We start from the raw sequence: 144,179 nt of genomic DNA on the forward strand, positions 1-144,179 counted from the left end.
ACCATGGCTTCGTGGCAGTGAAATAGCCACATTTACTCCCAGAAGGATCTAGGGAAGACCTTTCTCTCATCTTTCATCTTTTTGGGGGTGTGTGTCATTTTTTTTAACCAAGTGACTGTTGACTTCTGGAGATGGACTGGACCAGGGGTGTCAAACTGGATTTCTTTGATGGCTGGATCAGCATTGTAGTTCTACTCCGTGGCTGGGGGGAGGGGGCAGGGGGACAGGACAGATGCCTCCTGCAGCACCCCACTGTCCAAAATGGGGTACAGGGGTTCCACGTGTCTCATTTTCACCCTACATGGCCTCCTGTAAGACTCTGCTGGCTGTTTTTTGGCTGTTTTTTGCCCAGTTTTGGACCTGTTTTCTGCCTCATTTTGGGGGCTGTTTTGGGAGTAGGAGCCCATCCTAGCCAAAAACGGAGCTCATGAAGGCCATGTGTGTCCCCCCCCCCCAGCTCCATTTTTGTTGGCAGAGGTTTGCAAGAGGCTGAAAGATGGTGGATTGTTGAGAGACCGTTTTCACTGGCTCCGGCCCCCACAGGTGCTCCCGACACAAGTGACATCAAGCAGACCACACCCACCCCGGCCCCCTGAGTTCAAACACAGCCCTGAGGTGGCCCTCAATGAAATCGAGTTTGACACCCCTGATCTGGATATTACTTGAAACCACTGGATTAGGCCTCCCACATCTTTTGCTAAGCTCCCTAGAGGGGGAGAGGCTCACCCAGAAGGATGGAGATAGGTGTAGTAAATTTGGCTACTGTGGATGTATCCAAGATGGGGAAGGTAGCAGCAGATGATGGTGATCTCCTCTCAAACCTATAGTAGAACACATTCAAGTCATCTTCCAGTTGATGATTCTCTTCAGTAAGGGAGGGAGGGTCTACTGTAGCCAATGATCTTCAGGCTTATCCACACATTTCCTAGTTCATTAGCAGAGAACTGATTGCTCAGCTTTTCAAAGTAATTTCTCTTTGCTACCCCGAACTCCCTTGCTAATACATTTCTGGCCTGATTGTAGGAAATCCTCTCTTGTTTCCTGTAGACCTCTTCTTTGGCATGATGTAGCTGTTTGAACTTAGCTGTGAACCAGGGTTTATTATTATATATGTGCAAGCTTCTGGTAGGCCTTTGGTAATATGCCATGTAGAAAAACAAGATTTCATCGCGAAGCTTGGCTGTGCTAAGTATTGGCAGTGTCATAAGTATATATAAGTATAAGCATTCATTATTCCACACTTTCCTATATTCTTGCACATAATTTTAGTGAAGCCTAACATTCCTTTGATTATTATTGGTATTTTATTTAGTGAAGAAATTATTAAGTCCGCTAAGGTGAAAGATGTCTCCAGAGCATATAGTTCTTCTGACATAATTGTAATTACAAGTGTTTGGTAGAAACATTAGGTTATCACCTGTTGTTCTCACACATCCCACAAATTCATGTCATTGGTGTATTATTTGTATGTTATCTATATTCACAATTCAAGGCAGGTATATATCAACCTCAGCCCTCTCCAACAGATACTCTGAAAGAATTGAAGGTTACCATGAAACTTGTAAGTTACCACAATCTATCCCAATAAGTCGCTGTTGGTGAGGTTACCTTATTTATTTATTTGTGCAGAAACTGTAGTTGGATTCGATGTATATTAAAAAAATCTCACAGAACTTGTCCCTGGATATATCTTATTTACACCTTTATTTAAACTTTTCAACAATACAACTTTCAAACATCCATGTATTTATACATACAGGCACTGTGCATATATTTATATTTATATATATATATATATATATTTATATAAAAATATTTTTAACTCAAGAACCTAAGAGTGGAGAAGACTTTATTGCTACAGTTTAGCATTGACATGAGAACACAACCGAACAAAACCCATCTGAAAATCTCAAGCTGCTGCATAAACTACATTTGAACAAAAAACAAAATTATAAAAATATAGCTTTTGAGACTCTTAAAAAGAAAAAAAAATAAATCATCGAAGTGCCAATGAAGTACCGCTGTGCCTATAATTATTAGAATTTTGCGAATAACTGCTATAAATGCCAAAGAGCATTTTTCTGGTAGCTTTAAAACCTTTAGGAATGTAAAAGTGTATGACTCAAGCCCTGTTTTCACCTTCTGTACAGAAATATACATCGAATTTGGGAAGCTCCCTAATCACCTCTCTTAACTCTGACAGATTCAACAAAAATGCTACCTTCTCTTGAGAGATTTGTGATAATTTTAATATCTGGATGGTTCTGCGCCTAGCCTTTTTGACTTCTGGGAGGACAGAACGGAACGATGCATTCACATCTTGAATAAACATGAATTTTGGTCTCTCTTGCAATTTGGGAATCCCAAGATGGGGCTATATCCTATTCAAATTAGGTAGGGCTCCCTCGCTTCAGATCTGGTCGAATGGGTGAAAGTCAGAGAAATAAGACAGAAGAATTCCACCTGCAGCACCATTCCCCAGCCTTACGGCGTGAGGAGCAGGGACGGAGAGACCTCTACTGTGGTTCACTGAGGGGAAAAGGTAGATTCTTCCATGCAACTGGGAATCCATTTTGCAAGGTTTCCAACCCTACATTTCCAAGCCTTACCAGGGTTGAGTGCCAAAAGGAGAAGGATCCCTTTCATACACTCTTGTACAGATTCAAATGTGTCAGCTGTTGTGCCTTTTACGGGCACTGAACGTGAAAACAGGGCTAACGCCAGCCTTCTCCAGTGGTGCCATCTAGGTATAAGGTAGACCTTTAGCTGAGACCTCTCAGATGGAACGGTCAGCCCAATGGCTCCACTGAGCAGGTAAGGTTTTGACAGTACACACAAATACTTTGCAGAGCCTTCCCTTTGATCAGCATACAAAGATACTCTGCTAGTGCTCGTGTGAAGTCTATTCCTTTCACAGAAGAGAATGGGAATCCTATGTACTTAAGGAGTTTAGACTAAACCATTCCCCATAAAACCCTGGCAAAATTTGGAAAGGTGCAACAGTATAACAGTGCAAGCGTCCATAAAATTGGCTGGCCCGTTTTTTTTGTAGCTATAACCCTAAACTACATAGAAGAATACCAAATTATAGATCAGATTACAGAGCAAAGGCTAATGGCATTTAAGCCAAGGGGGGCATTAGGAGTGCATCTGAATTATCTTGCCTTTGGAGAAGTATTTAATAACATTGCAATAGGGCAAATAATTGCTTTTATCAAAAATGTATGTAAATGTAACAATACAGGTAATGTAAATAACAGGACGAGAGAGGCCTAGTGCACTCTAAATAAATTAATATTTTAGAATTTGTTAGACTTATTCTAAAGACTTCCCTGGATGTTTTGCATTTAAGAGAAAGATGCATGTTCAGAAAAAAAAAAACCAATGGATACACTTAACTGCTGTTTACCTGCCAATGCTCTGATTTTAACATGTTATTAGTTATTTTTCTCAATGCTGACATACCCAAATATGAAGCAACACAGGTAAGTAAGATGTTCTCAGATGTAACTAAGGGATGGTTTACCTTTAATAATTTTTCAAAGTATAAAAAAAATGCACTCCTGATAAAATTTGTGGAGTTTTATCAAATCTAATTTGACTGATTTAAATACACGCTGTCACACCTATACACAAATTCAACCAGTGAGCCATCTTTTCACTCAATCTACAGGAGCTACACAAAGAATATATGACTATCTGTTTTGAAACACAAGTAGACGTATGTCTTCACCAGACTGGGAAATCCACCATATTTGATATTACTTTTTTTTAACACTCTCTTACAAATGAAGATACTGTGGGAAACCATCAGGACTATTGTATCTGAGTTACAAATTCTGAACAACCACTAGAAGGCAGCAAAGAGACATGGAAAACTCTTAAAACTCTCTGCTCCCACCTAGTGGTTCATCTGATAGGCCAGATGCAGACACCCTGAACATAGACAAAAAGGCAGCAAGAAAGGCAGCGAGAAAACAGTACAGAAAATACGTCTGTTAGAATATGAACTCTGTGGAGAAAAACAAGGCAGGTAAATTATTTTTCGTCCCTCTCATGTTATATATTTTCTGCTTAGAGCAGAGTTTCTTTAACCATGGCAACTTTGAGAGGTATGGATTTCAACTTCCAGAATTCTGGGAGTAAAGTCTACACCTCTTAAAATTGCCAAGGTGGAGAAACACTGGCCTAAAGTGAAACATTTGGAAATACTGAACAAAGGCATAAGCAAGGTGGAACTGGCAGTAACTCAAAGCTAGGGACTCTGGTTCTCCAAAAAGTTACAATTTTAACATCCATGACTATGAGCTTGCTTCACAGCCATAAGTTCCTCAACTTTCTACGAGAAATAAGTTCTGTTTGATGCTCATTCAAGATTTGTTTCTCAACCAAGTGTTACCTCCTTGTTCTTGGATTTGGAATGTCAGTTTTTTTCTTTTTTCTTTTGCTTTCGTTCTACCCCACTAAGATTTAGGAAATAATGGAAATTACTCAAATATTTCCTCTTCCACACCCAACACATCAACATTTTGGACTCAGGTGTTCTGATGCCTTTCATACGATGCTCTTCTTTTAAAAAAACAACAACCCATACTTATTTTTGAAACTGCTATTTCCCACTCCCAAATCTGATTCTATATTGCCATTGCCTATAATATAGCAATTATGCATATCCTAGCAAGCAGTGTTAACAATGGTGTGACTGGGCAGTCTAATTTTGTATGTGATTAAAAAGAAAGCAACACAGAGCAACTCCTGCAATACTTCTACTACCATTAGAACGACAGATCGTCATTTTGAAACAGTACATTCTCCAGCAAGATGGGTTGAGTCTATTTTCAAACATCCTCGTGCGTGAGTAAGGGCTGAGTTGACGAAGAGCTGCTACCCACCGAGTTAATTCTTACAGAGTGATCTGCGGCATTTCCTTGACTACAAATGCTGTTTGAAACATTGGAGTAAATCTGGAAAAGATAGAAATCAGAATCAGTCTATTGGACACCACACCAAACAACCGATATATTTCTTTTTGCATCTCATCCATGAAAGCCAACGCTGTGTAGCTTTCAACAATCTGATAAAAATGTATTATAAAAGCTTGAGCACTGTAATTTTAGGGACTGCTTTTTGCTTGCATGGAATATTGATTCTGTTTATGATTTCTTTGCTTCGTTATCTACATTTTATGGAGATTTCAATTACCATATCATGAGAGGCAATCAACAGACATATTTTCATGTAGTTATTTTGATGGATGTGTGCAATGCTAATCAATAAGTGGTGTTCATTCATTTTGACTGCGATAATCTCAACATTGTTTTTTAGAGATAATAATTTTACTTCAACCATGCGTCCTCCCAGTTTTCAGAAAGTAGTTTCCATTTATAAAATGAATAGTGTTTAATTCAAGCATCAATTAAATGAGAGATATATATAGAGTGAGAGAGTGGGGGAAAGAGAGTGTGGAAGAGAGGGAGAAAGAGGGAAGGAGGGAGGGAGGGAGGGGCTGAGGGCTGCAGATATTAAAGGAATGGTTTTGTATTCACCTTTAAATACACTTGATTAGGTTTCAATGTCTGTATTGAGATCATTTGACCAGAGAAATGCTACGGTGGCCTAAACTTTGAAGATCGGTCATAAGTACTACTTCCTCAGCACTGTTTTAAGCCTAAATGGTTGCTGAAGAAGTGGTTAAGTAATGACCACCTGCAGCTAAAAGTTGTTTGAAGAAAAAGAAAAACCCTGAATAATGAAGGCAACGTAGGCTGCAGAACATCAAAACTGATTAAGAAGAAGAAGAAAAGCAGTTAAGCATTTGTTTAACTTTGATTTTTTTATTTTTACCTTGTAAATTTTAACCTTGTGTTTAAAATGCGTTTTTAGTTTTTGATTTCATATTATGCATATTGTCTTGTTTGTAAACCACTTAGCTGAGATGGAGTGGCGTGCAAAATTGACTGATTGATTCATTCATCCATAGATAGATAAATAGATAGATAGATATTTTATTTATTTATTTATTTTGTCAAGCAAGTATTAGACAGGTATAAGTATAACAGATATAAGTATAAACATGATTATGAATAGATGAAATGGATACAAATAAAAAGGAACATTAGGACAAGGATGGTCAGCATGTTGGTGCACTTATGCCCTTTACAGACGTCTTAGGAAAGGGGTGAGGTCAACAGTAGACAGTCTAAGGTTAAAATTTTGGGGCTTTGGGGAAGAAACCAGAGTCAGGTAGAGTATTCCAGACATTGACCACTCTGTTGCTGAAATCGTAGGTAGATTTGTATGTATGTATGTATGTATGTATGCATGGGCTGCACTATGGTACTGGGCCACAGACCTATTGGCCTACCCTGATTGGAATCTACTTCACTGGCTGTTTTCAGTCATGTTAAAAAAGCCATGTGACCCTTACACACCAAAAGGAACTGTTAACACGGAACCCAAACAAAATAGTCACGACGGAAGCTTAATACCCACACACTTCTCTTGTTTTAATGCCCAGCTTTCAGACTTCCTTCCCTGTTGAGTAAAGAGAAGGCTTTTCAAATGTGAAATGTGAAAAATCACGGATGCATCGAGACAAAACAGCTGAAATCTGTGCCTTGAGCTGAGAATCCGACCAGCATCACAACAAAAGAGGACCAAAAATAATCCGTGGCAAAGAATAGTATGATGCCAATATGGGCAACCTAGCATAGGATCCATTAAAATGTATGTAAAGGTTTATGGATATGAAGGTGACACATTCTAATTGGTAATTATAAGGGAAACCTTGTTTTGTAAAGTTTGAAATGTGGAGGAATTTGTTGGGAAAGGATGATACAAGAATATGTAATGAAATTTTAAGCAGGACAGATAAAAGTATAAGCATAATGATTATGAAGATATGGAAAGTTTGAAAATGATATGAAATAGATTTAAAAATGAATGAGAAAGCTATAAAGTAAGCCTAAGGAAGATACTTAAGGGAAAATCAATGGAGAATGTATAAAGTAGTGATAAAATATGAAACTAAATATGAAATATGAATATGTAATTGAGATTATGTCTGTATGGAAAAGTGAAAACCTGGAACCACGCTGTTCACTAAAAAAAGATGTTCTATGTTAATTTTTGTTTTGTGAAAACTCAAATAAAATTGTTTTAAAAAAATGTATGTAAAGGTAGCCCTCGACTTTCAACAGTTCATTTAGTGACCATTTAAAGTTACAATGGCACTGAAAAAAAGTGACATGACCCATTTTTCACACTTATGACCTTTGTTAGTAACCCCATGGTCATGTGATCAAAATTCGGACGCTTGGCAACTGGTTCATACTTATGACCATTGCTGTGTCCCAAGGGGTCAAGGGATACCCTCTTGCGACCCTTCTGATGAGCGAAGTCAATGGGGAAGCCAGATTCACTTAACAACCAGGTTACTAACTGATCCGCTGCAGTGATTTCACTTAACAAAGGTGGCAAGAAAGATTGTAAAACGGGGGGCAAAACTCACTCAACAAATGTTTCGCTTCATGACAGAAATGTTGGGCTCAATTCTGGTCCTAAGACGAGGACTACTCGCATGTGTTAACTTTGTATGGCTGCCCATACAAAGTGGGTGGCCTGTTTAGATCAACAAGGGAGCCACCTCAAGGTATCACTGCCCCTGCCCCACAGGCGGGACGATACAGCCCGATTTTGAGGTACTTCTAGAAAATCAGTAGGGATAGAAATGATCTCATTTAGGGGGTGGGGAGAATTTTTCATAAAATGGACGACATGGTGGAGAATGGCCACCTTCTGGGCCCCAAGTGCAGTTCCTCCGACAAATAGGATGTATCTCATGCCGGATTCAGGTGGGACATTCAAGCCATCACCAAAAATTCAAGCGCCAAGACTGAAGTAAAGTTCCTCATGCACAAAATTGATTGGGAAAAGTCAGTAAGAATCATGGATGACTAAGTCCCTATACCGCTATGGCCGTGATGGTGAACCCATGGTATGCGTGCTGGAAGAAGCACGCAGAGCCACTTCTGCCGGCACATGAGAGGTCACCTGGAAGAGCCCCACAGTGCATGCGCCCCCGCCAGTCAGCTGATTGTTGGGTATCTGCCGTGCATACGCAGAGGCATGCGGCATGTGGGGGGTTGCATGAGCATATGCAGAGGCGTGCAGTGAACGCACAGGGGGACCCGCGCGCATGCATGGGGCAGGGGAGTTGCGTGCACATTGCATCATGGGTGCCGGCACGCGAGCGCACTTTTGACATGCAACTTGGAAAAGGTTAGCCAACACTGCGCTATGACCTGCCAAATATTGACAAGCCAGAAGTCTGCAGTCAATTGTCCGTTTCACTGGAACAATCCACCAAGTGGCAAAATATCTAGTCAAACTCACATCAGGAAAATACCGAAATCTGCCATAAACAACTGCAAAATATTTACAGAGAGGATTAAAAATGATCAAGGCTAGGTTTAGTAGAATATCAAAATGCAATAAAACCCCAATGTATTTTTTTTAAAAAAATGTACAGACTAGATGAATGCTGCATAAAGTGTTACTACACTGGGGAAACCACGACATTCCTAGCCTTGGAAGACAATAAGCACAAAAGGAATATCCAAAAGCAATTTAAGTGGAAACAATTAATTTCAAAAGGATTGGAATACAGAATTCTTTGGGCAATTAAAAAACAAAAACAAGCAGTGAGATTTATGATATGATCTGTCCAGAGGGAAATTAACCATTATTTTTTAACTTCCTCAATGACTATTAGTTTATTGCAGAAATGATGCATTGTTCTATACTATTACTTGTGTTGTGCATTAAACAATTGCTTTTTGTGTGTTTGACTGAAGATGGCAATGAAGGAAGTTCAAACAGAACAACCAAGCATTCGATTATTATGTGATGCACACTGCGCTGAAAGTACGCTAGGCGATAAAAGCCCAGAACTGTAGGTGCACAGTTGTTTCGCTGGAATTTTGCACAAATCATTCCATTTTTAATTCCACCTTTTAATTTGTAAAGTTCTATGTCTGAAAATTGAATTGGACAAATTGGAATTTGTCTGAAAATTCAATCTGTAGCATCTACCATTACTACATAATCATACTGGGAATACAGTGTCTCACTTGAATTCGTGTGGCTTTGAAATAGCAACTGCTACCCCGTTTCTCTGAAAATATGATCTATCCTGAAAGTAAGTCCTGGCTTGATTTTTTACACATGCACCCAGTATAAGCCCTAATCCCCAAAATAAGCCCTATTTAAGATCCTACCCATTCCAGAGTGCACAGGCAAAAATTAAGCTAGGGTGGGGACGGGGGTGGGTGGGCTTACTACTTACCTTTGGACAGTTGTAGCCAGGCCTTGCACAACCTGACACCTGCCTCGCCGGCCCCTTTCTTCTGTAGCTGGCAAGGCTTTCCTGAAGGCCTTAGTAGCTGATAACAAAGCTCCAGATCAATTCAGAGCTCTGTTATCTGCTGCAGGGGCCTTCAGGAAAGCCTTCCCAGCCACAGAAGAAGTTCCTGAAGGCCTTTGACAGCAAAAAGCAGGCCGGGGGCGACGTACGCAAATGAGTCAGAGAATGACTTCCCCCCAAAATAAGACCTGGTGCCTTTTTTGGTGGCAAAAAATATAACAGGATCTTATTTTCAGGGAAACACAGTAGTTTCTCTTATGGAACTATGATGGTTTGTCTCATTTCCCTTCCTTGACGTGCTACAGTTGAAAGACTACACACACTGTCTCCAATTTCTCCAATTGACCCAAGGTTGCAAACTAAGGTTTAAGCTCTACAGTTGATTAGTTGATTGTGCACCATTTATACTGTAATGCAAAATAACAATAACAACAATCATCATTATCTACTTGGAGAGGCACTGTCTGAATGCAAAGTGGTCTCTAGTTTTATTGGTTTCTCCCAGTGTTTGAAAGTAGATTGGTGAATGCTTACACTAGTCCTCATTTTACAACCACAATTGGGATTGGCAACTCAGCGGCTAAATGAAACAGTCACTAAGTGAAACCGCAACTGTGCTTAGAAACTTACTTCAGCTTCCCTTTGCTTTGCAGACTTTTTGCTTTGGAGCCAAAAGGTAGCATCCTCATTTGGAGTAAGCAGATTCAATAAATAGCAAAGGAATAGATTAAACCTACTAGGATTCACACGCTTCATCCCTCCTGAAGGTCACAGTTGGCAGGAAACTAAATCCCCCCCAAAACAAGAGATAAGAACCATGCTGAGGTTAGGACAGATGTGAGTTTTGGTTCTGATAGGGCAGTTAATCCGTTGTTCCACTTTATTGCATAAGTCAACAAAGAGACAGAAGGAGAACACTTTTGTCAAAGCTCACCAACTTTACATGTCTGCTGAGTAGCTCTTTAACAAGGCTCAGGGGAGTGTCATAAACTTGGTAGAGTCGGACTCTGAGGGAGAGGAGGAACAGCTGACAAGGAGTGGAGGTGTGGCTCCGGAGGTTGGGGAGGAGGCTGGGGAAGGGCAGAGGCTGGCTGGGCAGTCAGAAGAGGACCCAGGCCCATCCCCTCTGCATCCTGGGACATGCAGGGAGGAAAGGAGAAGGAAACAACTTGGCTTACGAGAGAGGAAGCGGCCACGATCCCCCTCATTGGTGGCAGCTGGGGAGAATAGTGTATAAGAGAGACGGTTAAAACACCGCATTGCCAGAAGCAAAGTGTGTTTTATTTGGGGCTGAAGTTACCTTGGTTGGCATCCTTCCAACAAACTGTGCCTTGTTATCTCCTTGAATTTGGTAATTACTTATCCTGGTCCGTTGTGGAAATTTTGTCATTGTAGTTTGTTTGGTTTTTTATTTCACCTCTATCTGCTCATTAAGTTCTGACTGAATTGCTTTCTTTGGAAGACTATTTTTGAGTAAGTTTTATCTCCAACTGAGAATTATTGAACAGTGGGGCCAAGTTGGACGCATTAAAGGACATTTATTTACATTTTGGATTGTGTTACATTTATGTTACACTCCAGGTCATCACAAGGAGGAAGCGTGGTTTGACACTTATACAGATAGTCTTGGACTCAGAACAGTTTATTTTGTGACTGTTTAAAGCAAGGGTCTTCAAACTTGGCGAGTTTAAGACTTGTGGACTTCAACCACCAGAATTCCTGAGCTAACATGACTTGGAGGAGGAATTCTGGGAGTTGAAGTTCACAAGTCTTAAAGCTGTCAAGTTTGGTTTAAAGTTACAATGGCACTGAAAACAGTGGCTTATGATCGTTTTTCACAGTTACAACCTTTGCAGCATCCCCAGGATCATGTGATCAAAATTCAGATGCTGGGCAGATGGTTCACACTTATGACCATTGCCGTGTCCCAAGGTCACGCTGTATTATCCTTTTGCAAACTTCTGGCAAGCCAAGTCAATGGGGGAAACCATACACTTAACAGTCAGGTTACTAATTTATCAACTGCAATGATTTCCTTAACGACTGTGGTAGGAAAGGCTGTAAAAGGGGGTGTGGGGGGGAGAAGCTCGCTTAACTAATGTCTCACTTAACAACATAAATTTGGGGGTCAATTGTAATCGTAAGTTGAGGACTACCTATAATGCACCCTTCTGTTTAACTATGTCTGGTATAGCTGGAGAGAGAGAGAGAGTCCGTTTTCCAATTCTCCAAATGCACCATTTAGTGGTGTTTTAAAGGTTTGTGTGTCCAGCAGCAGCCACAAAAGCCAATGCAATTCTAAGTTGCATTAAGAGAGGGATACAATCGAGATCAAGGGAGCCACTAATATCACTCTATAAAGCCTTAGTAAGATCACACCTAAGAGTACTGCATCCAGTTTTGGTCACCACATTAGAAAAAATACATAGAAAAAGTACAGAGAAGAGCAACCAGGATGATTAGGGGACTGGAGACTAAAACATGGGAAGAACGGTTGCAGGAACTGGAACCTACTCTAGTGGGTTCTACTCTAGTGAAGAATGCCTACTCTAGGGAAGAGAAGGACCAGGGGAGACAGGATAGCAGTCTTCCAATATTTGAGTGGCTTCCACAGAGAGGAGGAAGGGGTCAAGCTATTTTCTAAAGCACCTGTAGGCCAGACAAGGAATAATGGATGGAAACTGAACAAGGAGAGATTCAACCTGGAAATAAGGAGAAACTTTCTGACAGTGAGAACATGGTACAGAAGTTGCCTTTGGAAGTTGTGGGAGCGCCATCAGTTGAGACTTTCAAGGAGAGATTGGACTGCCATCTGTCAGAAATGGTGTAGGGTCTCCTGCTTGGGCAGGGGGCTGGACTAGATGACCTACAAGGTCCCTTCCAACTCTGATTATCTGTTATCTGTTTACTAAAGCCATACTTCAAACTCAGCTTCTCCCCAACAAAATCAGAGGGCATACCGAATAAAACTGAGGTGCACCCCTCTTTCAAAATCCAACTTTCTCAAAAGTCAGGTCCCCGCTTTATCTGAAATTTATTTGATCATCTTTTTTGGCGAGATGAATAGCATGTAAAGATATTTAGTGAAAAATGACCAAAGAGACTCTAAAGAAGAATAGGATACATGATGTATGTGTATGTAAATATATATATGTAAAGTAATATATATATATAAATAAATAAATAAATAAGGTAATTTAATAATAATACAATAAATAAGGACAGTAAACAAGCGATAGATATATTTGTAGTAAATGAATTGAATTGTCACTAAAGGATATACACACTGTTATGACAATGCTGTAAAATGTGAGAACTTTTTTCTCTTTTTAAAAATTCCCTGAAATCTTGAATAAACAAAATTATTTTTTAAAAAATTAAAAAAGAATGCCACATAAAACAAGATCTGTGTACAACTAACACCCGGTGTTGACACTCAGTCTCCCTTCGGAAGCTATGCTGAAATACCCAACACTTACATGACTTGTGGTGTCGGAGATCTGCTGTTCAATCAGTTGTACAATTTGCTTAAAAGTTGGCCTCTTCACAGGGTCGGCATCCCAACAGCTCTTCATGATGTTAAAGCTATGGATACAAGTTAGGATGAAGAAAATGAAAAACACCGATCGTAATTTTGAGCACGTTTTTTAGAAACTTTTAGAAAATTCATAGACAAAATTCATAGTTTGGTTCGTTTTGCCCAAACCAACCATTAGTTTCATCAGCAAAAGTGTAAAAACGCTTTCTTAAAACAATTCTGAAAAATGCAATGTGTGTCTAAGATCCCAGCCTCCCATTTGTCCTACAGCAGTAGATAAAGGATAATCGTTGTGCTTTTATATTATACTCCTTGGAAACTGAAAGAATTCTGCTTATGGCGCTTGCTGGAATTGTACATGCATTTTTTTTTAAATTCTCAATGTGAATGAATGCTGCTAACAGTCTGCAAGGGTTCACATGAAGTAAACTGTGAGGAATTCTAGAAGAGCTGAACTTATTTTATTAAGTACTGAGATAGGCATTCCTTATTTGTCCTGGAATGCTCACATGATCATCATTCAATGTGGCAATCACATGGGCATTCCAGAAAATGCTGCCAAAGGAGAGAAAAAAATTAAACTGATTGACAAGCTTATTAATTTTATCTACGTGCTAAAATAGGCATACGTACATAGACACACATGCTCTACTGGAAATAGATCCAACAATGATGTTTTAATTTACTCTTCAATTAACAGAAAAACAGAGTTGGAAGGGAACCTTCTAGTCCAGGCAGGAAAATTCATTTTTGCTGATTTTTAGGAGAGTAGCTATTGACACAGAGCAAACCCCCCTCCTCAAATCCTATTCAATGCAAAAAGGCATTTTGTCACTAACCTATAATAAGGCAATGTGTTATAATTGGAAAACCAATGATCAGGATCAATTACTAAATTGATGAATTGGCTATACATAATCGAAAGCCGGGGGCATCAGACCATAGTGAATGATCTAACTTTAGGACGTAAAATTTGGTTTAACTGTGATGATGATGGTCATTGTTATCCAGATTGCGTAAGATTTGCATAAGGAATCAAATAACCACCATGTACCTTCCGTGCATATGAGGTCACACCACGATGGGTTAATTTCAAAAGGTTTGGAAGTATTGGACAATGCATGCAAGTGGGAATAAATGTGGATATTAACTGACCAGGGCCTGTGGTCACAATGGAACGAAAGGAAAGTGCCGTGGCTAATTGTAACTCCGTTTCTTTTTCCCAGTATCATTATTCAAACTGAATTCTACAAATCTGGCCAATATATGAAAATGCGAGAAGAGATCTATGATTTAGTCTACTAGTGAAACTTTTTGAGAAAAAAAAAAACCAGCGTAAAATAAAATTAGTATTTCCATCAAAACTGGATAATTAGCATTTTTAAATAAATTCAGACTCACATTTCTGGAGGTGCATATTCTGGACTAAACATTCTGTATCCTTCCTTGATGTTTTTGTAGAACTTGGAATCCACGGGCATTCCGGGGTAGGGACTGCTTCCTGTTAAAGAAGATTCTATCTATTACTTTATGATTTTAATTACAGGTTTATTTGTATTGATTGACCAATCTGCTCCAGGGGACTCTATTTTAAATGGATTTCTGTTTTAAAAATGAGAGTGGTAAAACATCCAGGAAACAAATGCAGGTAGTTCTTGACTTAGGATCACAATTAGCCATATCTATTCATCTCCTATCCCTAGAGCTAGGGCCTTTGCTAGCAGTGGTGGCTCTTCCGTCCCAAGGATCAGCCCACAGATTTCCACTGCTCTCCTCTCCTCTGCCTTTTGCACATCAGGCCCTGGACCCAGCTGTTCCATCTCTCCCTCATCAGTCACTCCATATCTGGAGGCTGTTGACCTTCCATCTGAGGGCTGATGGATGGTCCAGGCTCTGCCTCTATCTCCGACAGCTCCATTCCCTCTTCCCCCTCAAAACTCTCAGATTGCCCCGACTCCCACGCCTCCTCCTCCTCCTCCTCTGATTTGGCTGCTGGAGGGGCCAGCAGCCGACAGGCCACAACGCTACCTGTATAAAGAACATACGTAATCCCCAGGGGTATGTTTACCTAAAGAGAAGAGTTCCCAAAGAAGAATTCCGTAAGACCAAACATCGCTCTCAAAGGTGTACACACATTCAAAGATACTCTCAGGGGCCATCCACTTCACAGGAAGCCGTGCCTGGGCAGAAAAAGGAAGAACATGTTAACCCCCCCAAAAAAAATCAATAAAAGATCTTATCCTACGCAAAGTGAAAATCAACAGTTATTTGACAGAGCTTTCACTGGATTAAACATTTAATTGAATGCCTCGGTTAGCTTTCAGTACATTAATTGTTAATTAATCTTGTTGTTATGAATTTGCATGTAATCAAATGTATCATAAAAACAGTCCCTTGTTGCTGGAGGAACACTACAAGAATACTAAAGATTAAACTTTTTTTTGTGGTTGTTCCCCTTCAACAATTAAAGAGACCAAGTGCCCCTGAGAACTTGTACTTGTTTTCCTTTGGGGAAGAACATCAGCAATGGGTAGAGCAGATTGAAACCATCTGTTGCCATACAAGAAATGGAAATTACTGTCTCTCTTTTACCCTCCCTTTCAGAATGAGCACATATGATCCTGGGCAGAAGGGCCAGTAAATTAGTAAATTAAGGATAATGTCAAAACTGTATAAATACTGTTAAACATGCTGTTAACGTCAAGCCCAGTAAATTGAAAAGTAGCTTCTTGGCTTGTCATCTGAAGCTTTTATTGATGAATAACTAAGTTATTTAATAATTATGCAGTAATTTGATTCCCAACACAGAAGAAAACACAATAGAAATGGGCACCGATTGTGCCATATAATATTAAACAACCCCACCAAGATACTGAAGGAAATGTTACTTTAAAGGTTTTATGAAACTTCATTCTGTCTCTTAGAAGTGACTAACAATCTGCTTTTCGTGAATGAAATGAATGAATGAATTCCTTTCCTGGCTGCTCTTGTAAATAATTTCCTTTGAGATGGACAATATGATTACCATCTCATCTCACTGGATTCAATTTAATTGCAGTTGTATCTGAGCTCCAATTCCCAATTGTGTGGCCTTGTGTACGTTAGATTTAATTTGCCGCAATTTTCCACTTGAACTGACCAAAGACTTTGAGGACAACAATTTTCCCGCGTCCTATGATTATTGTTTTCATGAATCCCACGTATTCTGTATCTTTGTTAATTTAAAATTCACATCTTCATCCATTTGCAATTCCTTTCAAGTCAAAATCATGTAAACTCAGCTTTAAATTATTACCCAAGTAATCCAGCAAAAGTTGGATCTTGGATATAAATTCCGTCGACTACATTAAAAAAAACCCATCTGGAATTTGGATTTGTCCAATATATAGACCCACGGGTTTATGTTTTTAATCGCTACTATACAATTCATATTCTTTGTTACAATTTCTATTGCAAAGTATTATTATTGTTGGCTTTGTTACTTAAATCAGACTCATTATACATTTCATCCAATGATAACCACTGCATGGTACAAGAATCATACATTTATTTTGAAGTTTAGGAAAGTAATCTGCATTACTATTTCAATTAATTGTATGAAGTAAAACTTTTAAATGAGTGGTAAATTCTATATCAAGAATGAATCGAATCATTCTACTGTATAGTGCAATATTAATGCAATACCAGGGGTTTTCAATTCAATGTATAGAATGTGAAGGGTGTGTGTTTGTGTTAATTTTCATGGTCATAATGTACACTAAAGGTGGTATTAATTTCATTGTACGAGGTGCAATGACAATAAAATAAAATAAACTAGAATTATTGCTAAAAGCCAAATGAAATGCTGACTCCTGTCCCTTTAGAGCAAGATCAGTATTTCCTTAACATGTGCTTTAGGTTAGCTAAGATACAGTAAAGGAACATCTTCTACCTTCTTGGGTCCAATTACAAATATCCATTTTTCTAAATCATTCTGACCACAGAACAGGCAACTCAAGATAGTAAAAGCTCTTAATCCAGGCAAATGGAATGCAATTTACTTGTTGCCCACCTGCAAGCTGTTATCCTGCAATTTAGAACAACCAAGTTGCGGATAATTAGCCAGAAGCTAGAAAGGATACCTGATCTCACAATTCATTTGGTCAAGCAAATACTGTCCCTATTAAGGGGCTTCCAGACTGGAGTTTGCTTGCTTGTGTAATAATATTTGCTAGCTCCGTAAAATGCCTACGTCCCACTTTGAATTTAACAGGAAAAGCAGTAAAAAAAAAAAAAATTGTGCTAAAAGGAAGAAACACAGGCTTTTGTGTTCCAACCTCAGATGAACTGAATCTTCATTATCACAGACTGCTTCAACGACATCACCAATACACAGGAACAGATTACAAGTTTAAAATAAAAACTGGAATAACAACTTTACTGTCACTTTGAATGTACACTAATTGGCATACATTAAAATGAAATTTCGTGGCATATACAGCTCTCAAAGGGTCACCACCTCCAATATAGACTACATAACCATGATAGAATAAATAAATACAAAATTATGCAAATGCCCATATATAGTATATGACATAGCGAACCAACATAGTCTAGTTTGGATCATGAATACATCTACATGGCGAGAAAAACGAATTTTGTGAGTTTACCAGACGGATGGCCTAGGGAACAAAGCTGATACAGAATTTGGTAGTCCTGCTAGAAGTACTTCGAAACTTCCTCCCAGAGGGGAGCAGCAGAAACAGACCATGAAGTGGGTGTGTGGGGTCTCTAACAAGGCTTTGAGCTCTAAGCATCCAGCGCTTATGTGCAGTATCCTGAATAACGGGAAGTGAGCTTCCTATAAGCTTCTCAGTTGTCCTTACTACTCTCTGTATGGACTTTCCATCTGAGGCACTGCTGCCACCAAATCAAACAGTGGTTTGGTGAAAAAGTTCAAAGAAGAGATGAAGAAGTTTATATCGGGGAAACCATTTGCAACGAGCTAATGAAAGGCAGAAGGAAGCGTGCCTTTTGTTTGGAAAACCAGACAAATCTGGGGGTTCCCTCTCCAAGCTTTCTAATCTTTAGAGGGAAGAATCACTTACTAGAGCTAGTTGCTGGGATTTATGGTCATAAACTAAAATTTGATGCTACCATCGAGAGACATAGGCTGGACCAAACATACTTACATTTCCTTTGACCACATAATTTGAGTCATTCCTGATGTCTCTTGCAAGGCCGAAGTCACAGATTTTTGTTATCCGTCCATGAGTAAGTAATATATTCCTTGCTGCCAGGTCTCTGTGAATGCACTGAAGAAATACAATTGCAGAATGTACATGTAAGGCAAGTAATTAGGACTGCAGAAAAAACAATTGATACCAACCTGCCCTCCCCATTGAGGACCTGTATACTGCATGAATCAAAAAGAGGGCTATGAAAATACTTACAGACCCCTAACATCCTGGACATAAACTGTTTCAACTCCTACCCTCAAAACAATGCTATTGAGCACTGCACACCAGAACAACTAGAGACAAGGACAGTTTTTTCCTCAAAAGCCATCACTCTGCTGAACAAATAATTCCCTCAACAGTGTCCAACTATTTACAAAGTCTGCACTACTGTTACTATTAATCTTCTCATCACTCCTTATTGCCCATCCCATCCCACTTGTGACTGTAACTTTGTTGCTTGTATTTACATTGACTATTTCCTAGTATGATTTGACTGCTTCTTGTACCCTATGACTATTAGTAAGTGTTGTACCAGATGATTCTTGACTCTTGATGAATGTATCTGTTCTTTTTTATGTACACTGAGAGCATTTGCACCAAGACAAATTCCTTGTATGTCCAATCACACTTGGCCAATAAAGAATTCTATTCTATTCTATTCTATTCTATTCTATTCTATTCTATTCTATTCTATTCTATTCTATTCTATTGTATTCTATTCTATTCTATTCTATTCAGACTAAAGTACTGACAGCCAACGCTTCCACAAAAGCAAAATCACTGGCCTGATCCACAAAAACACACTGACATAATGGAGACCTAGACGATGAACAGACCTATGGAACAGCTGTCCTGCCCTACATAAGAGGTACTACAGACAAAATCAGTAAGATACTACACAGGCATCACATCAAGACTGCCTTCAAAACAGACAGAAAAATAGCAGCCATCCTAAGAAACCCCAAAGATAAAATTGACCTGGAAAACCAAGGCATATATGAAGTCCCCTGTGCATCATGCCCTGCCACATACATAGGACAGACCAATAGAAGAATAAGTACCCGCCTGGATGAACACAAAAATGCAGTAAAAAAAGCTGGAACACACTTCCTCACTAGTCCAACACATGAAAGCCACAGGTCATAGCATCGACTTCAATGGCACCCAAACCCTAGCCACTGTAGAAAACCACAGCTACAGAATTATCAGAGAAGCCATAGAGATTGAAAAAAGACCTGAAAGCATGAATAGAAGAGATGACTCCACCAGACTGTCAATTATTTGGAAGCCTCCACTCTCAAAAAAATCTCCACACCACAAGCCAGGCAAACACCTGGGCACAAACATACTCCCCCTGATACCTCCAGCTCAAACACACCCCAACCAGGCACCCAGATCAAACCTAGCTTCCTAATAAATAATAGCCGTCCATTTACTCGGAGCCAAGCCGCACTAAAAGCCTCCAATACAGGAAACACAATGTTGCCAGCCAATCAAGGCAAAAAAAAAGCTACAAAACAGACAGAAGATATTAGAAACACCAATCAAGCAGAACACAGCAAACTCCAAGACCAATAAACACAGACCAAGACTCCCAAACAATCAGGATGAAGAAAAAACCATTCTGGCACACAGTAGGCTAGCACCAAATTTAAAACAGAAATGGCTGTGAAAGTCTGACTCACAGACGAACACAATACAGAAGCCTGATAATGGCAGATGAGATTCTGCCGAAACATTGCTACAACTTTAAAAGCACAACTATAATGACGTGGGAAAATACCCGAACAAAGCAGAATACCATACATGTAAGTACCCGCGAAAACTTAACACACACACACACACACACACACACACACACACACACACACAATGATCCTATATTAAGACAAAAAGTATCAATTTCAACCTTGTACAAATATCCGTTCACAGGTCATATCATTAAGATCACAATTTCCTGATAGCTCAAAACATGCTTCAGAAGAATGTTCTGTGGAAACCAATGGCGAATGCTTCTATGTAAACTTCAGGTTCAGAATGCATTTGGTCACTATTTCTAAATTAAAGTATAATCTTATGGCTTTTGGGACAGAATCTGTGGGCCACAATTTTGGTGGTTTGAGTCTGGAGAGAGAATTTTGATCTTAAGAGGAGTTGCACCTGATTTCCCCCTTCTTTTACACAAGCCCACAAGGCTGCATCTTGTTTAGATTTGGGCATTCTCATTTCGGAAACCAACGAGAGGGTTATCACAGATGTCAGAGGGGGAGGAATAGAAGAAGTCATTCCCAGGCGCCAATCCAAAAGGCTATTGATATTGACAATATTATCTAATTTATTTCCAGTAACACAAGGGTTCTCTAAGCACAACATTGTACATTTGAGGCCAAGCGTGCAATGTAATATTTTTTTTGAAGTTATACAACAGGGCACTGAAGAACTTGCAGATTTCTTACCTATCTGCAATTGCAGATGCCTTGCCAAAAAATGGTGTTAGACACTGCCTATCTGATATATAGGCAAAGACTGGAAAAAAAGGGACCAGAATTCCTAATGATTCTACAAGATAATACAAGATTCTACAAGATTGCACTTCTCTAAAGATTTATTAACAATGAAAGTACAGAGAACATTGTGATTCTTATACGAAAGGGAGGAAGTATGATAATCTAATATCATTCCATACATATACATATATTTAAAAAAAATCTATTTTCTTGAGTCTCTACTTACATTTTTAGATGAAAGAAAGCTCATCCCCTTTGCTACCTGGTAAGAAAAACTTAACAGATCTTCAACATCCAGAGCTAATTCATCATCTTCTAAAATGGCAACCGTGACATCCTGATTAGCCAATGACCCTAAGCAGAACATGTGGGAACAATAAATGGGAGAAATGATGTGACTTGGAAACAGAGCAGACATTTTATCAGCAGAGCATGGCACCAAGGTCCTACAGAAATGCTATTCAAATACATTCTATTTATTTGATGCTATTTAATGTTATTTAGTTTCTTTAAAAAAAAGAATATAAATTCCCCCAGCCAACGTAACATTGTAAAATTGTTTTCACTTCTTTTAACCTAAACTTTATTTTAACTGGCATGTGTAAACAAAAATCAACAATTTCAGAACAAAAGTTCCCACCCTTTTTTCCAATTACCTAGTCTTTTAGTGGTTTTGGCGTGGACAACTTGAGAAACTCCCGGTTTCATGTCCATGTACTCACTGGTGGCATCACTGTGTGGAAAGCAGAGGAAACATGAGATTAATTCATACATGGCATTCAAATAAAGAATACCTTTTACAAGAACAAAGGAAGCATGTAAAATCTTCAATTGCTAAATAAACCACATTTCTTGAAAAGAAACCAAAATCTATTATTAACCTGATGAAAGGTGAAGACAGACACCTGGCTATGGGACTGAAGATGCCACTGTGAGCGCTATATTTGAATTCTGACATTTTACGGGAAAGGCTCTTAGAATTAATAATGAAAAGGCAGTTTCAATAAGAAGTTGTTTGGGCTGAAGAAGGTTAATCTTCTTTACAGAACCAAAAAATTTTCCTTTTCCAAAAGCTATCTTATTGTAGGAAATTCCCTTTATTAATTGACGGACCTCCTGAGAAATGACTTATCGCTGATTTTGTTTGAATAACACAAATTAAATAAGAAAGCAGCAGATCATAATGTTAAGAGGTCTTTTTGCATGCAGATAATTTCTTGTTAGAAGGAATAGTTAATCTTGACCTGATAAGTTTTTTATCTGATTATTTATACCTCCTGAAAGAATTTCTACTTCATATTATATACACTTTGGGCAAAAATTATTTAAAAATTAAAAGGTTCGGACCTCTATTAGCATCTGTAGTTATTTCCATTTTTTCTAACTGGCTGTCAGATCCAGGTGAACTTTGGCTAGCTCAAAAAACTATGAAGAAAAGAATTTCTTTGTTTATCTAAAAGACACAGAGATAATGTTTAATAAGAATTAAGAAAGGGGATTCTGCAAGGTGATAAGCGGTAATATAAATGTATTTGAAGTTATAAACTATTTAGAAAACAGGGAAAGGTAGATTATCAAAATGAAAGATTAGAACTGGTATTTTTTATTGTTATTGGACTGCTTGTTAAACTATATATGGATATAAATGGAATAAATGTGAAAAAAGAAAAATTATAAGTTTATTATCTGTGTTTAATGTATGTATAGAATATTGCTGAAATGAGTTATGAGGATTGTTGCAAGGAGATTAGTATCAGTGTTTATGACTAATTGAATAGATTGTTCTTTCTGAAATTATAAATAATTTCTATGTAATAGAATCTGACCTAAAAGGTATATATGTTATGTAGTTGTTAGGAGATTATTATTAATTTTTTAGGTAATAATTAAAGATTAAATGCATATTGGGATTTAAAGGGGAAGTTAATTAGAGAATATATAAGTTATGGGGTGGCACACTCCAATTAGTAATTGTGGGGGGAAATCTCTTTGAAATGTTTGAATTGAATTAGAATTTGTGAATTGATGAAATAAGAATACGTGATGAAACTGCACACCTGAGAGTTAAAAGTATAATAGTATAATGAATATGAAGGTATGAGATATGAAACTAAATGTGAAAGATGAGTATGTAATATAGTCATGTTTGTACGGGAGTGTGAAAACCTGGAATCATGCTGTTCGCTACAAAGAGATGTTTTTAAAATGTGAAAAATGAAATAAAATTTTATTAAGAAATGAATTTCTTAAGCACGTTGATAAGAGACCATGTAATAGTAACTATAGTTATTGGGGGCCTGAATAATTTGGTTAATTAATGGAACAATATTTGTGACCCAATGGGTTAGTTGGAATAAATGTCCAAAGGAAATGAACTGGACCGTGATTCCTAAAAAAAATTGTAAGTCTCAAACTAAGCGGATTTGTCACAACAATCCACCTTAACAAGCTGCTTTGTTTTTACCAATACAAGCTGCTTTGTTTGAATACAAGGCACCTCGACATCACCAAAACACCACTGCTGAACCTCCTTGAATGACCATTTCATTTTGCCAACTGGGGCTCTCTACACCCAGAAGTTCTTGTTCTCAAGCAAAGCACTGAGACTTCTTGTCCACTTAGAAGGGATCTGTAGGGCAGCGGCCCCAACCTCTTGGGCACCAGAGACCGTTCCAGGGAGAGAGGTTTTCCCATGGACTGGAGGGGGCATGGTTTTGTGTGTTGCCTGCATCCCATGGATGGGGCTATGCTTGTTGGCGCGGCCCGGTTTCTGGCATAGCGCGGCCCAGTGCCAGTCCACAGACCAAGGGTGGGGACCCCTGTTGTAGCAAATGGCCAAGGGAGGAGGGGTCAAATGCATCATCAGTCACGAGTCTCTTTGCGCCCACAACAGATGTTACATCCAGCCCACCTTGAACTGCTGTGACTCATTATCTACTACCAATTTGCTTGGGCTCATTAGTAGCTCAGATTCTTGTAGAGAACTTATGCTTGCAATAAATCTTTATATCCATTTGAATTGCCTGGATTTCCTGATTTCCCTGGCACTTGACAGAGTCACTGCTTCCTGTCTGAAAAAGTGCTTCCCTGAAATTCCTAAGGACGCTAAATGCCCTTAGAAGCCCTATGTATTGGTTATTAAATCAGATTGCTGTGCCCATTGTGTTTAAGATATAAATACTTCCTCTCTGGATTACAAATATCTTAATCAGTAGTTGGTATTAAAATTGATGCTTTCTTAGAAAGCTAACTTTCTACTCCAGAGCTTCTGTTTGTCCTATAATGCAGACATATCAGAAAACCAACTCCATAGGATACGGCAGGAGTGGGCAACTATCACCCTGTTTATATCCTGTGGACTTCAACTCCCAGAATTCCTGAGACAGCATCCCTGGGTTACAGTAATACACTATTACAAGTGCACCTGTATTTTACCTACCCTCTCTCTTATATCCCATCCCACTGAGTCAGGGAGGAGTCGATTTCTCTTAATTCCACCTATTTTCTCTCAACTTAAGGAACGCTTCTTATAGTTGTCTCTATAAGATTCTGAATATTCCCTTCACAGCCATCTCTGTGGCTCTCTATGGCTTGGCAAAGTGATAATTATAAACCCCCAACATTCTGTCTGATTCCCAAATCACAATACTCAAGTTTCCAAAGCTGTGTGATACAATTTTGTCATGACAAAATAAAAGACAAAAACCGGTGTTGTAGGTTTCCATTCAAGCTTAACACATCAAAGTTACTCAAAAATACATTCCCCCAATGTGACCCACCCTCAGTTCCAGCTGTTCAGATGAACCCATTATACAAGTATCTTGACCTACTGCCATTAGCTGGGCATTGTGGCTCTCTACCATTCTACCTCTCTTTTTGAAATATATAGCAGGTAGACAATGAAATGTTGTTCAGCCCCAGATGAATGCACAGAAAATGTAACTATAACATCAGAAGAACAATTGAAACTCCCTCTTAAATAGAAGACTACGCGCCGAAGACTTGCACCGTTAATCCAGAATTTGCATCCTTGCACAGATATCAGCTTCTTGGGTGGATATGGACCCAAACTATTTAAAAAACTTACATGAAAGACACACAGAGTATATCCCGTACCGGACACAATTCTGAAGAATGGTGAATTTATAAATACTGTAAAAAGAATCAACACCCATACTCCCCCCCGGTGCCTGTACAGCTCTTGTAAAACAGGCACAAATTTCTGAAAGCCAAAAAAGCATACAAAAATGCACTATGATTTCCTGGGAATAACTGCCAACTCTGGCGACACAGCCTTACTACATGCGTTCTTTCTGATAGAGGATGTTCTTGTAAACAGCAGTTTCTTCAGGCCTCTGGCAAATGAAGGAATCTCGTTTCCTCCTTAGGAAATTCAAAAGGTCGCCATAACAGCAATATTCAGTGATGACCAGAGTAGGACCTGCAGATGCAAAGGAAGTGTGAAGCGTGGGTGAATTCTGCATTCTGTCTGAGACTTTACAAAAAAAAAATTCTTTTAAAAGATTATTTGTCCACATGTACAAAAATGGACCTTTTCAAAGCCGCACTATAGATTAGTGTTTTGGCTTGAAAAGTCAGAGCAGAATTACATCAGCAATTCAGAAGCTGGGTTTTCATCCCGATTAGAATGCTGTCGTTTCCAATTAATTTTCCCCGCACATCAATAGGACTGCAGTGCAGAAACACACATATGCACGCACACTAAGTAAATCCTGTGTTAATGGCACAAACCAGATACATCTGCTTCATTTTAAAGACCCCTTCCTGAAGAAACATCTCCGTTCCAAATACAAGCTTTTAACATTTATTCCTTTGATTTACCCCATTTATTATTCATATAGTAATGTTAGAAACAACATTAAATATTATAGTTCTCAGTGTAATAGAGAGGAAAAAAGCACACATTTGGACAGAACAGCTTTTAAGACTGAAAGCCAGATGCTTATGACTTTTAGAAAACATATTAAAAGATCACAACATGATAGAATCAGGTTGTCTGTAGTACAAAATATTTTTATATCAAAAATGCGTGTTCCAAGTGCCCGGCTGGTAATTTAAAAAATGAAATATATAATAATATTGTCTGGAATTTCAATTATTGAATGCTGGCTCATACGAGTAGATCATAATAATTCTCTTCACTATCTTAAAGCATATTTTGGCAACTATCCTTCTAGAGCAGTGGTCGCCAACCAGTGGGCTGGGGACCACTGGTGGTCCGTGAGAAAATTATGGTGGTCTGCAGAGAAATGTCACCCCCAAAGCACCCCCCCAAAGCAATTAATCCAGGCTGTGAGGGGACACAAGGCTGCGCCGCCCACATGACCCGCTGGAACACAAGGCTTGCATTGAAAACAACATGAGGTAGTGAGGGGAGGGGGGGAAGGGCGGAGAGGGGAACTTGGCCTGGCCACTGGGCTGCTTCTTTCTTCTTCTGCTTTTGGCTGCACGCAAGGAAAGCAGCAAAAGTCTTTCTTTCTCTCCCCCAAACTCTGCCAGAAATGAGTCTTTGGGACCCTGCAAGGCCTCCTGCTCCAAGAGGCTGCGCTGGCAAAGACTCATTTCTGGCAGAGTTTGGGGGAGAGAAAGAAAGACTTCTGCTGCTTCTGCTGCTTTCCTTGCATGAAGCCAAAAGTCTCTCTTTCTCCCCGCTCTGAGAACGGAGCTGGAGATGGGATCCTGCGATCCCAAATAAAGAATGATCGATTGGTAGGAAAACGGGGTGGGGAATTTTTCTGCAACTTTTGGGGGGATTTTTCCAGGGTCCCTGGTCTGCAGGATTTAAAATTATAAGTTTGGTGGTCTCTGAGGTCCAAAAGGTTGGCGATCCCTGTTCTAGAGGGTTTGCCAAAGTAAAATTACTACTTGTTTATGTTGAGATGGATATCATAAAAAGAACTTTTAACCACTGGCAGGTGCAGAAAAACACAGTTAAAAGACATGGATAAAGCCTTATATGTATAATACAGTAGATAATCAAAGTACGCAGTTTGAAGGCTCCTGATTGGTATTTTGGTAAGTCAAATGGATTCACTCTGACAATACTTTTTTTTTTCTCCACCCACAAAAGATAAGACTGCATTCTATGTTTACTGAGAACCTTTGGACCGTTCTCCCACAGTTTGCTCCAATTAGTATTTGAAGCTTTGCAAACATTTGTGTTACCTGAACATGCTGATGGCCTCTTTTATATTTACATTATGCCCTTCTGTCTTTATGACATGTCCCAGTCTTGGAGTAGAATAATCATCAGCACAGTATGCCGACTGGGTTCAAAATGAAAGGATTACTTATTTATGATGAGATACATAGACATTATGAATTCCTCAGGGTGCCACAGCAATCAACCCCAGAAGAAATGAAAACAGCTTTCCGTCATGGCTTGGCCTCAAATATACACAGCCAGGCCCTTGTTCTTAGAAACTCTTGATGCGTGAATGGCTATCCTTCCTTCTCTTCTGACCGCGCTCAACAAACACTTGTCAGAATCCTACCTCCAATAGTACAGGCTCCAAGTAAGTTCACAATATTGATGTGATTGCCAAGGTAACTCAGCACCTTCAATTCTGACATGAGGGCTTCTTTTTCGGTGAAATGAGCACTGGCTAAAAAAAAGAAAAAATGGAACTCAGCAAATGGAAGCGAATCAAAAAAGGAAGGAGGAAGAAGGAATACTAGATATGTTTCCCTTTTTTGACTTTACAGTATTAAAAAAAAAACAGTAAAAGTGGGGTAAAAACCAACCCTATTGTGAAGTATTCCAATATCCAAGAATGAGTCTGGTCCCATATCGCCTGATTGTAGTGTTTTTCACACTTACAACCATTGCAGCGTCCTCATGGTCACATGATCAAAATTCAGATGTGTTAAGAGTTTGCGGCAAAAATTCAAGTCCAAAAAACACACAGAGGACTGACTCAGCAGGATCATTAACTTCTTTATAAACATAATAATATGAGTAAAGTTTACAATACTATTTGCAGATTCTTTCAACGTAACGTAAGCAAAAACACAAACAGCAGCAGCAGCTCAGAGCAGATATCAGACTCAGAAATGAAGTCTAGTTTCAGTTTCAATTCTCAGCAAAGCACACAGAGCCCAACCACATCCAGGTGGTCAGTTCCCATTGGCTGGTTTGTTGCCATGCTTTCTCAACTTGGCTGACTTTGTTAACCATGTCTCTGCCAATGAATAAATACATTCTGACAAAGAGGCTTAGCCAAAAAATGGCTCAAGATCCAGATGGATCTTGACAGAGTAGAACACTGGGTTGTATCTAACAAGATGAAATTCAATGTAGAGGAAAGTAAAGTCCTACACTTAGGCAAGAAAAACCAAAAGTTCACATATAGACTGGGTGAAACCAGGTTCAATAGCAGGAACTGTGAGAGGGATCTTGGAGTCTTAGTGGACAACCAGCTAAGTATGAGCCAGCAGTGTGCACAGCAGCAGCCAAAAAAGCTAACACAGTCCTAAGTTGTATTAACAGAGGGAAACAATCAAGATCAAGTAAGGTAGTAATACCACCCTATAAAGCCTTAGTAAGACCACACCTAGCATCCAGCTTTGGTCACCATAGTATAAAAAAGATGTTGAGACTCTAGAAAAAGTGCAGAGAAGAGCAACCAGGATGATTAGGGGACTGAAGGCTGAAACATAGGAATAATGGTTACAGGAACTGGGCTTGGCTAGTCTAGTGAAGAGAAGGACCAGGGAAGACATGATAGCAGTCTTCCAATATTTGAGGGGCTGCCACAGGGAGGAGGAAGGGGGTCAAGCAATTTTCTAAAGCACCTGTAGACCATACAAGGGATAATGGATGGAAACTGAACAAGGAGAGATTTAACCTGGAAATAAGGAGAAACTTTCTGACAGTGAGAACATGGTACAGAAGTTGCCTTTGGAAATTGTGGGAGCGCTATCAGTTGAAACTTTCAAGAAGAGATTGGACTGCCATTTGTCAGAAATGGTATAGGGTCTCCCACTTGGGCGGGGGATTGGACTAGATGACCTACAAGGTCCCTTCCAACTCTGATTATCTGATATCTGAAATAATAATTTAAATAAATGATTGGGAAGCTAGGTTAATATGCGTAATGTACATAATATACACAAGCGAATAGAGGCCGGGAACATTCTTGAAAAATAAAATGGAGGGTCCAGCAGTATTTCATGGATCTTCTGGTATGAAGGTGGGGGGAGGGAAAGCAACCAATTACAACCACCCCAGTGAGTATTTTGTGAATGGCTCTAAGATTCCTATTGTGCCTGCCCTTTGGAACAACAAACCCCTGCAGATTAGTTTGGCCCTGGCCTCGCAGCTGTTTCCTCTGTCTTCAAAGGACATGGAGCCTGTAAGTTGGATGAGCTGTGATCTTTGTTGACATGAAGGTGATGGGTCGAGGTTTTTATTACACTTGAGTACCATTATGTGCCCTTATGCATTATTAATGGGCCAGTGTGGTTTATTGTTATTATTTTCATCCTGTTGATTTGAATCCTTATGTTCTCTGTCCAGAATTCCAATTGCAAATTGGGTGGTTATGCAATGTAATAAATATGTATATATCAAGCTCTTAAAAGAGCCATAAATGCCAGTAGGGATTCCTGGTGCATTAGATCAGATTCTTTCCTTGCGTGATACAAATGGTCTGTGGGAATGTCCTTAAGAGAGAGAGAGAGAGAAGAAGAGGAAAAGTTGCAGCCAGGGCGATGATGATTAGGTAAGAGATTTCTCAGCCCGCAAAGGGAATGGGGACATGCCAACATCTCAGGAGGAAACCTCCCTATTTCTCTGGAAAGCAACGGCAAGTGGAAGGCGGATGTCCTTTGAGACATGCACGATTGATGTCTGCTTTTCAAGTCAGTTCAGACAAGACATCCAAATACTAACACTACCTTTATTATTGTAAAATTACAGTAACAGAATCTTGCAGCCTCCTGTTATAGAGGCTTAAAAACACCGCAGACTGGCCTTGATTTATGTGCCTTGAAAAGCATCACAACTTCAAAAAGCAACTTCACTTTGATATGTTAACACATGTTATTTACTGGTTTTGAAAATGTCTCACTATATATTTTGATTTTGAAGCTCTTAAGGGACAAACCCAATTCATTCCGACTGTCCTCCAAAATAAGGCAGGGTTACTAGGGTATATTGACCTTTCTGAGGGAACAACTTGGTTGTGCAAGTTCTTCTCCAAAGAAGGTCTCCTGCTCCAACTTTGTAATTTTACAGAAAATTAATCAAGACAATCGTGATACTCAAGGTAAGCTTCACAGTTGCTGTTGTTTTTAAAGAAATCTGAGTTTCAGATGGTTTAAGAACTGAAGAGCTGAAGAAGCTCCTTCGATGAGAAGTAAGAAGTGAAACATCTTCAAAGAAAAAACAGAAAGTCCAGTTGCCTCTTGAAAAATCACTTTTGTGTTTCAAGAACAGTTGATATTTTACAGTATCAACTGTTGTGGGATGATGGTGACTTTACTGTTTTCCCTTCCACAGGAAATGGAATGTGAAAACATTCTGATTATCTCTTTCCTCCTCATACAAATAAAAAGAACACTAAGAGGTTTTAATTACGTTTCTTTCTTTTCTTTGCTTCTTCATCAAAGCTTAAACACTTTACATTCAGACTACCCAGTTTTGGCTCACTCATGCTTTCAGTTTGGTTACCTGTGTCCAGACATGGCCACATTTCATAGTACTCCTCACTTTAGGGAATGAAACAGGTTTTATTTTATTTTTATTTTATTCTATTCTATTAATTAGGACCTACAGTATCAGAGCTTTACGTGGCAAGAAAGAAATTCTCCATCCAAAAACAGGCTAGCTACTTCCCCAGGGAATTTTATTTCTGAACTTCTTCTGTCCAGGATGAGAACATTTAGACTAAGCAAGCTTCGTCCAGTATGGCCTATCTCTGGCCCATTTTCATTCTGCTCTCCTGGTTTCCTATTTTTCTCTATCCTTCTCCTTGCCATCCAAGCTAGAGCAACATACCCCTCTTCATACGGTTGCCAAGTTCATCTTCGGCCTCTAGAATGAAGGTTTCTGTATTACGGCCAGCAACCTGACATCTATCTCTGATGTTGTCCCAAAGATGCTTTTTTTTTCAAGAGGCAGCTGGACTTTCTTTGTTGTTCCTTGAAGACGTTTCCCTTCTCATCCAGGAAGCTTCAAGTCTGACTGCAGTCAGAACTGAAGAAGCTTCTTGGATGAGAAGCAAAATGTTTTCAAAGAAAAACAGAGAAAATCCAGCTGTCCTTCCCAAAAGCACTTCTGGGACAACCATGACCTGGATGACTGAGAATCTCCATAGACATACCTCTCCTGTTGATATCTGGCTTAGCTTCTGATAGTATGCGCTAATGTCTGCATTTGATTCAGATGGCAAATCCCTCTAAGAATACAGGGTTATTGTGAAGCTTTGGAAGCCCAAGGGAAGAGATTTTAAAAATTAAACCAAAGGAATTCCAAGGAACTTACATTTGAGCATTTTCACTGCCACTCTTGTTGTTCCATCAGGTTTGAAGAGACCATAGGCAGTAGCTTCAACGACTTTCCCAAAAGCTCCAGCTCCTAGAATCTTGCCTAAAGGTGTACCAAAACATGTGAAAGATCAGCACAAAACTTCCTCCAAACAGATTGTCAATAAAGTTAACCATGTATAAAATTGGGTGATCTGAAAGCAATCAGAGAGCTCTCTGGATTCCAAAGCAAATTACAAAGACAAGAGTCCCACTATATCTGTTCTAGAAAAGAGCCAGAAACCACTAGATAGTAGGAAGAACTGTTGTTGTTTTTTGACAGCTCAGAACCTATCCTATTCCTCTCTCCTCATTCTTTCATTAGCAGGAGCATGGTGGCTAGTAGTGGTCTCTGGGGACATCCTCCACCCCAAACTTCTAAGGGTTATTGTTTCTGACTTCCAAGCAGCAATGGAAAAGGAGAAAGCAGGAGGGGTAGCAATGCTTTCACTTCCGCTACTATTTCTATTAGCATGTAAGTTTATTAATAGTATTGTTACTGTTATGATGATCGGGAAACAGCAAGATTCCAAATACAAGATGCAAAAACTGTTCTTTTTGTTGCTATTGAGCGGTAATACTGGTATTCACAACTCGAGATATATACAATCCTACCATGACAGGTTAGGCAACTTAAAAACGTTACACAAAGAGTAGGCATCCAGAAATCATCCAGGTGTTTGTTCTGCTTTCACTATATTTATCCATTCATGTGCCTTACTTTGATAGTTACTACCTAAAGCAAGGGTTGTCCGAACTTGGCAACTTTAAGACTTGTGGACTTCAACTCCCAGAATTCCCCAGCCCGCCATGGATACATGGACGTGCCCAGAATATTTATAGGGCCATATTTAACGTATTCCATAAGGGTGGGGGAAGAAGGATAGCAAATTTAGAGCAATCTTCCTCTAAATCCTTTATTTCTATGAAACGTTTCATATGCTCGAATCTAGGACCTTGCAAGACGTATAAACAAGCTGTCTATGATTCATTAAAAAGTTGTATCCCTTTCCAGGATCAAAGCTACATTGAGAGGACTCCAATAGCTACATGAGTCTGGGGAAAAAAAAACCCTTATTTTAATAGAATTATCTCTTACGAGCAACTGTGATAGGGGCAGGAATACCAGGGCTTCCATCAAAATGACAGTATTGCTCAAATACCTCTGCTGATTTCATACGTGCATATAACACTCAAGGTAGATTTAAAGAAAGACAGGAGCTGGCATTGTGTTGGCCCAATGGTGCCCTTGATCCTAAACCCTCTACAACTGTCTGGTTTCGTTCTGCAACCCAACAAGACAGACACAAGACTCCAGAGGGTAATTAAGACTGCAGAAAAAACAATTGCTACCAACCTGCCTTCAATCAAGGACCTGTATACTGCATGAGTCAAAGAGGGCTGTGAAAATATTTACAGACCCCTCACATCCCGAACATAAACTGTTTCAACTCCCACCCTCAAAAGGATGCTACAGAGCACTGCACATCAGAACAACTAGACACAAGGATAGTTTTTCCCCAAATGCCATCACTCTGCTAAACAATTCCCTCAACACTATCAAACTATTTACTAAGTCTGCATTACTATTACTGTTAATCCTCCAATTCTTCCTTTCACACATCTCCTCCCACTTGTGACTGTATGACTGTAACTTGGTTGCTTGTATCCTAGTGATTTTATTGACTGTTTTCTAGTATGATTTGATTGCTTATTGTACCCTATGACTATTATTAAGTGTTGTACCTTATGATTCTTGACTCTTGACAAATGTATTTTTTCTTTTATGTACACTGAGAACATTTTCACCAAGACAAATTTCTTGTGTGTCCAATCACACTTGGCCAATAAAGAATTCTATTCTATTCTATTCTATTCTATTCTATTCTATTCTATTCTATTCTATTCTATTCTACCCCCTTGACCCTACCTTTGTATATCATGAGATACCATAGTATGGATGCCCTTCTCTGGAATGAACTGGTAAATCAAAACAAGAAAAATAGGCTAGGAAAAGAAAATATTTTAAAACTACATCATTATTGATACAAGGGTTCTAGAAAGATTATTGGATTGACAGCAAGATTAAATATCTGCAAACTAACCAAAACTGAGGCAGTTTCTTGGAAATTCCCATTTCTCATCATATGGAAGCTGTGTTGGATCTATGTAGATATAGTTGTTTCCATTTATTTCATCAACCACTTTCCACTGTACCTCATATTTGGGTTTCTGGAACATAAAACATGACTTTTTTAAAGTACTTAAACCGATAATGCAGTGGCAGGGGAAAAATGGTCTTCTAACAAGACACAATTACACACAATTCTTACCTGGAGATATTTATAAACAAGAATTATGACTATAACACACATCAGTCCTGCAGCTACACCAAAGCCGATTAACAATGGAGTGAAAAGGCTGCGGCTATTTTCTTGTTCTAGAGAGACACATGTAAAAATATGAAAACTTATTACCAACTTGGGTTTTTTTACACTTATTTATAAATTGCTTTCATGCAGGCAAGTTTACAAGACAGCTGGCAAAGTTTTTTAAAAAAAACAAAAAACAAAAGCAGAATATGAACATTAGTCATATTAATTAAAGCCTACACTAAAATTGTCATTCAAATACTTTAAAAGGCTAGTGAAAAAGATGGCTCTTTACAGATTTAGAAACGTTGAGGCAGCAGATGTCAAACGCAGGTACTGAAGGGTTCCATAGCAGGGATTCTCAATGTGAGCATTTTTAAGATGCATTGACTTCAACTCCCTAGCCAGTAAATTCTGGAAACTGAATCCATGCAACTTATCACTGCTCAGGTTGAAAGACACAATTCTATAGTTTGGAGGTAACCAGAAAAGACCCTCTCCAGTATCCAAAGCAAAAAAAAAGCCAAGTATTATGGAAAAAGTTGTGACAAAAATATGTGCCTTTGGTTATCAGCATTATGAAGGAACTTGGCAATTTACAAGATCAGAGTGCTATTCCTTGTTTTCAAAAGCTTGCAGAATAAATACTGTATTCTGTTTCTGAAATAACTCACAAAATTACCTTTAATGGCAAAGTTAAAGAAAGCTGACCGCCTATCAATGGTATTGGAAGCCTCACAGGTGATTGTGCTATTGCTCTTGAACATGCTGGTATCAATAGTACTTTCCACAATTATCTTTCCAAAGGAGGAAAATGTTGAATCTTTATATTTGGTTTTTACATTCACTGGAGAAACATTTGGAGAATCTGGACACCTGTTAAAAAAACAAAAACAAATCATCTGGATGAAAAACAAGAAAAGGAATACTAATAGACAGGCATACCAGGGGTTATAATGTGGCATTTATAACAAGCCTTTTCTCCTAACAAATGTCCAGTTATCCAGTCATTCTTGCTGACAGACAAGAGAATGAAAGTGACATGGTTAGGATACATCAATATTCTTGCTCCGAAATTCTTGGGAATTCTAATTTAATGCTTATCCTAATGCAGCCACTGGAGATTTGGTTGCTTTCCAGATTCACTGAAATAGTCTTATGTTAATCATGGCAATCTTAAATCTGATTAATTTCATTGAGTTTGCACTAATTATAATTAGATCTGGATCCAACTTGGTATACCTTAAAAGTCAACAAATCTGCTAGTTTTTTCATTTATTTCTTGTGAACCTAACCTAATTTCTTTTCATTAATTTTCAAAATATAAAGAAAAAGTCCAATGCTCGTCAGAAATTGCTTGGGGCATGTTGGTGAAAGGGTGGATTAGAACGCTAGGGTTGATTAATTAGTTGTTCCACTGATTAGAGACCTTCAAAATGTACGTTCGGTACCTCCAAAGTATACATTAGCAAAATCTATTGTGGGGCCGAAAGGCAGAAGATCCAGGGTTAGGCAACTAGCTGACAAAAGATCACAGTTGTATAACTGGCACAATTATTAAGAACAGAATTGGGATCTTCTTAAATAAAACTGTTGCTTCTGGTATAAACATAATTTTGGTCAACATATGTAGGAAAATTAGAACAACAGAGCTGGACAGGCATGGGGGGTATTCTAATCTAGTCCAACCACTGCCTAGGCAGGAAACCCTACACCACTTCAGACAAATGGTCATACAATCTCTTCTTTAAAACTTCCAGTTTTGGAGCATTTACAACTTCTGGAGGCAAGTTGTTCTGTGGATTAATTGTTATGACAGGAAATTTCTTCTTAGTTCTAAGTTGTTTCTCTCCTTGAACCGTTTCCATCCATTGCTTCTTGTCCTGCCCTCAGGTGCTTTGGAGAAGAGCTTGACTCCCTCTTCTTTGGGGCAGCCCTGAGATATTGGAAGACTGCTATCATGTCACCCCTAGTCCTTCTTTTCATCAAAGTAGACATACCCAGTTCCTGCAACCGTTCTTTATATGTTTTAGCCTGCAGTCCCCTAATCGTCTTTGTTGCTCTTCTCTGCTCTCTTTCTAGACTCTCAACATCTTGTTTACATCATGGTGACCAAAACTGGTTGTGGCCTGACAAAGGCCTTATAAGGTGGTATTAACGCTTCACATGATCTTGATTCTATTCCCTCTATTTTTGCAGCCTAGAACTGTGTTGGCTTTTTTGGCAGCTGCGGCACACTGCTGGCTCATATTTAAGTGATTGTCCACTAGGACTCCAAGATCCCTCTCAGAGTTACTACTATTGAGCGAGATACCACATATATTGTACCTGTGAATTTTATTTTTCTTGCCTAAATGGAGAACCTTACTTTTTTTCACCATTGGATTTCATTTTATTAGATAGCACCCAATGTTCAAGTCTGTCAAGATCCTCTGATATCTGTCAAGATATCACAACCAGAGATAATTTACGACTAATCTAAGATATCATGACTGCTGTTCTTAATTAGGGGGGGAAAAAGCATACTTCATTAAAACAACTTCTGAAAAATGTTTGGGATAGGAAAAACATTATAAATTAGCAATAATGTTCAAAACATCCTCAAAATATCAAGTATTTGTATTCCCACTTGCAAATGAATTACCTGGAATGAAAATACAGGCAATCTTGTTAGAAACATGGATAATTACTCTGTCATTAACTCTTTTTCTTTCTTCCAAGTCACATTTGCTATACAATCTACTACGTGTAGATGGAAACCTAATTGCCCTGTGTGGTCTAAAATTGTGTTATGTTAGATAGATTATTACAGTTTGATCTAGTGGTTAAGACACCAGCTTAGAAACCAGGAGATGGTGAGTTTTAGTTCCACTTTAGGCAGAAAAGCCAGCTGGGGAATTTGGGCTGCTCTCTCTCAGCCGAGCCCACCTCAACTTACAACAGTTCATTTAGTGACCATTCAAAGCTAGAACGGCAATGAAAAAAAGTGACAATTTTTCACACTTATGACCATTTCAGCACCCCCATGGTCACATGATTTATATTCAGATGCTTAACAGCTGACTCATATTTATGATGGTTGATTCCCTTTTGTGACCTGCTCTGACCCAAATCCTTGTCCAATAAAACAAACATGAACCAAAGGGAACAGAAACCTTTTAATGATTCTTACGAATCCCCGGTTAAAAGGCTGCTGCAAACTAATTAACTTTGATAAGCACAAGCCTCGCCTAAACTGTACGAGGCTGCCACGAATAACCAACAAGGTTACCTAGAAATATTTTACAACACAAGAGTCTTCCAATACCAACTAAGATACTGTAATGTCCACGAGGCTGAGTTTCAAAACATCTTTGCTTCCTGCAAAGAACGTCCCATTCACAACTGGCTTTTATCTTCTTGAAAGAGGGGCCATTACCATGCAGCCTTACTCCCGAGTTGCCCATGCTGCTGCAGCTGCTCTTTCCTGTGAACAATCCTGCGTGTATGCGCACTGGGCACAGGCTCCTCGGGAACCTCCTCATTGCTGCTGCCAGCCTCCACAATCTCTGAAGGCAGCAGTCCACTCCCTAATGGTCCTGGCCCCTCATCTGAGTCCTCGCTCTCCTCAGCCATCCGCACCTGCTGCCGGCTAACCACAACACTTTCTGACAAGCCAAGTCAATGGAGGAAACCATATTCACTTAACAAGTGTGTGACTAATTTAACAACTGCAGTGATTCTGTAAACAAATGCGACAAGAAAAATCGTAAAACGGGACAAAACTCACTTTAACAAATTTCTCACTTAACAACGTAGGTCTTGGGCTCAGAGGACTTGGACAAGGTTCCTGCATCCAATGCAGAGATGGAACCAGGACCATCTGGGAGTTGGGTGCTGACTCCGGAGCCCCCAGAATCTGACAGCAGCGAGGCAGAGGAACAAGGGGAGCCTGTTCCCAGTGCATGTGTGCGCAGAGCTGCTAGAAGGCAAGAACCGCTGAGACAAAAGGGGTGACTTGGGAGTAAGGCTTGGGGGTGATTGTCCCTCCACTAAGGTATAAAGGAAGTGCAAAGGTAGGAAAACCTTTGCAGGAAGCAACGTTGTTTGCTCTGATTGATTTGGAATCTGAAAGTTCCATGGTGAATTTGTTCTCTGGTTTTGGAAAGACTAATTGGGACTTTAGTCGTTGGCAGCACTGCTCTCCTCCTATTTGTCAAATCTGTTTCTTTAATCCCATAGAGGGCAAATTATTTCTATGAGGACAGAATTTGCCAACTGTGTGGTATAGGGTGGATTAAGACGCTTCCTTCTTATCTCACTTCCAATGGAAACCCAAGAAATTTAGTTTCTCATCAGGTTTCAAGCCATGAAAAGAGCACACATTGGAACACATTAGAGTTGATTCTATTCACTTCTCCTCCTTTACATTTAATCCAAAATCCAAGTAAATGTTTAAAAGATCTCACCTTTGCTCAGTGGCTGGGCAAACATACCAGCTAATAGTAGGAGCTGGAAATCCAGTTGCCACACAGAGTAGCATTCCATTGCTCAGTCTTTCCGAAGTGACAATCTCTGGTTTGGCTAAAGAATGAATAAAAAGAAAGAAAGGAAATAAATAAAGGGGACAGTTTATGGGAGGTCATTTCTATTTTGTTCAACTATACCTGCAAAAGCTCCCCATTTATAAATCTGTTTTTAAATCTTTACTTCCCCAATCCTTTCATCCCATTTCATGTCTCTATTCAGTGTTTCAAGAGGCAAAATAATCAGGAGAGAGGCAGCCTTTTCTTGTCCTTTTTTTATTTTTCACATGATTCTGTTAGTTCTCCACTAACAATTATTTATGCTTTCTGTGAAGTATAAGTCAATTTTACGCATTTTAAAATTCTCTCCAAAATCCCTATCTTCCAAAACTGTAAATAGGAAAGTCCAGTTCAAATTGTCAAAAACCTTCTAGGCATCTAAAAAAAAAATCAATGCAACTTTTTCTTTGTTACATTCCAAAATATCAACACAGTTCTAACAATATTTTTTAACTATCTTTTAGGTAAAAAGGCACATTGATCCTCATGGATAACTTATTTGCAAAATACCTGGAAAGATGTGTTCCTACTGGATTTTGGAGTTAAAAATAACTCATGAGATCTTGGCTTTTGATCTGTCTTTGAATCAGCAGAAAGATCAAATAATATGATTCTATAAAGATTATATGCAAATTGTTTAAACACGTAATTGTCATTTGTCTAAATATATTTTTATATTGATATGGTAGAAAACAATGAAATTATTATTCAAATACGGCATATATTCAATCATATTGCAATTCTAAGTGTACTACAAGGTGGTTTTTTTTATATTCAATCATATTGCAATTATAAGTGTACTATATTTTTTTCTTGCATTCCCGTTTATTTTCTATTTGTATGATTTAGCTAAAGATATAGCTTTCTTGTAAAATTTAAATCTATAAACTTTGTTCTTAATTGTTATTACACGTACTTTAAAAAAAATTGTAATTAAAGAATTAAGGAGCTGATGTTAGCCTAAGCATGCAAGCTGAGACTTAATCTTTTGCTTATCATATTCACATTTTTCCCAGGGACTCAATGTGTTTGATACCCTTTCCCCTCAAAAGCCTTCTTAACAGTACTTGAGACGTGGCAACTTAATTCTGTGCAAAGTCACCTTGTGGCATTGAAATCTTGCACGCTGCTCTCTCTATTGTGTGGCAGCGAGCAGAAATAGCAGTCTTCCGTAGAACTACTGAATCTCTTTTCCCTGGCCAGCATCAGAAGTTCTTACCTCAGCTGGGGACCAGATACACACGTTTTCAGGGCGTTTAGCACCCCGACTAAGGGAAATGTGGTTTGCAAAAAGGAATTTACAGGATGGACTGAAGAATGAAGTGCTCCCTTATTGCCTTTTCCTTGCAAAAAAAAAAACACCCCTTCTTGATACTACTTTCCAACACAAGAAGATGCTGGGCATCATGAACACAAGGTGTTTATGAAACATATAGTCCAACTCTAAAACAGGCTGATTTTATTTCCCTCCATTTTAGAGCGGCCGAAAGACAACCATCTTTCTAAGATAGAATAGCAACATTCTCACGGACCCTTCACCAAATCCAACTTCCTGGATGTTTACTACACTCAAGGGCTGCAGAACACCTTGCACGAAAATATTAACATTTTCAAGGCTCCTAAAACCTTAAAACAGATTTGGTGATTTCACAATTTTTGAGACCTTACAATAATAGTAAGTTTACTTTCCATGTCTGAACTTAATGTAATGCAGTTGCAGCTGGCAAATACTCGGGCAACCTCAGCTACCAACCTGTTGACTTCTGCGCAGATCAAAGTTGAGGTGAGCTTTGGGGCTCCCCCAACGATCGCATTGTGCTGGCTATTTGTTCTCCCACGAAAGGGATCTGGGATCACGTTGATATCTAAGCCTGCTAGCTCTGCTTACGCTTTAGTGTAAGGTTACTTAAAAGATTCCAGGACCATCATTCCTCGTGCTGTTTTATTTAAAAGATGTTTCCCTTTAAATGATAGGAAGACTGATGACTTATTATGCCGTTACATAGCTAAAACATATAACCGGATTTATTAATGTTTGCAATATATTTTATTTCTGCCCCGAGACACGACACTTTCTTGTATTATGGTTTAAGAAATCCCAACACTGTTGCATTTAAAAGATTATTATCTAAGCCCCTGGGAAGACAGAGGCAATAAATAGAATTTGCCGACATTTACATCACCTGTCTTGAAACAGTGTTCAAAAGAAACAGGTACGGCAAGAAAGGCTTTTGACACACTTTTCCATAACATCCTGTGAGGATTTATTTCATGGAGAAGTTGGACAGCTGTAACAGGGAGCAGGGCCAATATAATTTATAAGTATCTAAGGCTATGCCTTGATATTCTCTGCCAAATCTCCTCAGGTACAGAAAAACAAGCTTTTAACTGTAATTCCTGCACAGAAGTACAGATGAATGTTCTGCTATTTGCCTGAAAAATAGGCTTCAACTTCTTGCGGCTGTCCCAGGGCAACAAGCCAAGAATGATGGCCTTTTCAAGAACCTAAGACATAATATGGCCACAGTCTCTAGTGAAAGGTTTCTCAAGATGTGAGGGGGTAACTGCCTTGAGGAGGTATAGAGAGTGTGTCCAGGGGAGTTACAAAGAACCTTTTACAGGTTCTTACAACAGTTCATGTCATGCCCTTGTTAGAGTCAGACTTTGAGGAAGACGAGGAACAGCCAACAGGAAGTGGAGGTGTGTGGCTCTGGAGGTTGAGGAGGAGGTTGGGGAAGGGCAGAGGCTGGCTGGGCAGTCAGAGGAAGAACCAGGCCCATCCCCTCTACATCCTAGGACACGCAGGGAGGAACAGAGAAGGAAACAACTTGGCTTATGAGAGAGGAAGCGGCCATGATCCCCCTCATTGGTTGCAGCTGGGGAGAATAATATATAAGAGAGATGATTACAACATAGCATTGCCAGAAGCAAAATGTGTTTTATTTTGGGCTGAAGTTATCTTGGTTGGCGTCCTTCCAACAGACTGTGCCTTGTTATCTCCTTGAAGTTGGCAATTACTTACCCTGGTCCGTTGTGGAAATTCCTTCATTGTAGTTTGTTTTAGTTTTTTATTTCACCTCTATCTGCTCATTAAGTTCAGACTGTACTGCTTTCTTTTGAAGACTATTTTTGAATATGTTTTGTTTCCAACTGAGAATTATTGAACAGTGGGGCCAAGTTGGAGGCATTAAAGAACATTTATTTATTTTTTGGATTTTGTTACATTTGTGTTACACTCTGGGTCATCACAAGTTCATTCAAAGTTACAATGGCATTGAAAAAGTGACTGATGACCATTTTTCACACTTATGAAGTTGCAGCATCCCTGTGGTCCAGTGATTTACATTGTATACTTGACAACTGACTCACATTTATGACAATTGCATGATCCCATGTGCCAGGGTCATGGGATCCCATTTTGCAACCTTCTGACAAGCAAACTCAATGGGGAAACCAGATTCATTTAACCATGTTATTAACTTCACAACCGCAGTGATAATGTGGCAAGAAAGGTCTTTAAAATGGGGCGAAACACACTTAAGAAATTTCTCACTTAGCAACCCAAATGTTGGGCTCAGTTGTGGTTGTAAGTTGAGAACCACTGGAAGTTGTACATATCTTTATTAAAAAAATAAAGTTGTATTGATTTGTTTACATTGTTCATTTGTGTTCATTTTGGTGTGTGGATTTTTAAGGGATGTACATTAAGTTTAGACTGAAGGGTGTGGCATGATGGAAAAAAACTTTAGGGACCCCTGTTGCAGTGGAAGGTTTTCTCTCATTAACTAGACAAAATTTCTAAGCAGAACACATCCAAATATTGTACTTGGATAATTAATATTTGAGTTTCCTGAAGCAAAGCAACTAGATCCTGCGTCTCTTCTCTGTTCCTTTACCAGACATGACTACTTATCTAGTAGGAACTGGGAGGAAAATATTTCTGTCTTTCTGTATCTTTATTTCTGTCAAAGCATCCAACCCTACAATCCAACCTTTTGCAAACCAATCGCCAGGACTGATTTGCAACATGACTTCACTGAGTGAAAAGGTCACACAGATCCCGGACAAGGAAGCATCAGGTAAAACTGCCCTGGGCAAGTTTGACATCTTTTTATTTCACTCTCAAACAATCACAGTCGAAAACAAGTCTCACCCCAACTCCATAATTCCAGAATGGTACTCTTGACAGTCAAGTGACTCTTGCAGCTGAATAGAACAGAACAGAACAGAATAGAATAGAATTTTTTTATTGGCCAAGTGTGGTGGGACACACAAGGAATTTGTCTTGGTGCAAATGCTCTCAGGGTACATAAAAGAAAGGATACATTGGTCAAGAGTCAAGAATCATCAGGTACAACACTTAATGAATGTGTTGATGCTACTTTGAGATGCTAAAGGTGCTTTTTTAAGGAAGCAACTGGGCTTTGTTGTTTCTTCTTTGAAGAAGTTTTGCTTCTTGGATGAGAAGCGTCTTCAAAGAAAAAACAAGGAAGTCCTGCTGCCTCCTGAAAAAGCACCTTTGGGACAACCATGGCCTGGATGACTGAGAATCTTTGTAGACTTTTTCCTACTTTGAGAGTAAGATTATATAGATCATGCTCATCATGGCATTATAAGTCTGCACTATTGTTACTATTAATCTTATCACCCATCCCCTCCCACTTGTGACTGTATGACTATAACTTTGTCACTTGTATCCTAATGATTTATACTGACTGTTTCCTAGTATGATTTGACTGCTTATTGTAGCCTCTGACTATTATTAAATGTTGTACCTTATGATTCTTGACTCTTGACGAATGTATCTTTTCTTTGATGTACACTGAGAGTATTTACACCAAGACAAATTCCTTGTATGTCCAATCACACTCGGCTAGTAAAGAATCCTATTCTATAAAACAGAATTCTATAATAGCAATAGCACTTAGACCAATAAACTGCTTTATATTGCTTTACAGGCCTGTCTAAGCAATTTTACAGAAGAAGCATCTTGCTTCCAATGATCTGGATCCTCATTTTACCCACCTCGGAAGGGTGGAAGGCTGAGTCAACCTTTGAGCCTGGTGGGATTTGAACTGCCAAATTGCAGGCAGCCGATAGTCAGCAGAAGTGGCCTGCAGTACAGCACTCTCAGCACTGCGCCACTGAAGCTGTTATAATGTATAAGATGCTAAAGGAGTGATGGGTTGCATGCTTGTTGATAAGCCCAAATTCTCCAAAATTATTTGATGTGAACATGACCACAATCATTGCAAAAATATGCTGCCCGCCATAACTGATTCTACTGCTGTCATGATGGGATGATCAATGTATGTGGAGATTCTCAATCATCCAGGTCATGGCTGTCCCAAAAGGTGCTTTTCCAAAAGGCAACTAACTTTCTTGATTCCACCCCCTCCCCGCCCGCCCCGGGAAAAATCCAAGAAGCTAAATCTTTTCAAGGGGAAAATAACCCCAAGAAAGCCCAGTTACCTTTTGGAAAAACAGATTTGGGATATTCTGTTCAATCTTTTCCTGCATTTTAAGTATTTCAAGCAAGTTCTATTCTGGCCTCCAGGCCTGTTTCATAGATAAACACTCTTTGTTATTACCTAAACCAAACTGACCAACTGGTCATTAACAACACGCACAATGCTGACAAGGGAGAACGTATCATATTTTTACATACCAGCATGATAATTCTGGCCTCTGACAATGCAAATATTGCAAGCATTTTTGCTTAAATTCAGGGCAAGCTGAAACCCTACTTAGGTTTTGCCTACCTCTTAAATGTTGGATCAAAACTTTTTCAAAAGTAAATATACATGATTTGCTATTAAATCCTGAGCCAGTCTAGAATCAGCGGTCTCATTCCTACACCTCATTATTATCTCACTTCAGTTCCAGTCATTGAAGAATAAGTCTAAAAGAAATGGCACGTCCAACATATTTGCTTGGAACTGACTTTGTAAACTCTGCCTCAGACACAGAACAAATTTTAAAAGTCCATTTTGTAAACTGCTAGCACTGTTATTGGCCAATAATATTTACACAATCAACCATTCTTAGATTGCAACATCAAAGACAAAAGACAGCTTGTTGGATGTTTCTGTAACTGGCCAAGCCATGATATGCTGGAAAAGATATTGACTCCATATCCAATGATTCAAGCTGCCTAAACATTTCAGGTTGAGGTGGATGGAAATTTTGTTTATTGCCACCTTCAACCATCAGCTCGTACCTCTGTATCAATACCCCCCAACTGAAGTCATGTCAGAACCATTAGCCTTTTCATCAACCATTAATGGCCAACTATCTTTGAAAATAGTTAAGTAGAGAGGGGAATTCCATAGTCAAAGGCTGCTGGGGGAGGTTAGAGCCATTTTCTCTCAAACCCAGACTGAAGTTGTGGTGGTTCTTGTTGGAGTGGAATGACTCTTTCCATGGTCAAAGTAGTGCAATATATATAGTTAGCTCTCTCTATTCGTAGCTTATGAATATGGGAATAAATTCCCCCCGGTAAGCAATGATGACAAAATGCCTCCATACTTATTTGTTCTACTAATTAGCAAGAAAAAGGAAGAGTTAGATAATAAACTAAATGCAAATCAACTCAATGACACTAAACTTGCAACTCCTAAGACAGAGAAATGCTAAAGCAATTATTTTAAACCTCCATTTAACCATGCTTGGAATCTGTCTCAGCAGCCTTTAATAAAACTAATGAAATTAGAAAATTGAAAGCATTTAATGACAAATTATTGATAAGAGTATGCAAAAGAGCTTAATGAAACCTTCAATAATTACTTTGTTGTAGTTGAAGCAGTGTGCAATATATTGCATTTCTTTTTTTCTCTACGTAATAGAGATAATGAAAGACAATGGAGTGTGTCAAGCCCACCCTTACAAAGTAGCTCCCAGGATGAGGGTTTGAGGGCTTCTGTTTACACTGTCTGGATCAGGTTGTATCACATTCCTTTGACTACAGTACAGACGAAGATGTCAACAGGGAAACCACAAGTTCTAGGAAATAGCAGGTTAGAAGCATTCCCATTCGAAACACCGCTCATTCCAAAGTCTCATTATACACATCAGTAAGTCTATCCTAGCCAAGCCTAAAGTAGAATAAACAAAATAACCTAGTTCTGGAAGGAAACACTGTGGGGCAACAGCTTAAGGACGCTGCTGTGCAGAAATGGTCTAAATGCTGGAAGGTGCTTCGAGTACTCGTAATACCATGGGATGGGACAAGCTCCTGCCACTCAACTCTAGCTCCTGCCACACGCATCCAGCGGGGGACGTAGCGCAGACATGCGCAGAGGTGCGCAGTGTGTGCGGAGGGTCACATGTGCATTGCATTATGGGTGCAGGCATGTACCCACTTTTGTCATGCAACGAGGAAAAGGTTAGCCATCACTGCCCTAGGAAGTAGTACTAGTAGTAACAGCTTATTGACTTAACCTCTCACACTCTTGTTTTTCAAAGTGGGACATACAGTATACCTTACAGTGCAACACAGCTTATATAGAAAAATGTTTTTATACATCAAATTTGAATAAATATTTAATTCAATTTAGCAAGTGCAGATTTAACAGTAACTTTAGTATTTGCGAACCAAGGTATGTATGTACTTTGTTATTTACTCCTGATTTTTTGGGGGGGGGGTTATATTTGAAATAACAATTTAACTGCATGTCACCTTGTTGAAACATGAGATTGTCACAACGTAAATAAGACTAATAATGACAAAAAGTGGAAAGAAACTTCATTTCCTAATAATACAATTAACATGTCATTTATATGCTAGCATATAACATTAAGACATAGTTCATGCTGAGAAAGTAAAACATGAAGTGGAGACCAATGGATGAAATTAAATACATAGCATTAAAAGTGGGCAGCTATTTTAGTATTCCTAATTAGTGACCAGGGACAAAAGGTTGTACCATCAAGAATCACCTCCTTGATTTTGTTTCACTAATAAAATTTATATATATATATAAAAAAGAATCACCTACTTACTGTAACATTTCAGTGGCACAATATTGGGGTATTTCAGGGACTGTAGGAAAGGAACTGGGGGTCCCATCCATTAAATGATGTTGAAGGCACCTGCATTCAAAGGAGCCATGTTGGCTCAGTGGTTAGAATGCAATAATGCAGGTTAATTCGGCTGACTGCCAGCAGTTCAATTCTCACCAGCTCAAGGAGACTTAGCTTTCCATCCTCCCGCGGTCGGTAAAATGAGGACCCAGATTGTTGGGGGCAATAGGCTGACTCTGTAAACTGCTTAGAGAGAGCTATAAAGCACTGTGAAGTGATACATAAAGTCTAAGTGCTATTGCTATTCAGACACGAGGAGCTATCTCCAAATCTGGCCTCAATTGCAATAACATTTAGATTTATATACTGCTTCACAGTGCTTTACAGCCTCTTAGCAGTTTATAGAGTCAGCATATAGCTTCCAATAATCTGGGTCCTCGTTTTACCGACCTCGGAAGGACGGAAGGCTGAGTCCATGTTGAGTCAATGAGAATCGAACTGCCAAAATGCTGGCAGCCGGCAGAATTAGCCTGCAGTACTGCATTCTGACCACTGAGCCACCCCAAAATCTTACTTTATAGAATATGCCCTTCATTTCAGCCATTAAATCCATAGAGTCTCCACGTGAATTTGCTTTAGTTAAATGTAAGGGCTTTGTGGCAAGGAAATGTCACAGGTAGTTATTACTTACTGTTTACATAGACATTAAATGTTATAGAGGAGTTGGCGTCTGAGTTGGAGACAAAAAATGTATAAAGACCTCCTTCCATGTCCTTTAGCCGGGTAAGATGAAGCTCACTGGAGTAGCTACAGGAGGAATAAAACAGCAACCTTCATTACTCACTTCATGGCAGACTGTCTGGATGCTTTTTTATAATATACTACTAAAATTAAACAGACACCATATAGGTTTATACAATCAGATACAGTCAGAGGTTCAGTTAGGGAAGGGAACATTGCCAATCATTAGATTCCAGGAAAAGGAGGAAGACCTCTTCCCAGCCAAGTCTGTACAGGTAGTCCTCAACCTACGAGAGTTCATTTAGTGACCATTTGAAAATAGCACTGAAAATAGTGACTTACGACCGTTTTTCACACTTACGACCATGTGTGGCAAGAAGAATTGTAAAATGAGGCAAATTCACTTAACAAATGTTTTACTTCGCAACGTAAAATGTTGGGCTCAACTGAGGTCATAAGTTGAGGATTACAGCAAACAGATAATCAGAGTTGGAAGGGACCTTGCAGGTCATAGTCCAACCCCCCGCCCAAGCGGGAGACCCTACATCATTTCTGACAAATGGCAGTCCAATCTCTTCTTGAAGGTCTCAAGTGATGAAGCCTCCACAACTTCCAAGGGCAACTTCTGTTCCATTGGTTAAGTGTTCTTTCTCATTGTCAGAAAATGTCTTCTTATTTCCAGGTTAAATCTCTCCTTGTTCAGTTTCCATCCATTATTCCTTGTCTGGCCTACAGGCACTTTAGAAAATAGATTGACCTCCTCCTCTCTGTAGCAGCCCCTCAAATATTGGAAGACCGCTATCGTGTCTCCCCTGGTCTTCCTCTTCACTAGACTAGCCAGGCCCAGTTCCTGCAACCATTCATTGTATGTTTTAGTCTCGAGTCCCCTAATCATTCCGGTTGCTCTTCTCTGTACATTTTCTAGAGTCTCATCTTTTTTATAGTACGGTGATCAAAACTAGATGCAGTACTCTTAGGTGTGGTCTTACTAAGGCTTTATAGAGTGGTATTAGTACCTCACTTGATCTTGATTGTATCCCTCTGTTAATACAACTTAGGATTGCATTAGCTTTTTTGGCGGCTGCTGCACACTGCTGGCTCCTATTCAGCTGGTTGTCCACTAAGACTCCAAGATCCCTCTCACAGTTCCTGCTATTAAGCCTAGTTTCACCCAGTCTGTACGTGTCCTTTTGGTTTTACTTACCTAAGCGTAGGATTTTACTTTTCTCTACACTGAATTTAATTTTGTTAGATAGGTCCCAGTGTTCTTGTCTGTCAAGATCCATCTGGATCTTGAGCCTATCTTCTTGGGTGTTAGCTGTTCCTGCCAGCTTAGTATCATCTGCAAATTTGGTAAGTTCCCCTTCTACTCCCTCATCAAAGTCGTTAATGAAGATATTGAAGAGTACTGGGCCTAAGATGGAACCTTGTGGCACCCCACTGCTTACTTCTCTCCATGTAGACTTAGACCCATTAAGGACTACTCATTGAGTACGGTTTTCCAGCCAGTTGCGATTACCTGTATAGCATATCCGTACAGAAAATTAACGGAACAGTTCTGTGGTATTTGCCCTCCACCTCCATACATTGATACTTTGGTCCCATACCTTACCTGTTTTTGTCTATAGTTGTAACTCTCACATAATGATCAGATGAATTCTGCAGTGTTTCATTCATGTATAGCCACATTTCTTCTTCTGGTTTCGGATACGCTTCATACATTACTACCAAGCCCAGACTTTCCCCGTCGTTGACATAGAGCGTTGTATTTGTTGAAGTTGATAAACTGATATATCCTTTACCTGGTGGAAGAAAAATTTTAAACCTCTCTTTAGAATCTTTGTATATTGACATTCATAAAATGCTAAAACCAAGGTCAATGAATACAGAAGCCCAACTAAATTGCAACTTGTAGAAAAGCAAGCCTTAATAGCTAATGAGTGCTAATGACATTTTACTGAATGAAGGGAACAAAATAATGCTTTGCACATAGACCATATCGTTACATACCATCTACAACTATAGGGTCACTTCTGACTTCCATACACATAAATCAAATCAATACACATAAATTCTAATCAATGTGTATGTCTTTATTTTTTTTAACCTCGTTAAATACAGCCTACTATTTGCCTAGATGAGCTCCCAACAAAGTTGGTGGGGCAAAAAAAACTCAATAAACATAAAACAAAAACCAGCAAAAACTAGCTATCAATTATAAAGATACCTTTGTGTTAATATCCAAGAACAATCAGTCATACTAGCTCCAGAACAGCAGAAAGTCCGCCACTGTTTCTAAAATAATACATGTCTACAGCAGATATTTCGAAACAAATGACTCTTGATTCATCTTCACAAGAAAATCATAACAATTGGATCAGTAAGTATGTCCTTGTTTTAGTTGCCAGTCTTATATTGGAAGATTTTTTTTTTTAACAATGATGCATCTCTTCATATTTCTGGAAATGTGCCTGTCATTATTTACCACTGATAATGGCAAATATTATCATCGGGAAATTCTACAATATGACATCTAAGTTTTATTTATTCCTATGTAAAATAATAGCATTTAAGCAACAGAGAAAGTAGGGGTGGGAAAAAAAAACTTTCTTTTTGCCAATTACAGATAAAGACATGTTCAGAATACTCCTGCTAATTATACTACATGAATATGCTCCTAATCAGTTTAGCATTTATGGTAATTTTAATATTTAAAAAGTATTATGTGTCACAGCAATCTAGCACTCTAGGGTGGCTTTTCAGGAAAGCATGTTAATAAACAGCAGAGTGTAATAAGCATTTTTGATGGCTTCTGGCAGAGGGTGTAACAGATAACAGATAATCAGCGTTGGAAGGGACCTTATAGGTCATCTAGTCCAACCCCCACCGAAGCGGGAGACCCCACACCATTTCTGACAAATGGCAGTCCACTCTCTTCTTGAAAGTCTCAAGTGATGAAGCTGTCACAACTTCCGAGGGCAACTTCTATTCCGTGGGTTGATTATTCTCACTGTCAGAAAGTTTATCCTTATTTCCAGGTTGAATCTCTCCTTGTTCAGTTTCCATTATTCCTTATCTGGCCTACAGGTGCTTCAGAAAATATCTTGACCCCTTCCTTCTCTCTGTGGCAGCTCCTCAAATATTGGAAGACCACTATCATGTCTCCTGGTCCTTCTCTTTACGAGACCAGCCAAGCCCAGTTCCTGCAACCGTTCATCATGTTTTAGTCTCCAGTCCCCTAATCATCCTGGTTGCTCTTCTCTGTACTTTTTCTAGAGTTTCAACCTCTTTTTTATAATGTGGTGAACAAAACTGGATGCAGTACTCTAGGTGTGGTTTTACTAATGCTTTATAGAATAGTATTAGTATCTCCCTTGATCTTGACTGTATCCCTCTGTTAATGCAATTTAGGATTGCATTGGCTTTTTTGGCTGCTGCTGCACACTGCTGGCTCCCATTTAGCTGGTTGTCCACTAAGACTCCAAGATCCCTCTCACAGTTACTGCCTTTGAGCCTGGTTTCACCCAGTCTATATGTGAACTTTTGGTTTTTCTTGCCTGTGTAAGATTTTACTTTTCTCTACATTGAGTTTCATTTTGTTAGATACAATTGCAACACACAATGGGGCCCAGCTTTTTAGTGAGCTCTGGAAATCAAACCTTTCACACTAAAATGGACTCTTTGGGCATAATCCAGTATTATTGAGGGAGCAGCTTTTGCAGGTTTCTCTCTGCTCAATTACCAGATGAGGCTGTATTTCATATGCTTTAAAGACAAGGTTGAACCTGGAGAAAATCACTACTAGGGGTATGCCAAGGTCTGGGTTTGAAGGGCAAAATGTGATTAAGTGCACATGTAGCATCTGATGAGAATACTTAGATCAAACCTATCTTCTCCTGGAGTCACATGTCCATTGCAGAAGGGAACCCACATGAGCCCAGGAAAAGGAAAAGGCTGGTTTCAGGCATTTATTACTGGGGCTACAATGCGATACGCTGCCTGCTCCTAATCCCGTTTTGCCTTTCAAATCTAATTCTTTGCACAACCTAATATAGTATTTAAGTATTCAGAAGGATTTAAAACCTCCTAACAGTGAAGTCAATTAACCAGTGGAACAGCTGGGCTTCAGAAGTTGTAGGTACTTCATCACTGGAGGTTTTTAAGAAGAGACTGGACAGTCACTTGTCTGAAATGGTATAGAGTTTCCTACTTGAGCAGGGGGTTGGACTAGAAGACCTCCAAGGTCTCTTCCAGCTCAGCTCTGTTCTGTTCTGTTCTGTTCTATTATTTCCTTTCCTGCTCTGTTCTATTCTATATTCTGTTCTATTCTGTTCTGTTCTCCTCTCCTCTATTCTTCTATTCTACTCTACTCTATAGTTTATATTCTATTTAAATTTAAATATTGCTAGCAAGATTTCTCTTTAGTTACTTTATATATTTTCCCTTCTAACACATTTAAAAAATCATGACAACTTTTATAGAGAGACTGAGGGCCTACTGGAATTAATGCTATTTGGGACAGGAAGCTGGGAATTCTCCAATATTTTTTTTAAAAAAATAAATCAACCTCAGTTTTAAAAACCTATTTCTTATGTCACACATCTTCTTTTGTTGTGGAAACACAATAACATAGACATTAAGAGATAAACAAACACCCAGGAGACATTTCTTCACACAACCCATTGTTCACATTCATCTTAAGGGGAGTTTGAAATGAAAACCTTCTTGACTGTAACCCCATGACCAAATAAACAGGAAACGTTTATAATTTCAGAGAAGACACAGTATGTTTCTAACACAATTACAGGTATTGCTTTACATCATATAAATTGGAAGCCAAAGCCTGAAACAGTAAATAAACCTTGTGCTATCTCTGTGTCTATACCAACATTTTATTGTATGTTTACAGTGTTCCATTCAAGACTGGTTCTCTTTTTGTCAGAGGAAAGTAGGCGTTGAATCTTCATGCTTACATCGTACAATATTGGAGACCCATCACGCAGAGCCCTATTCTGCTGGTAAACTTTTATCGATTACAATCAGATTCTTTATTTTTGATCTGTCAAGGCTGCCATATTCATGAGACTAGCAATAATATGACACAGTGCATGAAGGTAAAGGCTTCATGGTAAAGGATGCATTAACAGAGAACCAATACCACTCTATAAAGCCTTAGTAAGGCCACACCTAGAGTACTGCATCCAGTTTTGGTCACCACACTATAAAAAAAGATGTTGAGACTCTAGAAAGAATGCAGAGAACAGCAACCAGGATGATGAGGGGACGGGAGACTAAGGTATATGAAAAACAGGAACAGTTACAGGAACTGGGCCTGGCTAGTCTAGTGAAGAGAAAGACCAGGGGAGACATGATAACAGTCTTCTAGTATTTGAGGGGCTGCCACAGAGAGGAGGGGGGCAAGCTATTTTCCAAAGCACCCGAAGGCCACATGAGAAACAATGGAGGGAAACTGATCCAGGAGAGATTCAACCTAGAAATAAGGAGAAACTTTCTGACAGTGAGAACCATCAACCAATGTTGCCCTTGGAAGTTGTGGGAGCCTCATCACTTGAGACTTTCCAGAAGAGATTGGACTCCCATCTGTCAGAAATGGTGTAGGGTCTCCCGCTTGGGAAGGGGGGTTGGACTAGATAACCTACAAGGTCCCTTCCCACTCTGATTATCTGCTCTCTGGCTATTGCCCTAAGTGCCATCATTCTAGAAGTATTGATTAGGCCTTCAAAGGGACGTCAGCTGAAGGAATACTTCTTTACGGATGTCCATTTCTTCAACTAGGTACAGCTAGGAGCACCTCTCAGAAGATCTGCAATGAATGGGGGCATGTCGTTCCTACTTCTCACTTTCCCATAGTAATAATAGAAGAATGGAAAGGGACCTCAGAGGTGCTCTAGTCCAACCCCTGCCCAAACAGGAGACCCTGTACCATTCCACACAAATGGCTGCCCAATCTCTTCTTAAAAACCTCCAGCCATGGAGCGTGCACAGCTTCTGGAGGCAAGCCACTCCACTGATCAACTGCTTTTACTATAAGGAAACTTCTCCTTAGTTTTAGGTAAGATCTCTCCTTGATAAGTTTCCATTCATTACTTCTTGTCCTGCCCTCGGGGGCTTGGGATAATTGGTCAAACCCTTCTTCTCTGTAAAAATCCCTCAAGCACCACAAAACTGCTATCATGTAATCTATAGTCCTTCTCTTTATTAGACTAGACATACCTAGTCCCCGCAATCATTCATCATATGGTTTACCCTCTAGAGCCCTTATCATCTTTGTTGTGCTTCTCTGCACTCAGATAACAGATAATCAGAATTGGAAGGGCCCTTGTAAGTCATCTAGTCCAAACCCCCCCGCCCAAGCGCGAGACCCTACACCATTTCTGAAAAATGGCAGTCCAATCTCTTCTTGAAGCTCTCAAGTGATGGCGCTTCCACAACTTCTGAAGGCAAGATGCTCCATTGGTTAAGTGTTCTTTCTCATTGTCAGAAAATGTCTTCTTATTTCCAGGTTGAATCTCTCCTTGTTCAGTTTCCATCCATTATTCCTTGTCTGGCCTTTGGGTGTTTCAGAAAATAGCTTGACTCCTTCCTCTCTGTGGCATCCTCAAATATTGGAAGACTGCTATCATTTCTCCCCTGGTCCTTCTCTTTCACTAGACTAGCCAAGCCCAGTTCCTGCAACCATTCATTGTATGTTTTAGTCTCCAGTCCCCTAATCATCTTGGTTGCTTTTCTCTGTACTTTTTCTGGAGTCTCAACATCTTTTTTATAGTGTGGTGACCCAAACTGGATGCAGTACTCTAGATGTGATCTTACTAAGGCTTTATAGAATGGTATTAGTACCTCACTTGATCTCGACTATATCCCTCTGTTAACGCAACTTAGGATTGTTAGCTTTTTTGGTGGCGGCTGCACACTGCTAGCTCCTATTTAGCCGGTTGTCCACTAAGACTCCAAGATCCCTCTCACAGTTACTGCTATTAAGCCTGGTTTCACCCAGTCTATATGTGTACTTTTGGTTTTTCTTGCCTAAGTGTAGGACTTTACTTTTCTCTACATTGAATTTCATTTTGTTATATATAGCCCAGTGTTCTAGTCTGTCAAGATCCATCTGGATCTTGAGCCTATCTTCTTGGGTGTTAGCTGTTCCTGCCAGCTTAGTATCATCTGCAAATTTGGTAAGTTCCCCTTCTATTCCCTCATCTAAGTCGTTAATGAAGATATTGAAGAGTACTGGGCCTAAGATGGAACCTTGTGGAACCCCACTGCTTATTTCCCTCCATGTAGACTTAGACCCATTAAGGACTCCTCGTTGAGTACTATTTCTGGAATCCCAACATCTTTTTTGTATTGTGTTAATTAAAATTGGATGGAGTATTCCAAGAATGGTCTTGGAAGTAACACTTCACGTCATCTTGATATTATCCCTCTGTTGATGCAGCCTAGGAGTGCATTGGCTCTTTTTGGCATCTGCACCATACTGCTGGTCATTCTTAATTGGTGTCCAGTAGGACTCCTTGCTCCCTCTCACAGTTACTGCTGTTGAACCAGGTACCACCTGTTCTAACCTTTTGCAGTAGAGTTTTCTTGCCTAAATGTAAAACCTTATTTTTCCCACCACTGAATTGCATTGTGTTGGACAGGGCCTAATGTGTGCTCTCATGCTCATGCACACGTGCACACATGCAAACACACACCATGGGTGTAAGTTGTCTTTATTGAGGTTTCCAAGCCTGAATTGGTATTCTTCAGCGGTTTCCCTGTGCTGGCACCAGCTCAACCTCACTAAGTTCTACAGGCTACTCAAATTAAGTCAACCCTAGTCATCAAGTCAAGGCAAGTCCTGTCCACCAGGCAAAATTTATCTAAATCTAAAAGCAAGTTCCCAAGGCAAAGGCAAGTTCCAAGACAAAGGCAAGGCCACAGTCAAAGGCAAGGCAAGTTGAAGAGAAACTATCCAAAATTCAAGGCAAGAACACACAGCAAGGAAACCAACACGTTCCTAGAAACATCTCCATCTGTCTGCTGTGCTAAATAGCCAGTGTGATGACCCAGGGTGGGATACAAAACAAACATGATTTGATTGCTTATTGTACCCTATGACTATTATTAAGTGTTGTACCTTATGATTCTTGACTCTTGATGAATGTATCTTTTATCTCCACTGAGAGCATCTGCACCAAGACAAATTCCTTGTGTGTCCAATCACACTTGACCAATAAAGAATTCTATTCTATTCTATTCTCTTTTCCAACACTCTGGTAGTTCCCTAATGAAGTTTGGGCCTAGTCCGTTTCTGCAATATGGCAGCAATTTGACTCTAACAAAGCATGTTTATGGCTTCTTCGCTGACTGTAGAAATATTGTCACAAAAGAATACAGGCAACTTTTCCAATTACATCTTCAATCCCAATTCATACATTACATCTGTCAGAACATATTTTATCTGAAAGATTTAAATTATGCCGGGATCCCATTATCAAAATCTAAACTAAAACTACTAACCCAAGCTTCCTTTGAAACTGTACCATCCACAAATCATTGCATTCCAAATGTTGAAAAATCAGCCTGACTTTGAGATGATTTAAACAGGACACTTTTTACATACATGCACACTATGCAATTCCATTCTTAATTATGATGCACATAGTTACATGCAGGGGTGGGATTCTACCAGTTTGCACCTATTCACTAGAACTGGTTGTTAACATTCTAAGCAGTTCAGAGAACCGGTTGTTAGAAAAAATTACTGGCCTAATCCTGTAAGGAAGGCAGGAAGGAAACATTCTGGTGTTGCTTACAGAAACTGCCTCTCCGTTAACCCTTATTACATTCTTGGCAGGACTAGACTTCCTGTCTCAGGAACTTCTCTGGAGTTTTTTTTCCCTCTCCTTTGCTGGTACTTTGCTTGTGTAGGGAGTGACCATTGAAAAAAGTGACTTATGACCATTTTTCAGACTTACGACTGTTGCAGCATCCCCACAGTCACAAGAGGCCAGGCAAGGAGATGCGTGTCTCAATGTGAGTGATGTTGAGTTGGCCACGCCCAGCCAGTAACATGACCACCAAGCCATGTCTACCCAGTCACATGACCACCAAGCCAGTTAAAAAATTTGAATCCCACTCCTGGTTACGTGTAACTCAGATGATTGCATAAGTAGAAGCACACAGCTAATACTTAGCTAGCATGGACCAATTTATTTAGTTAAGATAATTTATATCCCCTTTGAAAATCACTTAGGACACCTTATCAATGAAATACTGGCATTTGGCACTGATCCTATCAGAAGGTAAGTAAGATCACCTATATTTAGAAATTTGGGATGTGAACTTCCACTAGTCCCCAGCAAGGATTAGTGACAATGTCCGTCAAAACCATAATCCTGGCCAATATGATCAAATTACTCTCAATTTCCCAAGAGTATGTATATGTAATTTGCACTATCACAAGAGTTTTGATCCACTTATAATTATGGCACCATGGAAATATGACTATTACTACCCTAGGACTACATACAAGCACAAACTCAAGGAAATGTTCTTTTTACATGGACTTTGTTTTTACGAAGAACTATCTCTGTATTGCAAAACAGGAAGTGGGAGGATTAGCGCTAAAAACATATTGAAACATACATTTCAACATATATTCCAACAATGTACAGTGTGTAGCTTTTGCTTTAACCCTGGCATTATGTATATATGTCTGCAATAATTAATATTTACCTATGACATTCAAGGTTACAGTGACATTAGATGTTCCAAAAGCATTGGTTGCTTGGCACGTGAAAGCTCCAGAATCATTAACTCCCACTGAACGGATGCTCAGCCTTAATTTTTGTTCATATTCATAATCACGCACATTCTTGCTTTTCCTGGAAAGGCTCTGTCGGCGAGGGGGGAAAAATTAACATCTAAGATACAGTGTACATAGCATCATTCTCAAATAAATTAAAAATAGATGTAATTATAACTTCACCGTATTAATATTCATAACTTAAAACTTGAATAATAAGCCATCATGACAAACCTGTCACTGGAATCTATCCATAGAAAACATCTATATTCTTAAAGCTTGTCTTGAGGGGACAAAAATGAAATAACAAAAAGGAAGAAGTACTTCTTAGGATTGTTCTTACTCTCTTTGCTCTGTTCTACATCTTGCAATGTTGGTATTTGATGGCCTCTTTAGGCAATAAACTCAGAATGAAATTTGCCCTAAGAACATTCACTATCATGAAGTGCTTTCCAAATTAAGTTTGCATCATGGCAGTCATAGTAAGCTCTATGTGTGTCTGTGTCTGTATTTTAAAACTGGTTTGTGAGTTTTCATAATCAATAATAAGTGATAATATGAGAAAGTCCAGGAGCTCTTACAGCGTTCCTGAGGTAACACTGAAAGAATTTCAGATTCTTGGGATGCCTGAGCAAGAAATCACAGCTGTCAAACAACTGTGATTGTTTTTTTTTTAAAGTTGACATTGGATCACTGCTGTGGGGGTAACAAAATAAAAATGTTCTATAGAAGGAAGGAAAGATCCTATTGAGTCAAAATATATATTTACAAACAAAGCATCTGACTTCCTAACTGCATTTAGCAAGGAATCTGAGTGTTACCAACACAGTGCTGAACATACGTAATACTACTTTTTTATTAAACACAATGCAAATTTCAACTCTGCCCAAATATTATGATAGCTGTTTATTAACAGGTGCTAAAGCAAATTTAGTTTCGAACAAAGCTAAAAGGGAGCTAAAAACTTGAATGCAATATTTAAAATGATATTGGAACTGTTTCAGAACTCCAAGATGTAGGCCCTGTATGGACCATATATGTTTAAGGTCTGCTTTACTTCAGAATGGATGAGTTAGGATCAGTCAATAAATAAGCACTTAAAAGACAGGAATTATGCCAGCACCAGAGGATTAATGGAGGATGGCTGGTAGCACTCCAGGGACATGTTATCCAAATTGTACTTTCTTGAGACTGTATAATTTTCCAGCATTGCAACACTGCAACAGTCTTCCTATTTACATGAGCTGCTGATTACATATTTTAATCGCTGCCATTAACAGTTGTCAATTAAAACTAAAATGGCTGTACTCACCAAGATTGGCTGGACTCTTTGGGAAAGTTTTCCTATACAGTTATTTACATATTTTTAAGCTACATGGGTGACTTGAGTCTAATTCAATCCAGTCTTATTCATATTTAATTAATTTCTATGAAAATTAGAAATAAACTAATTTTTAATTAAATAATTTCTATGCGCCCATATCGCTAATACAGCGACGTTGGGTAACTTATAATAAATAGTTTAGAAGTGTTAAAAAAACAATTAAAATTAGAGTAAAAACTTTTTAAAAATCAAGATGATGGACAGCCTGGGTGTGAGAGCTTTCTCTACCCTGTCAGCGACCTCAATGTAGCAGGCCAAACAGGAGAGCCAAGTTTTTAGATTTTTCCAGAAGGCCAGGAATTATGGGCGCATCTCAACCTCCGATGATCGAATATTCCAGAAGGTGGAGGCCACAGGAGAAAGTTCTGGTTAAAATTTAGTAGCAAGAATGGCTGCTATTAAAAATGTTCATTCGAAAGTGTGCCTTTTCATAGGTCCAATATTGGAACTGAGCTCATTTTATATACAGTATGTGTAAATCAGGTTTGATTTGAGCGGCTTAGATAATCAAATCCTTTCATTAAGAGCTATAAACACACACATATAGACACATTATGTTTCAGTCACCAACCCCAAGGTTGTTTCAGATATCCAATAATCCAGAACAGCTCGTGTTTGTTTCTCCTGACACACTCAACTCTCACTTCTAAACAACAACTGGGCAGAATGCCCTCTTATTATTTTAGTTTAATTTGACATTCAACCCTTGAAACTGACCACATCCTTGTCAGAATTTATGTTTCTGCTCTACTTTTTACCAAGACATCACTAATGTATACTTTCTGTAACACGTACACGGTTAAACTTCCTTTCCCATGTTCATGCACTTCCCAAGGACCTGGTGATGAGCAAAATTTTGTTTTCTATACTACACAATTTGAGAATAGTATTCTATACTATTCTCAAATTGTGCTCATTCTCATTTCTTGTACTCTTTCAATCATAATTCTATCAAATGCTATCTTAGGAACAGTTAGGAAAGTTACCCTTTCTCATATGTTCTGAGTCATATCAGTCATGTGGTCAGCATAGAACTTAATTTTTTTTCTCTTTTAATGACCCTGTAATCACTTGCATTGGGGTGGAGTTGGGACAATGAAATAGAGCTGAGCGTTTACTAGTCGGATCCACTTCCTGACACCTACATGGAGCTCACAGCAGATATTTTTTCTTTGCACCCAAAGAAATATCTGCCGCTACTTAGGATCAAACTCACAGCCTCCTGATTGTGAGGCAAGAACTCCATCTCTAGGCATGGAACTTAATAGTTTTTTTTTAAATGTTGCTGCCGTTTTTGAGTTCACTCATTATTTTTCTCAATACAGGGAAACCAAAACATTCTTCTAATCATCAGGCACAGCTGCAATCTTCACATGCATTAAGCATGTTGACAGCAAATCCACATAAACTACACACGATTTTAATACTTCTCCAGTTGCATCAACTCTACCTGCAACCTCGCTATTATTCAACATTCTCACAGTATTTAGGACTACATTTTTATTGGCTTTTTTTCTTGAATGCTAACATTTGTAGTATTTGTTACAGTTCTACTCTTTCACATCAAATATCACTTACGTTACATAAAAAATTTCAACCATACTTTTTCCACCAATTCATTTGTTTCATTCAAAATCATTTTGAGTCTTTAAAAGTAAATTTCATTTAATTCCACTTATTATGCCATAGATTCCTGCTTTCAAAATAGTTACTAATTTCCATCAAGGGTTGTTGTTTTTTTTTGCATTTTCTCTGTCTCTTTTAGTCTTGATTATTCCTTGCTTTCTTGGATTACATTATTTGTGACGGTATATTTTTGAGATCTTATACCCATTATATTTTCTGCTCATCATTTATTGCAGCAATTGTTTTCTAATATGCATCTTTTTCTCATCCATATCCTCTTTCATTTCCTCATTGTATCAAAACTTTTTCCAATTTCTTACTTCCCATTGCCTTTTCTTTGTGCAGCTGTTCTACTTTCACTTCTATTCAAGATTTGTCAATGTTATCATTCCAACAATGATGCCGCCCATGAATATTACTTTATCACAGCTAATATATCCATTGCTTTCCACGAATATTACTTTATCACAGCTAATAATGTATACCTCAGACATTTTCTTACTTTTATTTTTCAGAACGACTATTCTTTCAAGTACATTGCTACATATTAGGTATAATGAACTCACCGCATTGCCTTGAAAAATCCAATCAGTTTGCAGAAAACTATCTATATCCCTGATTGTACATGTAACTTCAAATTCTTCACCTTCTTTGAGAAGCTGGTTTGTTTTGGACAAGGTGATGGATGGTAAGGATTTGTGAACTAAAAAACAATCCAGATGCACATTGTTGTCATTATATGCAAAACTTTCAGAAAAAGGGGTTCGGAATTGACAGTTCTTAATCTTCCAATAAAGTCTCGGATTTGCTAAATGCATTTTAAACACCGGGACATATCACAGTTGTACTTTTTATCCAAATAAAAATGTAAAAACATTTATAGGCGCTACGTAACAAATACAGATAATAAGCCTGCCCTGCATTTAATCTTGCAAAAAGTCTAAAGGTCAGTTAGGAAACTCATCTAATACCATTTCGTATGGCTATGATTCACAATCTTGAATCCATTGATGGGATCTGAGGCTATCTATTAGCCTGAGATATTTTCCTAATTATCTTTATATACAGTCAGTCCTTGACTTAGGACCCTAATTGAGCCCAAAATTTCTGTTGCTAAGCTAGACATTTGTTAACTGATTATCAGGTTTCCAAGTGATTAAATCCATTTAAAAAGAAAAGAGCAAAGTCCATCTTCCAAAACAATTTCCTTTATTTGGGAAAGCATCAAATTGGCAAAATCTGTTGTAATTCCGGATCTGACACAACCCGGAATTAATATTGGAAATTAGAAACAACCCCCAAAAGTCACATTCCCCAATGGAAGTGAATCAATGTTGCCTGGTCTCATCAATCTCCACCTCCAGGTCTCAGCAGGGTCAGCTTTTGTTTCCACGGGAAAGGAGAACCACCTAGCCTAAACAACTCTCTGTATTTGCACTCCTCCCACCTTAGGAGTGTGGCAACCCTTCCCACCGTAACCAGCAGAGAAAGAAAGAAAAGGAATATATAATAAAGCTAAATAAAATGGCTACGCGTATGTCAATTTCGGGGTTGACACTGTTTTTTCCCCCCCAATTTGTGACCTTTCTTGCCACAGTTGTTAAGTGAATCAATACAGAAGTTAATTAGTAACAGTGAAATTGGCTTCCCCACTGACTTGGCTTGTCAGGTCGCAAAAGGGGATCACACTAACCTTGGAACACTGCAACTGTCATAAATATGATTCAGTTGCCAAGCGTCTGAAGTTTGATCACATGACCAAGGGGATCGTGCAAAGGTTGTGTGAAAAATTGTCATAGCTCACCTTTTTCAGTGCTCTTATTACCTCGAGTAATCACTAAACCAATTGTTAAGTCGAAGATTATCTATAAACTACATACACTCTTTGCCAAACTGTACAAAAAAGAGATTGTACACAATGGTAAGACTGTAAGATATCTGAATTCAGCCGAAATGCATTTTTACCTGGTCTCACTACAAGTGTTATATCTTTTGAGCTTTTCTCAACTCCATCTTGTTGCGCCACACAACGGTAACAACCTAGAAATGATCTCTGTACATGTTTTATGGTGATCCCCTTCTGAGGATCAGGAACTAATGTCATATTTTCAGGCAGAGGTTTGGGACGACATCTTTTCAAGGTGAAATTGGAAACACCTGGATCTGTCACTGGGCAGATGATAAGAGCATCGCTGTCCTCCCTTCCAAAGATTGTGGGTCTATGAAAGAACAGAACCTCTGGATCTGTAATAAAAATTAAAAAAAAAAGACATTAAAACAGGGGAATTCCGACAAAGGTATAATGAGCCCAGTGGTGGGATTCAAAATTTGCTACTACCGGTTCTGTGGGTGTGGCTAGGTGGGCATGGCAGGGGAAGGATATTGTAAAATCCCCATTCCCTCCCTACTCCTGGGGGAAGGTTACTGCAAAATCCCCTTCCTTCCCCACCCCATTAACCTGCTTTCCAGCTCCGTTCTCCTGTGCAGGAAGACCCAGTCGATCAGCTGGGACTCGGGAGGTAGAGAATAGATGGGGGCAGGGACAGTCTGAGGTGGTATTTGCCAGTTCTCAGAACTGCTCAAAATTTCCACTACCAGTTCTCCAGAACTGGTCAGAACCTGCTGAATACCCACCTCTGAATGAACCATGTTTAAATTCCTATGTTATCTTGGCTAAACATCTAGCTTGGATCCCAAATTGTAGTACATTTTCATGTTTTTTTTTTCATCATGCAGTGACAGTTGCCTTAGAAGCAATGTTTTATATGCACATATTTAATGTTTCCTCCATATGGAGCATCCAAGAAATGTCAGGATTTTCTGGAAATACTTCATTGACTCTGGTCTTGCTAAAAAGCTCTCCTAACTGGAAATAATTCCAAGGAAGAAATAACTAAGTTTACCTTTGGCAGATGAGGAAAAACTAGGAATTTCTTCAGTATTTTAACAAAGATAGCTGTTCAAATTTAAAAGAGTATGGCTAATGTTGCTCCATTCAACTATCCACTCCTTTCATCAAGTCTTCTTGCATCTTTCTTTTTAGGCAGGCAGCCTGGACATTCTTGGAGTTGAATCCCAAGAATGTGTGAAATTGTCATAAGAGTGATTTCTTACCAAATTGCTTCCATGGGCAGATTTCATTTCTAGAATCCATCAGAATTTTCCTGGTCTTAGTCTTCATATGTCTTAGTCTCCATAGTCCTGGAGATTAAGGCATTTGAAGAACAGTTGCAGGAATTGGGTTTGGCTAATCTAGAGAAAAGGAGGAATAACACAATTACTACCAACAATTGCTACCAACCTGCCTTCCATGGAGGACCTGTATACTGCACGAGTCAAAAAGAGGGCTGTGAAAATAGACTCCTCACATCCTGGACATAAACTGTTTCAACTCCTACCCTCAAAACGACACTATAAAGCACTGCACACCAGAACAACTAGACACAAGGATAGTTTCCCCCCAAATTCCATCACTCTGCTAAACAAATAATTCCCTCAACACTGTCCAACTATTTACAAAGTCTGCACTACTATTAATCTTCTCATCAGTCCTTATCACCCCTCCCCTCCCACTTGTGACTGTATGACTGTAACTTTGTTGCTTGTATCCTTACGATTTATATTGACCGTTTCCTAGTATGATTTGATTGCTTATTGTACCCTATGACTATTATTATTAAGTGTTGTACCTGATGATTCTTGACTCTTGACGAATGAATCATTTTTTTTTATGTATACTGAGAGCACTTGCAATTGCTTGTGTGTCCAATCACACATGGCCAATAAAAGAATTCTAGGGGATGACATGATGACAGTATTCCAATATTTGAGGGGCTGCCACAAAGAAGGAGGGGTGTGTGTGTGTCAACTTATTTTCCAAAGCAGCAGAAGGCAAGACAAGAAACAATGGATGGAAACTAACCAAGGAGAGAAGCAAGCTGGGATTAAGAAGAAACTTCTTGACAGTGAGAACAATTAACCAGTGGAATGGCTTTGCCTTCAGAGGTTGTGAGAGCTTCATCACTGGAGGTTCTTAAGGAGACTATCTGAAATGGTATAGGGTGCTTGAGGAGGGTAGGACCTCTAAGTTCCCTTCCAGCTCTATTCTGATTGTCTGGTTTGTTTTTATAAGCAGGCTGCTGCAGCTGCCAAAAAGGCCGTCACAGGCTGCATCAACAAAGGGATGAGATCAAGATCACAAGAAGTGATAGTGCCGTTCTAGGCTACGCTAGTGAAGCCACACTTGGAATATTGTGTCCAATTCTAGTTGCCAGAATACAAAAAAGAGGCCGAGATCCTAGAATGAGTGCAGACAGCAGCAATGATAAGGGCTCTGTAGGCTTAAACTGTATGGGAAACAATTGAGAGAACTAGGTATAGTTATGCCAAGCCCAACAAGAGGGGTGATATGATAGCTGGCTTATAGTACATGAGGGGCTGTCACAAAGAAGAAGATTGGCTTATTCTCCAAAGTATCTGAGGGAAGAGCAAGAAGCAATGGATGGAATCTTGTTTAAAAGAAAGATCCAACCTCGAAATAAGGGAGAACTTTTCTGACAGTGAGAAAAATACATCACTGGAACAGCCTGCCTTGTGGGAGCTCCATTACTGGAGATTTTCATGAAAACACTAGCTCGATACCCATGCTTCACTATGAAACTGTGATCGGGCTTAGTTTTGGGGGAGGAAAATTAGGGAGGGAAATTGTACAAATTGTGCATCCATTGGTATTCATCTGGCTAGTCCTGTCAGTGTGTGAGAGTGGAGGGCTGTTTGGAAACTGAAACATGGAAAGTGAAGCAGTATTTTGCTGTGTGAGCAAGGAAGAGACAGCAAGGAGCCTGGGCTTGGCTCAGCTCAACTGTCCTGTACTAAAGCTGCTTGGTGCTGTGAAACTAAAACTGAAACTGAAACTCCTCTGCTCTAAAACTGAAACTGAAACTCCTCGGAACAGATTTCCTTTCAGGTGGGAGGGGGAGTAGAACTCCTTAGCATCAGAGCGTAATGATGATGATGACAACAACAGCAACAATAATAATGGATGATTATGATGGTCATTTCAAAAAATCCTTTCTTAATGAATACCTAGAAGCCAAGAGGAAGAGAAGATACATGCCGAATTTCAAGTTTGTAGGCTTTACGGTTCTGGAGATTTTGTGATGATGCGTGAGTGGTATTTTGTTTTTATACATATATAGATTGGACACTGGTGACGGTATAAGGTTTCCTGACTTGGGCAAACTAGGTCCAAGGTCCCTTCCAGCCCCAGTATTGCATGATTCTATTGTGGGGTCAAGGAGAACAATTTAAGGTGGAACCTATTTGGGATCCCCTACACAGAAGAGAATTTTGGGGACAGGGAGAAGTCAATTGATAATGAGGTATTTGAGAATTGATGTGTCCTCCCCACTTCCCATTGCACTCAACAAGATTTTTTTTAAAATCTTGGACACATCTATTTCCATTCTGTAAGACATTTCTGTTCTGGACAAAGGGAGAAAGGGGCCAGGGACTTGGGTTGGTGATCACGTTGAAGAAAAATGGACAGTTGTACCAAAAAAAAAATGAGTTTGTACCAAACTGGGGCCAAAACAAAATATTCTAGTTGGAGTGATCATGGAGGGAAGTGGCAATAAAACAAGGAAAAAATAGCTCAAAGTGAACTAAATCATTGTTTAATGATAATTGCTATCTGATCAGCTTTACCGCTCACAGTTTGAACCATCTGGCCCTGTCTTTCTAGCATCTTCACTGCAAAGCAAAGCGAAGCATAGAATGTTCTGATTTATACAGAGATCACAAAGCACCATTTCAAGCATTCTCCAATTTCAAAGAAGTAATAGTCTATCAGGTGCTGCTTGGAGGTTAGATGGGATTCTCTTTTGGCACTTTGAAATGCCAGAGTTTTTATACACTATGCAAATGTGAACCCCATTTGTTCCAGCAAATGCTAATTGGACAGGCATTTGGCATGTTTATTACAGCAAGGGTTTTTACATAGGCAATATGTAGGCAATTCAAATCTTTGCACACGTATTTAACCAGTTGCACAATCCTTAACTACTTTTTAATCCCAGTTAAAATCCTTTCTTTTCTACTTGGAAAATTAGTAAGAAAAATAACACGGTTGTTTTTTTCCTTATTCTGTCACCAATATAGAATAAGTGTAATTAATGTAAGAATGTAGCGTTTGGGAGAAAATCTACAAAATATTTAAGGGCATTTCCCTTAATTTCCATAATTGCACACTCATTGGAAGTTGCCCTGTAGTGGAGGCCTTAAATGGAGAAGATCAAGAAGTTGATAAGATCTTTAGGGAGAAGCCTCAGAATATCTTCTCCAACCCAATGCCTGCTCGTGTAGGTAGTTAACAACACAATGAGCATGTTGGCTGGGAATTATGGGAATTGTAGGTGAGGATACTCCCAATTCTACCTCTGTGATAATGTTCTAGTTCTTTGACTTCAATGATAGACTGTTGTTGCTGATTCATATCCTGCTCAGGATTAGATAATTTTATGGCTTTGTCTGATTCTAAAATATTTTGTTCTTAATACAGTGTTACTGATTGGAAAGTTTTGTTACAGGGGGCTCATGTGTATATTTATTTATTTATTTATTTAGAAATTTTATATTGCAGCTTACTTGAGGTGGCTTACAAGGATATACAAACAGCGTATAAAAGAAATAAGAAGAATAAAAAGAAAAAATAATAAAATAACCGGCCACCCTGAAGACGACACACATTCATACTAGACATTTAATGGGCTCCATCCCACTAGACGTTCCCCAAGCCCGCTGACAGAACCACGTCTTCAGGGCCTTCCAAAAGAGCTTCAGAGTGGGAGCCAGTCTAATCTCCGGGGGGATGATGTTCAAGAGAGAGGGAGCCACCACGGAGAAGGCCCTTCTTCTGGGTCCTGTCAGATGTATCTCCTTAGAAGGAACTTGCAACATTCCTTGCCTCCCTGCTCCAGTGGATTAGGTAGCCGTAACTGGCAAAAGACGGTCCCTCAGATAACCAGATAGCCATACATAATGTTCTGACCAAGGCTTCCCGAGACCGTAATTAAGCACACGCTTAGTTCAAACAACTCGTTTTATTTCAATAGTGGGAATTATGTTCATTCCCAGCCTATAATGAGTCTCAAACAGTCCCTCGAGATAAGCACCCATCTTTCTCTCCTTTGAATTGCTGCCAACAACTAAAGTGCCAAATGAACTATAAAAAAACCAACCGAAGTACAAAGTCCACACAGAGCTTCAAGGATTAATCCGAACAGAACGGATGACTTTGCTTCCTACAAAGGTTTCTTCACCTTTGCCTGTCCTTTATACCTTCTGAGAGGGGCCATCATCTCCAAGCCTTACTCCTGAATTGTCCCTTTTGTCTCAGCTGCTCTTGCCTTCTAGCAGCTCTGTGCACACACGCCCTGGGAACAGGCTCCCCTGGGTCCTCTGCCTTGCTGCTGCCAGACTCCAGAGGCTCTGGAGTCAGCACCCCACTCCCAGATGGTCTTGGCCCCATCCCTGCATCGGTCACAGGACCCTCATCCGAGTTCTCTCCAGACTCCCGGACTGGTCCCTGTTCCTCCCCACTGTCTGATACCGCTGCCATCTGCACAGACTGCCAGCGAACCACAACACATACATACGCTAGGCAGACATGCCAGCATGGAGGGGAGAATGATACAAACAGCACTGAAATGTTGTGGTGCAAATCTCACCCCTCTTGTACATATGCTCCAGTGTCTCCATCAACCTCCAAAGGGTGCTGCTTATAATACGATGCTGCCGTGCTAGCAGCTATCATCATTCTAATAAAGCGGAAGCACCCAGTAGAATACTAGAGAGCACTGTCTTATAAATAAGTCAGATCCCTAGTCTTAAGTCTGTCAGTGTAATGATGGAAGGTCCCATGCAAATCTTTCAGTCACAATCAATTTTAAACTCTGTTCAGACATTAGACAAGGGATTAAAAGCCACCTGGGACGAGTGAAAATGAACCCTGTCCTACGAACGTTGAGCTGGTGATCTTTGATCATCAAAAGCACCCTTCCTTTCAGCGGTGATGTCCGTCACACAAGAGACCCCCCCCCCCATCGTCAATTCCTTTGCACACACAGCGTTACACACAAAGGCTTCCCTGGGTCAGCTACTGAAGTTGAAAGGAAAGTTGGCTTAGAAGGTGAGACCTCGTCTGTGTGAGTTTCCAAGGATTAGGCTTATCACTGCTGTCCAAATCACAGCATTAACTCTATCGAATGCCTCCATTTTCTCTTTTCTTTGCAGTCTGATGAGGGCTCTCCTTTCTCAAACCAGAGATCTGTTTGCTTTTAGCAAAATGGAAAGAACTGAATGACGTCTTGTCCAGGTTCTGGGGAAAATTCCTACTAAAAAAATAAATCTATTAACGATTATGATCTCAGCTTTTGGATTTCAAGAGAAATAAAGGCTTTAAATAGAGAATGGCTTTCGTTGCTGCTCACGCTACGCAAGATTAAAGCTGGATCTTTTCTCTACCAGAAATCAATGCTTTTAATTTCTGCGGGGACAGTATCACAGATGAAACGGTGTCGTTCTGATACACACTCACAATCACAACAATTAATTATTTTGCTCCTATTTTTCATATCATCCTAACCCGTCTGGTAAGTGGTGGAAAATAAGGGAAACATTTCCGACAAGGTTCAATTTCCTCCTGTTTGTTTAGAAATGGACCTTACACAATAAAATTCACCTTTCAGTAGATTGCTATGAATAGGTTTTTTTTCCATTTCAAAGATGTTTAATCCCTTCTTAATTGAGCAGAACATTAATAGATCTTAATTGGTAACAAAGTTGTATTCTATTTGCCAAACCGCTCTCTTCTCAACCCATATCTCCTCAGCTTTTCAATAAAGTGCTAAGATATCTTTCTTATTTGCCTGTTGGTTTATTTGCCAGGAGATGGTACATATACGTATGTTTGCTGCTCCTTTATTTTTTTTTCCCATTTAATTTCCACAGTATCTTGATGGGATTTGTGGAAAAGCAGTGTAGAAATCTTAATAAATAAAAAAATGTATAATGTAAAATGGTAACAAAATTTTTATACTCCTGCATTTGTTTGATGGCAAAGTCTATATGCTCAGCGTCACAGAAAAAGGTTTTTCCTAGGTTTTAAATTATTCAGTAAGCTGAATGCTATATCCAAGTATCGCTAAAGGGCAGTTTCCAACAGTGGTTAAAAAAAAAAAGGCAACATCAGAAAATATGGTTTTTCAAACAAAATATCATCAGGTTCCCATACTTAGACCCTTCTAAATGATGTATTTAATTATGGGGGAGTGGAATCACTAATTGAAGTCTCCTAATAGTTGTTCCAGATTATTTCATATTAGCAAAACAACTTTTTTCAGGGCAATCCATCCATTCATTCAAATGCCAATTACTGGCTGTTGAAGAAATGTAAAGCCGTATACATGTGTGGACCAGTCCTTAAAATATTATGGATGTTTGATTATGGATGATGATTATGGATGCTCTGGCAAAACATAGAACTTATTTTTGTGGATGCTTCCGAAAATCTCTTTAGAACTATAAAAGCCCACAGAACAGCTGCCCACTGCCCCAGAGGACTCATCAGAAACCCATAATCCAGATCTTCTCATCTTTTATTTCATTCTAGTCTCAAAAGCCTTTGGCTTCACTGGGGCATTGTTCGAATCTGCCTGTACAGACAGACACGGTTTGAATATCAACAAGACGACAGGATCTTTTTGGAGTTGCACTGCTCAAGGCAAATTTTGAATAAAAACCTATGGACTTAATTCTTGGTGGGTGCTGTATCTGGTTTTTCACGTGTATGACAACAAATGGACGCTATGTAGTAGCAAAGGGAAGGCGTGCTACAGTGGGCATCTGTGGTACTTTACTATGGCTTCCCCTTACCTTGTGGAACACCCTCCTACTCTGGTGATCCAAACCCTTCCAGCCTTCCAGGAGGCCATCAAAATCTGTTTTTTTACCCAGGGACTGAAACAGAGTGAGGAAGTTTGGGCTTGGTTGTTGAGGCTCCCAAGGGGTGAAGTTTTTGGTTGTGTGTTACAGATTTGTGGTTTGTGGTTTTTATAGTACGGGAGTTTATTATTGTGGGCTGCCAAGACTTGGGTTTTAAAATAGACAGCCATACAAATATAAGGAAGGAAGGAAGGAAGGAAGGAAGGAAGGAAGGAAGGAAGGAAGGAAGGAAGAAAGAAAGAAAGAAAGAAAGAAAGAAAGAAAGAAAGAAAGAAAGAAAGAAAGAAAGAAAGAAAGAAAGAAAGAAAGAAAGAAAGAAAGAAAGAAAGAAAGAAAGAAAGAAAGAAAGATCCCAGGATTCAATCTTAAAATTTAACTTGGGTCAAATAACATCTTTCAGTGTTGATGTCAAAAAAAGGTTAGGGGGAAATTGTGGAGACATTTTTCAGCTTTATTCTTCACTGAATTAGTGTAGCCTCACTAGATGTTTGTTACACGAGTCAGGCATAAAAGATCTACAGTAGAAACCCATTATATTCAGGATCCTCTTGGCTTCAAATGCCACGCTATATCCAACATCTAGATAGTTGCCCGTTGAAAGGGATAGAGAAATCAAGTACTGATCCATTATCTAAATATTCCAAAAAAATTTAAAAAGTAGATATTTCTTCACTAACACTATAAGAAAAACTAGACCTGTTAATCCCAGATGGCACAGCATATCCAGCCTTATTTTATACAGCTACCAGATAGAAATGAATCACGTGCCCTAATCAAAAGGAATGCCATAGTTATCTGGACTCAAAACGGAAGACAAAGATGCCCTGCCCACATCTAATTCGAGTAACTACAGGGCCAATTACGCTCATCCATTTTTTGACTAAATCAAGAATAGAATGGGAAGTCACCCAGCAAATGCCTGACCAGTTATGCTTTTATTTTCCTGGCTAGTCTAGATAAACCACTGGATGCCAGTCAAGCGTATCTTACGCCCTCATTTCTTTATCATCTATCGGGCATGTCAAAAGCCGTAAGACAATCAACCTTGCCATTTTGGGTAGAACACAGAATCTGGAGCAGTGGCCATGTTGATTTGAAGGAGGGTAGGTAGAATATAATTAACCTGTGCATGTGTTGTATCGCACCAGTGGCCAGCAGAGCTGGCGGCAGACTCGTACAGTGAGGAGGTTGGGGAGGAGGAACAGGGGCCAGTCCGGGAGTCTGGGGAAGGCTCTGATGAGTGCTTTGCGTTGGAGGCAGAGATGGGGCCAGGGCCGTCCGACAGTTATCAGCTGCCTTCAGAGTCGGAGATCAGTGGGGCAGAAGAACAGCTGGAGCCTGTTCCTGATGTGCACATGCGCAGAGCTGCCAGGAGAAGGGAACAGTTAAGGAACAAGGGTTGACTCGAGACTAAAGGCTCAGGTGGACAGTGAATGGCCCCTCCCATAGGGAATAAAGAGGAATGAAAGGGGAGGGGTGTTTGCAGGAGACAATTAGTTCAATTCATTGGGGTGAAGATCTATTCCCGACCTCTTGCCAAGTATTGTCTGCTACAGACTGGCGTTTGGAAGATATTGACCTGGCAACTCTCCAAGCCTGATAAAAGTCTGTAGTTGTGAAATCTCACAAAAGACTGTTTGCTGGAGAGGAATTCACTTTAACCTAAATAAAAAGGGGCTTTATCTTGGAAAGCCTAGGTCAGAACAGCTGGTGGCAAAGTCTTCTGCAGGCTTATTCTGAAGTCCTACTGGATTCAATCAGGCTTACACCTTAGTAAATGTGTTTAGGTTCACTTTCCAGAAGTGCTCTTTGATTATGGTTTTTGAAGCCCAAGTTATAAACAAAGACATATGTTTTCCTGCCACTAATTTCCCTTGCAGGGATGTGCCCTGGAAAAAAAAATAGGACTCTTTATTTCAGAATAAATGAGATCTTGCTCATGTTCTTCTTACATAATGCATCAGTCCATTTTGTTATTAATTGAGATACTACTACTATAGACTTGGTAGGGTAGATAGGTTCCACATCCCTCCTCCGAAATAATGTTATTCCAGTAGATGTGCTTTCTATATCAGGAGACCTGTCCTAATTTGGATGACCCTGACTCTGTTGGCATTTTGGTACACCTTAAACATCCAGCTCTTCCCTGCAGGCTTTACAATCAGGATATCAGGGCAATACAGTTTGATTACACATTTTGATTGAGGAGTTCAGCATTTTGACTGGAATGTTTTATTTTCAGTTGTCTGCAGGGCTGGTTTTGTTTTTATAGCTTCGTTAGGTGCCTAGGGTCCTTTGATTAAGATGAGTGGCTGTATAAATTTACGCAATCAATCATCGCCAGACTACCTTGGTGTCTTTGTATAGTTGTCTGCCAGAGATGAATCAGTGAGGACACAAATTGTTTATACCTGTGTCACTTTACACTGTGCAAAATGATAAAATACACGGCTTGTATGATGCTATCGAGCTGCTCGCGTGTCTGTTTTGACATCATCATGGCTTGCAAGGTGTTTCATCTGTGGTATGAACTTGCCTGAAGGACAGTAATCTTTCTTCTAAGAATCTTTGAAATTTAAAAACAAGGCTGACTTGTGAGGCAGACGGAAAGTCTTATCTGAGGTGGCCGATTCAGATTTGCAAACTGACTCACCCTTTTACATCCCTGGGCCCTCTCTTAACGTCAAGTGGCAGTTTCAAAAAGAGATATTTTCAGTTAGGGCTAGGGTGTGGAGGGAAAAAATAATTAATTCACTTTTCTCATGATGCTGAATGGAGCCAGGAGAACTCTTGGCTACTAGAACACATAAACATATAAAGAACGGTTGCTGGAATTGGGTACGTCTAGTTGAATGAAAAGAAGGACTAGAGATGACATGATAGCAGTTTTCCAATATCTCAGGGGCTGCACAAAGAAGAGGGAATCAATCTATTCTCTAAAGCACCAGAATTGTATCTGCACAAAACTGGAAAAATGAGAAAATTCCGATGGAAGAGGAAACAATTAAGAAAATAATGGGATGTGCAGAAATGAGTAGATTGACAATGGCAATTAGAGAACAGGAAGAAAAAGATTATTATAAAATTTGGAATTTATTCTATGAATGGCTAGATAGTAGAGTTAGAAATTGAAATATGTCATAATAGTATAATGTATCGTAATCAATTGAGTTAGATTGTATAAGAATATGAATATAATTTAAGTAAAGATGAAATATATTTTTGAATATATGTTAATAATACAATAATTGATAAATGTGATATAAAATATTGATTAGAATGGTTATAAACATAAAACAAGTAAGAAATGTATGATAATATTACTATGTGCACAAGATATATGTACACAATTGGCACACTGTAGAACAGAAACGTGGTTTTATTTGTTTGTCTTTGTTTTTGTTATAAAATAAAAAACTTTTTTTAAAAAAAAGCTATTCTCCAAAGCACCTGAGGGCAGAACAGGAAGCAATGGATGGAAGCTAGTCCAAGAGAGAAGCAACCAAGAATTAAGGAGAAATTTCCTGACAGTTAGAACAATTAACCAGTGGAACAACTTGCCTCCAGAAGCTGTGAATGCTCCAACACTGGAAGAGATTGGACAATCATTTGTCTGAAATGGTATAGGGTTTCCTGCCTCCGCAGGGGGTTGGACTAGAAGACCTCTAAGGTCCCTTCCATTCCATAAATTAATGCCGGAATATTTGAAATAACTATTTAGGTGTCAATCTATAATTTTCAGTGTTATCTGTCTTTAATATCCAGAAAGAAGTCTGGTGATTATACCACATACAAAAAAAAAACCCCTTTCCTCCAAACAGCATTTTGAAACTGATATCATCTCAGATCAACATTTTGCCAGGGACTTGAAGCTGTGCAAGAAGTCGTGTATCGTGTTTTTAGAAGGTGGAGCTTCCACCGGACGTAATGGCTTTCTATCTTTCCCAACTTAACGCTGCCCAAAGGGATTGGACTGCTATGGCTGTACTCACTGGAGCAGCTGTGGAATCACTTTGCCTGTTTTTTTTTTTATGTTCACCGATTACACATGAGAAACAGATCATGACCATGACTTGAATTTTTTGAGCACACCCTGTGCCCCCCTCTTTCCTCTCCCCGGTGGCACAGCTAAACACTTATTCAGATATTCTGTTTAAATTATGAGGATGAGTTACACACAGTAGTTCAAAAGTGTTTTACTGGACATGCTGTTTTCCTAGGATTTGCGGGGGGGTGAAATATATATATATAAAGGTAAAGGGGTCCCGATGGATTTAACTCCGCTAGTTGTTGCTGACTCTAGGCCGGTAGTGCTCATTTCAAGACTATTCAGCCAGTGCTGTCCAAAGACATTTTCCTTCGTCACATAGCCAGCATCACAGAGCGCTGTTACCTTCCCACAGAAGTGGTACCTATTTATCACACCTAGAGTACTGCATCCAGTTTTGGTCACCACACTATAAAAAAAAGATGTTGAGATTCTAGAAAAAGTACAGAGAAGAGCAACCAGGATGATTAGGGGACTGGAGACTAAAACATGAAGAACGGTTACAGGAACTGGGCTTGGCTAGTCTAGTGAAGAGAAGGACCAGGGGAGACAGGAGAGCAGTCTTCCAATATTTGAGGGGCTGCCACAGGGAGGAAGGGGTCAAGCTATTTTCTAAAGCCCCGACAAGGGATAATGGGTGGAAACTGAACAAGGAGAGATTCAATCTGGAAATAAGGAGAAACTTTCTGACAGTGAGAACCATCAACCAATGGAACAGAAGTTGCCCTCGGAAGTTGTGGGAGTCCCATCACTTGAGACTTTCAAGAAGAAATTGGACTGCCAATTGTCAGAAATGGTGTAGGGTCTCCTGCTTGGGTGGGGGGTTGGACTAGATGACCTACAAGGTCCCTTCCAACTCTGATTATCTGTTATCTACTCGCACTTGTGTGCTTTTGAACTGCTGGGTTGGCAGGAGCTGGAGCAAGGAACGGGAGCTCACTCATCATGTGGTGTTCGGGTATCGAAGCCAGGCTGCGAATTTTCCAGCCGACAAGCCCAGCATCTTAACCACGGAACCACTGCAAATATAAACAGGATGACCATAAGTGCAAACCGAATCCAGCCTTCCTACCCAGTGCATTTTAGAAAATGCCTCTTTGCGATGAAGGGAAAGTGAAGAAAGGAAAATGAAATTTACCTTTAACAAAAACATAAACGGAGCTGTTCGAGTTTTTCTTGCTCTTGCATAGGTAGGTTCCTGTGTCTGTGGGTCTTGCGTGAGTAACGCGCACTTCTTTAGTTTTGAAATTCTTTAACCTCGTGGATGGGTCAGCGCTGTAAAAGACCCAGGTCACTGGGCCATCATTTGTACAGGTCAGGTTAAATTCTTGCCCGCTATTCACAACCAAAGGAGATCCTGATGGGGAAATGGATAGTGCACCACCTGCCCAAAAATAAATGATATGGTTAGCGTTTTATTATTCTCCGATTTTTTTTTTTAAGAAAAAATTGCAGTCTTATATACGTTAAATCTCTTTACTTTGCAATCTTATGTACATTAAACCTCTTAACTCTGTTTTTTAAAAATGTTTATTAAACATTTTTTCTTATATACAACATCATTTCCATTCATTAAAATGCTTTCATGATGGTATACATACTTCTAAATACATCTTAACTATCTAGTCCTCGTTCTCTGAGACCTCAGCCATCCCGCACCTGCTGCCCGCGAACCACAACAATCTGGCTTCCCAGAAGGTCGCCAAAGGTTACCACATGACCCCAGGACTCTGCAATCGTCATGAATATGAGTCAGTCGCCAAACAACCTCGATTGTGATCGCGTGACCGTGGGGATGCTGGAATGGTTGTTAAGTGTGAAAAATGGTCATAAGTCTTCAATCCTTCCGAGGTCAGTAAAATGAGGACCCAAATGGTTAGAGGCTGACCCTGTAAACGTCTTACAGAGTGCTGTGAAACACTATGAAACGTTATAGAAGTCTAGGTGTTCAAAGTTACAAGACATTGGAATAAGTGACTCTTAGCAGTAAGTCATTTTTTCCAATGTCATCGTAACTTTGAATTGTCATGAACTTATTGACACTTAAACCACAAATCTGAAAGAAAAAAAAATACTTTTATCTTTTAACTGAACACTCACCAAACAGTCCCCATTCTGATGCATTGTCAGGTCTCTGAATAACTGGACCACTTTTTATCTACCCTATTGTGATGACCCAGGGTGCGATACAAAATAAACACAGTCATAAAAAACAGGTGAAGCCCCTTTTATTCCTTCACTTTGCTTCCAAGCTCCAAATATCCTTGACGGAAGACAAAAAAGTCCTCACACAGTTACAAGAAGGAGGAAAAAAGCAACACAAACCAGGCAAGATAAGGGCTGGAGGACGTCCAAAGATAACAGAACGCACACTGGGAAGGACGCCAAACTCAGAGAGGAACCATAAACTAGAGATATTTCCATGCTTTGTTTCCAGCCCTCACCTGTATGTATGTCTATTTTCTTATTCAGTTGTCACAGCTGCAGCCCATGAAGAGGATCAAAGCCCTCTCCTCCAGAGACCACCATATCTCTCCCTTATCCTCTCCTCCCTGCGTGCCCTAGGATGAAGAGGGGATAGGCCTGGGTCCTCCCCTGACTATTCAGCCAGCCTCTGCCCTTCCCCAGCCTCCTCCACCACCTCTGGAGCCACACTTCCACTCCCTGTTGGCTGTTCCTCCTCTTCCTCAGAGTCAGTCTCCACCAGGGGCATGACACCTCTCCTCTGATTTCCATTCATTCATTCATTCATTCGTTCATTCATTCATGTATATATGCATGGGAGACACCTAACAAAATAACTTTCCCCCCTGGATCTCATTCATTTAGAAGGCTGTACAATTATTCCCAAACTCAGTTTTTGTTCTCATTCGCTGGAGCACAATATATAATTCTCACTAATCTATGAAATTCTTATTTCTATAGATTTCCCCAAGAACCAAAATGATGCCAATTCATACTTATTGACGTACATTATAGCTTCTTCGTTCATAGTTAACACTTTCCCTTCCATGCAAATAGCAACGCTTGTGATGTAAAACTCAAACTGGATATATATCATGAAACATCATTTAGCTAGCTTACGTATGATATGTTCTTAGTTACTGCCTACAAATACCAACCACCTATCAGCATAAACTCAATTATGCAAATCCCAACGTTCTTTGTTCCAGCTGTCTGTGACCCAATATTTTTCAAAGTCAAGATGTACCATATTCCTCTTCGGTTACAATGAAGACAATACAGGAGGAGGAGGAGCATCCAATAACCACTTACCAGTTACTGACATCCAGTGGGAACACACATATTTCTCAATGAATAATGGCTTAACTACTAGCTAGTGTATGATTCTCATTGACAAACACATCCATTTCAAGTAAACAAACCCAACATTAAAGGAAACACTATTCAGGGCTTTTATTTCCCTACAATGATGGGCATGTATGATATCACCAACTGGGGGAATCAAGTAGCTTTATAAGTGGACCTTAGCTCATGCCCAATAATTTGTTTGTCCAACACAGACAGAACACATTGATTCATTATTTCTTTCCAAAGCTGACGAAGACTACAAATGGAATTGCAGAAACAATAACTCAGTCTCGGATGCATTTGCTTAGCATCTTAGCAGGTCTTAAATGTACAGAGGTATTAAAAAGGTGTCAGGTAAATATTTTGGATGATGGGAAATCCAATGAAGCTAAATTACAGTAAGACTCAAGAGAGAGGATCAGATTTTTAAAAAAATCTAATCAACCTCGTCAGTGAAGAGCTTTTCAAATCAACGATCGGGCATGGCAGCGTAATATTGATTGAATTTATTAGAAGGTCAGGATTTAAATTCCAGCAGAGACATGAAATGCAGGACCCCATAATGGATCATGTCCAAATGGAAAAATTCCCACTGCCAGAAAAAGATAATGACAGATCACAAATAACGCCGTATCTGTAAGCAAAGCAATATAAGACCTGGTTAGTACTTGGACAATGGTCAAGAAATGCAGGGTGTTGTTATTTAATGCATGCTGTATTAGATAATAGAATAAGAAAAAATATAGAAAGCAATGACAGATACCATTATTTTAATTTTTATTTATCAACATTAGTGTGTCTATAAAAAAGTACAGGTGCTCTTCAATCTTGCTTCACTCAGCAGCCTGGGGCTCCTTACAATACTAAACGTTGGTACCTCACCAAAATGTCTACGCCTTCCACCTATGGAGCAGCTTCCGGGCTCAAGGCGGCGGGAGCGATATTCCCTTATGTGTTTCAATCACTGACCACCACCGAGCCAATGGATTGTGAACCAAATTTCTCCTGCATAACCCAATCACATAGTATGGGTATACTATTTCTTATACAGTAATTAACACGCTCTGATGCTAAGGAGTTCTACTCCCCCTCTCCACCTGAAAAGAACTCTGTTCCAACTGCCAGTTGCCTTATATTAACACACTCTGATGCTAAGGAGTTACACATTCTACTCCCCCTCCCCACCTGAAAAGAACTCTGTTCCAAATGCCAATTGCCTCACATACCTCAGTTCAAACTGGCAGACATTCCCTCAGAAGCAGTCTGGGGCTCCTTACAGTACTAAACATTGGTACCTTACCAAAATGCCTTCCACCTATGGAACTGCTTCCAGACTCAAAGCGGCAGGAACGATATTCTCTTATGTGTTTCAATCACCGACCACCACTGAGCCAACGGATTGCGAACCAAATTTCTCCTGCATAGCCCAATCACAAAGTTTCATCATGAAGCATGGGTCTCCAGCTAGTACATTTATATTGCTTGGGGTGGGGAGCCAAAATAAATACTTAAAAACTACTTAAAATAACTGTGAAAATTGCCCAGTTGAAACAGATTTCTTCAATCTGTGATTTAACAGGAATCACCTATTTGCTAGGTATGCAACGTGCCACTTCGAGCAACTCCAAAAAATCAGAACTTAATTAATTCCTTGTTAATACTCTTCTGAATTAGCAGGATCAGCCCACAGCAGAAATGTATTGCAGGTAGTCCTTACAAGTGTCTGTTCAAAGTTACAACGGCACTGAAAAAGGTGACTTATGACCCTTGTAGCATCCTCATAATCACATGAACAAATTCAGATGGTTCATACTTATGACCATTGCTGTGTCCCAAGGTCATGTGATCATCTTTCGCAACCCTTTCAACAAGCAAAACCAATGTGGGAAACCAGATCCACTTAATAACCATTTAACAACTGTGGCCAGAGAGATTGTAAAATGGGGCAAAATTCACTCCACAAATGTCTCGTGTAGGAACAGAAATTTGGGGCTCCATTGGGGTCGTAACCGGAGAATTATCTGTACTAGTGTTGAGTAAATATCCAGATTCATCTGACATTTGTTACAATATGTCACAGCTGGCAGTTGGGTCACAAAATATAGTCTTCCCTTTTTTTTCCACCCTTTAAGCATGTTTCAACTTTCGACTAAGGACTAACCAGCACCAGGATGCAAGGATGAACAACTTCCATTGATTTAAAAGACTACATCGTGCTTGCTGTAGCATGTTGACAATCACATTTTGGCTCACTGGACGCAATTTAAAGATGATTCGATAGTCTCCGAATCAAATTGATTTTCTGAATTTTTAATTTGGATGAAATCGTCTCTAAAATATCCCCATCGTTAGATGGCCTTATGTGCATTGCAAAATGTTTTTATTTTACCATACCTGAGTTTAATCACTGTAATCATCCAAAACAAAATCTAAATTGAACTGATTTGTGAAGCCAAGTCAATAATCTGAATTGGGGCCAATCTAGTCAATGGTGAAAAAAAGTAAACTTCTACATTTAGGCAAGAAGAACCAAATGTACGGGTGTAATATGGGTGGTACCGGGCTCAATAGTAGTAACTGTGAGAGGGATCTTGGAAATTGGACAATCTCTTTTATGAACCAGCATTGTGCTGCAGCTGCCAAAAAACCCAATACAATCCCAGGCTGCGTAAACAGAGGGATAGAATCAAGATCACGTGAAGTGTAAATACTACTTTATAAAGCTTTGCCAAGACCACACTTGGAAGCATTCAGTTTTGGGTCATCAGAAGCTAAAGAAGATGTTGAGATTCTAGAATGAGTACAGATAAGAGCAACAAAGATGATTAGGGGATTGGAGGCTAAAACATACGAAGAATGGTTGCTGGAATTGGGTATGTCTCGTCTAATGAAAAGAAGGACTAGGGGTGGCATGATAGATGTTCCAACATCGATGTTCCAGTATCTAAGGGACTGCCACAAAGAAGAGGGGATCAACTTATTCTCCAAAGCACTTGAAGACAGGGCAAAAAGGCATGGATAAAAACTAATCAAGGAGAGGAGCAACCTAAAATTAAGGAGAAATTTCTTTACAGTTAGAACAATTAACCAGTGGAACGAACGACTTTCCTCCAAATGTTCAGTGTTCTACTACAGAAAGTTTTTGAGAAGAGATTGTCTGAAATGATATAGGTCCTGCCTGAGCAATGGGTTGGACAAGTCATAGACCAGTAGGCCTCCAAGATTCCTTCTTACTCTGTTAATCTGTGCATCCCTAATGACTACTGTCTAGTTTTAAAGCCTGTTGGGAGAGGTGTGAACCAGTTTGTTCAACTGAGCGAGAAACATATCAGAGAAATATTCATTTACCCAATGATGCTACTAGAAGGAGTGGGCTTACAACTAAACCAATGATATCTAAATCTAGAATACATTTTGTCACTCGCAACAAACTCCAAATGTTGTCCTTCCAGGCATCAAGAAGAAAGGAAAGAGCATCAGAGCTTGCAAAGGTATAGTAAGGCTTGGAATGAGCTATGAACGGTCTTGACCATTTCTGAAAATAATGTCCAAATTTAGGCTCAACTCCAAAAAGAACTATGTGGAGCCCAGCAATTGTTCTCATACATCCAAGGACTTGGACATGACCAAAAATTAAGCCATCAACACTCTGGCTCTTCTTAAAAGAAAACAAAAAAGCTGATCCCATACTACAAAATACCTGCAGAAAAGTTGCCTACAGTGAATAACTACACCCTACGGTTAGAAATCTACAAAACTACAGTACAATATATGCAAAATCACAGGAACATTTGTGGCAACTTTGATTGAGACCTTATTCCTTTAAAGCTATATGTTCTATTGCATCATAGAAATAAAAAGCACTCCATCTCTGATGGGGATAAGGTAGTGAGTTATAAATGCATGCACTCTCCTACCATGTAAACATAGTCATCTATCAATCAAATAACAAGAGGACTTCCACTAAACTAGCTCCGGAATGACACATGTTGGCATGTTTCTCCTTTCCTTTCTTGTAGTGTTGCATCGTGCACAGGACTAACCAAACGCAGTGGCTCAGTGACTTAGACATTGAGCTTGTCGAACAGAAACGTCGGTAATTTGGAGGTTTGAATCTCTAGCACCGCGGAACCGAGTGAACTCCTGTTGCTGGTCCCAGCTTCTGCCGACCTAGCAGTTCGAAAGCATGTAAAAATGCAAGTAGAAAAATAGGGATCACTTTGGTGGGAAGGTAAAAGCGTTCCCTGCACCTCTGGCATTTAGTCATGACCAAGGAGATGTATTCGCTGGCTTTTTGGCTTTGTAACAAGATGAGCACTGCCCCCTGGAGTTGGGAATGGGCATTGGTAGCAGTTACCGTGAACGTCATTTCTATCTATGCTGCGAGAGAACCCAGGATGGGTTGACTCCTTCCTATGACATCATAGCTGAGTCTAAGATATAAAAGCCAGCCCCTGGGAGAGACCCCAGCTTTGGTGAAGATACTTGACAGACTGAAAGCTGTCTCTGAAAGCCCAAAATAAACACAGAAATCCCCCCTGAGGCTTTGGGAATGATGAAAAGGCAAGAGTAAAGCCCACGTCCCCATTGAGACGGGGGAACAGGTTGAATAGCTCTGATTTCAAGAAGGTGCTGAATGGCCTGATTCATGAGGACTTGCCTGGAAATGTCCCGAGAGACAGGACAGATCAAAAAAAAATGGGGTGGGGTGGGGTTAGGAAGTCCAATTGTAACCCTGACCTAATAGCGCTGAGCACCCAGACGTCCGTCGTTGACTCCTCCCATTTGGAGGCAAAGAAGGCTAGGCGACCTCCGATGGGTGGGGAGAACGAGGGATTACTTAGAGCGATGGAAGAAATTACCCCCTCCCCCCCGAAAGGGCCGTTTACCAGTAGAAGGTTGTTGCCTGCCAGATGTTTCCACCCATTAGTCTTGGTGTTGGGAGTATGGCCTGTGAGAGCGGGGGAAGCGAGATGAGGTCTCTGCTCGGAAGGCAGGAGGACGATAAGGAGCAGGGCGATAGTCGGCTTTCTTCCCAGAGGAAGAGAGAATTTTACGTTTATCTCTGGTTTTGATGAGATAAGGTCCCAGAGCATCACCAAAAAGCTTATCGCCTGCGAAAGGAACTGAAGCCAGCTTCCATTTTCGGCGTGACTCCGCCTGCCAATTTCGGAGCCATAAAAGTCATCTTGCTGCTACTGAGGATGCCATGGCCTTGGATGCAAATTTGGCGGAATTGAGAGTGGCATCCACAGTGAATTCTGCCGCTGCAATAATCTTATTAAGGTCTTTGTAAGACCGAAAGTCAGAAGCAGACAATCTATTCTGGAGTTGGCGCAGCCACCGTATGTATGCCCTGGTGAAGAAGGATGCTGCTGTTGAAGCCCGAACAGCCCAAGTGATTGTGCTTGAGGGTCTGTCTGGAACGTTTATCATCCGGTTTCAGGGTATCTTCTGTCTCCGTGGGAGTGCCAGAAGATGAGAACAGGCCAGAACTGGAATGTCAACAGAAGGCACTGCCAGGGCATTGTCCAGAGCTGTGCTGACAATGTAGAAACGCTAATCTAGAGAAGATGGGCGAGGACCTGCCGAAGGGGAAGCACACTGTTCCTTGACCATGTCCAGGAACAAAATGGGAGAAGGCAAAACCTCTGCATACACTACAGGCTTGGAGAAGAGCAAATCCCCTTGGCTAGAGGGATTTCCTCATGGCTCAGGAGCCACTTCCTCCGGTGACAGCTTGGCAGTGACCAACGCCTTGCTGAGGAATGGTCTGAAGAGAGTAGCTTTGAAGACCAAAGCAGAGGATGTCTGCTCTGAGCGAGAATCTTCTTCCTCTGAAAGATTTTGGTCAAAAATCTCACCCTCTTCACACTCTGAACAAGAGGAATAACTGTGTTCAGATGGTGAAGCCCTTCCTTCCTCATCAACCTCCTCCTATTCTGGTAGAGAAGAATGGACCCTGAGGTCCTGAGGCCTGTGTAAATCAGGATGATGGGGCAAGGAACTTATATAGATTGAGAAGGGAGAAGGGCCTGAACCCTTTCCAGAGGTAGAAGGATTTGCTTGAAGCCTTCAGCCAATCCCTGCCTAATGGCCAAAGAGACAACATCTTGGATATCCCCTGGTCTATGCTCAAAGGTAGAGGCTGAAGGGTGAAGGCCCACTGCTGTGGGAGTGAAGGTGGCTTCAGGCCTAGATTGAGGAGAGGTTCAAGGCCTGGAGGGAGGGGGAGAAGCATAGGGCACAGAAGCCTGTTGGAAATAAGGCCCAGATCTGCTGAGATCCTGAGGATCTGACTGTACTGCAGAAGCCTCAGGAGACCAGGATGGAGGATGGAAAGGCTCATAGATAGAACAGAATAGAACAGAATAGAATAGAGAAAAAGAATGGGAATGGGAATGGGAATGGGAATGGAATGGAATGGAATGGAGTGGAGTGGAGTGGAGTGGAGTGGAGTGGAGTAGAGTAGAGTAGAATAGAATAGAATAGAATAGAATAGAATAGAATAGAATAGAATAGAATAGAATAGAATAGAATAGAATAGAAGGATGGGATGGGATGGGAATAGAATAGAATGGAATGGAATGGAATGGAATGGAGTGGAATGGAGTGGAGTGGAACGGAACGGAACGGAACAGAACAGAACAGAACAGAACAGAATAGAATAGAAGAAAAGAATGGGATGGGAATGGAATAGAATAGAATAGAATAGAATAGAATAGAATAGAATAGAATAGAAGAATGGGATGGGAATGGAATGGAATGGGAATGGAATGGAATGGAATGGAATGGAATGGAATGGAGTGGAGTGGAGTGGAACGGAACAGAACAAAATAGAATAGAAGAAAAGAATGGGAATGGAATGGAATGGGAATAGAATAGAATAGAATAGAATAGAATAGAATAGAATAGAATAGAATAGAATAGAATAGAATAGAAGAATGGGATGGGATGGGAATGGAATGGGAATAGAATAGAATAGAATGGAATGGAGTGGAGCGGAGCGGAGCGGAACGGAACGGAACGGAACGGAACAGAACAGAACAGAATAGAATAAAAGAATGGGATGGGATGGGAATAGAATGGAATGGAATGGAATGGAATGGAATGGAATAGAATAGAATAGAATAGAATAGAATAGAATAGAATAGAATAGAATAGAATAATGGAGTGGAGTGGAGTGGAGTGGAGTAGAATAGAGAAATGGAATAGAAATGGATTGGAGCAAACTGTTCCACTGATTAATTGTTCTCACTGTCAGGACATTCCTCCTTAATTCTAGGTTGCTTCTCTCCTTGATCAGTTTCCACCCATTGCTTCTTCTCCTGCCCTCAGGTGTTTTGGAGAATAGCTGGACTCCCTCTTCTTTGGGGCGGCCCTTGAGATCTTGGAACACTGCTATCATGTCACCCCCAGCCCTTCTTTTCATTCAACTAAACATGCCCACTTCCAGCAAAATTAAAATAAAAGAAATCTTTTTTAGAAAGCAGCCCATACTTCTATGCAGGCGGTATCTATATATAGGTTTTCTATGTTTAATTTAAATATATAATATAAAAATAATTCTGTGATTTTTATATTCTATATTTAAACATAGAAAGCCTCAACTAATTAAAGTAGAACTAATAAAATAGGCCAGGCTGCACGCTAATGAAAAGTTTTATAAGCAAATTTGCTTTGTTATTTTCCCCCGTTTATTATAATCTTTACTGGACATTTTGATTAACCTTTCTTTATTCCCTACCCTTTCCTTAGGAAGCGCTTTTTAAAGTCCTTTCTTTTGAATTTGGCTTTTATTTGTTTCAATGAATGCACCAGGTGGAAATGAAGTGAAATTTCGTACATTTTTATAAGAAAGGCAACAAGAAACCTGGAATCCATGCAGCATTTTGCCAGCAACGCTGTCATTTGCATCCCAGCCCCTTAAAAAAAAACATGGAACCAAAATGAACTGCAGCATTTTTGGTAATATGAATGCTAATTATTTCAAGGGCTGGCAGCAGTTTAATCGAGATATTGAAGTTTCATTAAAGATATTCCGATAGTCTCCTAGATAAAGCCTTTATAAGGAGGAAAAATAGCAATAACTACATAATTATTCTACTGTTGCTATTTTGCTATCTCTTGATATTTTTTTCCCCTTCCCGTGGCAGTATCTAATTTTGAGGAAAATGGGACAATGAATAATACATGCAGATTAAAATAATCTACACAGCTAAATTGGGGACAAAAGAATGTAAATATTGGATCCCAAATAAAATTGGCCACTGTATCACTCAGGCTTTTATGGCACTAAAAATACAGAAGTGGAAGAGTTATTAAGGGCTGAACGGGGCTTTAGATTCAATTCCTGACACAGTTTGAGGGGCAGTGAACTTAAGACCTGTCTGTAGCATAGGAAAACGAAGCATATGAGATCCTGAAAAGACAGCAGTTCTAAACAGGTGTACAGGTGTTGTGCTGGTGCTGCCACATACTTGGAAGCACCTCGTTAGGGTTCCGACAATTGCCCTAATTAAATCATGAGCCTCAAGCCAAGCTTCAAAAGAATCAAAAGATTTATTAGGAGCAACATGTCCAGCACTAGCCTGTATGAAACCAACTCTGAGACATGTAATTTACTATCACCTATGACCCTGTTTCCCCCCCACCCCCGAGTGTGTCATATATCAGATTCTCCAATGAAACACATTCATGGGCTCTGTGTCATCAATCACACTCTCCAATGAAGGATTTTCTCAGGCAGAAGATCCAGTAGCCTAGGCTACAATCTTCACAAGGTAAGTGTGGAATGTGCTTCTGGGCTTCATCTGCCACACTACTCCCTCAGGCCTTTCTCCCCTCCTTCTTATGGCAACTCGGAAACAGGCATAGGAATGATTTACGAGTTGACACACATATTCTTAACTTTGACTGTTCCTAACTCACAAATATTTTTGGTTTCCTTGCACGTTTTAAGAATTCTCCATGGATGTTCAATAGTATCTAAGTCAGAGGACTTAAAGAGCCTTTTTCAAAATGTTTTATTTTTCTTTCCTAAACGTATTTCATGGTTGATTTAGAAGTAGGTTTCCAACTGTCTTTCTGAAACAGCAGACCACTTCAGTTCTTTCTGCATTCAAGTGGTTGGTACTTTTATTTTATGAAAGGTCAACACAGTGTTGGCTTCAATTTCATTAGGGATTAACCAAAACTTACAATCCAAGCAGGGATTCCTAAAGTTATGCATGCAACTGAACTATATACATGGTTTAACATGGCTTCATGCTTATTATTTAGCTTAAGAAAACATTATTTTTTTCAGAGACCTGTATTCAAATGGGAAGCACATTAAAAATGCATAGTGCTTTTCTTCTGCTCTTATGCAATCTATTTTAGCAGATCTTGAAACAGCCTTCTGTGAAAAAAAAATTGTAATATTTACAATTATATGGAACATGGAACTTGGCATAGCAGGTTTCAAGTTTTGAAAGCCTAATTACAGAGAATTAAGCACGCTGAAGACAAATTTGACTCCTTCAATATGAAAGCATCTATGCACAGTTTAAGACTAATTTAAAACATTTTTTTTTAAAATAGACCATTGCAAGTCAATCAATCAAATTTTAAAAAAGGTTTTGAGTTCATAGTCTGAGTTACAGAATAAATATAACCTGTTTTTCACTGATCTTCCCACTGACATAACTAACAAAGTGGTAGATTTTGTGTCAATTTATAAAGCACTTGCTTTATAGACTGGCAAAACTGTACAGGAACACTTTTTTCAGCCCTATTTTCCCTGGAATAGTAACAGCCGGAAATTTTCCGTGTCTATGAAGACCAACCGAAGGAAACACAATTATTTGAAATAGCATTTCAGCCAACCACTGAACACATTTCTCCATCAGGGGTCTCTTCATCTGATCTGCTTTTGTTACACAGACAAAGGCTCTACTCTTATTTTGGGAAACTGACAAGCCATTATTTCTGGAAGCAGCCAAGATAGTTCACAGCTCATTCCCAACTTTGCTGAACATCTGCAAACTGCAACACTACTTCATACAATATATATTTATTTATTGTGGGCCATTTCCTAGACACAAACTAGAATGAAATCTGCAGATCTCCAGAGATAAGTAGCTTACTTGAAGCACCGGGATCAAATGGGCTTTGAGACAGAATGGCAGCGTCCAAAAGCCATTTCCAAGCTTGTATTTTTATGGAAATCTCAAATTATCTTCTCTGTCTTCCAGTGAAGACAGACGCCTCCATTAATGTAACAACCTCAATTAAGAATAAATAGCAGCCCTCTCTTCCTCTCAGAAACCTTGGCCAGAAACAGAATCATTCTGTTCAAGGGTCTGCCATGAATTCTGGAATCTGCAGATTTCTTTTTGTAGAGCTTGTTTTGTAAAGTAAAAGCTTAATGAAGTACTCCCTGTTTTGTTTGGACAGTTGCACCTCACAGGTTTGTTTTAAGAGATTAACAGAGTTGGAAGGGACCTTGTAGGTCATCTAGTCCAACCCCCCACCCAAGCGGGAGACACTACACCATTTCTGACAAATGGCAGTCCAGTCTCTTCTTGAAAATCTCAAGTGATGAAGCTCCCACAACTTCCGAGGGCAACTTCCGTTCCATTCGTTGATTGTTCTCACTGTCAGAAAGTTTCTCCTTATTTCCAGGTTAAATCTCTCCTTGTTCAGTTTCCATCCATTATTCCTTGTCTGGCCTTCAGGTGCTTTAGAAAATAGCTTGACCCCCTTCCTCCTCTCTGTGGCAGCCCCTCAAATATTGGAAGACTGCTATCATGTCCCCCTTGGTCCTTCTCTTCACTAGACTAGCCGTGTGCTTGCAACCATTCAGGTCCAGGGTGCATTAGGAGCAATCTCGCATTGCCATAACCTCCATGCTCAATTGGGAAGGTGGAGACTCCGCATTGGTAAGGGATAGTGCTGAATCAAGCTAGCTTCTCACCTTTGGTGCCATTTATGAGAAAAGCCCAGAATTGACCAACTAAGTCAGAAAGAACGTAGGAAGACAAAAGTTAGCATTAAATGCAAAGTTAGCAACATAACATACCAGTAGCACTTAGTCACATACACTTCATAATGCTTTACAGCAGAGATCCCCAAACTGTGAGCTGCGGCCCATTATCGGTCCACGACCTATTTGCAACTGAGCCAGCTCAAGCAAGTGCTCAGGCCCTCGTGTACGCCAGCATCAGAGGCATTTGGAACCTCAGTTGCTAGAGCGTTGCGGGAGCTCAGGCCCCGCTCATGTTACTAATGGGTACCCACGTGTAGATGTGCCTGCCCCCCCATAAAAGCACCCCATCATTCTCCCCTCTTCTCCCCCCCCCGGCTCTGGGCCACCAACCCGGAAAGGCTGGGGAACCCTCATTTTACCCATCTCGGAAGGACGGAAGGCTGAGTCAACCTTGAGCCACTCAGAATCGAACTGCTGGCCGTGAGCAGAGTTAGCCTGAAATGCTGCATTCTAACCACTCACCACTCCACATATAGGTCACTTACAAGGCATCCAGTTTTAATTTAGACTATTATCATTTCATGGTAGTCAGAAAGGAAGAGAGTGCCTTTTACTTAATTTGACCACTGGTCCATCTGGTTCAGTGCTGTCAAAACTAACCAATAATGGTTGTCCTGGACTCTTACCAAGCCCACCAGTAGATGGATCCTGTTTGTCTGTACATCACATCTACTACCTAGTTGATGAAATGCAGGCAAGAGTACGTTAGTTTGCAGAGAGTGGAAGCTTATCGGGCCTAAATTGTGCAGAGTAGAACAAACACGCTTTGAGTAAAACTGGGCTCTAGTTGTACGTATGGCAAATGTGCCCAAACTGTCCTCAGTGTAAGCAATTACAAGAGATTGTGTGGAAATAAACAGAACACAGTCGCAAGCTGCCGAAGAGGTAAGGGGTCGAGTCCGTTGACAGCTTATCTCACAAATGGCAATTTAGTACACAGGTGAAAAGAAAGCGGAAGAGAAGCTTTTCAAAGAATTCAGAGAGATTCTGCCGTAATCAATCCATTATAAATGAGGTCGGGAAATTCCCATTAGTTTTCAAAAGTTTGCATTCACCCGAAACTAATAGTAACATTAATGAAAACTGTATCATTTGTGCTTCCTTGACTTCACCTAGTAACAGAGGGTTTATCAGCAAGCAATGCTGCATGTGGCATATGTACAATATGGTTTACACCAGACTGTAGGATGTGTGGACTTACTTATTATAACTTAAGGCAATGAACGTATCTGATACTCCTTTCTCCTATTTTTTTCCCACTATAATGACCTTATGATATAAGTTGGGGTGAGAAAGAGCCATTGGCCAAAGTTATCCAGGCTGGTTTTCATGCCAAGATGCAGCCAGAATTCACAGTCTCTCCATTTCTAGCTCAGGGGTGTCAGACTCAAGGCCCACAGGCTGGATCTGGCCCAAGGGGAGCTTAGATCTGGCCCATGGTGCCGGCCTGGAAACAGCAAAGGACCGGCCTGCAGTGCATGGGGGGGCTGGCAGAGGGCTAGAAACGTTTCCCTTTTTGCATTTGAGCACGCAAGAAGGGACGGGAAAAGAGAAAGGGAAAGAAGAAAGAAAAAAAAGGAAAGATGGTAAGAGAGCAAGGAAGAAAAAATAAGGAAAGAGAGGAAAGAAGAAGAAAGGAGAATGATGAGAAGAGGGAAGGGAAAAGAAGGAAGGAAGGAAGGAAGGAAGGAAGGAAGGAAGGAAGGAAGGAAGGAAGGAAGGAAGGAAGGAAGGAAGGAAGGAAGGAAGGAAGGTTATAATGAGAGGGAGGATCTGTGGGAAGTGCTGTCTTAGCACTTGGCCACCACAGGTGCCCCCGACATGAGTGATGTTGAGCTGGCCACACCCACCATGGCCACGCCCACTCCTGGTCCTCCAAGGTCAAACACACCCCTGATGCATCCCTCAGTGAAATCCAGTTTGACACCCCTGTTCTAGCTGGCTGCTACAACGTTACACCAAACTGCCTACAAGCAAATTAACCCTGCCTGGCTGAACAACTGTGGGAATTGGAATTGTTCAATTCACTTAAAATTTCCACTGGCTGGGGAATTCCGGGAGTTGAGAGTTCACATTTCTTAAAGTTGCCCAGGTTGAAAAACACTGGTCTGGATCTTCTCTACCTTAGTGAAAAGCATAATGTTGACAGCCATTAGCTGATCCTATTCCCTTGATCTGAATGCCATCCCTTCTCCAATTTGTGAGCAATATCTTTGACAGCTATACACAACCTGTAATCTGACATATCCATTTACAGGACTGCTCTGACTAATCAATCAATCTGATTCATCACTTGGAAATGATTGCCTTATTTAATTATCCTTTAGCTTTAAAGAAGAAAAAGTCAAATCATGTTGTGACTGGCACCATTCACGGTAATTATTTACATTCCCATGGGTTTCTCATGAGCATCCTTTCGTAATTTTATTCTGAAATAACTACTACATACGTTAGGCAGGAGAGTAATGGGCAGCACTTTTCATGAGGAGTTGTTCTTTGATTCATAAATACTGCCCGAACAGATGGAAAACCCCAGAACCTATCATCTGTTTGCTACATTAAAAGCAAAGCTTTATTCTGCCTGTTACTAATATGCAGAAATTTCAAAAGCAGAAACCTTAAGAGACTGAGAGAGCTATTACAAGAAAAGCATTGATTTTTGACAAAACATGTAACAATACCAAGATTGAAAATTTCATTTCAATCATGCAAGAGCGACAACAACCTATTCTATCAAAAAATTTAAACACCGGCCATTTTTTCCATCAATATACTTTTTATTTCTTTCCCAGTTCATATTTTCACATAAGTATGAAAATAATACGGGCCCAAAACAACTATTATTCAGCTGGTGGGTGTTATTTTGTTTATTTGTATCCTGTCTTTATTATTTTGACAGATAACTCAAGGTGGCAAAGATATTCAGTAGAACTTCCTCTCAGTTTTGTCCCACAACACCTCCGTGAGATAGGTTGGAGCAAGAGAAAATGATTGGTACAAAGTCACTCAAGTTGGCTTTTAAGGCGGCATTTGAACTCATGGTTTTCTACTTTCTAGCCTGGTGCCTTAATCACCAGACCCAACAGGCTGTTTGTTAAAAAAAAAAAACCAACGAAGTGCTTTTTAGATATGACAGTCAAACTCGCTTTTATTCCTTCAGCTACGTATTTCCATCAAGTCTTTGTTTGTAATAGTATCAAGCAAGCTATGAGGAACATCCGTTCTCAGTCACAAGTTGAAGTGCCAAGTTGCAATTACTACCCACAGGAAAGAAAAGGCACAGCACATCCGAATACCTTTGTTATCTCTCCTTCCAAACAGCACAAATCATCTGTCATGTTTCCAAATAGAAATGTTTAATAGAAAGGAAAAGAAAAAACACCCCCTGAAGCTATTAAGATGCAAAGCTAAATTATTTTATCAGAGAACTCTAAATGCCTAGTAAAATTGTAAAACTAAGCACAACAAAGAAACGATCCATTAATAGTGTGCTCATCATCACTGCTTCATTCTTCAAAAGTAAACTTCAGATGTCTCTATGAGATCACCGGAAGGAGGTTTTCCTACTGTCAAGTAGTTCAAACAAAGGCTCAAGTGAAGAAACAGAATAGACTGGACACACCAGTTCCTGTTGCACTCTACTGATTGTGTTGCAATTCAGAGATGAAAATGCCAACCTTGTTTTTAATGAAATAAATGTAATCAGTTATGTTCACAGTCAATTTCTGTTTCTAAAATCTATATATATAAAAGCGAAATACCATTCATGCGTCATCACAAAATCTCCAAAACTGTAAAGCCTGCAAACTTGAAATTTGGCACGTATGGAACATTTTGGCCTCTAGGTGTTCACTAGGAAAGGATTTTTCAAAATGACCATTAGTGCATTAGTATTCCCTATATTATTATTAACGTGCTCTGATGCTAAGGAGTTTTACTCCCCCTCCTCACCTGAAAAGAAATCTGTTCCAAATGCAAAACACAAGCAGAAGAGAGGAGTTTCAGTTCCCGTTTTAGTTTCACAGTACCAAGCAGCTTTAGTACAGAACAGTTGAGCTAAGCCACGCTCAGGCTCCTTGCTGTCTCCTTCTTGCTCACTCAGCAAATACTCTTTCAGTTTCCATGTTTCAGTTTCCAAACAGCCCTCAGCTCTCTCACACACTGACAAGACGCTAGGCAGATGAATGCCAATGGATCCTGGTAGGCGGAGGCAGAATTTCCCCCCCTTATTTTCCTCCCCCAAAACTAAGCCCAATCACATAGTTTCGTAGCGAAGGATGGGTATAGAGCTGGTTGTTCAATAGCATTGCCATATTGATTGTTGTTATTTACATCTAAATAAAAGTTCCTTCAAAATATTTTTATCCGTCCTATCACTTACGAAGATTCACCACCACATCACTTTAGAAAAAGAATAATAATTCTTTGGGGTTTATCGTGCAACCATATTTTGTGTAACCAGGAAAGATAAACCCACAATCTTTCTTAAGGCTTGGATTCAAATCCTTGCCACATTTATAAAATAATCCTATTGATTTCAGAAAAGCTCTCTTTCAAGTTAAAGCTCAAAAATCACAGCCCGCTAGAATAGGTGTGTCTTAAAAGGCATCCATCCATCCATCAATTTTATTGGCCAGCTGTCTCACACAGGGTAAACTCTAGGAGACTTTAATTAACTTCTACTCAGTCTAACAGAACATCCCTGTCAAATGACCATCTAAGCCTTGGTTGAAGACTTCTAGTGAAAGAGATCTCATCCACTGGCTGACAGTTCATACAGTCAGGAAACTCCATATGAGCTCCAGCCTCATCCTCAAACTTGTAGTTTTACACCAATGGTTCTGCTCCTGCCTCTGGGACAACAGAGACTGACCGCTTCTTCTTCTAAGTAGCCATCCCTTCTAGTTCTTTATGGAGGCTAAAATCACCTAGATAATTTAACCATGCCTCATAGGGCTTGGTTTCCAGACCCTTCGCCATTTTGGTAGCCCTGTGTTTGTTTCACTATCTTTTTGGAACTGCACTGCCCAGAAGGAACCGTTTGCACTTTAGTTGGAGATGCAGACAACACAGACTCATCCTCAACAGCCTGCGCCCATCTTCAACAGTGAAGGGACACAGGGTAGAAAACATCCTGCAACCAAGAAGTCTCCACACCCCTTTGCACTACTCTGGTGACCCCTAAGGACACAGATAAACCTCCAAGTGGCCTCAAAGGTTCTCCAAAAGAATGCAAACAACCAGCTGTCTGCAAAGAATATAAATCCTTCCATTTCCCACCATCCAATCAGAGCTGAAGCTTCTGGGATGAGAAGTGAAATGTCTTCAAAGAAAAAACAAGGAAGTCCAGTTGCCTCCTGAAAAAGCACCTTTGGGACAACCATGACTTGGATGACTAAGAATCTCTGATTCTGAGACTGAGAAATGGACACCATATTCTAAGTGAGTTTGGTAAGGGCAAACTGGAACGAAAGAGTTAATTCCTATGATATGTATATTCCTGTTCACACACACCAGGGGTGGGATTCAACTGGTGTTACTACCGGGTCGGTGACTATGTTGCATGTGCTGTAAAAAAAACCTCAAGCTATGCTGCACGGACAGCTGACAAGCCCTGCGCGCAGGTGTGCAGCGTTTGAAAAACCTCTTTTTTCCTGCTTTTTCAACCTTAGCCGTGCTGTGCAAAGCAGCTGAGGTTGAGAAAGCAGGAAATAAAGGACAGGTAAGCGCCCAGGCAAGCAGGTGGGCCAAACAGCAGCAGACACAGAACCGGTTCGTTGTCTGCTGCTTTTCAGAGCTACCGGTTCTATAGAGCCAGGCAGAACCAGTAGCATCCCACTCCTAATACACACTAAAACAGTGGTTACAAGCTGGTGGTCCATGGACCACTGGGAGTCCGCAGAAATATTATTTCCATTTTTTATTGCACTAAATCAGGGATCCTCAAACTACGGCCCCTGGGCCAGATATGTGCAATGAATGTTTGTGTTGCTACAGAGAGTCTTCCCCCTTTGGGGTCTTTTTGTGTGGGTCAGAGGGGGGCAGAAATTCCAACTTGGGGTCTGCTTCAGCCTCCTGGTACAGGGCTTCGGGCACAGGCTAGGCTGGTGGCGAAGAGCCGGAGGGCCTCGTTCCAGTGGGACTGCATCATGGCCTGGAACTGGCTGACCATCTCATCCCGCTGAGCCTCCAGGCGTCGGTACCTGGCCTTGCACTCCTGCAGGCCTTCCCTCTGCCTATGCTCGCAGTCCTCAGTGAGGTGCTTCTGCTGAGCCTCCTTCTCGGTCAGATCCAATTTGAATGGAGCCAGCTGTTTGGCCAACTCTTTCTCCTGGGGGGGCTGCTTAGCTCCAACAACTGCTTCCTGTTGGGGCCCTAAGGAGCCCAGGTGGGCAGCCAAGGAGTGGCTGGGAGGGGAGGAGTAAGTAAAAGCGGGCGAGGCGCCCCTCAACATGTTGGCCATGCCCACTCAGTCACATGGCCACCTAGCCACACCCACCCAGCTGGTCATTAAGGCAGATGATATTAGTGGTCCGCGGGATTTAAAATTGTGAATTTGGTAGTCCCTGAGGTCCGGTTTGCTTTGAGGTTATGTGTCAATTCATTATGTTTCATTTGTGATCACCAAAATTACCCAGATCCTTCTTTATCGGCACTGCTGCTAAACCCGGTCTCTCTCTTCTTCCGCTTCTGTCTTTCAGGTGCAGAACTTTACATCTTACTGACTAAATACCATTCTATTCATTTCAGCTTAGTGACCAATTTTTCTGAATCTTCTTTTTTCTAAAGTTCTACCCGAACCTCCCAGCTTTCTGTCATCTGTAATTTCTTCAAGTTAAACTCAAATCTTGGCAATTTCAATCCCGCGTCATTTTCATACGTTTCCCATCACCTTCCTCCAGGGTATTTGCTTGTTCTACTCCTGGTCTATCATACAAACCTATTTCCAAAGCCGGACAGATGCTGCTACCTATTAAATATGAATATCACTCTTTCATATTGTCGGTCTGTAATAATCCTCCTGGTGTGTTTTCGACAGACGTGACGAGTCTTTCAAAAGGACTATTCCATGCACAAGTATTCTCAATAGTCAAGTGATTTGGCTACTTCTGAGAAATCGTACACAAAAGATAACTATTACTGCCAGATTATGTTAAAGGAAAGCATAATACAGATAACTTTGTTATCACTGACTCAACTGCAGAGTTTTTAACATAGAATTTGCCAGAGGATATGGTACAGGCTCACATGACAGCTGTATCGTAGATTCAGTGTTCTAATTCTACAACCCCGAAAAAAAAATGTATTTTCCATTCCAGACCTATTATGTTCTGGATTACAACAAAACCATCCTGGCACGACAAGAAGCTGTATTGAATAGAGAAGACCTACAGCATATTGGAGGAGCACATGGTTCAATTCCTATCTGAAGGACTAACATCCCATGTAGAACAGAGAGAGATGATCTGCTGCAGAGGTGGGTATTCAGCAGGTTCTGAGCAGTTCTAGAGAACCAGTAGCAGGAATTTTGTTCAGAGAACCGGGCAAATCCCACCTCGGACTGGCCCCATCCCTATTTATTCTCTGCCTCCTAAGTCCCAGCTGATCGGCTGGGTCTCCTTTGGTTGCCCTGCACAGGAGAACGGAGCTGGAAAGCAGGTTAGTGGGGTGGGGAGGGAATGGGGATTTTGCAGTATCCTTCCTCTGCCATGCCCACCAAGCCACACCCACAGAAGTGGTAGTTAAAAATTTTGAATCCCACCACTGATCTGGTGCCTTTGTTTTGCATGTCATCTCACATCGGCAAGCCTAAAGGCAGAGGATTGTGAAGTTCTAGGATCAAACATCTGGAGAACATTCCACTACCTATATAGGCAACACTGATGTAGACGGATCAATATTTTTCACACGCATTGCGTGTAAGATCCTGTCTTTTTGAGACAGGATCTCAAAAAGCTATTTAAATCTATTGATTCGTATCAAGGATTTCCATTTCAGAGAAACAAGAAGAAGAAGAATAAAACTTTTTAGACTCCACAAAACTAGGTTGTTCATAACTTTCACTCAGTGGTGGGATTCGAAGCTTTTTACAACCGGTTCTGTGGGCATGGCTTGGTTGGTGTGGCAGGGGAAGGTTACTGCAAAATCCCCATTCCCTCCCCACCCCACTAACCTGCTTTCCAGCTCTGTTCTCCTGTGCAGGGCAACAAAAGAAGGTCCAGCCAATCAGCCAGGACTCGGGAGGCGGAGAATAGAAGGGGGCGGGGCCAGTCAGAGATGGTGTTTGCCGGTTCTCCGAACTACTCAAACTGCTCTCACTTGAGGAAACAGTCAAGAAAAATGCTCTGAGGTCATATCTATGTATCAATCAGAGTATAGAGATTTCCCACAGTCATTCACGTATGATGATTTTGTATCCATTTTGTGTCACGCCCCATCTAGAAGAAAATAAAAATACAACATACAAATAGTATCATGAATTTGGGTAGCTCTTAGTGTATCATAAGAGTCACGATGGCACAGTGGTTAGAATACACTATTGCAGGCTGATTCTGCCTACTGCCAGCAGTTTAATTCTCACCGGCTCCAGGTTGACTCGGCCTTCCATCCTTCCGAGGTCGATAAAATGAGGCCCCAGAATTGTTGTGGGCCACAGTCTGACTCTGTAAACTGCTTAGAGAGGGCTGTAAAGCACTGTGAAGCAGTATATAAGTCTAAATGCTAATGCTACTGCTATCATTTTATGATAATGAACTATTTAGAAAGTTGTAAATGATCATACCCTTTGGTTGTAATTCTAGCACTACTGCAGTTCTACAATTATCCCCAGCGCACATTCAGTTTTGTTCTGTTAAGACAGCAGAATAAAAACACAGGGAGCAATTTTATTGAAAATGTTTTTTTTTTTAAATAATTGTAATTCAACTTCAATGCAACACAAAACAAATCAAACGGACGATTTCTCTGCAATTTACTTGTGCCTCAGTTCTATACAGAGCACTCAAACATAATATGGCCCTAGAATCAAAACTGATTGTATGTTCTTTCTCTTCAAATGGTACCAGTTTTTTAATCCAATTCTCAGCAGAATCAGAAATGTAAACTCTGAATAGAATTCAGAAGAGTAAGAAGGGGGAAACGTTATTTTGAGAGGGAAAGAAAACCCTGAAGATAGTGTGTAAATAACTGTGTTTCAATAACCATGAACTGCACATTTTGTATGTGTGTGTGTGTTTTCTTTTTTAAAAAGAAAAGTTCCTCTCAGGATATTGGAGATAATTTCCTTTTGTCCTTTTAGAATTGCTAAAAGAGACTTGAGGAAGTGAGTCAAAGTCCTGGAAGATGTTTGTACTATATTATAAAGAAAAACAACATCTGTAAGATGGTATGCAAATAGAAAAAGTGCGTGGCACAGAGAACTGAAAATTACAAAAGGGAAAAAATCTACTTTTAAAGTAGTTTATTATGCAATATTAATCACAGTTATCTGAAATAAAATTTCAGAGGAGCTCTGAATTTGTAGACACATCCTTCACTCTGGGATTTGAACATTTCAATTTATAAAATGTTTTCTGCGAACAGTCCATTGATCCATAAATTAATATTCCAATATGAGACTACCTGGAATATAATCCCTTTGACTTAGAGCCGGAAGCCAAAACAGAAGAATGTAAACTTGTATTAAATAGTCGCTTTTGAATAAAAAGGATGAAAAGGGTCAGATTTGATTCAAATTATTCCAAGTATTTTGATACAGCTGAAGTTTTTTGTACTTATTTATGAGTGTATTTGTGCTGTGATTTCTGATTCCACATCTGCACATACCCGAATAAATCCCACTAAATTCAGCAACACTGACTTTTGAATTGGGCAAGATAATGAAAATAGTAGCTCTTAATACGCATACACATACCCAAACAGGGGAGGGAGGGAGAGTGTGTGTGTGTGTGTGTGTGTGTGTGTGTGTGTGCCCTTTTATAGGACTCACAAGAAAAGCAGATTCTTACAGATCAGCGAAAGCCAACCATGTTTTGTCAAATGTGCCAAAAGTTACATGATAGGAAAATCCTACAAATGCTGTCCTATATAGTGTTCTTACAACAGTACATTGTGATTGTGTGAAACCACACTGCTTTTTATGTACAGATGTTTTGACTCTGATCACTGAACTGAAGCAGTGTCAGGATGCAGAAATTTGTATGGGTGTAGGGAGAGATAGATGATGGATGGATGGATGGATGGATGGATGGATGGATGGACAGGTCTGCCTTCTAAGACATTTGCTTATTCTAGTGTTCAGTGGTTCTTGAGATTTAATTTGAAAGAGGGCTTTTCTTAAATCGATAGGACTATTGGATGGATGGATGGATGGATATAGCATGTGTATATATGTGTCATATATGGGTATGGGTAGAATATATACTTTCTTCTGAGAACAGGCAACATAATTTCATTTTTAATGTGTCCCAGTGTGCTCACAGTAAAAAATAACCATAAAGGTTATTTTATCTTATCTTATCTGTTCAGCCGCTTCATATCAGCAGAAATCGCTTTGGTTCATAGGTATGGAAGCCAACAGAGAAGCCACTCTGAGGCCATAGCTACAACGAAAGGCATCGCTGGGCATGGCATCACTGCAGCATCTTGTTAAAGATCAATGAAGCTGCAAATTTCCCAGAGAGTTTAAGATGCACCTGAAAGCCAGTAGCCCTTTATTCTGCAGAGCTGCATTGAAGGAGCGATCGATGAAAGCCAAGGTCCCTTTGGAGGCTTCACACAGGCTTACTAGAGGTGTAACCACATTTGAAAAACACACTGACTTGAAACAATCACATCCATCATTTCTCTGCCAAGAAGACCTTGCCTTCTCTCAGCTCTGAATTTTAGATTGTTAGCCTCTTGATCAAGACTCTTCTCTTGTATTTTATAACAGCAAAGCTGGCTGAGGAATTCTGGGAGTTGAAATCCACAGGTCTTAAAATTGCCAAGGTTGGAGACCCCTGTTCTATAACATGCCATGCGCTTTATTTGCTCGAATTCTCTATACATACAGGTCATCCTCAACCTATGATCACAGTTGAGCCACAAAATGTATGTGGCTAAATGAAGATGGTTGTTAAGTGAATTTGGTCCCCATTTTATGACCTTTCTTGCCACGGTTGTTAACTGAATGATCGCAGCTGTTAAATGTGGAACCCGGCTGAAAAGCGGATCTGATTTCCCCTTTGACTTCACTTGTAAGAAGGTCACAAAAGGGAAGATTACGTGACCCCAGGACACTGCAACCATCATAAGTATGAATCAGCTGCCAAGCATTTGAATTTTAATCCCATGACCACGGAGATGCCGCAATGGTCATAAGTGTGAAAAAGTGGTCGTAAGTCACTTTTTTCCAGTGCCGTTGTAACTTTGAATGGTCTGTCCCTGTGTTTCACAGGAAGGCTCCATCTGACGTTCTACCAGATGCCAACTCTCCTCTATTACCATGTTTCCCCGAAAATAAGACCCTGTCTTACATTTTTTTCCCCACCAAAAATGGCACCAGGTCTTATTTTCGGGGAGTGCCATCCACTGACTAACCTCACTTGCGCATCGCCCCCGGCCTCTTTTTCGCTGTCAGAGGCCTTCGGGAACTTCTGCGGCCAGCAAGTCTTTCCTGCAGCCGATAACAGATCTCTGGATCAATCCAGAGCTTTGTTATTAGCTACAAAGGCCTTCAGAAAAGCCTTGCCAGCCTTGCTGGCTGCAGAAGAAATGGGCCGGCAAGGCAGGTGTCAGGGTGTACGAGGCCTGGCTACAGCTGTCCAAAGGTAAATAGCAGGGCAGCTCCACCACCCACTCATCCCCACCTTAGCTTAATTTTTATCTATGCACTCTGGAGTAGGTGGGATCTTAATTAGGGCATATTTTGGGGGTAGGGCTTATACTGGGTGCACGTGTAAAAATCAAGCTAGGACTTACTTTCAGGGTAGGTCATATTTTCGGTGAAAACAGGGTAGAAACAGTGAAACCAAACAGTAAACTACGAACCTAAGTATGATGACCTACAGTATATCAGAAATACAACAAAAACCAAAACGTAACTAAAAGTCCTTTAATGCCTTCAACTTGGCTTCACTGTTTAATTGTTCACAGCGGAGGAGTAAACTATTTTCAAAATAACATTTCCAAGGAAAGAAACACAGTTCAATTTCAAAGAGCCGATAATGAAGCAAAAAACAAAAAACAAACTGCACTGAATAAAGTTCCACAACAGACCAGGATAGATAATTGCCAACTTTAGGAAGATAACCAGGGACAGTCCATGGGAAGAACGCCAACCAAGATAAACCTTCTTCAGGAATAAAACACTAATTTGTCTCCAGCGTCTGTTAGCACGCAGGTCCAACCTTTTATGCAGCTCTCACACCTGCAACCCATGAAGAGGATCATGGCCCTTTCCTCCCATGTAGACCACATTTTACCCTGATCCTCTCCTCCCTGCGTGCCCTGGGATGGAGAGGGGATGGGCCTGGGTCCTCCTCTGACAGCTCAGCCAGCCCCTGCCCTTCCCCAGCCTCCTCCTCCACCACCTCTGGAGCCACACTCCCACTCCCTGTTGGCTGTTCCTCCTCTTCCTCCGAGTCCGCCTCCACCAGGGGTATGACACTAAGCTTCGTGTAAATGTCTGTCTTATATTTGCTTAGATAGAGATCTATTAGAGCAGTGCATCTCTCAAATTCGCGCTTCCCAGTATTAATAAATTAATCCCATGTGTCTCTCTCTGCAAAAACAAACAGTGGTACTCAAAAGTCATCCAATGTCAGTGTGCAAGTAAACAAAGAATAGAAGGCAGGGATAACCATTCCAATAAACTCTAGTATAGTACAATAATGAGTACATTAATGAGTTTTGATCTTCCAAAGAAGCTATTAAGTCTGGACATGGTTTCCCAAGTTTTCCTTAGATAATATTCTATCAAGAAATTATAAGACAACTAATCTTTCTCTGGAAAATAAATCAGATATCTCTAATGCATCCAAACTAAAAGACTTGATTTCATCTTTCCAACAGGCTATTATCAGTGGACATAGTGGTAATAATGTTCTTAGGAAAAATATTCTGAAATGCATTAAAAATAGATTTCAGGAGAGCCTCTGGAGCTTTCACCATGAATAGGGAAAGAAAGACAAAACTGGAAAAAAATCGTCTATATATCTTACTAGCTCGATACCCGTGCTTCGCTATAAAATTATGTGGTCAGGCTTAGTTTTGGGGGAGGAAAATAAGGGGAAAAAAAATCTGCCTCTGCCTACCAGCATCCATCGGTATTCATCTGGCTAGCATCCTGTCAATGTGTGAGAGAGTTGAGGGCTGTTTGGAAAATGAAACAGCATTTGCTGTGTGAGCAAGGAGACAGCAAGGAGCCTGGGCGTGGCTTAGCTCAACTGTTGTGTATTAAGCTGCTTGGTGCTGTGGGAAAGCAAAACTGAAACTCCTCTCTTTTGCTTGCGTTTTGCATTTAGAACAGATTTCTTTCACGGTGGTTGAGGGGGAGAACTCCTTAGCATCAGAGTGTGTTAATAATAATAATAGGGAATGCTAATGCTCTGATGGTCATTTTGAAAAATCCCTTCTTAGTGAGCACCTAGAAAGCCAAGAGGAACATACGTGCCAAATTTCAAGTTTGTAGACTATACAGTTCTGGAGATTTTCTGATGATGCGCCAGTGGTATTTCACTTTTATATATATAGATTTTCTTCCACGAGTAGGCACAAAATATTGCAAATATAGACAAAGTCCCATTTGCTTCGTAGCCTCCTATTCTTTCTCAGGCAGTCCTACATCTTCCCAATGATTGTCTAAGGAAATATTTTTTTCCTGCCTTCTACCTGAATATCCTCTTGGATAGCAGTCTGTGTATAGGAGGGGGAGATAAACGCCCCACAAATTTGCATGGGAAAGACAGAAATGAACATCCTTCTCATTCAAGGACTTTGTGAGATGTATTCCTTTCAGCCTGATCCAAACTGGTGCCCAAAATAAATGCTTGAACAAGTTGGCAAGAATAGCCAGAAGACAGACTCCAGCTCCAGATGGATCTCGGCAGACTTGAACCCTGGCCCCTATCTAAGAAAATGAAATTCAATTCAATTCCAAAGTAAGCTTTTACACTGAGGCAAGAAAACCCAAATGCATAGGTATAGAATAGGTAGAACATGGTTCAACAGTAGTAATTACGAGAGGGATCTTGGAGTCCTAGTGGACAATCACTTAAATATGAGCGAGCAATGTGCTATCACTGCCCCCGCCCCCCAAAAAAGCTAGCACAATTCTAGGCTGCATCCACAGAGCCCCAGAATCAAGATTATGTAAAATGTCACTACCACTTTATAATCCTTAGTAAGAGCAAACTTGCACCCAGTTTTGGTCACCACAATATAAAAAGGATGTTGAGACTCTGGAAAGAATACAGAGAAAAGCAACAAAGATGATTAGGAAACTAGAGGCTAAAACATGAAGAACGATTGGAGGAATTGGGTATGTCTAGTCTGATGAAAAGAAGGACTAGGGGTGACATGACGGCAGTGTCCCAATATTTGAGGGGCTCCTATAAAGAAGAGGGAGTCAGGCTATTCTCCAAAGCACCTGAAGGCAGGACATGAAGCAACGGATGGAAACTCATCAAGGAGAGAAGCAACTTAGAACTAAAGAGAAACTTTTAGACTGTGAGAACAATTAACCAGTGGAACAACTTTGCCTCCAGAAGTTCTGAATTCTCCAACACTGGAAGTTTTTAACAAGAGATTGGATACCCATTTATCTGGAATGGTATAGGGTTTCCAGCCTGAGTAGGGGTTGGACTAGAAGACCTCCAAGGTCCCTTATTCTATTCTATTCTATTCTATTCTATTCTATTCTACACAGTGTCGTATGCCCCGTCTTATACAGTGAGAACAGCTAACCAGTGGAACAGCTTGCCTTTAGAAACTGTGGATGCCCACTCACTGAGGTTTTTAAGGAAGAGATTGGAAAATCCCTTGTCTGGAATTATATAGGGTCTCCCGCTTGTGAAGAGGGTTGGACTAGAAAACCTCTAAAGGCCCTTCCAACTCCACTATTCTGTTTTGTTATTCTGTCAACACCAGGAAGGCCATGGAAGGATTCCAGAAATTTTACTCCCAACACACCCCAAAAAGGCTTAAAATGGGGAAGTGGAAATTAAGTTCTAATGGATGCAATTTCACATATGTCTCTCAAACGATGTCCAAGCTTTTAAATAATCTTAAACCATAACATGGTATGTTGTCTTAACACAAATACATGAACCCCGCTATCGTGGCTTACTAAACAAATGCATTCTGAGTTAGTTCTGTGTTGTGTGCACTCAGCTAGAGTGTGAACTGAATCAAAGCGTGGTGCAACTTGGTGCACTGAGGAACCTGCAGGTGTAAAAGGAGACCTAGAGAGAAACACACAGAGACATACAGAGGAATTATGTACAGTAGGGACGTCTTCGGAGCTTCTATCATTCAAAGCAAGGAAAACATTGCACTCCAAGCCCAGAAAAGTGCAAATGCCTTTTAAGATATCTAAATGATGAGTGATGTTTTCATGAATCCCTGACTTCAGTTAGACTTGCGTAGGTTTAACTCCTCTGGGTTCTTATTCTCGATTCGACTTCCACCAGCAGTTGCTATAGCAGCCTCCTTTGACAGACCAGATGTCAATTGTAATCTAGTAATAGCAGCTTGCTCTAGTACACGAGATTCTCCGAGCTCACCTAACTGGGAGGGAAAGGGAACTGGGCTAAAAACTTTCAAGATGCAACTTATGGATGTCCGCCTCCTTATCTGTGGACTATCTGTGGCCTATCGCTAACCCCATATTCCTCCAGCTGCCTCTGGGTCACACCGATACTTTGCTCGTTGCCATTTCCCCCCCCCACCCCCCAAAAAGGAGCATAACGTTTGTCTTCGGTTGTCCCTGGAAGCTTACAAGCAGAGCATGATGGAGATTTGACTTCTGCCCCACAGAGATAGAAGGGCTCATCAAGTTATTTGGACCCCATCCAAACACTGGCTAGCACTGCTTATTGCACCTTTGACTGCAAAGAGTATCAATCTCAAGATAGCCTTACACGAATCCGAAAGGATTTCCACTCCAGGCACAAGAAGCAAGGGTTTTGACAAAGGTTTTCTCCCTGCTGTGGGCCCAGTGTGCCTATAATTTACACCTATGGAGGCGTCCTTTGATTCAATTTTGCATCATCTGAGGGCCCAAGCAACGCTTTTGCCTCCAAATCTGAAGCACCAGTGCAGCCCTTCAGATTCGGAAGGGAAAAAGGCATTTGTGGAGTTCTCAGGAAGCACCTGCCTGCAATTCCTTCAAGCAGCTGCAACTATTCCTGTCCTCCCTCTGATAAGCCTGGGAAAGGATGCATTTGGCTTAAAGAGCTGGAGATGTTTAGCATATCCACATCCTACTGCTCCAAAGCCTTTGACTGCAAAACCGTTGCACAACCCTACTGCACATCAATACGTTCACGGTCTTAACAAGTATCTTGACCCTTCTTTGTAGCACAAACTGTGTGATACCGCAATTCCTAGAAAGATAAATGAATTGGTGTGATCCCCCTACATCAGGGGTCCCCAAACCACAGTCCGTGGAGTGGCATCGGTCCCCTGGCATGCTGGAAACCGGGCCGCGCAAACAAACAAAAGCCTCATTCACGGGAAGTGGGCACCACACAAAACCACGCCCCCTCCGGTCCGTGGGAAAACTTCTCTCTGCGGAATCGGTCCCTGGTGCCCAAAAGGTTGGGGGATGCTGCCCTACGTGATTTAAACTAATAATGATGTTACTGTTGCAAAGGGGAGGCAATAAATAACGTACTGCTTCTGTTTTAATAATTTCACCTTAATCTATTGAATGCTCAAACTTTACATTCATCAGGAGTCGAGAATCATAAGGTATGACACTTAATAATAGCCATCGGGTACAATAAGCACTCAAATCATACTAGGAAACAGTCAATATAAATCGTAAGGATACAAGTGACAAAGTTACAGTCGTACAGTCACAAATGGGGGGGGATGGGTGATAAGGAGTGAGGAGAAGATTAATAGTAATAGTAGTGCAGACTTTATAAATAGTTGAACAGTGTTGAGGGAATTAATTGTTTAGTAGAGTGATGGCTTTCGGGAAAAACCTGTTCCGTTGCACAGTGCTCTACAGCGTTGTTTGGAGGGTAGGAGTTGAAACAGTTTATGTCTGGGATGTGAGGGGTCTGTTATTATTTTCACAGCCCTCTTTTTGACTTGTGCAGTATACAAGTCCTGGATTGAAGGCAGGTTGGTAGCAATTGTTTTTTTTTTGCAGTCCTAATTATCCTCTGAAGTCTGTGCTGGGTTGTAGAACCAAACCAGACTGTTACAGAGGTGCAGATGATAGTCTCAATAATTCCTCTGTAGAACTGGATCAGCAGCTCCTTGGGCAGTTTGAGCTTTCTGAGTTGGCGCAGAAAGAGCACTCCTTGTTGTGCTTTTTTGATGAAAAATAAAATAAAAGATGTCTATGTTGACACAATAAGTACATTGGGAAAAAGAAAATGTTTTGCTTCTCATCCAGTTGCTTCTTGAAAAAGCACGTTTGGGACAACCAACAACTGCATGACTGAGAATCTCCACAGAATAATTTAATTGATGCATTGATCTTTGAAACTGCTTGCACTAATGCAAACAGTGGTGTTGTACTAGGGCAACTATCTGTGCACCCAAAGCTATCACAAATTACTTTCAAACTAATGTCCCATAATTCTGACTGTACTCTAAAGCAGAGATCTCCAAACTTGGCAACTTTAAGACTTGTGGACTTTAACTCCCAGAATTCTAGGAGTTGAAGTCCACAAGACTTAAAGTTGCCAAGTTTGGAGACCTCTGCTCTGGAACATGCTTATCCAACCTTTTGGCTTCCTGGGCTGCGCTGAATGAAGAATTGTCTTGAGCTACATATTTATTTTATTTATTGAAGAGAATTTATATGGCCACCCAACTCACTCAGCGACTATGGGCACCTTACAAAGATAAAATTTATAATATAGTTAATGTATGTAAAATAATTCCTTGATTCTTTTTATATTTATTACTTTATGGGGTCACGTTACTAGCTATCCAGGGTTATCTGAAGCCCGTGGACTGGACAGGCCTGTTCTAGAATATACTGCCAATCCATTTTTGTGCTAAGAATCACTTCTAGCCTAAATAATGAAATAATAATGTTTGGCTAGTTAGAACACAAATGACGTTTCCATAAAAACAGGTTTGATTTTTGACTCAAAGTTGTTCTTAAATTATGTACACTCATAAATATACAACAATAACAGAGTCAACAGACAAATGGCTGTCTACTCTCTTCTTAAAAGCCTCCAGTGACGGAGCACCCACAATCGGTGAAGGCAAGCCCTTCTACCATTATTTGTTCTCTCTGTCGGGAAGCGTCTCTTTAATTCTAGGCTGGTTCTCCTCTCCTTGATTAATTTTACATTTATAAATAAAACAGGCCGTATGCCAAGAGATTGGAGATTAGCAATTATCATACCAATCAATAAAAAAGGTAATAGAAATGACCCAGGTAATTATAGACCTATTAGCCTTCTGAGTGTTATTAGTAAATTGTATGCCAAACACCTACACTATAAATTTCAGGATTGGCTAATTTCTGGGAGGATAATTAAAGATGAGCAATCTGGTTGTAGAGAAAGAAGATCTATGGTGGATCATATTTTGGTACTTCACCATCTGGTTCAAAAATACATGAATAAAAAAAAAATCCTCTCTTTTCGTGGCCTTCCTTGATTTTAAGCAGGCCTTTGATTCAACAGCTAGGAACACTCTCTGGGGGAAATTAAACACACTACCATCGATAAACGCCTCCTTTTCCTCATACAAAAGTTGTATGATAATTCTACCTGAGTTGTAACCCTCAAGGGACTTTAACCGGCCCAGTAAGGGTACAAAAAGGGGTACGACAGGATTGCATCCTATCCCCCCTCCCTTTTTAACTTTTACATTAGCCCTCTGGTCAACCTCTTACAGAACCCTGATTTACATCCTCCAAACGTAGCACAACGTAAAATACCAATTCTCCTATATGCCGACGATGCTGCTATAATCTCACAAACTCCAATAGGACTGAAGAGAGCAATTACGGCAACACTTGAATTTTGTAAATAGAATAAGCTGGTCCTTAACTTTGATAAATCAAAAGTTTTCATTTTTGCTGCTGTGTCCCTCCAACAATACGGCCTCCACCAATAGGAAGGCCCAGCATGATTTCTAGGTATGAGGTGAAATTAAGCCCCACCCCCAAAATTTAAGCCTATTTAAACCATGCGTTTTCCCGCCATTTCTCACATCGTTCGTTAGAACTACACGAGGTGAAGAGAAATGGGGGGGGAAGGGCGGGGGGGAAGAGAAAACTTGCCTTTAGGAGCACCATGCAGGTACCCTAGGCTAGAATACCCTAATCTACTACCGACAGAACATTGGCCGATAGAAGCTCCCTGAAGGCAGAGTCCCCCGCTGCTTCGGAGCATGGCGTGGCTACTATGTCCCCTCGCCTTTAGGCAGTCTCTTTTGGGCGATGGAAGCTCCCCAAGTGCAGTCACCAACCACTTTGATCGGCCGGTAGAAGTGACCTCGCGGTGAGGGAAGTGTGTGTGTGTGCGCTTGCCCCGAGGCCACTTCTACCGGCCGATCGAAGTGGCTGGTGACTGCACTTGGGAAGCTTCCATCACCCGAAAGAAACTGCCTAAAGGCGAAGGGACACGGGCAGCCACACCATGCCCCAAAGCAGCGGGGGACTCTGCCTTTGGGGAGCTTTCGTCGGCCGATAGAAGCGGCCTCGCGGCGAGGTATGTGCGTATGGGCCGCTCTAGGTGGGGGAGGAAATTAAGTCACCCCCGAAAAGATGGCCCAGCCTTATTTTGTGAGAAACACGGTAAAAGACCTAAACAATATTCCTGGAAAACAGAAGAGTATAGTGTAGAACAGGTCAGGACATTCAGATATCTTGGGGTAGTTTTCCACTCACAAGGGACATTGAAAATACACCTGGATCACACAGTGCAAGCAGCCTATAGGTCCTCAAATGCAATTAAACACTTTTTTTTTTACACCAGTGGAGGGCAATTATTACCTGCTGCCTTAAAACTTTTTGAGGCCAAAACATTGGCACAAATTCTATATGGGGCACAAACAGGAATCCTTGCAAAAAAAAAGACGACTTGCTAGAACCTATACAAAGCAAATTCCTGTGAGCCATCTTAGCTGCACCCAAAGGAACTCCAAATGCCCAGGTAAGAATCAAGACAGGCATGCCTCAAATTCAGGTAAGAGCTTGGAAAATGATGATCATTCACTGGCTAAAAATGCATTTCTTCCCAGAGGGACTGACCCCTCTAGTACTGACTGATAACTACCCCTCCCCCTGGAAACAGGCAATAGACCACAAGCTGGGCTCCTATGGACTCTCACCAGTATTCCTAATGTCCCCAGGCTTTGACCATGCAAAGCAAGTAGTAATCAGTAGAATGAAGGACGTGGAGTTCCAAGAAGAATTAAATAGGTTGGCTTGCCACAACAGGGACAGAATCAAACAGAGTGTGTGGGAATCAGCAAGATATCTAAACGATCTGACCTTCCCAAAACGAAGAATAGCTTTCTTCAGAGCCAGATTTAATATTCTCCCATCAGCACTCCTTCAGGGCAGATATAAGAAAATACCAACAGCAGAACGAGTATGTATATGTGGTAAAGGAGAAGGTGAAGATATCTCACATGTTTTATTGTACTGTGAGTTATATAAAGTTAATAGGTCGTTGTATATTCTCCCCTTACTAGAGAGATTGCCAGGGAGGGCAGACAATTTTGATGTAGACTTTCTCCTCCAGGATTCAAACCCAGCTATTATGCGTGCAGTGGCAAAATTCTGTGTTGCTCCAATGTCTACTAGAAAAAAAATTGGTTACAGAATTATAGCTGTCAATTTGTGACCATTTTTGGAGATAGAACAAACCTTGGAAAATGGTATTTACACACATACTTATTGGGTCTCCACTCATATAAACCAGGGAGTGCCCCTAACTGTTTGAGAATATGTATTTTCTTAACAGATGTTTTTATTCACTATTAATGTATTATAATGTGTCAGTATTTTTTATGTATATTGTAAATAGTGATGTCTAGTGCTGGTCTAAGACCATAATAAAGTTATATACAGTTCTAACCTAAACAATGAAACAGTGTTTGGCTAGTTAGAACACAAATGACATTTCCATAAGAACAGGTTTGATTTTTGACTCAAAGTTGTTCTTAAATTATGTACACTCATAAATATACAATAATAACAGAGTTAGAATGAATCTCAGAGGCCTTTTAGTCCAACCCCTTGGTTAACCAGAAGACCCTTTACCATTTCAGACTGTCCAGTCTCTTCTTAAAAGCCTCCAGTGACGGAGCACCCACAATCGGTGAAGGCAAGCCCTTCTACCGCTATTTGTTCTCACTGTGGGAAGCGTCTCTTTAATTCTAGGTTGGTTCTTCTTGATTAATTTCCATCCATTCCTTCTTGTCCTGCCCTCTAATGCTTTGGAAAATAGACTGACCCACCTCTTCTTTGTGGGAGTCTCTCAAATATTGGAGAAGTATCATGTCACCCCTATTCCTTCTTTTCACTAGACGTATCCAGTTCCTGCAACCATTTCTCCTATGTTTTAGTCTCCAGACCCGTACTATAATCGCCCTCGTTGCTCTTCTCTGCACTCTTTCCAGAGTCTCAACATCTTTTTTGCACTGTGGTGACTCATAATATCTATCAGTTTTGCTGTCTCTTCCCAACCTCATTCTACAACCATTTATGTATCTTTTAACATTGCAAATGCAGAATGAAGAAAGCCAGCTACACTTTCTGTAGCCTCCCTTCCGTGAGTTTTCGTGGCTGCTAAAATTGTTTTTGCACTTGATGGAGTGATACATGGGCCACAAGCACAGCCCTGGGCAAAGAGATTGGTACTCCTACCTTCCGAAGAAGCATAAATCAGCTCACCGAGCGGAAAAGGAGAGAGAAGTTGCACAGGCTTATTAACCTAAGCAACTTTACAACTGAACAGGAGAAGTAAATGAGAATAATTATGATTAACATCTCCTCTCAGTGGCAAATTCTGAAACTGCAGTTGCATATCCTACAACCCATTCACCATCCATCAAATACTATATCTTAGCAAAGGTGCTAGGGGTGTGTGTAGTATTTTAAGGAGCCCAAGATTAATATTTTGGAAATAAAACCAACTAAGGTCTGCAAAGTGATTGCAGAATTGTCTTTTAGGCAGTTTACCTAGAAAGCAAAAGAGAGGCACAGCGCACATAATGGTGTTTGGAGCACAAAGTGCAACACTACACTGAATGCTCCTAGGAGTTTTCACAATGCTGTATATACGCCCAAAGTCATTCCAAATATTATTATTTTTATTTCTATCGCTGAATTTTGTTTGCAGTCATTGTTGAAGGAAGTTAATGATTGGAGAGAAAAAGAAACCCAATAATTTTACTGCACTGCAAGTGAAATGATTGTGCTTTGTGAGACTTCAGACCTGTGCCAACATACAGCAAGGTGTTTTTTAAAAAGTTAGATTGGATATGGTTAAAGAGCAACATAGATAACCAATCTATCAAATATGATTTAAATAATAACAACAGAGGAAGATTGGTGTAATAATCTATCAAGCCAGGGCGCAATAAGAACAATTGAATCATACTGTGCTTTGACCCCCAGCAGTGAGTAGTAGACAACTATTGTCCTACGTATGGATTCCCTTCCAACCTACACTGCAAATAAGTTTCGAGATTGACACGCTGAAAGCTGGTTCTCGCGTGAAACAGTTAATATGCAAGGGTTAATTATGCATGGTGCAAACAAGATTTTTAAGCACCAGCCAGAAGGGTAGTGTAAATCCTCTCAAATTACTACCTCAATTCACTAAAGACAGTGTTGGCATAACTTTGCAAAGGTTAGTACAAAAAAAAACCTTGCGCGATATGATAGCCCACCTCCATTTTTCATGGAGGCCTCTCTGGAGCCTTTACAGCAAAGCTTTTCTGCATCCATTCCCTCTTAAATAATGCCACCCCACCTCTATTTTCCAACTGGGAGTACCCAATTCACGGACTTTGAAAACATTGCGGCTTATTTCAAGCCACCTCCGCTGGGTTTAAATTGTGCAGCATAGCAATCCTGTACAAGTCTGAGAATGGAGTCTTACTGAATTACATGGAGCATACTCCCATAATAAAGCCAGACAGACTGTAAAGATATAGGTTATGTCTTTTAAAAGAGGGGTGGTTTTTTTTACCAGAGCAGTAAAGCTATGCACTTTATATTTGGGTGAAAACAGCCCAAAATTCAGCTGTATGTAAGCTTCAGTCCGGTGCACATTTATCTCGGAGTGCCTTCCAAGGCAAGGAAGGGAACGGGAAAGCTTAGTAGGCACGCATAGATTGAAGGGACAGGATGGAGCTACGCAGTCCCCACATATTTTCCGTCTAAGTTGTGGGTGTGTTCCTGAAACAAGTCCACACACACACCGCTTTCAGATGACTGGGAAACAGCCCACCGGTGCGATTCAAGGAGGCGCCGGTTTGATGCCTTCAAAACACTGCGCTTATCCAATTCTCCCCCTCGAAGTCGAATGGAAATTAACTTTAAAAGTAACGCAACCGCGGCGGAGCAAACTTCCACCTTTGGGCTCGCAATCGCTGCCTTTAAAGGGATTTGCGGAGCGGAACGCGAAGCCAAAACACGCATCTCGCGCGTGGATCGGGGGACCTTCGCTCCTAGTTGAGACCGAAATACAGCATTTGTGAATGGAGGGGAGGAAGGGAAGACGGGGAAAAGAGAGAGGAGGAGGGAGGGAGGGAGAGGGAAAGAGGGGGAGAAAGAGAGAAAGAAAAAGGGGGAGAAAAAGAGGGAGAAAGAGAGCGGGGATAGAGAAAAAGAAAAAGAGAGAAGGAGGGAGAGAAAGAAAGGGGGAAAGGGAAAGAGAGGGAGGCAGAGAGAGAGAGAGAGAGAGAGAAAGGGGAGAAAGAAAGAGAGAGAGAGAAAGAAGGGGAAAGGGAAAGAGAGAGGGAAGGAGAGAAGGAAAAAAGGGAGGGAGGGAGAGAGAGAGAAAGAGGGGGAAAGGGAAAGAGAGAGGGAAGGAGAGAAGGAAAAAGGGAGGGAGAGAGAGGAGAGAGAGAGAAAGAGGGGAAAGGGAAAGAGAGAGGGAAGGAGAGAAGGAAAAAGGGGAGGGAGAGAGAGGGGGAGAGAGAGAGAAAGAGGGGGAAAGGGAAGGAGAGGGAAGGAGAGAGAGAGAGAAAGGGAGGGAGAAAGAGGAGAGAGAGAGAAAGAGGGGGAAAGAGAGAGGGAAGGAGAGAAGGAGAAAAAGAGAGGGAGGGAGAGAGAAAGAAAGAAAGGAGAGAAAGAGAAAGTAAGAGGGGGAAAGGTGGGGAGGGAGAGAAAGAAAGAGAGAACCCCATCAGCTACCCAAACTGCGAACCCACGAAACCTCGCCGGAGAGCCGACCGATTTCCAGGTGAAACTTGCGCGGAAATTCGCCGCTTTCCCAGCTGAAACCGCCGGCGCCTTTCCTGCATCCACTTCTACCCTCCGCCACCCCCACCCCCCAGCTTCCCCGCCTAACCCGGGACGGGGACGGATAGGAAGCGTGGGGTATGGGGGGGCTTATTGCATTTCCACGGCTCCTCGGGCTCCCTTATCCGTTCCTCCTCCTCCTCCTCCCCTTGCGCGGTTTTCTCCTCCGCTCGGCTCGCCCTGCGGGCTTTTCCCAGGTACAAAGTAGCGCCTCCCGCGAGTTCTCCGCCCGCCCGAGAAAGAAGAAACCGCCGCTCGGCGCCCACCTGTTGATGCGCCCAGGAGCGCCAGCAAAGCCAGTCGGAGCGCCCAGCGGCCTCCCATAGCGGCGTCCTAAGAGCGGGGACTCCCTCCGGGATGGACCTGCTCAGGCGAAGCCTCCCCGCCTCTCACCTCAAAAAAGGAGCCGGGCGCAACAAACACACACGCGCGCGCGCGCCTCAGCACCCCCCCCACCCCAGCGCGAGCGAGGAGTCCCCACTCCCGCCCCCTCCTCTTCCTCCTCCTCCGGCCACGCCTCTCTCCCCCTCCCTCTCTCCGGCAGCCAGACCAGGTTCCAAACGGTGGGGGGTGTGGGGGGGAGAGGCGGCTTTGCGCGCGGCGGGAGGGAGGGAGGTCTTGGGGAGGGGGCAGGAGTGGGCGGGGTTTGCCGGGAACGCCGGAGGTGCCGCTTTAAGCGCGGTGGAAGCGATTTTTTTTCATCCGTTTTTTTTTCCCCCCTGGAGGGGGGCGTTGGGGGGAGGGGGAGGAAAAAAAAACAACTCACCTGACCCACAACTTAAGAGTTTAATAATTCCACATGCTCCTCGATTTAGCAACAGTTCATTTTAGTGACCGTTGGAAGTAGTGCTTACTTACCACATCCCTTGGGGTGGGGGGGTGGGGGAAAGAGGGGGGGAGCTTTCTTCTGGCCGTTTTTTTTTCCACACCTTTTTATTTTATTTTATTTTTAACCACAGTTGAGGGTGCAGCTTCAAGGGTCGGTGACCTCTGACGAGACTGTTACCCTTCAAAATGACATTAATTAATTAATTAAGAGACAAAGTCGTTATATTATAATGCCTGGGATGCCTGGCCATGAATGGTTTTAAGGATAAAAAGAAATCAAAATGGCCATGAGAAACTATGTAAATACTTAACACCTGTATTCATATCTATGTTTATTGATATATTAAGTTGAAATTGTATAATGAAAGAAATGTGTCTATAAGAAAGATGAGGAGGAAATGTAAAAGATGGCTTGGTTGTTGATGCATAAAGTTTTACGTTTTTAAATTTTGAAAACTAAATAAAATTTACTAAGTTTTCAAAAAGAAAAGGAATTTGATGCACAGAAAAAAAAACGAAAAAAAATCACTTCGACTATGTGCTCAGAATGGTCAAACAAGTGGCAGCTTCAAATCTCAACAAACAACCGCTCTGTCTTATTCATATTGCCAAAATAAACCAGAAAATAAAATACAAGCTGAATAGTCAAGACCTTGTTGATGATCCCAACTCTGTCAAGGACTTTGGAGTTCTCATCTCTAATGATCTCAGTCAGGGGTGACTAACCTTTTTCAGCTCCCATGCGGATAATTGTGCGCACTCCTATGCCAATACCCAGAAGGCAATGCGTGCTGGCACCCCCATGCCCCTTGCGCATGTGCCCCCCTCGCGCGCCATGCATCTGCGCATGCATGCATGATTCTCCCTTGTGCGCAGCGCATCTGTATATATCCGCATGATTCCCCCCTCGTGTGCCATGCGTCTTTGTGCATGCGCACGTGACTCCCTCTCTCTCAATGCGTCAGCACATGTGCATGCCTTCCCCCTCAAATGCAGCATGCCTGCGCATGCGTGCATGATCCCCTTGCATGCAGCGCATCCCTGCACATGCACACTTGATCCCCTTGCGCACAGTGGATCCCTGCGCATGTGCGCGTGTCTCCCACGCACCCTCTCTGCCCTCTGTGCATGTGATACCCGACAATCAGCTGTCGGGAGGCAGCACGTGCGTGCATGCACAGTGGGGCTCTTCTGGGCGACCTCTCACTTGCCGGGGGAAATGGCTCTGCGTGCCACTTCTAGCACGCATGGCATAGGGTCACCAACACGGAACTTAAGTGCTAGAGCCCACTGTAACTACATAGTCAAAAAGGCATTAAGAGTTGTTAACCTAATCCTGCGTAGCTTTTTCTCCGGTAATATCGCACTACTAACTGCAGCGTACAAAATATTTGCTAGACTCAAATACAGCTCATCAGTCTGGAACCCCCATCATATATCTGATATTAACACAGTTGAGAAAGTCCAGAAATATTTCACAAGAAGAGTTCTCCACTCCTTTACTTGTAGCAGAATAATTTATGCCACCAGACTTGAAATTTTAAAACTAGACAACTGAGAACAGTGATGTTGAACCTTTTCGGCACCGAGTGCTCAAACTAGAAGATGTGTGCATGCATGTGTGTGCATGTCTGTGCGCATGCCGGAGTGCTGTAAAAGTGAAGACCAGCTTGCCAGTGTGTGCATGCCTGTTCTTTGGCCGTTTTCGTGGCATTTGGGGGGCGTTTTCCAAAAATGGCCCCCAAAATGGTCTGTTTTTTACTGTTTTTCCAGCTGTTTTCTGGCACTCTGATACCCACAAAGACCATCTGGCCAGCATGCATGTGCCAGCAACCAGAAGAGCAGCTGGCGATGGTGCGCATGCTTACTAAGAGGTCTCTGTGTGACACCCCTGGCACACATGCCATAGGTTCGCCATCATGGACCTAGAACTGCTCCGCCTTCGGTCCGAGCTAAGTGTTATTAGCTAAGCTAATAACATTATCTATTGCAATGTCCTACCCATCAATGGATACTTCAGCTTCAACCACAACAATACAAGAGCACACAATAGATATAAACACAAGGTAAACCTCCCCAAACTTGATTGCAGGAAATATGACTTCAGCAACAGAGTGGTCAATGTCTGGAATACTCTACCTGACTCTGTGGTTTTTTTCCCCAAACCCCAAAAACTTTAACCTTAGACTGTCTACTATTGACCTCACCCCTTTCCTAAGAGGTCTGTAGGGGGCGTGCATAAGCACACCAATGTGCCTATCATCCCTGTCTTATGGTTTCTTTTATTTTTCTTATATGAACCCATTTCATGTATTCATAACTATGTTTATACTTATACCTATTATCTTGTAAGCGACCGACAAAATAAATAAATAAATAAATAATTAAATAAATAAAATCAAAGTTCAGGTGCTTGGAAAATCTCTATCATAGCATCATCGTTTTGAATTTCTTTTGTTTTCCAAGTTTGGGTGAATAGTATTCTTGCTGCTGTCATTCCATGTAGATGTCTGCTTTGCTAAGCTTCTCTTTTATTATTCCTAATAAGGTTTTTCAATGAGCTGAATTAGATAGTTTGACACTAGAATTGAAAGAACAAGATTTAATCAGAATACTATAAAGTATGGAACAAATGCTACCTACAGAGGACATGAAAGGAAGTTCATAAAATTGAAATTAGAATTGAAGGTGAAATAGGAATGAGGTATAAGAATAAGATTAAAAATGGTACAAAGCCTAAATGTAAATATGTATGTATGTATGTGTATATATTTATAGATTTTCACGGGTACAGGTATGTAGGTCTAGGTGTGTTCGGGTCTTTTCCCGTGTAAGATTAAGAGTACCTTGGCGATGTTTTGGCGAGGTCCCACTCGCCATCATCCTCAGGCTGGTGCTTTCGGCTTCGTGCCAATGCAAGCTGCCTGCACTGGCCCAAAGCCAAAAGCACCAGCCTGAGGTTGGCGAGTGGGACCTCACTGAAATGTCGCCAAGATACTCTTAATCTTATATGGGAAAAGACCTGAACACACCTAGACCTACACATATATGTATGTATGTATTTAAATGTTTATATTTTCTTTTGATCTTTTCTAGTGTCAAATGTAAAGACTGAAATGTATGTCAAAGAAAGTCCACCACGTTCAATATTTTTAATGTTTATTTTCAATAAAAAAATATTTAAAAAGTTCAGGTGCTTGGCATCTGGACTCATATTTATGACCTTTGGGGGGCCCTGGGGTCCTGGGATCCCCCTTTTGCCACCTTCTGACAAGCATAGGCCATTGGGAAGCTGGGTTCACTGAATGATCGTGCTGCTAACTTGATGATGCCAGTGATTTCACTTAGTGACTGGGGCGAGAAAGGCCGTGAAATGGGGGCAAAGCTCTCCTAACATATGTCTCACTTAAATTTTGGGCTCAATTGTGGTCGTATGTCGAGGACTGGCTGCACTAGCCATTTTTAAATGGCGAGGCTGAAGGAGTAATTGTGTTTGAGTGTTTCTACAGGGTGCCCTCGGCTTACAACAGATTGTTTAGTGACCATTCGAAGTGGGAAGGCAGTGATTCATAATGGTTTTTCACACTTACGACCCCTTTAGCATCTCCACAATCAAAATTCAGAACGCTTGGCACAACTGACTCACTGTCATGTCCCTGTTGGAATCTGACTCCGAGGGAGAAGAGGAACAGCCAATAGGGAGTGGGAGTGTGGCTCCGGAAGTTGTGAAGGAAAATGAGGAAGGGCAGAGGCTGGCTGAGTAGTCAGAGGAGGACCCAGGCCCATCCCCTCTCCATCTTAGGGCACGCAGGGAGAAGCGGATAAGGGAGAAATGTGAATGGGGTGGTCTACAGGGGAGGAAAGGGCCCTGATCCCCTTCATGGGCTGTAGCTGTGAGGACTGTTTAAAAGGACAAACTGCACATGGGCCAGTGCTGGAAGCAAAGCATGAAAATATTTCTAGTTTGTCCATTCTTATCTGAGTTCTGGCATCCTTCCCAACGTGTGTATTTCAACATCTGGACGTCTTCAAGCCTTTATCCTGCCTTGTCTCCTTAATTGCTTCAGTGTGGTTTGTGCTGTTTTTTTCTATTTATAATTTATATGTATTTTGAGTTTGAATGGAATTTCTTCCTTTTCGCAACTGTTTGTGGGGGAGTTTTTTCTCCAGTCAGTGATAATTGGACCTTTGAAGCCAAGCTGAAGGAATTAAAGGGACTTGATTTGTTTTTGTGACTTGGTTGCTTTTGTATCCCACCCGGGGTCATCACACTCACATTTATGATGGTTGCCACATCCCAGGCTCACCTGATCCCCTTTTGCGACCTTCTGATGAAGCCAAATCAGTGGGGGAATCCAGATTCCCTTAACAATCACGTTACTAACTTAGCAACTGCGGTGATTCACTTAACAATTTCAGCGAGAAAGGTCGTAAAATGGGGCAAAACTCACTTTAACAAGTGTCTCCCTTAGCAACGGAAACAGAAAGGGCAGTCATAAGTCAAGGACTACCTGTACTGTATTACAGCCTTTTACTGGGGGAAAAAAATCTATCTGTGACTACGTGACTACGTGACTACTACATCAGTTTTCCACTAAATCGTGGGGAGCATCTGGCTGCCTTTGTGCAGGGAAGTGGTTGCGTGTTGCCGTTTTCCTCTTGGAGTTCTTCTTTTTTTTTTTCCTCCTTGCCGAAGAAATGCAAGCAAGACCAAAATTTAACCTCACCTTCTCTCCCCCAAGCGGTTTGAGCAAGGAAAAACAAGACAATCCATGGCTCCCTTTTGCAGCATTGTTGATGAAATTAGCCTAATTTGGCTCCATTGGCAGGATTCACCCAACGTGAATTGCACTAAAATTGCAATTTGCTAATTTGTGGCTTGATGCCCAGAGTATGGAAACCCATCTTAAAGACTGTATGAAAACTTACTTATAATAATCTGAAGTGCTTATTAATTAAAAAAAATCTGAGTGTGGACAATTAAGGCTTATTGAACACCTAATTATGGTCTACTTAGTTGTATCCCCACATAATGGTTTGATTCTGCAACCCAACAGGACAGACACAGATTTCAGAGGATAATTAGGACTGCAGAAAAAACAATTACTATCAACCTGCCTTCCATGGAGGACCTGTATAACGCACTAATCAAAAAGAGGGTTGTGAAAATATCTACAGACCCCTCACATCCCGGACATAAACTGTTTCAACTCCTTCCCTCAAAACGATGCCATAGAGCACTGCACACCAGAACTAGACACAAGGACAGTTTTTTTCCCGAGCGTCATCACTCTGCTAAACAAATAATTCCCTCAATGCTGTCCAACTATTTACAAAGTCTGCACTACTATTACTATTAATCTTCTCCTCACTCCTTATCACCCATCCTCTCCCACTTGTGACTGTATGACTGTAACTTTGTTGCTTGTATCCTTACGATTTATATTGACTTTCCTAGTATAATTTGATTGCTTACTGTACCCTATGACTATCATTAAGTGCTGTACCTTATGATTCTTGATGAATGTATCTTTTCTTTTATGCACCCTGAGAGTATTTGCACCAAGACAAATTCCTTGGCCAATAAAGAATTCTATTCTATTCTGATTCCATAATGTCCATCATCATTTCAATGTGGACACCTTAGGTACTTTCATCATCCTTGAGCTCCGAGCTTTACTTCCAAAGTAAAAGAATGAAAAATAAGTTTGAGAAAGAGTAACAGAAGCAGTGAGGATGAAACCTTTTTATTGTTAGCTGGTTTTTAAAAATTATAGATTTGTGTGGTAAATAGGCAGCACAATTTTACATTTACCATCCCTGTGATTCTATGAGATTTTATGCTTGGGTTTTTTCCTCTCCAACTGCCCTATACAGCAGTAGGTCCAGCTGAATTAAGCCTTAGGGGGCTGCAGCCACAATCTCCTTCTGTAAAAGTGAAATACCACTCATGCATCATCACAAAATCTCCACAACTGTAAAGCCTACAAACTTGAAATTTGGCATGCATGTTCCTCTTGGCTTCTAGGTGCTCACTAAGAAAAGATTTTTTGAAATGACCATCAGAGCATTGGTATTTCATATATTATTGTTATTAACATGCTCTGATGCTAAGGAGTTCTACTCCCCCTCCCCACCTGAAAAGAAGTCTCTTCCAAATGCAAAACAGTTTCAGTTTTAGTTTCACGGCACCAAGCAGCTTTAGTACAGAACAGTTGAGCTAAGCCACACCCAGGCTCCTGACTGTCTCCTTGCTCACACGGCAAACACTGATTCAGTTTCCAAACAGCCCTCAACTCTCTCATACACTGACAAGATGCTAGCTAGGTGAATACCGATAGATGCTGGTAAGCAGAGACAGTATTTTTTTCTCCTTATTTTCCTCCCCCCAAACTAAGCCCGACCACATAGTTTCATAGCAAAGCACGGGTAGCGAGCTAGTACAATAATAATGTGGTTTTTAAACTGTTATGTGTAGGAATACCAGAGGAGATATGACAGGTTATCTCACATGATTGTTGATCTTCCCCTTGTAACGTGCAGTGCAGCAGGAGCTGTGTAGTCACACTGTTTTTAAGGTTCGCTTTTCAGTGGAAGGAAAGCCCAACGCCGCTGCCGCCACATCAAACTGACACACCATGTGGTTCAAAAGATAGGGGGGGGGTCATTCTAAGCCCCTGGGCCTAATTTTATACGCTGTGTCAAGTGTGTGAATGGTTCACTTTTCTCACAAGAACAATCTGTCACTCCCACAGCAGCCCGCTGGTAAGGAGGAAGAAGGAATGAGAAAACAGATGGCCCCAATACTGGGAGAGGTGGAAGATCATGGCTCGTATCAGGGATGGGCCCACCTTTGTTATGAAGATAAATGCAAGCCTTCGGGCATAATCTTTTGAGGGGGGGGGTGTCACGCAAATAGATCAACCTAAAACCGGATTCCAAAAGTTGATGAGGACATTTATCATCTGTCTCTGACATATTCCTTTTCCTCTTTCTAACATCCTCTTTTAAAGAGAGAGCTGGCTTCCTGAAAAGGTGTTTCAAAATTGTATCAAGGAGGCCCACATGAAGTCAACTTGAGAACTTCTGATGGCCCACTCTTGGCCTATAGTCTTTTTTTTTTTTTTAACAATTATTAAATTTTATTTAGTTTTCAAAATTTAAAAACATAAAATAAAACTTTATACATCATTATATCAACGTCGAGACATCTTTTACATTTCTTTATCCTCTTTCTATAGACACATTTCTTTCATTATATAATTTCAATATATAAATAAATATAGAGAGATATAAGTATTTACATAGTTTCTTATTCTTTACCTCATTGCCATTTTGATTTCTTTTTATTCTTAAAACCATTCATACCAGGCACCCCAGACATTATAATATATCGACTCTTCCTTGTCTCTTAATTTCATTGTTAGTCTGTCCATCTCTGCACAGTCTAAAAAAAAAAAATTTTTTTATAACATCCTCCTCCGATGGTACATTTTCCTGCTTCCAAAATTGTGCGTAGGAAATCCTAGAAGCTGTTAAGATATATAAAGGCCTATAGTCTTTTTCCTTCAAGATGGCAGAAGTTGTGGCATCGGTGAAACTACACACACACATACACACACTTTACAGCCTACTTCTGCTGCTCCCCTCTGGAAGGAGGTTTCGAAGTATGTCTAGGAGGACTACCATATTCTGTAGCAGCTTTGTTCCCTAGGGCAGGGGTCTCCAACCTTGGTAACGTTAAGCCTGGAGGACTTCAACTCCCAGAATTCCCTAGCCAGCTTTGAAGTCCTCCAGGCTTAACGTTACCAAGGTTGGAGACCCCTGCCCTAGGCCATCCATCTGGTAAACTCACAAGATTAGTTTCTTTCACAGTACATAGGTATGCATCTGAACTAGACTGTATTGTTTCTCTGTGACATATAATACAGCATATGTGGGCCTATGCATAATTCTGTATGTATCTGTATTTATTTATTCTCTTATGTAGTGTATACTGGAGGTGGTTTGTATGCAATGAAAGTTCACTTTAAGGTATGCTGATTTGTATACATTCAAAGCAACAATAAAGTTATTAATCTATTCTCTTCATGTGCCAAGATTTTTTTTTTTTGCAACATTCCAGTTTTTTAGAGAACGAGTGTTCAAGTTTGTAATGTTAGGAATCAGTACTAAAGGATTTCTAAAGGTGTTCAGAACGGAACAATCTGGAACTAGACACGCTCAAAACTTGGCTCTCTATTTGCTTTTCCCTCTCCCTGGTGTGTGTGTGTGTGTGTGTGTGTGTGTGTGTGTGTGTGTGTGTTCCATCTTTGTCTAGGGCCATAGTTATTTCTTGTTCGGCAAGCCCTAGCTATGTGTCCCCGCCGTTCACAATATCTGCAAATAGCATCAAAGAAACGGGAATGTGGATGGTTTCCTCCACACCCGGCACAACGAAATTCTGGCCTTCTTTCATTTCGCTCCCGTCTACCTTTTTCCGACCAGAGTTGATTTACCACTTCGTCATCTTCTTCATCTTCTGATAGGGATTCAATGTCCTCGTGGTGTGCTGTGGTGGTGAGTTTTTGAGTTTCCTCAGGTGTCTTATTGTGCATTTGATCAGTGGCTTTTTGGGTTTCCTTTGGTATTTTATTCATTTGTCGCATTGTGGCTCCCGATTTCTGTGTGGCTTCGGTGTACAGTCCTTTAATCCGAGGACCATGCAGTCCCTCATGGCTTCATCCATGTTTAGAAATTCACATGCTCCGCCAATGTCTCTTAGTGCTGCAATAAAATATCCAATATTCTTGTCTTCCTTTTGATCATGCAGATAAAATTCGTGTCTTTTGATGTGGCATAAAACAGTTGCTGTGTAGTGGGCTCGCAGTAATTTATCTCGGTCCATCCACACCATCGTCTTTACATCAGTGGATGCCGCTAACGCCTTTGCCATTTTGAATACTGTGGGACCGCAATGGGTGAGGAAAACGGCTCTCTTTCTATTCTCAGATACTTTGTGGAGGGCGCTCCTTTCTAGGAACATGAGGAACCAGTCGATGTATGATTCTCAGTCCTTGGTTGTTGGGTTGAATGGTGCGGGTGGCGAGTTGTTCCCGGCCATTTCGTCTCGCTTGGTTCTCATTGCCACGTGCTCAATTGGGCTCCTTTGTCTCAGTATCCCACCTTCATTGCCACTGTTGCGTCGCGGGAAAAGAGACTCGAGACCCAGTTGACCTTTTTTCTTTCTTTATGTCCTTCTAGAATCTGAACACAGAGAAACCGTGGCAGCCTTTTTTATAGCCAGCTGCTCATGGCTCATGACCAATGATGGCTCTTCAAATCTCCCACCACCACGGAACAACCCATCATAGGTAAGTATGCAAATATATAACAGTGGGACTGATTGATGTTTTTGGTATAGACCCTGGGCTGGAATAACTGAGAACTTTAGAAAATTGAAAGAAGAAAGAAGGAAAGTAAAAGTGTTTTTTTGGTGTGTGTGGACTTTAACGATCATAAAATATAAGAGTGTGCAATGATGATATCTCTTCGGGACTTAAAAATGGAACTTAAAAATATGAGAGAATTACTACAGGAAAGAGGCGAATCACTTTGTGATAGAAAAAATGGAAAAGGCAATTGAAGAACAAGAAGAGCAAGCTTCAGAGGAGGAGGAGTCGATTCAAGGAGAAGACATTTTAAAGAGACAATTAACATAAAGAACACTACAAAGAAGTGGGGAAAGAAGGAGGTTAAAAAGTTGAGATTTAAAAGGGGGAATACCTGTGAAGTCAGGAAAAGCAGAAAGACCCAGCAGAAAAGGGGAAAGAAAGATATTAAGAAAGAGAGGGATATAAACTGGAATGAGAAAAGATATGGGGAAAAGAGGGGGAGGAGAAGCAGTAAGAAACAGGTGCATGAAATAAAGAAATACGGAAATAGTAAAATGTTGAAAAGAAATTGTTTTTTTTAGAGATAATGGTTGATGACTTAAAAAGGGGATTCTGCAGGGTGACAAGGGGAAATAAGAATATTTCTGCAATTAAAAATATTTAGAAAATAAGGTAATATGGATACTGATAACTCTTATTAAAAATCAAGTGGGGAAAATATGCTGCAGAATCCAGTTGAAAAGATGTAATGATTATTATTGTAACTTCTTAAAAATAATGGTTTATTGGGAATCAAGATGAGGGAATAAAGGTATATTTTAATCATTGAGGTGTCACTCAAAGCAGTAAAAGGGGGGAATTCTATACTTTTTTTTTTTAGTGTTAAAATTTGTATTAATCTAGAATTTATAAAAAGAATGTGTAATGGAAAGGGAATATGACAGACTAAGGAACCAACTAAATTAATAAGTTAATATAGACTATTAAAAGCAAGGAGAGACATTGGTAACTTTATTATTATTATTATTATTATTATTATTATTATTATTATTATTATTATTATTATTAGGCAAACACATATTGCTTATCTTTATTTTTAAAATAAATATTAAAGGATTATATTTGAAATAATTGAAATGAAACAAAAAGATGTTTCGATTGAGATTAATGAAAGAGGCTAGAATTAATGTTTCTCTCCTTACTGAAAATTTGGAATGGAAAAGGTAATAATAGAATTAAGTATGCATATATGAATGTATAATTCCTGTCACATTTGTATGTAAAGGTGATGACCCATAAATATGTTGTCCACTAAAAAGAGATTTTTGTTTTTAATGTGAAAAACTGAATAAAATTTGTTAAAAAAACAAACAAACAAAATTGTCTCTCACTGTGGCATGAATAAACACCTGGAATGCAAAGTATATACTGCTGCCAGGATGTTTGTGGAGCCGGGGGAAGAATTGGGTGGCCTTGTCCCCTGGCTTTACAGCCACTATATTTGAGAAACGCCAGGCATCCAGCTTGACCAATGAAGCTCTGAGTAGGGTAGTATGGGGTAGTGAGTTAAGTTAGTGAGTTAAATAGTGAGCAGTAAACTGAGTAGGATCACTTAAGGCCGTGAAGAGCAAGGTAATTAACACCAATGTGGTGTCCAGGTTAAGTAAGCCATTTAAACAGAAAGTGTAAGTTAATACAAATATTGTTCATAAATTTTGGGCTCAGTCGTGGCTGTTAGTCGAGAGTTTACCTGTCTAGTAATTTCAGGTATAATTAGATGACCTGGGATCCACTGGGTCTTCGTTGCATAGATATTTCCCTACCCCCGCCCTTTCCCTAATGTTTGCTGTGGCTTCTTCGCATCCTTGCTGACTTCTGCACAACTCTTTTTTTTTTTAAACAAGTTTTATTGATTTTACAAACAAACAAACAAAACAAAAAAACATAATTAAACATTAAAAACATAAAACCTCTTTCCATTGTAAATCTTTACAAGGCAGGTAACATATTGTTTTATATCACGTACTTATAATTTATCCCATTTCCATATAAACACGTAAATTCCCTTTACCAAATTCCACATTGTTTCTCTTTAATCATTATTCAATCATATTTCCTTTCTGATTTATCTGCTATTCAAATGTTTAATTAAGAATTAAATAATAAAAACCTCGGAGGAAGACTAGATGAGAATAATTATAAACAAGCCAGAGGAAAATATAAATGTGATGATTGAATGACTTCTGCACAACTCTTCATACCCTCCTCAGTCTACGTGGCACCTCCATGCTTCCTCCCTGGCCGACACTGCTCTTCTTCCATAGCTCCTTGATTCTTTTGTACCTCAGTGCACTCCTGTCTGATGAGGAAAGTACGTAGGGATGCAGAGTGCGTTGTGTTGTGACCTCCAGCAGCCGAATCAGAGGAGGAGGAGGAGGAGGAGGCGGAGTGGGAGTCAGAATCAGCATCAGAGCAACCTGAAAGCTCCAAAGGGGAAGAGGGAAAGGAGCTGGCAGAGAGAGAGAGAGAGGCGGGGCCCGAGCCATCCGTCAGCCCTCAGATGGAGAGTCAACAGGCCCCAAGTCTGAAGGTGGCTGATGAGGAAGAGGAGGAACAACAGTGCCTGATGCACAGATGTGCAGAAGGCAGAGGAGAGGAGAGCAGTGGAAATCTATGGGCCGGTCCTTGGGACGGAAGTAAAAAAATTTGAATCCCACCACCAGGATGCTCAAGCGGTTGTTGCAGCACCAGCACAAATGAGGGGACAGTGATAGGATTCAATTTTTTTACTGCCGGTTCTGTGGGTCTGGCTTGGAGGGCGTGACCGGGGAAGGATACTGTAAAATCTTCAGTCAGAGATGGTATTTGTCAGTTTTCTGAACTACTCAAAATTTCCGCTACCGATTCTCCAGAACTTGGTCAGAACCTGCTGAATACCACCTCTGGTGCAGGAGACTTACTCAAACAATTTGTGACCTTCTCTGCCGGCCTCCCCATCAACAACACTTCCTGCCCACTTCTCCCAAGCACCGACTTTGTCGAACAACTGAGTTTACAGTTCCTGCCGGTTTTCTCACTGATGCACAAGAAGCTGGCCGGGAACATAGGAAATTGCAATCATGTGAATGAGGCTGAGCCATGGCTGAGGGGCTGTGTGGTGCTGAAGGGGCAGCGATAGGGCAGCATTGAGGTGGTCACAATTTTCCCACATTTCCCTTCCATAGGATTCTGCAAGTGAGCCCTCTGGAACTCCCTCAATTCAAAAACTGTTCCCTTATGATTCACGGTTTTGCTGAATTATAAGCAAAGAAACAGACACAAGATGACAGATTATCAGAGTTGGAAGGGACCTTGTAGGTCACCTAGTCCAACCCCCCGCCCAAGCAGGAGACCCTACACCATTTTTGACAGATGGCAGTCCAATCTCTTCTTGAAAGCTTCCAGTGATGAAACTCCCACAACTTATGAAGGTAATTTCTGTTCATTGGTTGATTGTTCTCACTGTCAGAAAATTTCTCCTTATTTCCAGGTTGAATCTCTCCTTGTTCAGTTTCTACCCATTATTCCTTGTCTGGCCTACAAGCGCTTTAGAAAATAGCTTGACTCCTTCCTCCTCTCTGTGGCAGCCCCTCAAATATTGGAAGACTACTATCATGTCTTCCCTGGTCCTTCTCTTCACTAGACTAGCCAGGCCCAGTTCCTGCAACCGTTCTTCAAATGCTTGAGCCTCCAGTCCCCTAATCATCCTGGTTACTCTTCTCTGTACTTTTTCTAGAGTCTCATCTTTTTTATAGTATGGTGACCAAAACTGGATGCAGTACTCTAGGTGTGGTCTTACTAAGGCTTTATAGAGTAGTATTAGTACCTCCCTTGATCTTGATTGTATCCCTCTGTTAATGCAATTTAGGATTGCATTAGCTTTTTTGGCTGCTGCTGCACACTGCTGGCTCCTATTTAGCTGGTTGTCCACTAAGATCCCTCTCACAGTTACTGCTGTTAAGCCTGGCTTCACCCAGTCTGTATGTGTCCTTTTGGATTTTCTTCCCTAGGTGTAAGACTTTAATTTTCTCCAAAGAGTTTTAGTAGTATATGTATACCCAAAGTTATGGAGCATGAAGAAAATGGAGTTCAGTTTAAACTGATAAGAACAGATACTACACTTGATCTTAGCCAAAAAGCCGAGAAGTATATATAAAGATCGAGGGTGCAAAGGATCATAACTTTATAATTCTATGCTGCTTGCAGACACTAATCCTGCTTCTACAATCCAGAAAGTGTGCCTCAAACCAGCTTTAACGAGCATTTAATTTGCTAGTTAAGAGTGTTTCGTATAGTGATAGATTTAATTAGCCCTATGTGTTAACTTTTATGTTCCCCTGCATTTATTTAATGGTTTTATTTTTCTTCAAGGTTTTTTTTTAGACTTGTGCTTTGTGTGACACACACACACACACACACACACACACACACACACACACACACACTCATCATTTTAGCCATTGTCTACCTACTTCAGGATGAAGGCCTCTTTGCATGTCTTCAAGCTATACAGTCCTGAGCTTTTTTTTTGCCAATTGGGCCCACAATATTTGCTAATGTCATTGATCAATTTTGTTTTAGGTCTCTTTTGTGGAGGCTTTTTATCAAGTGGAATCTATTTTATGATTGCCTTGGTCCACCTGCCGTCAGTTCTCCTTGCTATGTGACCAGGTTATTTCCATTACAGTTCTTTTACTCTCTTGATGATATTGTATACTTTGGTTTGTTCTTTAATCCTGCCAACCACATCTAACATGTCACTCAATTTCCGTGTTTTTGTGTATGTGTGTGTGTGTATCTATATCTATATATATCTCCCTATCGATATCTATCTATATCTATCTATCTATATCTACCTATCTACCTATCTACCTATCTATCTATCTATCCACACACACAAACACACACACACACACACACTAAAATGTATTTTTATGCTTTTTAACCTTGTGTAACTTTTGCTTTTATATAAAAGTCTGTAGTGATTCTGTCCTCCATGTCATCAACTGTATAGCTAAAAGTCTGTAGAGATTCTCAGTCATGAAAGGTCCTGGTTGTCCCAAAAGGTGCTTTTTCGGGAGGCAACTGGACTTTCTTGATTTTTCTTTTGAAGACATTTCACTTCTCATCCAAGAAGCTTCTACAGCTCTGATAGGATAGTGGGGAATGGAAGGATTTATAATCCTTGCAGACAGCTGGTCATTTGCATCCTTTTTAGAGGGTGATTGAGGCCACTTGGAGGTTTATCTGTATCCTCAGAATCACTGTAGTCTGCAATTATTTTTTCCTCTGGAAATCTACTTCTACTCCTGCAAGATTCCAAGGGTGTTCATCCCAAAAATGTATAGCTAAAAGTCTGTAGAGATTCTCAGTCATCCAAGTCATGGTTGTCCCAAAAGGCGCTTGTTCAGGAGGCAACTGGACTTTCTTGATTTTTCTTTTGAAGACATTTTACTTTTAAATCTTTTAGGTTTTTCAAAGTTATCCATTGTTTGCCTCCTATTTTCCTTATGGTGGTCTATAACCGTAATAAATTTGATTGGAGTTAAGTTTTGTATCAGTGTCTATTAAATTTTAAGGCATTCACATGTAGATGAGTACATGAAGCTAATTACTAGTTCTTCTCTAAACAGGAAATTTCCAAACAGATTGGACTTCTAGTAACTTCCTGGACATTTTGATATAGTTTTCTTGGTAAGAAAACAGAAGTTTGACTTCTTCTGAACTTGTTTTTTTCCAACACAGTGTAGAATTCTGTTTTTATTTTTGTTTTCTTTCTGGTGACCTCTCTTCCATAAATTAATCTGCTTAGGTTTTTAAAAACAGTCAAAGTAGACCAAATTCTGCTACCTAACTGGGCTCTCTGCATAGCAGGCAAAATTTGGGCATATATTCAGCAAAACTTTAAAACAGATTATCCTGTCCCCATGGGAAAATTGTAGGATATCTCCACTGCAAGCAGAAAAACCGCGATGAGTTTCAGCAAAGTGGTGTGTTTTGTTTTTTACACTGATGTAACCACTAATGGAAAAATGGGGAAAAATATTCTCAAGTCTATTGTTTTGCCCTTGTTTCTGCTTTAAGTGTGAAATCAGCATGATAGCTCTCTTGGAATTTGAAGACAAAAGTAAAAAACAGGGCTTCCTCGTAAGCAGAAAGAAAAAGAGTAAAAAACAATTTTGGGTAGCTTACTTGCTTCGTTAAATCGCAATGGTATCTGCAACTGCAAGGAAGTAACATCACTGTTCTAATATCAATTAAAGCAAATAGAAGGGACAATCACAGAACAATTGATTTAAAAAAAAAAAACCACTCAGAGAATGCTGTAAAGCCCAGAGAGTGCTATAAAGCATTATGAAGTGGTATATAAGTCTAATAAATTATTCTACCCTAGGACTATTATTAAGTGTTGTACCTGATGATTCTTGACTCTTAATGAATGTATCTTTTCTTTTTATGTACACTGAGAGCATTTGTACCAAGACAAATTCCTTGTGTGTCCAATCACACTTGACCAGTAAAGAATCCTATTCCTATTCTATTCTATTCTATTCTATTCTATTCTATTCTATTCCATTCCATTCCATTCCATTCTATTCCATTCCATTCCATTCTATTCCATTCTATTCCATTCTATAGTCTATTCTATTCCATTCCATTCCATTCCATTCTATATTCTATTCTATTCTATTCTATTCTATTCTATTCTATTCCATTCCATTCCATTCCATTCCATTCCATTCCATTCTATATTCTATTCTATTCTATTCTATTCCATTCCATTCTATATTCCATTCCATTCCATTCCATTCCATTCCATTCCATTCCATTCTATTCTATTCTATTCCAAGTACTATTGCTGTTGCTAGGTGCTATTGAAAAACTATGATACACTGATCCGAATGGCTTCCTCTCCCATAGGCAAATAAAAACAAATACAAGAACCATTATGGATATATTAGAATATTATGAAGTATACTCAACCAAGACAATGGCATTGATATTTTTAGACACCCAGAAGGCATTTGACAACCTGAATTGGAACTTCCTTATTAAACAACTGATAGGCATGAAATTTGGTGAAAATTTTATAGGATTTATCAAGGCAATTTATAACATGCAAACCACAAAAATATTAATAAATGGGGAAAATACAGATACCATAAAGATAAATAAGGGAGTAAGACAAGGCTGTCCCCTAGCTCCTCTGTTGTATATATTGGCAGAAGAGACTCTCTTAGTACAAATTAGGCAAAAACAAGAGATTAGAGGACTAAAAATTAAAAAAGAAAAATATAAACTCCAGGCATTCGCCGGTGATATGGCATTTATATTAAAAGAACCCTTAGAAGCGAGCCCTATACTACTAAGAGAAATAGAAGAATACGGACAGGGAGCAGGGTTAAAAATTAACAAAAAGAAAAAAAACACAAAAGTGTTAACAAAAAACTGTACAAAGGAGCAGAAGGAAGAAAAAGCAAATAAATTAGGTATGCAAGTGGTAAATAAAGTAAAATACCTAGGGATCTGGTTGACTGCTAGATGTTCGTCAATTAAAAAAGATAACTATGATAAGTTAATAACACAAATAGTTAAAGATTTAGATAATTGGTCCAAATTGCAGTTATCGCTACTGGGACGAATTTCGATAGTAAAAATGAATATTTTGCCAAAATTGTTGTTCTTGTTTCAGACAGTGCCAGTCAAGTTGGAAAAGATTTTTTTTGTAGAATTAAACAAATGTATATCTAAATTTATATGGCAGAGGAAAAAAGCCAGAGTGAAATATAAATTATTACAGGATGCCAAGAAAAAAGGAAAGAAAAAATCTGTGCTTCCAGATTTTGAATTATATTATGATGCTGCTATAGTAAACTGGCTTAAGGATTGGGTTAATTTAAAAAATAGAAGGTTATTAGTATTAGAAGATTTTGATCTCCAACTTGGCTGGCACACCTTCATGTGGGATAGAAATCATATTTCCAAAGGCACCATGTAAGAAATGTGTTGTTCAATATCTGGGGAAAGATTTAAAAAAACCACTACCCAAAGGTTCCATTGTAGCTATCTACATTGGAAGCAGTCACACATCCAAATGTATTAGACTATGAAAATATTGTCAGGTATAAAGATTTATTATATGATACTGGAGAGCTTAAAAATAGGAACCAAATACAAATTCAAGGAAAGGAGATAGCATGGTGGCCCTTTGCACAAATACAAACCCATTATAAAAAAGATAGAGAACAATTTGGCTTTAATATGACCCCACAAGAATTAGATAAAATATGGCTAGGAGAGGAAAAGAAAACAATTAGTAAAACATGTAAATATCTTTTGGACTACAAATTAAAAGAAGAAACAGTCACAGAACCTATGATAATTTGGGCTAAAAACGTGAGTCATAGTATTGAATTAGATAAGTGGGAACACATCTGGCAAACAAATTACAAATTAACCATGTCAGTCTCGTAGAAAGAAAACTTATATAAAATGGTTCATCGCTGGCACCTACCTCCTGCGAGACTGGCTAAGATGTTCCCCAACCTACCACCCAATTGTTGGAAATATAACTAGCACAAGGAACATATTTTCACATGTGGTGGACTTGCCCATGTGCTCAGAAGTTTTGAGAAATATTAGAAATTGGATTTTAAATATAACAAAACAAAATTTAAAACTTGAACCTGAAACCTTTCTGCTAAGTATGATAGATTTAAACATGGAGAAAAAATATCAATATTTAATTTTGCACATCATAACTGCGGCCAGAATAACCTACACACAAAACTGGAAACTGTTTTCCATTCCTTCAGAGGATATGGTAATTTAAAAAAATACATGAGTGCGCTGAGATGGATAGCCTAACCAAATTATTAAAAAATAAACAAGATAGTGACTATTATGAAATATGGAACATTTCGTATGACTGGTTAAAGAAAAGGTAATGTTTGATATTTGGATAAGTTATGGAAATGACAGAAGACGTGCATTTAATCATAAACTATATAGAGAAATTAAAACATTAAAAGAACGAAGGAATTATTGTAACAAGGCAGTTATTGTAACAATTTAACCATTGCTCAATATATGCCGTAAAATGTATACATGTATGTGTGTGTGTGTGTGTGTTGATTTGTCTGTTTTAAATGTATGTCAAATAAATGTTTTTTCTAGAATAAAAATTTTAATTTAAAAAAATTATAAAAAAAGAAAAACTACTGTTATTCAGCTGCAAAGATGCATCAGACTAGCTTTGATGACTACACAAACTTGTGTGTGCTTGTTTGTTTGCAAGCTGTCCTGCAATCTAAGCCGGCTGCTTTAGGGGCTAAGCCACCCAGTAGAGGTGGTGAAGAAGGGGGAGAGTGCCTGCAAGGTTGAGGAGAGCCGCATCTCTCCTCCTCAGCTGGCCATTACTCCCTTTCCCAAAGGCGGTTGTAGCGGTGGTCAGAAATGGCCACCACAAAGAAGAACTCGACCAGAAAAGAATGTGCAGGAGGAAGATAAGAAGAGAAAGTTTTGGTTGACCGGGTCAAATAGCAAAAGCAACAAATAAGGTACCCTGGAATTGAAACTATTAAAAAAAAACAATAACATTGTTCCCTAAGAAGATTTTTAAGCTGCGAAGGAGAGAGAAAAGGGAAAAGATTTGGGTTTTTTTTCTCCTTTTCCTATACTGACAGCTAAGAGACTTAAGCAAGAAATTGGAAAAAAATCCACTTTGACATTTAATGCTGAAAATAAAAAGTCAAAGGGATAATAAAGATTTCTGGATAATCAAAAGCTTTTGAAAACAGGAAAGGAGAGAAAAAGAATAAAAGGGCAGGATCTGGAAGGGAGGAGACTGCCTGGAATTAAAATGAACTTACAGCAAAATCTCAACAAGACTTCCAAAAGATACATTTTAACTGAAATATCGCAACAAAAACCCCAGGATGAGAAAGTGGAAAAAGAAATAAGAAGAAATAACTTGGAACTATTTGGATTACTTGATGATTTCTGGATTTTTGGTTATTGTATTTGAATGACTAAAATCAATTGGGTGGTTGTTTAAAACTGTTTAAAATGGCTCCACTTTTAGAAGAACTGAAAATGGAACTTAAAAAGTACAAAGAAGATGCACAAAAAGGGAGAGGTTGTTTTGGCTTCATATTTCAGTTTTTAGAAATGGAGATTTGGAATTATGAGAAACAATTATTATTATTATTAATGGTTATTAATGATTGAACTAAATTGGAATGGAATGAGGGTTTATAATTACATATATTTATAATCTTTTTTTAAAAAGAATATAGTGTGTATTATAAGAATGTACCAAGCAGAATTCGATTAGAAGTTATGTATTATGTATTATATTGAAGGTCATAACCTTAAGGTATATATTGAAGTTTAAATAAGAGTTGAATGGATGTAATTAAAAGATATAAAGGTGTCATACTCCAATTAGTAACTACAGGAGAAAATTAGTTTAGTGAGAAAAGATAATATGAAATTGAAACAGAACAGACAAAAGTATAAATATAATGATTTGAATTGAGATGGGATAATCAAAATAAAATTGAGAAAATTAAAAGAGGGGAAAATCTATATAGAAAATGTAGAATAGTTTAAGATATGGAATAGAACACAAAAAGGAGCATGAAATTGAGTTTTGTGTCTGTATAAAGAAGTTCAACCCGGGACCATGCTATTTTAAAAAAGATGTTTTATTTGTATTTTGTATGTGTGAAAACCCAAATAAAACTTTATTTAAAAAAAGAAAGAAAGAAAGACTGGGCCAAACTATTCATAAATGAGGCTGAGTCAACCTTGAGCCAGTGAGACTTGAACTGCTGGTAGCCAGCAGTCAGTAAAAGTAGCCTGCACTATTGCATTCTAACCACTGCCCCACCACAGTTATAAGGCTAACCTAATGGGTCCACCACATAGATGATTCATATGCGATTTCATTAACTAAATGTATGTGAATGAAGTCAAATAAAATTAAAAACTACATTAAATGTGAGAGACTCATATGGGTCAAGTTATTGTCAATTCCACATATGATATTCTAAAGGGAGAAAACACGGCAAAATCTATTAACCAGAATCTGGAACTCTTTGATTCATTGGATAACCACCATGTGTTATATCAACTTTTTTGGTCAAATTCAGTCAATTTAATGCTACCTAGTTCTTTTCACTGTATTGTATAACAAATTTGGTTTGTGCTGCTTGGTAGCAATAATTCTACAATTTGTTCTGTTGGTCTCTAGCTCTAAGCCTTGGCTCATGAATGCCTCAGGAGTTATCTACTGCACATTTTATTTGCTGCAGGTCATCTATATTCCTAACTTTTAGCTGAGGTCTGCAAATTGCCTAACTCTCATTACTTTTATCAGCTTTCTAACTACCCGGAATTGTTACAAGCTTTACACATGCATATTTCCTGTGGATAAGCATTCTTTGTTCTTGCCAGATGGATTCTCCACTATTACAGTCTTCCTGATTTACTTTCAAGTGTGTGCTATGACCTGGCTTTATTTTAGCAGCCAGCGAGCCCATCAGTAGGTTGCTTTACAAATAGCTTAATTCAAGAATATGATTTGAACTGTATGATTCTCTGGGATCTCATAAAAAGCAAATATACTGTAAAATGCTTATCTCTACATTGAACGGAGATTTCATTAATATCTAAGGAAAGGAAACCAAAATACATTGGTGATAAAAAAAAAATGTTTATCGCTAATATCAAAACGGCTCGCAGATTTTCATATTGCTTGGTTTGGTTAAGTAGCAGAAATAATTTGCAGTTCATGGCTAAGACTGAAAGGTTCAAAGGAGATAAGTATTTTTGCAGTGTGACATCCACACTGAATGGCTTTTTTAATTATCCCAAGAAGCAGTTTAAAAACATTTTAAGAAATCCTGATGTGTCTAATTCCTGTGTCCAATCAAACCAGACAGCACCAGAGAGTTTATTCCTTTAAAGTAAAAGAACACTCTGTGTGATCGTGCAAAGGAAAACAACACAAACTCTTAAGATAGAGCTCTGCAAAATCAGATTACTGCAAGAAAATTTAGCAGTATGCTTCTTTCAACAGCTGCTAGGTTCATTTTTATATTTTATGTGCTTGTAAATATTAGCTGTGCTTACTTATTAGGTAGAGGGAATGCATCAACACTGGAAAACATCACTTTTTTAATTTCCTGACTTTGGTGATATTAAATGTTCAACTTTTATATTTCACATACACCATGTTCTCTTGAAGTTATCTGGAATTTAAAAGCAGCTTGCAAAAGGGCGTATCAGCCATTTTTAGAGTCATTCTATGTATTTATGTAAGGGCTGGGCCAGTGAATTTACTCAGTCATGTCTGAGTAATCGGTAAACTCAGGATAGACATTAATCAGAGAAAAAGCCAGACTTTAACTTGATGTAAAATACTACTTGGTTTTTTTCCCTACTCCTCCTTCTTCCAGTCTGCGTTTCTTCGTGTTTTCCCAGGAACAAATATTAGATCTGCTAAAATGATTATTAGGTTTGCCTGTCTGTCTGTCCATCTACAGTGATGCAGCCACAGCAATAAACACAAAGAACAACTTCATAGAAAGCATGTTTTGAATGACACCGAGGCATTGTCTGATATCAGGCACAGACTTTCTACCTGCTGTGGATTTTGAATAAATTAGAAGCAGAGCAAGACATTTTATTCAAAGTTACAATAACCAGATACTGCTCTTACGCAGTGTGTTTAAAAGGAAGGTGCACTGCGCTAATTTAGAGACGGAGGTCAAACAACGCATATTAAATAAAGTTCTGATGGACATTATTTTGGTTTTGTTTCTTAGGCAAGGTAAGATGGTGTCATTTCTTTGAACCTATCACCTTCTCTTCCTTGATAGCATCAACCCCAAGGTGTTGTTGACAATTGCTACTAATGGTAGACAGAAGGGAACCTGTTCTTCCAATTGTGTCTTTTGTTTTGGTTTAAGAAACTTGTATCCAGTTCCAGTACCCCAGAGGCTTCAGGGAAAATAAATGGTCTTATTTCTTCCTTTTGACTTACCTGGAAAAAACCAGTTTCTTAAAAGAAACCTCTTGGAAAGGACAAGCAGGTTTATCTGATCTTAGTTTACTTTGAATGATGTAAAGAATAAAAAAGATCCTTCCACAAATACTAAGTGACGGTAGATCATCTTACTTCTGAACTCAAGAAGATATTTACCTGACCAAGGCTGTCCTTTTTTTAAAGGAACTTCATGACCAGTCCTTTCAGTGGAAACTAAAGTTGTTAAGACATTGTTGTTGTTAAAGTTGTTGGTTTAGGACTAGATAGACAGGCTCAAATTTACTCTTCACCTTGGAAGTTTACTAGGTGATTTTGGACCAGTGATTATCTCTCAACCCATTTACCTCATCCTAATTGGTGGGGAGGGAAAAAAATGGAGGACGGCTATCTGAGGAAGTCTGAGGAAAGGCAGGATATAAATTTAGCAAATAAATAAGTAATTAAAATGCAATGTAGAGTGATTTCATGGAGATCAACCAATTGATTGGTTTGCTTGTTAACATCTTTTTAAAAATCCCATCACGTCATTTCTAAAATAAATTTGTTATGTTTATCTTTTCTGGAGATGAAAAAAAGCCAAACGTATTATTAGTTTCCATCCATTGTTTCTATTCTATTCTATTCTATTCTATTCTATTCTATTCTATTCTATTCTATTCTAAATAAAAATAAACTCACTTCTGAATAGCAAGTCCAGCTGGAATCTTGTTTGGTCATGAGTTCACTAGATGCATGTTAAATGAAATACAGCTTCTCATTCTCAATTTCTCCATCTGACAGAAGAATGAAAAATAACACTGGCTAAAGATTACATTTGTTGAGTATTATTGGAGGTGCTATTTTTCTCTAATATGTTGCGGGGGGTGGGGAGAGAGATTAAGATTAGCATATAAATGCAAACACTTTCTTGGAAGGTATTCTGAACTTATTAGCATAAAAAAAAAAACCCAGGAAAGTAAAACTAGGGACTTTTCCAAATGGCAGCCTTAAGCTCCTTGTCTGTAGCACTGAAATTGGTTGAAAATGAAGTTGGCTTAAGAGATTGCTGTCCTCTTTGAAATATATTCTTCAACTTTGGAAGCAATGCTGACCAGGACTTCTGTCCAGATGGCACTTGTGACAGGCCTTGGATTTGTGAATTTTTCTACTTGCTACTTGTCAAGAAAGCAAGCACCAATCACTCTTCTTGCCATGGATCTTTGAGGTCACAACTTTCCATGAACAGACTTTTGTGTAAAGCCTAGTTGTGATGCCTCCTTGGCTTGATATCTTTCTGTCTGGCACATCTATCCATAGACCAGTGGAGAAAAAAATGTTCCAAAGAAGAAAATTATATTAAGTATATTCTTCAACTGACACAGATTAGAGAAATGTGGGCTTTTCAAAACAGTTATCAATTTAAGAACCACATTTTTCTTATTTAAAAATGATGTGGAGATCAGAATGTTCTCGTGAAATCTGCATAGTGAGTATAGTTTAGCTGGGTACTAAAAATTGTGAAGATCCTGAGAAAAGATTTAGGTGAATAATGCTTTGCTCTTTTCAATTTAATATTTTGGCTGCCCTTTTTCATTATTTCTGCCCATTTCTTATATATGAAGTTGTTCTGTTTCAGAATAATGGTAACAAATATTGTACAGAGATATTCATTTGTTCCAGTATCACTGATAAGAGACATTGCAACTATGTAGATTGTGCACATTTCAAAATATTGTTGATCATTTCACTGAACTAGGTTTGTCCCCAGACAAACAAAAACAAGCTTTAAAAAAAGACAAACAAAGAATATCGGAGGTTGTAGTGAATTTTAGGACATTACACATCAGCTTTGGAAAAAAATAGGTGATGAAAAACTAGAACCTGTTACCTCTCCTTAAACACCGGAGGGTTGTTTAAGTGTACGCATTATATGTACTGAGTCTAGATCCAGATCAAATTTGCAATATTTTCCCTTAAAATCCATATCACTGCCACATATTTAGTACCCCTTTTGATCAAGTTTTAAAGCCAACACCAACTGCCATTTTGTGCTCTGAAATAATTAACAAATGGAAGAATGTATGTATCACTTGAGCCAATAGGACACAGGTGCATTATCTCTAGGGCATATTTGATTTCTTTTTTGTACCTTACATATTGTGAGTGTGATTACATTAATGGCATTCATGATGCTGGGCAAAAATCAAAGTTACTTTTTTATTTCCATATGAGATGCATGACTTTCCAAAGTATGACCCTCTGGATGATATTAAACTACAGCTCCCAACATTCATGCTACCTGAATTTAGAGGGCCAATAGGAAATGAGAGCCTCCCCCAGGCAACCATCATAGTTCTGCATTTTGCCCCCCTGTCTTTCACCCACCTGCCCAGCTCGCCTTCCAGTGGGAAGCCCCCTGGCCACCACCACTGCTCTGTGATCTGCTCACTTGCCCGTCCACCCAGATCTCCCTCCAGCTGCCCACAGTGAGTAGTCCTTCAGCTGATTGGTCATGTTGCGTTGTTCTCAAGTGACTTGCCAATGGCAAGCTGGCCTCAGTGACTTGGCTGTGCTGAATTGTCCCATTCTGAGATCAATGGAGGTCAATGGATTTATGAGCACATTCTCCAGTGGCGGGATTCAAAAATTTTATTACCAGTTCTGTGGGCGTGGTATGGCTTGGTGGGTGTGGCTTGGTGGGCATGGCAGGGGAAGGATACTGCAAGATCTCCATTCCCTCCCCATTCCTGGGGGAAGGTTACTGCAAAATCCCCATTCCCTTCCCACCCCACTAACCTGCTTTCCAGCTCCGTTCTCCTGTGCAGGGCAACAAAGAAAGACCCAGCCAATCAAGTGTGACTTGGGAGGTGGAGAATAGATAGGGGCTGGGACAGTCAGAAGTGGTATTTGCTGGTTCTCTGAACTACTCAAAATTTCTGCTACCGGTTCTCCAAAACTGGTCAGAACCTGCTGAATACCCACCTCTGACATTCTCATTCCAGAGCATATAATTAGTACAAGACTTTATTTCCCTTGTTCTTCACAAAATATCCTTCATTAATTGCTCCCCAAATGTTCATTGTTATCAGCTACTTTTGTTGCTGTTCTTGTTACATAAATCCATGGGTGGTTCCTCAAATTTCCCAACGGTTCTGGGACTACCTTCTGTCCACTTCTGGTGTATTATTGAACTACATTATAATAAGTGCCTTCAAAATTAAAACTTTAGTTGTCAGCAGATGTTTTTAATAAGATATCAGGAAGTCATATAAATGAAATTGCTCTAAAATCCAAATGGAGGCATTATTAGCCATTAATAGTCTTTTTCTTCATTAGGCCTGATGTTATATAATTTGATGCAAGATTGCTTTGTTTGCTACAATATCTTCGATTCCTGTGGAATTGCTGTCCATATTGCAATCCATATTTCCATGACTCAGTTCTCCAAGGTGGCTTCCTGCTTATCACTGTAAGAAATATAACACAAGTATACCAAGCATAAAGCATGTTAAAAATAATGTTTCATAACATAATGTTGTATTGTGGAGTTCTTGGTGCTCTCTGAGCTTGGTTGTTTACTTGCAGATGTTTCATTACCCAACCATGTTGTATTCTCATTTGTATTCTAATTATCCAACTAAGTTGTATTCTCAGAAAATCTATTTGGTTCTAAAAGCAAATTAACCAAGGAGGCATAACCTGACTTCCATTATCTTTGGATGCTCAGTGGATCATATGAATAAATCTTGCTCATGCTCGCTTCATTTATCATAAAACATTTTTTCCCAATCTATTCAGTTCATTTTTAATAACATAGAAAATATTTTACTGGAAAATGGTTGAAAACATATGGAGAAGTGAGAGGGGCATCGATCTTAGTTAGAATCCTGGTGTTCTTGTACTTTCTGGTCCCATTCTCTAAGATCCAGGGAGTCTCCAAATATCCAGTTCATTCTATTTCCAAGGTTTGGAAGGGAAAAAAAACAATTAGTTTTTAGATGTCCTGTTTGCTATTGGAGGCGGGGAGGAGTTTGCCAATCCACAGAGACATTACTGTCTTATAAATTTGGCACAAGCTCTTTGGAAACTGTCCAGGTAAGCATCTTGAAGTCATGGAATCCTGTATGAACTAGTTAATATACAACTAAATTGTGCCATCCAGGCCCCATTGATAATTCTGTACTGAGAAGAAGGCAAGCGCTGTTGGATCTAGTGTGCCCTAGACCTAGAGGACTTAGAGAGATCTTGGTGTCCTAATGGATCATCACTGAAGTATGAGTCAGCAGTGTGTTGCACTTGCCGCGAAAAAGCCAATGAAGTCCTAGGCTGCATCAACAGAGGGATAGCATCAGGATCATAGGAAGTGATAGTACCACTCTAAACTGCATTAGTGAGGCCAAACTTGGAATGCTACATCCAGTTCTGATCACCCCCATATTAAAAAGATGTTGAGACCCTATAAAGATTGCTGAGAAGAGTGACAAAGACACAGAATTGATGGCATTGGATAAGATACTATTAGGAACAGAGGGAAAAACAATCAAAATAATATACAACTAATAGAATATAAAATGGAGGAGGAGCAAGTCAAAGAAGTAATGATAAAATGGGCTCAAAAATTCAGTTATAATATTGAGTTAGACAATTGGCAAAAATTATGGGAAAGAAATAGAAAATTAACATTGGCAACTTCATGTAAAGAGAACCAATATAAAATGTTTTACAGATGGCATCTTCCTCCAACTAGATTGGCCAAAATTAGTAAAGGTATATCACCACATTGTTGGAAATATATCATAGAGATAGGGATCTATTATCATACGTGGTGGAAATGTATGAAAAAAAAAAATACTGGTGGAAAATAAAGGTTTGGATAAAAGAGATGGTTAACCAGAGTTCAGACCAGAAACGTTCTTACTAGGAATTATTAATGAGAAATACAGTAAAGGGACAATATATTTAATGATACATATAATAACAGCTGCGAGTAAAATTTATCAATGGTTAGAGTCAAGGAAAAAGAAAAAAAGGGTTGACGCTTTATAGGAATGAAAGGTAAAGTTTTGTAAACCAATGAGAATGGAATACAATGGACAAATACGAGATGGTACAAACGTGTGTAAATATGGTTACAAACGGTTGTAAATATGTATATAATTGTATATAATTGTACATAAATGTATAGAAATAGAAATAATATGCAGCTAGCACTATACTAATAACATAAGGGGAAAAGGAAATTAACTGTTATGTGTATCTCTATACTATAGCTTGTATGGCCACAATAAAGGCCAAGAAAGTCGCACTGTGTGCAATTGTTTTTAATGTTATTCAATAAAATTTATTATAATTTTTTTTAAAGAAGAGTGACAAAGATAATAAGGGGATTGGAAGCTAACTCGCAGGATGAAAGGAGCTTAGGCATGTTTTAGCCTAACAAAGAGGTGGATTAGGGGGATAACATGATAGCTGTCTTCCAATACTTGGAAGAAGAGGGGGTTGATTTATTCTCCAAAGCACCTGAGAGCAGGACAAGAAGCAATGGGCGGAAACTAATCCAGGAGAGAAGCAACTTAGAACTAAGGAGAAATTTTCCCTCAGGGAGAACAATCAATCAGTGGAACAGCTTGTCTGCAGAAGTTGTGGGTGCAGTTTTCAGAGAAGATTTGATAACCATTTGTCCAGGAGGGGTATAAAGACTCCTGCCTCAATCATCTTTGGTTTCATCCCAGTGCATTATCTTTAGTTTAAACAGAGAACAAGTCAATGAATCTTACCCACGAGAGCCCTTTAGATACCTGTAAATCTCTACTTGATCAACCTTTCTTTAAGCAGCTTAAATGGGCTCATCCCTTTAAAAATTCTTCACAGGGCTGGTTTCTACGTCTCTTTGCTTCCTGATAAACCTGCTGCAGCTTGGCCTGTTTGGTATCCAGAAATATTTGTCTCAATGATGAAGGGAAAGAGTAGTTTTCTGAGGGAAAAAAAACAGCAGAGAAATACTCAAAAGGATAACGTCATGAAATAGTCATCCAGAAAAGTTCTCAAACTTTATTGGAGGGCCCTACGGGGGGCTTTTAGCAATTGCATTCAGCTAAATATCATAAACCTGCCCCTCCCTGCTCCATTTTTTCCTTGGAAACTTTCAGAATATGAGACAGGACACACACACACAGAGACACACACACACATACACACACACACACACACACACACACACACACACACACACAAAAAGGGGGAAAATCCTAAAAAATCAATCTTCTACTGCTGAGTTTGACTATTTCTTGTTGTTATTCAAATTATTAGCATGCTTTATGCACATATTAAATAAACTGCTTTATTCGGACATATGTGCATTTTAACTAAATTCATTTTTCAGCAAACCTCCATAATCTAAGGTTTATTAGACTGGCCTGCCTTAAACTTTGATCTGTCAAAGAAGATTTGCTAATTCTACGTTCATAATACACAGGAAAATAATGAATGCTAGGTCAAATGGTTACCTCTTTTTCATTCCATACTGTAATTTTAATCTCCAAATATTTTTTTCCAAAGAAAGCAAGCCAAGTAGACAAGGGGAAAACAACCTGATAGAGGAAAGCCTCATCAATTTAAAGCCAGCATAGAAGGAAATAGCATCATTTTTTATTCCTCTAGGCAAGCTGCTTTAATACTGTATGATTGCGATATCATACTGAATGCACGTTATTCCAATTACTGACAAATTTACAAATGCTTACAGTTCTTTTTATATAAAATTACAAATATTGAGGAATTATATCCATTAGCATATGAACCAAAAGGTCATCAAAAGCTCTGAAGAAACAAATGTCTGCCAGGCAGAGGTGATATTCAGCAGGTTCTGACCAGTTATGGAGAACCGGTAGCAGAAATTTTGAGGAGTTCAGAGAACTGGGCAAATACCACCTCTGACTGGCCCTGCCCCCATCTCTTCTCTGCCTCCTGAGTCCCAAGCCACGCCCACAGAACCGGCTGGGTCTTCTTTGGTTGCCCTGCACAGGAGAACAGAGCTGGAAAGCTGTTTAGTGGGGTGGGGAGGGAATGGGGATTTTGCAGTATCCTTCCCCCTGGAGCGGGATAGGAATGAAGAATTTGCAGTATCCTTGGATTTCCAGTTTGCAGGCTTTGGCGGCAGCAGGAATCTGCGAATGTGCGCAGTTCCTGCTCCGCTCGCTGCCGAAGTGCCTCCGATCCAGCTGGATTTGGAGGATATGGTTGCCCCGTAGAGGCAACTGAAGAGAGAGGAGATCCGGGCAGGGGCTTGGGAGTATCACAAACCCCCTCCTCAGCTGGCTAAACTCCTTTTTCCCTAGGCAGTGGAGCGATGGTCAGCAATGGCCACCACAAAGAAGTCTGCAGCCAGGTAAGATTGTGCAGGAGGAAGTTGGAGAAAGTGAAAGTTTTTTGGCTGAACCGGGACAACACGGAACTTTTAAAAACCCTGGAATCTTAATTGCTTGAATGATACATTGTTTCCTAAGAAGATTAGAAAGCAGCAGAAGAAAAATGAAAGGGAAAGTTATTTTTTCTCACTCTCCCTCCCTATGGAAATAGCTGATGGAAATTGGAAAAACCTGCTTGGGCATAGAAGGTAATTAAATTTTAAATTTAAAGCCAAGAGGATAACAGATTTCTGAACATTGGAATTAAAAACTAAAAAAATTTTTTTGCTATAAGTGGGAGGGAAGAGGTAAAGAATTTATTTTAAGATTGTACTGAAGGAGACTGCTTGCAGCTTATAAGATTAGAAATAAATGACAATAAGACTTCTAAAAATTACTTTGGGACTGTGTAATTGAACTCTACCCCAGGAAGAGAAAATACAAAAAGAAGAAAGTGCTAAATGAAACAATTTGTTCTGATTTGGATTGCTTTATGACTTTTGGATTTTGGGGAACTATTTCTTGAAGGATTAAAAACATTTGGGTTGTGCTTAAGGAAAAAAAAATGGCACTGTCGGTTGAAGAATTACAAATGGAATTTCAAAAGCTAAAAGAAGAGGAACAAGAAGACAAGGGCTCTTCTGGATCTATTTTTCACTTTTTAGAAATGGCGATTTCTACCTACCA

At 40.0% G+C, this 144,179-nt stretch overlaps 1 protein-coding gene and 1 pseudogene across 1 annotated transcript; both read right to left on the reverse strand.

Annotated features, from left to right (window-relative positions):
- Positions 1 to 1,704: 1,704 nt before the first annotated feature.
- KIT (KIT proto-oncogene, receptor tyrosine kinase) lies at positions 1,705 to 113,297 on the reverse strand. Its single transcript, XM_026699875.2, has 21 exons — positions 113,079 to 113,297; positions 74,943 to 75,188; positions 61,720 to 61,998; positions 60,321 to 60,457; positions 56,675 to 56,834; positions 48,549 to 48,738; positions 46,887 to 47,002; positions 38,057 to 38,171; positions 34,291 to 34,484; positions 33,570 to 33,676; positions 33,342 to 33,468; positions 31,196 to 31,300; positions 27,204 to 27,314; positions 24,988 to 25,129; positions 21,345 to 21,421; positions 20,915 to 21,042; positions 18,134 to 18,256; positions 15,031 to 15,142; positions 14,364 to 14,463; positions 12,904 to 13,009; positions 1,705 to 4,964 (listed from the first exon to the last, which is right to left on the reverse strand). The coding sequence occupies exons 1-21, from the start codon at positions 113,134 to 113,136 to the stop codon at positions 4,839 to 4,841; spliced, it is 2,859 nt and encodes a 952-aa protein (XP_026555660.1). The 5' UTR covers positions 113,137 to 113,297; the 3' UTR covers positions 1,705 to 4,838.
- A 13,788-nt stretch (positions 113,298 to 127,085) lies between these two features.
- LOC113435955 (U2 spliceosomal RNA) lies at positions 127,086 to 127,204 on the reverse strand (annotated as a pseudogene).
- Positions 127,205 to 144,179: the final 16,975 nt, after the last annotated feature.

Source organism: Pseudonaja textilis, chromosome 6, assembly GCF_049901715.1.
Source record: "Pseudonaja textilis isolate UNSWEBS1 chromosome 6, rPseTex1.2, whole genome shotgun sequence".
Lineage (NCBI taxonomy): Eukaryota > Metazoa > Chordata > Lepidosauria > Squamata > Elapidae > Pseudonaja > Pseudonaja textilis.

Bases quoted from the DNA above. Each gene is read 5' to 3' on its own strand.
- KIT (XM_026699875.2), bottom strand. From the start codon at position 113,136: ATGGGAGGCCGCTGGGCGCTCCGACTGGCTTTGCTGGCGCTCCTGGGC. The intron at 38,172-46,886 runs GTAAGTAATAAC...TTCATTCTTTAG, and splicing joins ATTTAATGTCTATGTAAACA to CCAAACCAGAGATTGTCACT. The intron at 27,315-31,195 runs GTAAGTTCCTTG...TCTTTTTTTTAG, and splicing joins GGCAGTGAAAATGCTCAAAT to CCAGTGCTCATTTCACCGAA.